Below are 105,000 nucleotides of genomic sequence, written 5' to 3'. Positions count from 1 at the left end.
GGAGATGCAGAGAGAGACACACACACACACACACACACACACACACACACACACACACACACACACACACACACACACACACACACAGAAAGCCTTTCAATTAAGAACATGACATAAAAGGAAAAACAGAGAGACAACGTTGCTGCATATCCCATCACCCCCCCCCCCCCCCCCCCCCCCCCCCCCCGAGAAAGTAAAAAGCCCTAAAAGCAAAACAGGGTTGAGTGTGTATCCACCTCACCTCACCTGACCCACAGGAGCCATGGCAGTGTCCATGACCCATGCATGAGCAAAGCACCATCTGCCCCCCCCCCCTCCTCCAGTGGGTGGGATGAAAAGGCAAATGGCAAGCTATAAAAGGAATGGTTCCTCTCGGTTTTTTAGCTCTCTCTCTCTCTCTCTCTCTCTCTCTCTCTCTCTCTCTCTCTCTCTCTCTCTACTTGTCTCTCGTGGGCTCCCCTCTCCCACTAGTCTCTCCCCCTTAGCTGTCAGTTTTCTATCACCGCTCCTCTCCCTCCCTCCCTTCGTTTCTATCTCACCCGTTCTCTCTTTCTCTCTCTCCAAATCTGTATCTCTCTCCCCTGCCACTTCTCTCTCCCCCACCGTTTCTCACTCCCTATCCCCCTCTGCCCTTTTCCCCCGCTCTCTCTCTCTCTCTCTCTCCCTCTCTCTGTGTGTAGAGGGACATACTCGTGCAGAAGAGAACACATCCATCGGTTTCCAGCACTGGGTTCAGGCACAGCACCAACCTGCTCGTCAATAATAATAATAATAATAATAATAATAATAATAATAATAATAATAATAATAATAATAATAATAATAATAATAATAATAATAGAGAGAGAGAGAGAGAGAGAGAGAGAGAGAGAGAGAGAGAGAGAGAGAGAGAGAGAGGGAGGGCAATGACAATCTTATGGGTAAAGCAACAAAGATATTTGTATATGGTTTTGTTTACAGAAACAATGAAAGTACAATAAAAGTATGCCCAGATGAATGAACGTGTAAAGTTTGAAAGCTGCAAACTCTAAACTTGAGAGATGAACTAATGCATGCATGGACAGTGATGACAAACATGCAGCGACATACGCGCAACGAAGCACACACAGTCACGGGTACTCGCACAGCGATTACACACGGACAGACACACACAAGCATCTCTATATTCATAATGACACCCACACACACACACACACACACCAGACACACAAACACACAGAAAATGACTATTGAACAGTCAGGCAGGCAGACAGACAGGGATGATATTAGACAGGGGAACAGGACAGCAAGTACTCCATTGGGTAGGCAGCACTGCCTGCAGAGCTATGTGACCTTAAAGCTCATTGGCTTCTACTGAATTAACAGTGGGACAGAGCCAAGGGGGGGGGGCAGGGGGGGGGGGGGGCATAGGTAGGACATCGATGGAAAAATGTGTGAGGGGAATGAGAAAGGACAACTTTATAGTTCAGGGAGAGAGAGAAAGAAGAGAGAGAGAGCGCAACAGGTTTGTTACACTAAAGGTATATGGTGGACGATAATGTGATGAGCCGGTTCAATCATCTAATTATGCCCAAAGGAAATGATTGGAGGGCCTAGCTGCCTGTTTGCCTTCCTAGACGGCTATCTGTGCTCCATCTGCCCGTTCCTCCACAAGGTTAGGCAGAGCTATCGCTAAGACTAGCGAGCTTGTCGTGTGTTTTGGGATTGTGGCTTTCGAGGGAGGCCTGATGGAGGGGGGGGGGGGGGATTCTTATCGGTTGGATACTTTCACAATCTGGCCTACTCTGGCTGGTTTCTGGAAATTGACTATCATGGCTTTAACGATGCAATTAGAGTTAAGAAGAAGAAATATTGGTTCCGGTTCATAACATTACATCATTACGTTATTTGTTTGACAATTTGATCCAAAACGACTGATCCTGAGAACAATCCACTACAAATACTAACAAATACAGTCCAACCAATGAACTACAAAAAGTACAGCACAGCAATATTATAAAACAGCAGTGTGCGTTGTAGTGCCGAGTAGCTAGGAATCAGAAAAAAGGGTCACTGTTTGAGGTGAAGTGGGTGTAGTGACGGAGGGGGTGGCGTCACCACCACTCGTTAAGGTCCACACACTCAGACGAGGGGTTAAAGAGCAGAGCGCTCACGTCCCTGGATCAGACGCGCCCTCGTAGGTTAGTGACTCTAGTCCCTGTGGAGCTGTCCGCCAACAATGAGCCATGAGCTCTTTACGAACAAGAGGACGCACTGAGCAGCACCATGAAGAAGGGCTGAAGGAGCCTGCTCACTGCTGAGATGACGTCACAATGGCACTAGTTGCAAATGGCAATAAAGTGTAATTGTAATGTATAATAATCTCTCTCTCTCTCTCTCTCTCTCTCTCTCTCTCTCTCTCTCTCTCTCTCTCTCTCTCTCTCTCTCTCTCTCTCTCTCTCTCTCTCTCTCTCTCTCTCTCTCTCTCTCTCTCTCTCTCTCTCTCTCTCTCTCTCTCTCTCTCTCTCTCTCTCTCTCTCTCTCTCTCTCTCTCTCTCTCTGAGGGGCGAAAACGTGCTTAATAGTGCCTGATAATGCAAAGGGAACACTTGTTTAATTGCGTGACACGGTTGTGGGTCAGTAAAGTTGGACCACCTATTTACGGCATTGGCGTTGCCGTATCATGTGTCTTGGCACGTTTGCAAAGGTGCCACATGCATGTCTGTGTATGTGCATGTCTAGCTCTCGCCACCATTCCTGTGTGTACGGGTGTATCAATAAGAGAGACAAACAGACACATACACGCAGACAGACAGACAGACTGACTGACTGACACTCCTTTGCGCGGACAAACAGAAAGAGATAGACAGACAGAATAACTTTAATGGTATGATGTGTGTGTGTGTGTGTGTGTGTGCGTATGTGTGTGCGTGCGTGCGTGTCGGGCATCAGTCTTACAGTACATAAGTGCCCCCTATAGGCAGCATGCAGTTTGGTTCAACCACAAAGTAGAAAAGTGGACCACGTAGAACGCTGGACTTGGTACAATGGCTGGGACTTCATTACAAGACAGGGGATGTATCTGTTGGAAACAATAATTATCTACATATATTTCTTCAGACATAACCAGCTACTCAGGGTGATTTGATTCTTCGACATGGTTATTTAATTATATTCCAATGTATGAGCTACTTGAACATACACATTTTTTGCCCAGTTTATTTTACAAAGGCATGACAATACCTTCAATTCTTATTATTAAGTTGCAGTTGCCTACTCTGTATCCCTACATTTAATTCTAAACAGTTGCAGTGGAGGATGTGTCATAGCCCCCAAAACACACAGACACACACACACACACATACACACAGATAGCCTGGTCCTTCCAGACCATCGTACTTAATTTCATTTTTACAGAAGGTCTGGAACTGCCCAATTGACAAACGTTCACTCACTTGGAGGCGGGTGTCTGTTGAAGTTTTAAGATGATTGGATCTGCCCAGTGCCCCTCTAGATCTGCCATAACCTATCGCATAGCGTTTGGTCGTGACTCGTGACGTATGTCATGCGACGGGACCGGCTCCTTCACCACTAACGGAGCCAGCTGGAAAATCTAACTTTTCCCGAACCCGGTAGAGAGAAGCGCCACAACATCATGGCCACCAACAAAACTCAGCAAAGCTTGTTCTTGCTCCGGCTTTAATTGATCGACATTCGGCAGCGATCCCACAACAGACCGAATAGCTTCTCTCGTATCCTTCTCCATTGTCTTCCTGGTCTTCCTCTGACTACAACTGAAACTGGCGCGCGACCTCGACGTCATCGTTCTCAGCCACTCCCTCTGTTGGCTGATTGGACCGCCAAAAATCTGGCTTCCAAGGAACCCATGCATATGAAGCAGACAAAGACCTAGTAATGAAGTGAAATGAAAATTGAGCGGATGTAGGTAGGTGGGCGGTGCCAGGCTAACATACAGACACATTCGTCAGCTTTCTCATTATACGAGCTAACTGCATAACGTGCTAACTTGATGGCTTTCTCGTAATTACTTGATAGTTTTCTCGTTCTAATAAGATCCATTCAGTATCAGGTTCTAAGCCAGGGCTTATTAAGGGCTGATTATGGTTCCACGTCAACACAACGCAAGGGGGTTTACGAACTGACCCATTAGATCCTTGCGGACCCTCCTTGCGCCCAATGCAAGGGGTGCGCCTCCCAAAAAATGTAACCTGGCGTGGAGGCGACGTCCGCTAACTAAAACCTAATCCAAAACAGGTTCACGACGTCGTCGAAGAGTCAGCGTGGTCCGAGTTGCGTCGACATAGCAAACAATCCAATCGTGCACATCCCGATAATTAAAGAAAATAACATTAGAGGGCGTTACCGCCACCTACTGGCACGGAGCCGCGTGCGGGTCTCTGCAGCTGTCTGTGGGCGCTGGAACGGGGGATGTATATCCGAGCCTTAACGCAACAAGTTTTCTAGTTATTACGGAGTAATTATCTAAAAAAAAATGACAGAAAATTCAAAATGTTCCTTTGCGGCAGTAATGCGGTTCCATAGCAATATGTCATGTTCGACATGATTTCTCATATATCCGAGGCGATGGTTGTGGGTGTGAGTGTATGCAGACGTGCAAGTGAATACATTATATGGGGTCTATTGCTCAATCCCCAATGTGCAAATTCATCCATGAATTTGCACTGGATAAACCACATGGTAAATAGCTGTGGGAGTATTTGTGTATAAAGACCGGTTTAAGCAGCCTCACCTGTCCCGAATCGGCCTAAACCAGCCATCATTCACACACACCCACCCACGACAGTACACGCATGTAGTAGGTGCACGGAGCAGTGTAAGTGTGCCACAGCGCAGGCCAGACTTAGGCCCTGAGTAGGCGGGCCCCAAGCTGGAGCGCAGAGGGCCCGACGCCAGGGACAGCCTGGCAGACATCACTGGGGCAGACGGCCCGCAAGTGCCACTTCCCAAGACACAGAGGACAGCGCTTCTCACAGTTACAAGTATTACCACTCATTTGCATGGGCAACCGGGCATGAGAGTGGAACAGAGAGCGATTCGGGAGAGGAAGAGAGAGAGAGCCAGAGAGTGGCATAGAATGTAGGGAGGATTTTGAGGTTCATGTGCAAACAAACATCCGCTTTGCAATACAGCTTGTTGTGTCTACCAAGTGTAAGAGAAAGCAAACAGCTTGAATCTATTGGAGAGCTTTGTGTTTGTCTCGCTTCAATATTGTGTAAAAGGAAATGCAGAGTATTTTTACAATAAAACTAAACAACAAAACTAATACTGATACTGCACATGGCATTTGTTTGATTTCCTGGCCTTACAGCGTAATCTATTTTGCGGTTATATGACAAAGGCGAATTTCCAAAAACAATCAAAATCGCTGCTATGGTTTTGATTAGTTTGCATTTATAACAGGTGTTAGAGAAGAGCCGTGTTTAAAACAAAAGGAACCGAATACCAGGGGTAGCACAGAAATGAGCCGAGCCATGGATGCCAATCAACCATTGTTGGGGAATATTTGATTTGATTTCACAGACAGAGAGTTATCGCCAAGCCATTCTCATGTTTGAAGTTTGTCCTGAACTATACGTGTTGAATGCTAAACTGTTGCTGAACCCATTAATAAAAGTCAGGGCTGTAGCTTTCGGCAGGATCATCACTCTAACGTGATGGGAGGATTGAGGTATGGTTAAATGCTGTGTGTGTGCGGATGTGTGCAAGTGATCGAGATGCTGTGAGATGGAGGAGAAAAATGTGCCCATAACAATGCAATGGCACTTTAAAAAACAATAAAATGACAAAGCAATGAATGCCAGGTCAAGAACACGTTCGAAACCTTGTGATGCACCTTCCCCAAGGTGCGCATGTGCCTTCTTCGTCCTGTAACCTTTGACCTGTGTGCATGCTTCCTTAATGAACAATGGAATGCTAGAGAAAGTCAAAGTGAGATTGGATCTTTTATGTCAGTGATGCCTCTGTGATGTCTTCAACAGTGCCCCCTGAAATCGAAATAACGAAGATGACTTTTTTAACAGAATCAACATTTGAGTTGTTGAGCTCCTCATTGTACTGGCCTTGCTGCGCTCTCCTGTGTGTGTTAGCTGAGAAGAGTCGCGGCTAGTGTCCGTGTGGCTTTAGCATGAGTGCTAACGATGTGTTGTCCACCCTGCTTACATGCACATGCAAACAAGGTTTGTATCATTTGTACACCATTTTATATCATAGCTATGAATAATATTTCCACAACACGTTTAAAAAGGGTTAGTAATAGTTAGAGGAAATCACTAGAACAACACAAAAAACTGAACATGGGAACCCTATGAACTATGTAAGGGATACAGAACGCCGTTCAGGGCGAACAGGACACGAGGCGAGGCGGAGGTGCCTTGCTTCGCCCTGAAGGTGACAATTACCATTCGTAGTGTTAATCAGCAGAGACATTTTCCGCCAAAGACGTTGATGTCGCTTAGCAACCGAATACGCTGGGGTTGACAAGTTACCGGACCACTTGCGGAGTGATACCGAATAATATAATACAATGTAAGTATATTCAGAGAACCCTGAGATGAGTCAGATCCTGTTGCAGCACTAATCTCCAAACAACACACTAAGGAAACCTTCTCTCTGAGTGGTTCCCAGTCAACGTGCACAACACACATACAGCACAGAGGTACCTAATTGTGCCGTGTTGAGTGACAATTCAGTGGGGTGGGGGTAATTACAGCGTACGTGTGGAGAGGCGACTAATGGAAAATGTTCCCACTTTAATGGTTCTTCAAGTCCGTCTGTCACTGAATATTAAACACAAGAAAGGCCCAGGCCAGTAAGTGGCTAGGTTGTTGCTTGACTCGAAGATGGGGGGTTGTGGGTTTGAATCCAAAATATCCCCAGTTTACCTGTAGGCATCTTTGAAGAAGATGAACAAGAGGCCTAACCTCATCATGTGTGTTTCTTTGTGTGCGTCTTTGTGTGTGTCTGTGCTTCCATCTAGAGCTATCTGCCATGATGGAAGCATAAGTATGGATTCCTCTCTGTTCAGTTTTTTGACCTATGTCTACTATCGTGCCACCCCCTTCAGAAACAAATATTTATAGTTCAAATAAGCAACTCCACTGTAAGTTTCCGCTGTGGTTTGCACGATGTACAGATCCGTGCCTCTGTGTTTTTGCGGGGGCGATCATTGCCTGAGTCATCAAGGAAAGCACATGAATGAGCTTCCTTGCTTGAAGCCTGACCTCTATATTTTCACATGGAGAACGGCAGTGAGTCACCAGCCACACAGCCTTGACGAAGGCGCTGAGGTAGTCGACGTGAACAGCCTCAGGTAATCAGGACAGAGGCCCAGAGAGGGTCAGAAAGCTTCGGTCGCAGGAATTGTGACTGCTTAGAAACATGAGGTCTATGTAGGATCTGTAAGGTAGATTTCAATCCAATATCTTTCATTAATGAAGAGTGTTTGTTTTGGAATTGAAATTTAGATCCACTGAATATCGAATATGGCCATCATCATTTCTGATGAAGTGCCTGATTAAAATAGAGATAACACAACGAGAATGTGGATGGTATTGATTGTTAGGTCGGTATAAGAAACTTGATCCAGTCGTATGTCTTGATGCTACACTGGAATTATGACTTGATGCTACACCGACCTCATCGGCGAGGTCGGTCTTTCTGCCTCCATAACACAAACACTAACGTTCACTTCAAAACGTATGCTACCTCAAAAAACCCACCCACTCTCTCTACATTGTGTGACACAAAGAAGCACACTGTACCGTGGACCATCTCTTGCAGTCTCTAATAGCTGAAAACTACTACTGCTGCCCAGTGGCGCAGGACTAGCTGCTAATCAGAGGGAGAGATTCTCTGGCAGGAGCCTGGAAAACATAGCACACTGACCTACATATTAGCAATTGGCAGAGACCAAGAGTGGGCTTTTCATCATTCCAGGTGTAAGGTCCAAGTAATGGAACAGAGGATTCGACCACTTCGGTTTGGCCCCTTCATTGTTCAATTGAGTGACCTGGCATTTTCCATCTCCCCTTATATTGAGGATCTTAATGTGATCTACGATCAACAAGTAGTGCTTGTAGCCAGGTGCCCGCTGTTACGTAGCAAAAAGGCTTCTGTGCATCAGAGGATGCTGCATTGATTGTGTATGTGTCTGTGTGATTGCATTTAGCTCGGTGGATGGGTCGGTCACAACGTTTTGGACGTCATTGAGGTTCAATATTGGAATCACAAGTAGACACTGGCTTTTATGCTTAGGATGATGGGAGAGCGGGTGTGTGTGACAATGACCATGACAGCGTCAGGTGCTACAAAATACCCACCGGCTACATGTTTGTATTTCGGGCGTCATTGCCTCCAATGGGGTGGCTAATACGTGCATTTTCCGACTTGGGCAGTAGGCCAGGAAGAAAGTAGGCCGATAAAATCTATTTTCATTAGTGGCGAGTTGAATCAATTTAAGATCTTCAACTCAATTGCTTTTTCCAGCCTTCACAGATATCTATAACGAAATACTAGAATCTATACCTCCGGCTAATATAATAGTGGAAAGGCTTGCCTCATTACATTCTATGGGAAGCAAAGGTTAGATCTAATCCTAAACATCTAACCTTTACCAACTATACACTGATTTAACCAAAACTGTCGGTTGTCAGTGTGGTCGTTATACATGGTGGCTGCTGACACATTAAGCTTCTTTGTACTCTTCATAGGTCTGGATCCTCTTCAAGCTTTAAGCTTAAGTACCATCTCAGCCAAACACTGCAGGTCAATACCGGTCAGATCCTTAGACCAAGTGCACATGGTCTTATATTGTACCATAGGAACTGATTATATAAATAACTTTTATCAACATAACACACCTTTTGGTCATTATGATGCTTTAATTCTAAAGCTTGTGTTCAAGCCCTTAATGGATGATTCATTCGAATTGCATAGAAGAATACAAATATTGACTCAGAATGTTCAATTTGCAAAGCTTTAAATGTATATTGTATCAGAGCATGAGAGGTGGAGGGGCAGGAGCAGAGAGTGTGGGTGGTATGATCCTGAGACACGACCCCAAGACGGGGCAGTTTGTTGGGTGTGGAGAACTGGAGATCAATCGGGTTATAGACAGATTGGCAAATGCCTCTCTCCCCAAGTAAGAAACATAAACCCCAGACCAGCACCAAGAGCGGAAAAGCCTGGAAGAGCAATACAGGTGTGTTGAATTAAACATGAATCTTAATGTATTTAAATTGCAAACCAAGGGTGAATAAAGCAACAGGTTAAGCCCTTGACGTTTCTATTGGACAACCTTGGTAGTCTCTGAAAAAAATTAAAAATTACAAAATCAAACGATGGAATACTATCTGCCATTCGCTGACAAATTATTGAACAATGTGTGGACAATTTTGGCGATTACTAGAAGTAATAAAGTTTCCCCTTCCCTTTTCCAGCCAGCAGCGGCGTCACATCAGACAGTCGCCGAACCAAACGACAAATCGTTCTAAATCCATTTCAACCGTCAGCAGAAAAAGTAGGTTATCCGGAGTGCGGCAACACGTGAAAGCTTGGCACATGGTTGCCAGGAAAACCTCCATCTTCTTGCTCAAAGATTGACTATTGTTTGCCAACGATTCAGAGAGATGTAGTGAAAACACTTGGTAGGTTGCCTTTGTGACCAAGTCGTCGTTCCTCTCTTGTGACGCATAGAGAAGCGTATAAGATGTGTCAATTGGACCATTTTTGAGTCCTTTGTGTTCAGAAACATCGAATAAAAGCGGAAGGTCAGACAAAAGGTAAGCTGGAGGGGAAGGAATTCGAGTAAGATGGAAATGGGAGACACAGGTTAGAGTAGGAGTTTGTCCTTGTCAATTTAAAGAAGACCCGATACAATAACCATTTCAATATCGAAGACAATATGGCCAATCAATTAGCCTGTCATTGTATGTAAAGACGTATCCACACACAAAAAACTGTTTGGTGTTCATCGGATACAAATTATTTTTTAGGTAAATACACTACAGAGGTAGTGACTGGCCTATATAATGTTCTGTTTTGTCATGCTTTAACAACTGAACAGATTCAAAGCAGTCAGACTTGAAAGAGAAATTGAAATGAGCAAGGGTAATTTGCTGTCTCCATTTCACATCAGTTTGCTGTTGCAGTGTCGACGTTTCATTTTTTTATGTAGTTTATTCAAACAAGAATAAACTGTATATATTTTAAAAAGCCGGTCATCAACTCTAACCCACTTTCCCTCTCTATAATCCCATCCCACAGACCCCTTTCATGAATAAAGAGCAGCTATACGGATAATGAAACTGGAAATGAACAGTGAGAATCGGCAAAGAAGACATTTACATTTAAATACCATTAAACACAATCAAATAAAAAGAGAGAGTAATAATAAAATAAACACAAACAACTGTATAAAGGAATAAGCAAACACACTTTCTGAATGGAAAATGGGAGTTATCAGTCGCTGACATACAGGTTGTTACGTTGGGAGTAATGAAGACCCAGGGAAGAAAAGCTTTCAGTCAGTGTGTGCACACAGATCCACACACGGCCCATCTTCTTACACGCCCCATCTACGATGACCCAATCTAGGCGGACAGGCAGCGAACTATTATGGTGACACTAAGTATATAATTTTATCCATGCACCAAAACAGGAACTTGAAGGAATGCTTGGATAAACAAAGTTTACCGCATGACCAGCACCTTGACATGAATACATGGCAGCAATCACAAGCGCCATAGGCAACGTTCCAATCCAGTCTACGGCTTTCAGTTACCTTCTTTTACAATGAAATCTCTGGGATTTGCAGTTTCAAGAGGCCAGGATGTACCATCCGGCAGATTGCCACTTTAACAAAAAATGTACGGGTGCGCTACGGTTGGAATATTTTCCAACCACTTTCCCAGGCTTCTTTCCATAGAGCACATTTAAGAAAATTACCATTCACAAAACACAAATCCCCATCAATTTCTATCCAAAGTAGGTTAAATAGAGGACGCAATTTAGCTGGAAAATAATGGCGGGAGGGGGATGTTCAACAACAAAGCCATCATCCAAAAGGATGATCTCATATAGACCATGAATCACACGTGGCACTTCACAGATTGAAGCAGTATCAATAAAGGGTCTCTCCAGTGCGTTCCATGGCTTATTGCACGCTATACTCTAATCACTGTGTGCTTTGACACACATTCATACATTTCCAATGGAGGCAGGAGAAGCATAGGATCCTAGCAGCAATCCTTCTTTTGCTGGATTACAACCTCCTCTCTGCGGTATGCCCCATTTTAATACGCTTATAGGATCTGGACAGTACAGTCCGATCTTCATATTTACATGCAAATACATGACAAAACATAATACACTTCTCCTGCCCATGCTGTGTATATGGGTAGGAGCTAATGCCATTGGCAATGTAAATGTCATGCTCCAGAGTTGAAGGGTTAAAAGCCCAGCAGACCGCTAATGGGGTAGGGGCCATGACAGTGATCAGAACAATACAGACATGGTACAAAAGCTCTTCTGCATATTGTTCCCTCTTTACAAATAAGTATGCATTGCATTTAGTGCATTGAAATGGATCAAAATGAACTTTCTGCACGCGATGGCGGGATCTGTGCGGAGTAGGTAATAATGTAGATGCAACGTAATGTGGTAGGGAACCGATTGGTACATAGTCGTGGCATACCAACCATATACTTCATATTTATAGTCTTTAGTGTTCCTTCACACTCTCCCTTTGCCTATAAAGACCAGCATACATGCTATAATATCCCTCATTTTCTCAGGTTCTATAGTGGACACTGGACAAGGGCTTTATTTTTATTACAAATATGTTTAGCTATTTTTTTTATGAAATTTGTGCTCCTATCTGTTTGACATTGACTCTAGATTGTCTCTGGAGCACCAAGGTTAGCTAAATGACTTTCATGTTGCCACACTTGATCCTTTTATCGCGGGGCTTAAGTCTGTTGCACGTGGGGCCGGACAGCATCCTCAGCTGTGGTACAATAACCATATACCACGGCCTCTATGGAGCCATTGCTTAATTGTCTGGGTTATACAAATAGAAGATGCCCTTGGGAATGGCGACAATGGCAAGGCAGTACAAAGTGTTTGTCCTTGAGTAGCTCTAAATGTGAATCCAATCGGCCTGCTGACTGTGGGGGTTAGTGTTACACAGGGAGCGAGTAAAACTGGTTAAAAAGAGGCCTGGGGAAAGTGGGTCGATTCAATGTTTTCATGCCAGATGTGGCCTCAGTCGAATGCATGCTACTGGTAAACTTTTGCACCGAGATCTGTAGATTCTCCTGACCTACATTCGCGCTCTCCCATCCCATCATTGGAACCTTAACGCTACCATTTGAAGAGAAGGCGAAACTCTGGTTTTGGGGTTAACTCCACCCTCACCCTTGTTGTGACCCTCACAAACAAAGGTTGGGTTATGTATTTGTATTCGTTTTCTTGAAACATCCAGGAATAGGACAAAGGTGCATATATATATTTATAAAAATGAGTCATCATTTATTGAAGAATAGCTTCCTCTTGCCTAGCCTTACAGGAAGCAGAGACACCGAGCTCAACAAAACAAACACATTGAACAACAAGTCAATAACTGAACATTTGCCAACCGATGTGGGCAGATTTTAGAGTTTCCTGCACTGCACTATGTATGGAATCATACCACTGTATGGAATCATACTATACTCATGGAAAACGTGTTTTTGGAATGAAGACAGGAACATTGTAATGTATATCAATTGTCTAAACAATGAAATTGACAGGAGATACATACTTAAGCACTTTCCTTAAAAAATAGCACCACAGGTTTGTGGAATAAAACCAACTGAAGGCAAAAACAACGTTACATTTTCACTTCTTCAAGGATTACATATTTTCAAAAACATAACCGGTAAAAAAAAGAAAGGAAAGAAAATAATAAGATGAATAATGAAAGAACTTTTCAAAATACAAAACCGGTAAAAAAAGAAAAGAAAAAGATAAATAATGAAAGAACTGTTACACGTACAGAAACAACATGAAGAGAATAAAATAAAACAGAAGTAGAGAATCACCCTTAAAGAAGCATTGCTCAGTATGTCTTTTGCTGAGGGGCTGTTACTTGTTACCCAAGTCGGATCTTGTATATAAACTATATATATATATAGTATATCTCCATAGATTTATTTACATATGTTTTCACAACCCTTCGTCATCAATGTCTAGAGAAAGCAAATCGATCCAGATGCTTTAAGTTACATTATATTATTAATCGTTCCCTCATTATTTCAGTCATATACTTTTCATTGGTTTAAAATGACTGAAAGAAAGAGAATTATATCAGAATCGTTATCCACCGTTTGTGTCTTTAACGCAGCATATGGAGAAGCGCTCACACTGCCATCCACCAGATGAACGGAGGCCAGAGGAAGCTGGTCAAAGGGCAGTGTTTACTCTCTGCGACTCGATCCGTCTCTCCGTCTGACGGGCGACCAGCCCTTGAGTGCCGGCAGTTCCACCAAACTCCTCCGGACATTTTAGTGGGCACTGGGAGTGGGCTCAGAAATGGGTCAGTGGACCCGGTCAAACGTCTAACAGGCTTCCTGCGCGTCCCGAGAGTTTGTGTGCATGTGTCTGTTTGTTCGTGCGAGTAGGTTTGTTTCGCCTCTTTTAAACTCCAAAATGGTCACGGACAATTGGACCCATGAGGCCTGAAGCATTCTCTTCGGCCCGTCATTGCTTTACACCGTGAACCCGGTCCATTTCCCTGTGCTATTTAAAGCTTGACGAGAACAGTCGAAATGGAGCCGCGGCGTGGAGCAACCGTAACTAACGCCAGGCAACCGCTTGATACGACCGGAGCAGTTCAGTACACAAACAAGGCGTTTGTTTGGGTGGATCTGAAGTCCTCATCTAGGACCGCAGCGGTAGCTATGTCCCATCCACTTCAACCCCCCCCCCCCCCCCCCCACACTGCCACGCCCTCCTGGCTCTCATTGCTCTCCTCGCCCTCCTTTCTTGCATAACTGCAAGAAAAACAGTCCAATCGTCATTACTTACATTCTCGAAGCGGGTTCAGACCCGATCCCACCGGCAGGTAAAGTGGAAGCACCGCGACCACCTACACCGCCTGTGGGACACAGGCTCTCCCCCGTCAGGGGGGGGGTCGGGTCAGACCTCAGTCGTCCGGGATGGCCGTGTTACAGTTCCCGTGGAAGATGTACACGGGGCCGTCGCAGCGGTAGTACAGCTGGAACACGTCCCCGTAGCCGTGCTCCCGCCACCAGGTGCACAGCTGCCGGTTCCAGCCGCACGCCAGGGCGTAGAAGAGCTGCGGGTGCTCCATGCCGATCATGGAGAAGAAGTCCTGGTCCCCCAGGTGGCCCCTGAAGCGGTACTGGTCCGCCAGCTTGGCCACGTTCCCGGGCTCCAGGAGCTGGTTGTAGAGGGCCGAGGCCCGCATGGCCTTCAGGTCCAGGAGCATCACGCCGCTGTTGAAGCCCGGCAGGCCGTCCGGAGGGGGTTCTCCCACCTTGGTCTTGGGGTTCTCCTTGCGGTACTGCCAGAAGGTGTGTCTGTGGGGGGGAGGCGTGGTGGTTAGGGCTCGGTGGAAGCACTGAGATTAAGAAGGAGAGCTCATAAAGGGCTGGCTCCCCTCCAGGGCTCTTTGGATATAGCACGGCGCTTATGCTCTGGCTCTGCCCCGTTATCCCTGTGACTCAGTGGGAGAGCATAGGGTTGACATTCAAATCCATTAGCGTCGCAGTTTAAGTCACAAAGAATGTTCAAGTATGAAAGAATGGGAAAGAGAACATAGAGGGGTTTCAACATGAGCATTATAAAACTCACCAAAGTATGGTGTTAGGAATCAAGACAAATGGGAGATAAAACTGAAATAACACATTAGTTAATCATCAGTCTGCTGCTATAAGTTCCATGGTCAGTTGATAGGCTGTCAAGGACTTTTTAATTGCTGGGTTCGTTAACTGTCAGTCTGAGAGAAGAGGTGGTGACTCGATTTCAAACTCAAACTTGCATTGAGCTGGGTGCTCTTTTTTTAGATTACTTGACGCAAAATTAAGGGTTTATTTCTTCATTAATTTGTTGGCCCTGGAAAATGGACTTCATTTATAAAGCTCTTTTCAGACCTGTGGCCACTCAAAACGCTTTATAGCACTGGCCTCACATTCACCCACTCATGCCCACAATCAAGACGGCAGCGTCTTCCACACAAGGCAGCAGTCAGCTCATGGGAGCAGTTGGGGTTAGGTGCCTTGCTCAGGGACATTTCCAACACGTGGCAAAAGAAAATTATGCTTGAGAACAAATTTTTCTTTATGAAGTAAAAAGTTACAAGTTGCCGGTGCAGATTTAAATCGATGACAGGGCATGAGGACTGACCCCAATTCACCACTGCATTAAGGAGAAGTGCCAAGATTTCTCCTCTGAAGATTCTGTGTTTCCACAGTAGCTATGGAATGTCTACGTGAGGAATGTGAAGTATAGAGTTTGGGATTGCGGCTGGGTGTTTTCTCAGCTGGGGTTAGCCCAAGGGACCAGAGACAGTTTGGGTTCGGTTAATGACCCAATGGGCCTCCGATAGGTCTGGTGTCCGCAACCTATAGCCTCCCTCTTCCCTCACCACCTAAATACCCATTACATCTACCGACAATGGATGAAGCAAACATGAATTCCTTGTTTATTTTGTGAAAAATGCACCATAGTGCATTCAAAGCTGGCTCAACTCATAATTCACTAGAAATGCACTGAATAGCTTAGGTCAAAAAGATAGGAACAGCCGGAATAACATGTCTAGCATTAATAATTAACCACCAGTAAGAATTTCTAAGTTAGGCCAAGTCCAGATAAAGAAAGTACATGTCCACAACAGAGATCACTATATTACCGATCTTTGAGTTTGTTTCATTTAGCTTCAAACACTTAAAATAACTTTAATTTAAACTAACCATTTTCTAAAAATATTCACATATATCCATGTTTATAAACTGAGAATTAAAGTGCCACTCTCAAACAATTGAGCTATTGAATGCTAGAAAAAAACAAAAACTTCAAGACTTTTGAAAAGGAATAGCGTGCAACCATTTGCCCTCGAGAGATTCTTGTATCAATTTGTTGAGCCAGCTGGCTTATCGCTTAATCAAATGAAAGCGTGTACTTAGTGACTGGGCTCTTGATGCAAAAATAGCTTTTGAGACCACCGCTTTGAAGATAACCCCCGGAGAGGTTTCTACGGAAGATACACTGGCGGAACGGCTCATCAGTGTGAGACGACCAGCCGCCTGGTCTAAACGGAGAGGTAGCAGATATACTGGCGGAATCATCAGTGTGAGAGGACCAGCGGGCGGGAGTAGTGAACAGTGAGGTTTTGACAGCAGATGTCTGGCGTTTCTGCTCATCAGTGTGAGAGGAACGGCCGTCCTGACGGGTGAACCAGTCACCAAAACCGACTTGTGGGGTTGCTTGTGTCCTTTCAGCTGTCGTACTCATGCCATCCATATGTTGACTGTACAGAGTAAAACAGCAATGGGGAGGGTGATCAGGCTTTTACTGCTATATTGCTCTCAATCCTTGTTCTCAGGAACAAACATCACAACTTTGTGTGAACACACTCGATCTGAGAAATACAGATCTGAAGGAGTAAAATATCAATCTTGTTTCCAAAAACCACTCATCCTTTCTTTAAAAGCTTTGTTTTTGTGCTCTGTGGTGTGCTTAGAGGGGGGGGGGGGGACCCAATCAGGTATTAGTTTAATTCCAACATTTGGAGTTGGGAGTGGCAGCAGAGGTAATCGTACTGAGCAATTTGCTCTGCAAGGTGCAATGAGCTGCAACTCTGAGATACATGAACGCTGCTGGAAAACGAGTTAATTTCCTTCCTTTTGTTGTTGTTTTTTTGCATAGAGATTCTTGGAATCTTGACAAGAGCTAAAAGTGCTGAACCCAAAGCTCCACTCACGATGCGCAAGCTCAAGACAAAGGTAGATGTCGTCCACTTCACAGAGTCTGTTATCTTGAGGAAAGCCCGAGGATCTCTGATCGGCCTCATGCAGAGATGTTCTCCATCTCTGAACAAGTCAATGAATTAAATACGGCCCTTGCATATGAAGCAAATCACATACCCACGGCAGTGTAAAACCGGAAATAGAACTTGGATAAAAACAGCTCCAAACCCTGAGAAAACGCTGAAATATTTAGAGAGAAAGAGGTCCGAAATACATTGGCGACGTGGAAGTGGAAAAAGACAAGTATGCATTATGGGCTTGAGTTAATGAGCAGCAATCTTGTTAATACATACTATCCTCTACCTCCGTGTTGCTCCTTGGAAATATAACCAAGTTTATCTCACGGTTTATCAATGTGTTCATGATGAAAATACATCGGTGGGAAGACTTTAAAAGGAGGCGCAGTTGAAGCTCCAGACGAAGTACATGCATCTCCACTCTGAAGTTTCAACAAACCTACTAGGACAGAGTGTGTATGTGGCTGACCTATATACGCGGGGCTGCCACTTTATATATAAATAACTTGGGTGTGAATATACGATTTAATGTGCTTGTTCACATGGCTTTTATTGTGCCGACTCTTCTGTAGTAGTTTTCGCTCAGGGGATTTAAAGATCTCCACAGTCTATGTTTCTTGAGTCGCGAGTGTCTACGTGCGCCGAGACACATATTTGGATCGGGGAAGGGAAATATTTACACAGTGCGGTTTAGGACTAAGGAGCTCATGTTTAATAGACTGCCGCGGTCTGCATTCAGCACAGACCACAGCAGGACATTCAGCTATCTCTGGCAATTAGTTTGACGTTAAAGCCTCACTGTAACAGATGCTAATGATGGAGACACAGAGAGCGAGGGGAAAGAGAGCAGGGGGCTTTACTGGTGCTCACGTCAGCTAATTATGTTTGCCATTTGGGCTAATCAGGCTCCAAAAAGACCATTCCTTGTACCCAGAATTGTAAAAGAACTGACAATTATTTTTGATTGATATGATTTAACATAAGATGATTTAATGTGTGATTAAAGCTACTCATTTGTCCTTGCAGCGGTTTAGTCTCCATTCTTTCCAGGGTAGCCCTGTTGCAACTCTGTGTTGCAGCAATTCCAATTTTTGTAGTTTCTCCAATCTTGATTGTATGTTTAGTGTTGTCAACATCCGAAAAACGATTTTAGATAGCTTCATGTTGATAAGCAAACAACTATTAAGTGCTTTGTTGTTGCGACACATTTAGTGATAAAGCAGTAGATACAATCTTTTGTTTTTATAAGCAAGAAAAATTAATTTAGGACACTAAATGTGGATTGTTCTGCATGTAAATATGGATTCTGCTGCATGTTCTTCCCTAATGACGGATCAGCTGTCAATATCCACCTGCCGTTAAACATAAGCAGCTCTGTACTGGGGCAGAATGTCCGTCCTCTACGCCACATAATACTGGTAATTTAGTTCTTGGTGGAGATGTCAAACAACCAAATTGCATGAATAACTGAACGGCGGAACACCCTAATCTTGATTCCGTAACCATTTGTGACAGACTTTCATAAGCAATGACAGCCATACAAATGTTCATCCAGGACATTCTTACGAAAACCATGACTGCATCAGCTCAGTCCACAGTAATATATACATTATGAAATATATTACCTCGCTTTTTTTTCTCTCTACGATTTTTTTTTGTAATTGAGAACTTTGAAATCTCCCCTTAAAAAAATACACAAAATGTTCAAATAGAAAATAATTGGTAAATATGTATCCAGATGCACTATAAAACATTTAATGAATGAAAATCAAAAGCACGATCTAAATTTGATTGATTGCACAGCCCTAGTTCCATATCTTCTGGCTTCGGATGAACACAACAAACTCTTCAACCATCAGTATTTCTTAGCCGAGTTTCTGGCGGACACCAGCTTTCGCACAGTGCCAGTTCACAAGCCTTGTCCATCCGGCTGCGTGAGGTTTTCCCCCGCTCCTCGCCACCCTCTCAACTGAAGTGTTTCTCTCATTTTGTGGGCACTGACAAACAGAAGCAGGGACAATCTGTGCCACTACTCCGCTAGAATCAATCCATCACTTTGTTCCAAACAGGAACTTCCTGATCTCTCACGACTGTACATAACCGTGGTGTTGTTGGTCAGGAGTCCAGCTCTGCCTGTCAACACATCCAAGACACACTGCCTCTCCTCACTGCTGTCGAGTTAAGGAAGCCTGAAACGTGTGCATCGATGACGCGTTGGAAAGTATTGACAAATTTGCTCAACTCTAAACTATAAAGCCTTATTTGCAGTTTGGAGTGATGCTACACAAGCACAGGATTCACATGCGATGATTAATACGCGTTTAAACTACACTGACAATGTTGTCATACGCTTCCTTGATCGCATCCGAACGTATTCTCGATGATCGGATCTTAATGAGTGCTGAATGTGCCTCGGAGGGCCTTCGCACCTGAATTCCTTTGGGATCCTTTTGTGGGAGGATCGCCCTGTCACAACACATTTTAGTAGCAAGTATGAAAGCCTTTGCTAGTGATGTTCTCCAACAGCCGGTGGAAAGATGCTGCATCGTTTCCTCTAATGAACTTTTCTGAGTGTGTTCTTTTAAATAATGCCCTTTGTATTAGCATCAAACAAGCGCAGGGAAGCGAAAATTATGCTTTCAGAAAAGCACTTCCGCATAGGTGCGTGTTGAAGCAAAGCATGGGCTCGCACGCAGACTTTTCAAGATGGATAAAGATGTCTTCAGTGTTGGGCGGATAAGTTCCTATATTTGGACTCAATTTAGACTCACAATTTCAAACAAAGGTTACTTAGAAAAAGTAATTATATCAGTGGGGAGACCTTTCCACCATTGTGGACCAAGGACACAAAACAATCAAGACTTATTGAGCAGCTGCTAGGGTTCCCACGTAGTGAGAGAGTAGCAACCCATTTGGCAGTCATAGAGCCTAGTGAATGGTTTGACCGTGTCCTGGATTTAGGAAGGGCCAGAGCCGACCGCAGCACAGTAGGCTATTACAAGTGTCTTGAATGGGATTCGAGCAGCCGCCGGTATCCGGTGCAGTGTTACACAATGCATGTTTTCCAAGTCTTCTTTTCTGGTACATCATTTCTCGGTATTAAGGGTTCAAAGAAGAAAAAGTGAAGGAATGTCGACCTACTTGTCAACAAATTCACATTTTCGAGAAAGCAGCAACACAAAAAAATAAAAAGTTTAAAAACGTGTCAATTTTTCATCTATATTCGTCAACACAGTAATATATGCCATATTATCACGGTTACGGTTTTATTGCCACAATGCGAGTCAAGCTGAATTGGATTCTTGCCCTGGCAGCTCTCTAAGATCTCATACGCTCGTGTATTTAATTCATTGTATTTCCTCTAAGGGACAAGTTTACGGCACAAGCACAAGAAGCTGTCAACTCCGACAGATGCCATGTGCAGCCTGGCACTCGGGGCGGAGGGAGCGAGGATGCAGCGGGAGATGTGTCGTTATGGGGCAGTTTGTGGCTAATTACATTAGTGCACGCATTAGCACAAACTTGCACAAATTAGCACATATGAGCCGTCAGTGTGATGGCAGATGACTGGAATGACCAAGTAAGTACTATGAAGTTTTAGTAGAACCTGCTAATGCTATGATTTACAGAATATCTAAAAGGCATAGGTATGTTGGTCAGTGCAAAGACACCTTTGTATTGAAAACTGTTTCACACTGCACCTTGTATTAGCCAATAATGAACATTTACTGCTGTAATAGACATTTAAATTACTTACACACACAGACCTAAACCTATCCAACAAAGCATGCCACCAAATGTCAAGTTTGTTCTTCTTGGCCTACATTGTTGAATAGGTGAATGATACAACTATGGAAATAACTTCATTTCTAATATCCCATGGACTGCACCATCAACAATTGCGGGGATTAGCTGCTGTGGCACAAGAAAGGAAAAAGCCTTCATCTTCCATTTAGTAAAAAAAAAATAGATTCAGAACAAAACCCACAGGTGTGCATGAGGTAAATACACACCGTGTACTCTTTCGGCTAGGCAGCCCTTTAGTGAATGGCTCCTGAAGATGCAATACAGATACACAATGTGCCGGTGTGCAGCACATTGCTCGAGATGCCATGCTGCTACGGCAGGCAGATGGAACATTTGTCAGAGAATGTGGTCCATTCTACTCTTCCCCATAGGCCCAATCCCATTTCTACCCTTTACCCCTTCCCCTTCCCCCTTGTTTTGAAGGGGTAAGGGGAAGGGTTAAGGGGTAGAAATGGGATTGGGCCTTAATCTGCTATGGTGTGGTCGAGTTGAGGGAACAGGAGGAGGAGGAGACGATAACAAAGACACAGAGAGGCTTGGACAGAACATGTGTTGCAGTGTCTTGTTCCATATTGCCACATATGGGTTATGGCCATCTACAGGCATCATTGACTCAGCTGGCTGGCTTTAATGGATGGGGTCGTGCTCCTGAGGCTGATATATTGATATGTGCGGGCTCATGCCTTGTCATGCTTTACTACAGATTCAGACTCCCGTAAGAGAGTTCAGCAGGTTAAATATTAAAATTGGGAGAATCCCAATACCAGAACCAATTTATAGGAGGATATGAAGGATGTGGCTTTGTTACGTCCAAGAATGCAAAAAAATAAATAAATAAATAAATAGGAATCAATCAAGCAAAACCTTTTACGTTTTAGTGATCAAAAAATAATAATACCAATGCGGTACAAGGTTTACATTGTTTAGTTAAAGACATTGACTGGATTCGATTAACAGAGACTCTGCAGCTGTATTAAAACGTGGATGGATCCCACCCACCATACCACCGGCACAACACAGAGACTGCAATCACTAATGGGGGGGGAGGGGGGAAGCGGCCAGCAGTGGCTTAGTGATGCAAGCGACATCCAGGCGTGATGTTCTTGTGTGCCGTAACTAATGTGGAGCCACGTGAGGGTAACCGGTGTATTAAATGCACTGGTCTTACAAGATTGTATCATTGAACTCTTACAATTGATCCGTTGGATGGCACACATTTCCAATCCCATTACTACGTCACTGTTCAGAGTGGCTTACGACACAATTAAACTGCTAGGGAAACACTGAAAAACCTCCCAGTAATTACATAAATGCAACTACTTAAGAAGAAATAGAAAATTATAATGTATAGTGTCGTAAATATTTGGCCTGTTAAGCCCTATGAGACTGTAATGGTGATTAAGGGCGATACAAATAAAATTGAATTGAATAATGGTTTCCAATACTGAAAACCGCAGTGAATCCCTCCCATGTTTTCCACAATTTTATTTTCCTCAGAAACTTTCCTTTGTTAAGGGACCAACACCTCGGGGAGGGAGTAGTTTGTTGAATGGAAAGAGACCCATCGAGATGATGCAAACACGTGGCAAACATGTCATGCCTTCCATTGCCCAAACACAGGGCCTGCTACATTTTATACATCTGCACCAATGCCTCAAAAAAACAAAAAAAAAGGCATGACTGTAAAAGAGAGGGGGACAGAGGGGGAGAGAAAGGGACATTAGAGGACATATAGCAACAGGCCCCGGCTTCCTGTTGTTTGCGTCAAACCAAAGTAAATGACGATGACCTTCGAAATGTCGAAGCACTTGCATGGAAGTGTCCCTGCGGTCACTAGGAATTAATTTTGTCCGGTTTAACCTACCATTTTTGCTCCCCGAGGATGAAACTTGACCCTTGCGGGAAATGCAGCAATACAGACTTTCAGGGCGGCATTCACTTGCACCCCAGCACTTAACACTAACTGAGCTGACCTGTAACACAGGCATTACACTGGCACTACAAATCAGTGCCTGACATAATCCCCATAAAATGCACATGTGGCATATCTGATCAAGTCGTTTGAAACAGCAGGGCGAAGCATGCACATTCATGCGATCACATTTCTAGGGTACCAGTGTTTCGGTTGTCACAAAAATCCAGGGAACATGGTGTCCCATATTCACTCCCCATTGCATCAACCAGATCCCTGCTAAAAACACCTTCCTCTTCCCTGCTACTGTCCTCATCTTGAGACACACACACACAAACACACACACACATACAACCAAGCAACAGGTCGCAGAAACAATGACCTGTCCTTCAATCATTTTCCAAACATACCACCACCACCACCATCACCACCAGTACATCTTTAGTCGAGTGGAGACTAAGAGGCTTCTGCTGATCAGTATGTGAACAAAATAAAGTCTTGATGCGTTTTTCATTACGATACCACCACAAGATAGCCCACATTTTTGCCCAGCTGGGCAGAAATGTGGGCTATCTCGTGGGGATATCGTAATGAAAAACACATCAAGACTTTGAGATTTGTATCGTGCAAATTTGAAGATGTGCACGATACAAATCTTCAAATGAATATTTGTTTCTGCAGTCACCCGAGCCCCACACCTGACACCGACACTAGTGACGTTAAGTGGTTGACGTGGGGAAACTGTGCGTACCTGTAGACCGGCTGCATCTCCCTGGTGATGCCCAGGACCGCCCCGGGGGGAAAGTGGTCAAACTGCTTGAAGAGGTCCCTGATGTTGGTCCTGTACTTTAGGTCCAGGTCCACCTGAACGATCCGCGACAGGCCTGGAAGAACGTGCTTCGTTATGAGACTTCCATATTCATGCCTTGCCGTTCGTTATGACACTTCTTTATTCATGCTCTACCATTCGTTATGACACTTCTTTATTCGTGCCTTACCGTTAGTTATGACACTTCTATATTCGTGCCTTACCATTCGTTTTGACACTTCCATATTCGTGCCTTAACATTAGTTTTGACACGTCCATATTAGTGCCTTAACATTCAACCAAAAATTATGCATGTGTGGAGAAAATAAATGAAAGTAAAGTCTGCTGACTGGCATCAGTGGTTCCCATTCAAATAATTGGTGCTTGGGATACATGGGCAGATAGGAGAAAACGAGAAAAGAAAGTGTACAAAGGGCTTGCAATATACCTTAGATAAAATATTTGATTTATCCAATAGTTTTATTGCTGTATACAAAACAATTCAAGTCCTGCATGCCATATTTATTATCTTCCCCCAAACCCCCTGGCAACCAAGTGTGTACCTCAAGCCATGCCATTACCCAAACACCGTTGTTCAGTTATGATTGTACCTACCCCCATGGCTTTGAAAACAAAGCATTACAACAATACAGGTTCCCCTACTTACATCTCAAGGTAGAGTGCTTTTTCATCAATGTAGTTTTAGCCAAGACTTTCAGCTACCAAAGCGCTGCAAGAATAACCTCAAGTATGGAGTAGAATTATGTGGGAGCATTTTTTCTATCGAGATCCATTACTACCGGGGAAGAAACTTGGGTTTTTTTTAGATGAAAGATGGTACTGGATTACTGAGGGGAATCAATGCACTCATTTGGATAATCCTCAACCTTTCAGGAATTCCGGTGGCTTTTACACCATTGAATGGTTACATAGGAAAGCCATGAAGAAAAGAAAGCATGAAGCATATGTTAAACAAAGAATAGCATGGTGGAGCGTTTGAGTGCTGCAAATGCTATCTTACAATCTTTGTAGACAAGTGAAAACACTAAGTATCCAGGAACTATGAACCTGTCATCTGTTCATTGTTTCATGATCATTGTTTTCCTGGTTGCCCTGGTGATGAAATGTTGGGAAATCCTTTGGGACACCGGACTCGTACGCCATGGAAACAACGTGATTACTGCACTGGTGGATGGTTGCCATGTTGATTTCACATTGATGACATGAAAGTTATTGATTGGATCAGGTTTTCAGTCCCTGCCATGGTGTTGAAATAGAGCAATAGGATTCTCCTCTATGGTGTTACGGTCTCATGAAGTCAAACTACTTAACTGCGAATATGAGAGAAACTAAGCAAGTCTTACAACTAATCAAAAAATAAAGCCTTAATTAATCAAGTGGTTAGTTCCTAACTTAAAAATCTTTGTTGTCCTGACTTAAAATATGGCACGATGATGAAAACAATCGCATAATATAAAAGACAAGAGTAATAAAGTCTAGTGCAACAAAGTAAGGGGCCGGGCATCTAAAAATATTAAATACACTGCCAATTTTGAGTGACTAAAAAATTTCGAGTTACATGATGGTGTACAATGATGGTGTACACATTTTGGCATAACGCATTGTAATTGTTGGCCTCAACTGACAAAAGTCAAAGTTCATTGTGGAATTCAAACCGACGGGTCGGGGGCAAATGCAGGTTCTGACTGTAAAGGGCCAGACATCACACAAAACTGAGCCTATAGGGGGGGGGGGGGAAGAAAAGAAAAACACAAACTTGGCCTTAACTAAGCTTGTTCAAACACTAAACAATGAGAGGTCACTGGGCTTCAGCATGGCTGGAGCGAAGGGGCTTTGAGGGAGAGACATAAATAAATCAAAATAAACTGGGCTAGCTAGCGTCAGCCAGTTCGGTCTTCCTATCCAAACAAGGAAGTGACCCGTCACAATGCCTTCATGCGCTATGCCAACAGCGTGGCGACCGGAAGAGAGTCCTCTCTGATGCCGTGGTTGTGTTCTGTTTATACTTGCTGGGCTTAGCCAGAGGTGGGGTTGTGGGAATAGGTGTTAGTCTGTTACAACATTGGGGACGGTGGCATTTATTCTATGTTGTGTTAAAGACTTAGCACGTGACCTCAGTCGTGTAGTTCACCGCTGTGAAAAGTCTTGTGCATTCCACGATCCCCTCTTTGTGACAGCTACCGTGACACCTAATAATGCTACAGGGTAGAGCTGGTGATTCCTATGAAAACACCCTTGCCGTTTCATATTTAGGGCTGATGTGGTGGCTGGACTCATTAAAGCGCAAGATGGATGGCATTCATCTCAGCATGCTAATACTTTGTTCCAACATCACGTTATTTTCTCAGCAGAAAGGGGGCTTCTACCATGAATTAATAGATCTGACCCACATAAACTTCCAACCCCCAGTAGCCCATAACGCGGTTACATTTATTACAGCTCTTTGACCCTTTTGGAGCGGAGGGCTTTGTTAGGGATTTTAACATAGCAGTTTAATTCTTCTTTAAATCACTATCTTTGAGAAAGAAGGACATGTATATATGTTTGAATGCCGCATATGAGAGATGATTGGAACCCCACAAAGAACAGGCAAAAAGGAAACTATTGGAGAAAGGATCAGAACTGAATAATATGATATTCGCTGATTGGGAGCTGGGCCAGAGACATGAAGCACACTGTACACAGCGACCTTGTGCTGAGCTGGAGGGCTGAACAGCAACCAGTGACCACACCGGTGACATCGGACCCAATAGTATGGTTGTTGTTTTTCACATGGAAAAACTAGGTCAACCTCATTAAGGCCCTAACCCGAGTCAAAAGAACACATTACTCTGATAAGTTAATAGGAGAACATATGAAGATAACGAGGGGTCGTTACTATAAATGAATACAAAACCAATCATAAACTCGTGGGAACTGGCTGAAGAAATAGTTGGCCAGAGCAGAAGCTAGGGTCTTTGACTCCCAACCAACACAATTGGTCCCAGTGTTCAGATCTACCTGTAGGACTTATCCTGTTTGCCTAGGAAATTTTAATGGCATGCATCTGCATTCATTGTAAGTCACCCTGCATATAAGCACCAAAATGACTCAATAATATACATAGCCGTAAAAATAAGCTGCATTTGTATCTTGTCACATGTGCGATGACACTACACAATAGAGAATTTGAATTTGTGCAACAAAATTCTTAAGCTAGTACTTCCTCTCTCCAAATTCTGTTCCAACAATGAAACATTACGGCATCTCTGCTGTGGACTTCCTGGTTATTCCAAGTATCATTAAGGTTTGAAAGCCTGATAAAATCCCATAGCTCAAGAGTGTCAGAGTAAGATGAGAACACAGAGGAAGTGGAAGAGTATGACTGTGTAGTACTCTCTTCAACTAAAATACAGGGGTTGTCTGGCACAGTCACTCTGGAGAGCACAGTGTATGTAGGTCATTGAAGGGAAGACTTTCATTGGTTCAGAGAGCTCCTTTTTAACTGTGATCAACAGGACAGTTCTATTCTTCAGGGCTTCCTTCAAGCTTCCTGTACAATAAGTGCTCGTATTAAATCTCAGAGTCCATCAGGAGAGAGAAAGGAATTTGTGAGCAGATGGGAAAAACAAAGAACTCCAACAGTTTGGCACATGAGTGTTGGAAACATTCATTTAAAATTCTGTGTAATTGTGAGCTTCTGTGTAATCGTGTACATCATGGTGGCAGTGCTGCAGGGTTGAGCTGGGTTGAGCTTGTTTTACCGCATGGTATATGAGCATTGATTATCAGTGCTGGGAGACTATGTTCTTTAAGTAGTGCATAGAGCAAGACTGAAAATCCACAATGAGGAAAGGGGAAGATGGTTGTCATGGTAGATTATTTTCACTGACGTAAGACGCAGGGGTTGAAATGTCTGCTGAACAATACATGCCAAAGGAGACATTTAAAGAGACACCATTGCAGCAACTTGGGAAAATGTCACACACACACACACTTCGGAAAAAAAAGAAATGGATTTCCCTGAATTCATTTAAAATACTTATTTTTAACATTTAATTGCTTGATAAACAGAGCCTACATGACAAATCTGACCGTGACACACTCAAACCTCAAGACCCCCCCCCCCCACCATCATCATCAGCACCAGGATGAATCCAGACGGGACTCAAACATCCATGATCTTAGGATGGTTCGAATTTTTGAATTAAGGGTTGTGATGGAGGGAGCCATGTCATTAATCCAACACCACTAGCTCTGGGGGGTTGTGCACAAATATAGCTCTGCCTGCGCAAACAAAACTGCCTCGTGGGATTTTTTTGTCGGAAATGATTCTTATGAAATTAATTAGGAGAGCAAAGTGTTTCCATTTCGCTAGCTATGCCATTGAGCCGTTTCAAAATTTGTGACAACTGAAACCTGTATCCCAGCCTCTGCCTGACTGTATTCGTCAGGAGGCCGATTGCGTCCTTTAGTTCAAACTCTATTTTTGGAATAATAGGGCTAACACAACAGGCAACCCGGCAAAGTTGTTTTTAAGTGTTGCTGAGATCTGAAGGATCTATTAAAAGTACAAGCGATACCAAAGCATTCAAGCGATAGCAATGGCACCTTCATCCTCCCTCAAAAAGGGACAATTGGTTTTACACTGTTCAATTGGTTATGTCTAATGTCTAATTCCTAATTGAACATTGTTAAGATCAGAAGAAATTGGAACAAGATGATTGGGCCATTACTTTCCATCCATTTAGTGCTCAACCCGTGCTAGACAAGCATCTTGGTTGGTTCCAACCCCAAAATCAATTAAAGTGAATAACCAATTATTAAAAAAAAGGTGATCCTTCCACCCTCATCTGTTAAGCAATCAAGCTAACCAAATCCCAGCTACAGAAATGTTAATATGGGATGATAAAAGTGCCATTTGGGGTAATGTACTGTAGGTTTTTCTGTAGAGAGCTTACAGGTGAATACTCATTTGGGCAGAGAACAGCTTGACCCCAGTTTGTGAAAGGGTCGGTCATATTCAAAGAATGGTAAATGGACTGTACTTATCTGGCGCCAGTGGCCCCTCAAAGTGATTTTCAATATTGCCTTACATTCACCCATTCAGTCACACACTAACCATGCAAGGCAACAGCCAGCTCGCCGGGACCAGTAAGGGGTAAGGTGTCTTGCTCAGGCACACTCAGCTAGGAGGAGCCGGGTTATCGAATTAGCAACCTTCTGGTTACCAATCAACCCCTGCTCTACCTCCTGAGCCCCGTGCCTTAAGGATCAGTAGAAACAGAAAGAACCCAGAAGAAGGGCTGGAAGAAGGGAAAATAACTTACTAATCGAAACCTACGAATCCTATGACCTGCACTTTAACAGCAGCTTAGCGTGTGATGACCTAAATGGTTTGGCCCAGTACAGCTCAATTCCCCCCCGAAAATCACATTTTCAAATGTCCTCTCATCTGCGTATTGAGTCAGGCTGCGTGGAAAGCCACATCATTTTCGAGTTTGCCTACGTAGTTTGGGTCGGCCGGCAGAGGTGTCACGGAGTGAATATTGATCAGAGCCCCGGAGCCCCAATGACTTGCTCCATTGGCTGAGTGCTGCCACACGCTGCCTGTCCTCTCGAGTGTGAAAGGTGTCGGGACACAGCACCCTGAGCGACGGCGAAGCCGTGGAGCGATCAGCCATTGTGCATTGTACGGTGGCAATATTGTGGGCAGAGGCATTCATTAATTAGGAGGGATTAAACCCTTCCCTCCACTCTACAGCGCTAGGCAGCACGCCACATCGGTACAGCTGACTACGCAGGAGGTAGCATCCAGCTCTGTATGTGTGGATAGCCTTTATGAGTTCTATATGTTTACAAGTCACACACATTTTCATGATTAAAGAAAAAGAAATACGTTACTGCTAGGTGTTGCAACGATAAACCATGAACACGTGTGCAGTCCAGCAGTTATCTTTGCCATTTTTGCGACTTCATTCGCAAGAAAATAAATGCCATCCCTCAAGCTCAAATGTGAGGGCTAATACAGTGCTATGGCTTGCCACATAATAGCTAAAACTGGTATGAAATCAAAGACGCATACCAATGATTTCTCCTATTTTTAGTAATGTCGAAACGCATCACAATTTATAACTAATCTTGCCTATAAACCATTTTCAATTGATTGTTTTAACTAAATCTTTATGAAGACAGACCTATTTCCAATGCCAATCAGGTGATTAGAGTGGTTAGACTCCGAGGGAGAGCACTTACTTTGAGGCATAATGTGATGCATGGCCACAGAAAGGAAGAAGATGGCATCACTGTAGTAGGCCCCAGAGCCTGCGCTGAAGTGCTTCTGCATGGCCTCCACAATAGGGAACAGCTTGTGGGTGAGATCTACCACGTCATGGAACACCACCTGCACCAGGGATTAACACAATCGAAACAAATAGACATAAATGCTCAATCACTTCCCTGTAAACAAGTTGTACTGCCTTCCGAATTTAACACACAATGCTTCTCTCACATTGAAATGGGATGACAAAGTTCCTTGGAGGTTGTATTAAATGGAGAAAGATCACAACAGCTTAGCAAATTCTCATGATGAAATTGCTAGATTCGTAAAAAGGAGTTAAAAAAAATACATGAGATGAGATGAGACAACTAGAAACACGACTGGAGAGAAAACTACTTCTACAAGGTTTTTTTCTATTCAACCTAACGTCAACCTAATGTCATTGTACACACACATAGTGCAATTACCCATCGCAACATTAAGACATCAAACCACAACCAATGAACAAGCTATTTTCAAGAGAGCTACTTTCAAGTTTATATAATCTAATAGTGTTGAAGTAACCAACTACCAACTGCTGTTCATTTGGACCGCCTGTTGACGCTGCTTTGTACGACGGGCTGTTTTGACCGAATACATTGTGCTTCATTAGTTACGCTCGAGGCATAAGAGCATGAACGCAATCGTTAGGGGGGTCATTATACATCATAGAAATATGATATCAATCAAGTAAACTATGTTTAAAGTCATCGAGCCGTGAGAGATTAAGGACATTCTGTGAAAACATAATGTCCAATATAATGATCCCACTCATTTATTATTTTTACAATATATTTAGATTTGAAAGAATAATAAACTCTGTCTGAACTGAGATTGGGAAAGCAGTAGAGCTGTAGTGTGACCTTGCATTATTCATTGGTGTGGGTAAGGGTATGATGTCCAGTGAGCCCTAAGGCAGTGGTCAGACTACAGATGGCCATGTTGGTTCCAACAGGTTTTTGGAGTTTGGCACTGAAACTCCAAACCACCCTGCCGTTTGAATAATTGCAAGACTCTTCCTGAATGCAATGGTTGCATCTGCCTTCTCGTTAACAGTGTTAAGCTCTTTGAATTTTTTTGTTTAAAAAAAGTAAATAAGTATTTTTTATTATTCGAAAAAGAGAAAAAACCTGCTGGCCTGCACCACATTAGAATAGACTGAACCGAGAGAAGGAATCATGTTTTCTGACAGGTCAACACTGCCCCCATGCGTTTCAAAACGGAAGTAGTGGAGTCACTAATTGAATTACAAGACCGAGTGACTATCAGGATGGTCTCACGAGGCCATGCCAGGACACTCCTGGGAAAGACCACCACTGAGACCAATACCAACCAGTACACACAGCTTAATGTTGAATTCAGTCAGCATTCCGATGTAAACACTTTAATTCCTTGTTACTCCACACTCTGTCCAGTTGTTTTACAAACTTGGCTTTGACACTTGCTTCGATTTTCCTTAGGCCTCACTTGGAACAGGCCAAAGCACCTTGATAGTGCATTTTAGTCATTAAGCATCTGCTAAGCGATTAAATGCATGTTTGTACTCAATGTAGGCCCAGAACTTCTTACCTCATACTGGAACGTTGCGTCCAGCAGAACCTCCTGAAGCATCCGCTGGCCCAGTTCTTGGCTCGCTTGGTCACTCACAAAATGGAGCACCAGCACCTCTTCCTCGAGGAAGTCCCCGTGCTTCACCATGGACAGCATGGCCACCCTGAACTTCTCCTGCAGGCTCCGGCTCTTGTCTATCTTGGTGAACATCATGAGAACGTGGAAGTGCGGGTCCGACAGCGAGCTTGTGTCTTCCCCTCCCTCCCCGCCGTCCTCCTCCTCGTCGTGTTCGTGGGTGTGCGGGGTGAGTCTGGTGTCCAGAGTGAGGTCAGCATCGTTTCTGTTGGCGTTGTGGCTAGCCTGGCTTTGTTTGATCCGCTTGGTTGTGCTCGAGAAGTTTTGCCTCTCTGAACCAAAGTAGTAGAAAGCTACCACAGCCAGTGCTGCAGCCAGAAGAAGGATCAACTGGTAAGATCTAAAGGTGCTGATCCTTCCCATGGTACAGACCACCACTCTCAGTATGCCCATATCTCTTCATTTAACCGGTAGACTGGCATGGGAGGCGTGTGTTAATGGGAATACATGTCCCGTCAGACGGAACTCCTGTCAAGAAAACAACAGGCTGTTGTAACACCACGATGAGGAAATATAATTCAAGGTTTTAAAACAACAGCACTTCCGAAATTTATAAGGATTCTGGTTAAGCAGGTTATGTACAGCAGGGATAGTAAGTGGTTAGTCATTCAATTTGTTCATGGCTGAATCAACCGTTATGAAATCAACACATTTGCTTTACAGTTACTCACTTATGATAGATTTTGAGCTGTGCCTCTCCTTGCAGATTCTTGGCTTGCGAGGGGACGCCTTCTGTCAACATCTAATTTGAAAGCAATTATAGGTAGACGCCTTTACAACAAATGCATTACCTTCCAACATGAATACACAAAACCATCACTATTACCACGCCAAAGAGGAACCACTGACATTCTCGCTGGTTAGCCAGCTAGCTACAAGACTAATCACCCAGTAAAGGCAACCAACGCGCTTATGTCCGTCACCCCTATTCATCCCCCCTCGCCTCAGAACACGAAAGAACACACATTGAAGTCGTTCACATACATGCAAAAGGAGAATATAGTGAACAACGTCCACGACTGTTTATGAAACAACGGCACGTCAAATGAAAACATGTCATTTCATCTCCAGAAACAAAACAAATATATTTTAACTCGAGTCGTGACCACGCCCATTTTCCGGTTCAAGATTCCGTATTTGCACACCGCTTCCGGTTGGAACGCTAACGAAAACTGCATTGTCGCCACCATTTGTGCCCATAGGCTCCAGTGTCCCGGGCTGGAATTTAACCCCCAAACGTTTTACAGTAAAATGGTCGTTTGTGCGCGGTTTCAGTATTTCTCTTAAGCGTGCTACGGAAAACGGCGACGTCGCGTTTACAATTCTTCCGGAGTCTTCGTGTGTACGAATATCCCGCAACATAACCTAGCCTTCTGCAGCTAGCGACGGACTCGTTGAAAAAATGAACAGCAACACGAACGTGATTCAGGTGACCAATGTGTCTCCAAGCACCACCTCTGAACAAATGAGAACTTTGTTCGGGTTCCTTGGAAACATAGAAGAGTTGAAGTTATTCCCTCCAGAGTGAGTATTCAATTGTTTTACGCTCTTACGGTGCATCTGTTTGTACACGGCCCACGTTGGCCGCTTTGTGGGGCCTTCGCCAGGCCGCTCGCCTGGCTCCTTGCGGCGGTGTTTGTCTTATGTTTTGCCCGCGCATTAACGCAGCCCTGTAACGGGACACTGCCGGGGTCTGGAGGCAGATGTGGGTTCAACAAAGACCGAGTATATGCAGCGTGAATCGACATAAGCCGTATAAAAACCCACTACAGGTCATCTTGGGGCTTCAATGTGAAAAATACATGCTTAAAAGAACTGCAAGCAGTACAGCGTGTAGGACAGGAAGTGGCTACGGAAGTAGCAGACTTCCTTTATCCTTAAAAATTAGGTGGTTTGAGTGTGTTTGAGTATCGTTTAATAACGATGCAGTGCGTTTTTATTTTTTGTTATGCCCCTTATGTAATGGTCTTTGCGGCTACTGGGTGCGATTGCACCGCTTAGTTGTCTAAACATATTTATACGCGTATGTCTTGCACTAGGTACATAGGTAGTGGCATTTTAGTAGTAGTAACAAAACCACTGTCCTCTCCATTTATCCGGAAATAATCTATATAAGTATCTAACTCTACATACTGATATAATTGTTTAAATATTCTGATTTAAACGTGTTCTTTGCTTTATTTCTCGTCTGTCATAATTCACCTGGTTACACCGCAGGTAGGAATGTCGATGCAGTATACTAAAATGCGATGATAGTGCTGGTCAATTTCAGTTCGATCATTGCATTATTGGTTGGGTAGAACCTTTTTAAACTAGTAGAATTTGGGTTATACATAAAAAAGGCTGGTCAGTTGTGATAATCATGTGAATTGCCAGGATTGGCCATGAAAGACCATCTTCATCCACACACATCATTTCCTTGAAAGCAGTGAAAAATCCCTTTGTTTGTATTTTTGCACAACTTTCTCGTATTTTTTTCCAGTGACTCTCCCTTGCCTGTGACTTCACGTGTCTGTTTTGTAAAGTTCCGCGAGACTGAGTCGGTCGGGGTGTCCCAGCACCTGACGAACACGGTCTTCGTCGACCGGGCCCTGATTGTGGTTCCATTCGCAGAAGGTGGGTAGCTGTTTGTGTGTGCGTCTGTCTTCCTTCTGCCCTAAAATGGCTACACATGAGTGAACAACATGCATATTTCATAGTCTCCAGGCAAGCTGCTAAGCCAAGTTACCTAAGCTTTTTTAGTGCTTGGCATTTGCGGGGGTGTAAACGGAAGGAAAATGTACATGTGTGCCCATGTCTAGCACTTTTTTTGTAAACCTCTCTCTCTGTGATTTGTGTTGTGGTTTTCGTAGTGGACAAGTCATTTGCAGAGAGCCCCCTCCCTGCTGGCTGAGCGTGGTCCTCTGCTGCCATCAGGAGATTAGAAACATTATTGGCACCAGGCTCCAAAGCCCCTTCTCACAAATTGTTCTGCAGTAACCTGTTAACTGTTGTTTTGTTTCTCTCTCTGTCCAAGGCATCGGTTCAGTTAAAAGATTAGTCGCACAGATTCTAAGCAAAACGCTGTTTGCAGGGGATTCCCCACTCCATTTCTCCTCCAAAAACTGGGATTGAGGCAGTGGAAGGTTTCCCCAAAATTTGATCTTATACATGTTGATGATTTAATCAGCTGTCATGTCCTGAAACAAAGCATGCAATTGAAATGGTTATGCATGCTAGTATAGATGTGAAAGATGTCCAGCTTATCTGCTGGAAAGCCTCTCTGAATTTGGTAAGGGTACGCATCAACCACCTGCCTAACTGCCTTTCACCTGTAGTATAGATATTAAACATTTTGTGTATATATAAATATAGACGTATAGATATATCTATATATTTATACACAAATTGATAGAAAACAAAGGAAAACTATAGTCTTAAGCCTCTGCTTGTAAATGCAGTGAAATGCTTTGTTATTTATCCAATCCACAAATGACAAAAAAAAGGGTTGAATCTCAAGTTTAACGGTGGTGTTTCTTTGTTTTGTTGTTGTTTTACAGTTGTTTTTCCTGGTTCAGCCAGCCCTATATACTTCCAGGCCCTGCTGAAAATGCCACCAACAGTTTTGTCTTCTGCAGCCTTATCCTGTTTCTCAAGTGTCCTTTCTGTTTTGTGTGTGTCTTGTGTGTGTGAGTGCGTGGCTGAATGGCTCGTTTGTCTCTCGCTCTGAAAAACAAAATACATATATTTTTTTATATATATATCAACCCACGTTTTCAGCAGTGTTTTCCCCTAGATTTTGAAGCCTTTTCACACAGGCAGGATCCTCTGTTCACACACCATTGTAGTGTATAGTAGTCTGCCGTAATAATAGTAGACCTAACAGTAGATTATTATTACGAGCATGGACACTCTTGCATATTTTTTTATTATTGACATATCCCATGGCACAGTGTTTTTACGCCAACATTTGGGGAACTGTTCAGCTCCCAAAGCCAATAATCACCTTCCCATAACACGTTCCTCCTCGAGTCTCTTATTCTGTGGTTACTGCAGCATTGGACACAATGTTTCATGATTCTATCGGGGCTCGTCGTAGGCCCTTTACTCGATAGAACATGTCGAGTGATGCTCGTTTATCTCCTGTTTGTAGCAAGTTGTGGATCGTTGTTTTTTTTTTGCCTATCGATGCTAAAACTGGCTAGGCCCCTTGTGTGTTATGAAAGTGATCCGGTGGCCGCCGTTATTGGCCGGCCACTGAGACAGGTTAATCAAATAATGGTCATAGCCAATTTTGACGGTAAGTGATGCAGCATAAGTGATTGATGTGTGCCCAACTGTCTCCACCCCAATCATGAACTCTGTCTTCTGTATCTCAATGTTTTTGTGTGCTTTATAGCGAAGCAGCCGACGCGAGTCGCTTGTTCATAAAACATCTAATGAAAAATGAGAGCACACCCCACTGGACAACCGACAACTGTGCTTGCTTACGTTTGGGTTCATGACTTAAAAATCAAGTGCAGGTGATAACATCTTGGCAGTGTTGACCAAAGTGTGTATTGTGACATGAGTACTGCTAGCTGCTAATCCTAAAGATTTGATACTAGTCAAAACGAAAGAGCTCAGCATCAATCAAGGCAACCAAGTGGACTGTTTGTAGGGGTGGGTGGTGGTGGTGGGGTAGGTTGGTATGTTTTTTTTGCTACCAGTGTCCCTTGTGAGCGTAGTCAGAAGTGATTAAAGTGTGATGTTTGGAGTGCGGGAGCGGTCGCTGATGGGCTCTCTCTTCCCCCCCCTCCCAGGAGCTATTCCTGATGAGTCTAAAGCTCTGTCTCTGCTGGCTCCAGCCAATGCTGTGGCAGGGATGATGCCTGGGGGAGGCCTTCTCCCCACGCCCAATCCTCTTGCATCGGTGAGTGTTCGTCCTTTTTTTATTTTTCTTATTCAAATGGTGCATAGCGCCATGAGTCATCAGGTCGAAAAAAGATTCAAGGTCCCATGAAATGAAAATATCGCGCTCTTGTTCAGAAGTGAATCACGTTTTGTTACCTCAATTCCACAAACAAATGTACGAGAATGAACAAGAGTTTCAAATGTGGGTCATTTTCATTTGATTGTTGCGTTTATTTTTCATTGCTTCAGGTAAACTCTTATGTAGTTATGACTGCCTGTACTAGTTACACTGAATAATAATAATTTCAGGCTACAACTTTGATTTGTTAATGACTTACAAGTCTGACATGGTCTGTTTCCTATTTTGCTAAGTGCACTTATCCACCTGCTCCTACCAAAGTAACTCAATCCAGCTAAATCCATTAGTTTAGTGATTTGTCCTCTTCAATCGGGTGCATGTTACTAATGGATGTCTTGTGTTTCCAGATGGGAGGGCAGCCGTTCGGAGGGATGGGAGGTCCCAACATGGAACAAATGGCCGCCATGGGAATGCAAGGCCATAACATGAACCCCCAGGTCAGGATTTGATCCAATTAGTTTACACACAGAGTTGTGTTTTTGAAAGCTTGAAAAAAAACATGAACATATTGTGCATCTCCATTCTAGGCTATTTCCGCTGACTTCCTAAAGCTGATGCAGTCCATGGACCCAAAGTAAGCACCTAAAACGATTCACCCTGCGGGCCTTTTTCGGGCTGCAGTTCCCCACATGTACCCCTTTGAAGGAACTAGTGACATAACTCCTGCTACTGTAGGTTGAACCATATGGCGGCGGGGATGAACCTGAACCAAGCCATGAAGGCCGACGCCTCCAACAAGGAGATCGAGGAGGCCATGAAGAGGGTCCGGGAAGCCCAGTCCCTCATCTCGGCAGCTATTGAACCAGGCAGTAAGTACTGGTTACTTACTTGTGCCTTTTCCATTTAGTTAATTTCCCAAAGCAGTCTCTTCTGGATTCTCATTTTGGTTCCTACTGCCTTCCGAGTACCAAAGCTGTGTTCTCTGCTCATTGTCCACAGTTAAGAAGGAAGAGAAACGCAAACATTCCCGCTCACGGTCGAGGTCACGGCGCCGGAGGTCCCGGTCTCGTTCACGACACAGGTAAGAAGGACCCCCCCCCCCCCCCGCACGCACACCTCCCCACACAACCACGTGCCCACCTCCAACATGGGTACGGACACTGACCTCTGCCCCCCCCCCCTCCTCCCCAGGCGATCCAAGAGCAAGTCCCGCCGTAGGTCCCACTCCCGCAGCAGGAAGAGATCCAAGAGCCCCCGCAGGCGAAGGACCCACTCCCGGGACCGCAGCCGCCGCAGCAGGTCCAGGTCGGTGTGCCCCTCAGGGTGGGGGGGGGGGGGTGGGGTGGTAACAACCTTTTGGTTTAGACAACAGGAGATGAGAACATACCGAACATACCATAGGGAAGCGGGCTCCAAAGAAATACTGTGTATTTGTCTGCACTATGCCACACTCTGCCGGGGTTTGTGTGTGCGTCCAACACTGCACTTCCTTATTTGTTATTTGTTCATCTCAAAGGAGATTGTATTATTTCACAGTGCAAGCTTTGTACTATTTGACACACAAGTGTCTCCTTTCAGTTCTCAGGATCATAAGCATGATATCAGTAGTCTGTGGTTCCATGATCCTTTAACCCTCGCGGCTGACTCCATATTTTGGTTTGTTTGTGTATCCTTCATCAGGGAGAGGAGGAAGGAGGAGAAGGCCAAGAAGCGTTCAAAGACCCCACCGAAGAGCTACAGCAGTGCCAGGAGATCTCTAAGCACTAGCCGGTGAGTTTCCCTCTCCACTTGCACGGTCCAAACTAAAGCCGCGTGCGCTGCCGCACGGCCGTCGTCCTCCTAATGTTCATCACGGTGATCTGTTTGGCCTCAACAGCAGGCGCAGACGAAGCCGTACCGTGTCTCGATCCCCCAAGAGGAAGCCCTCCAAGTCTCCTTCACCCAGACGGTGAGCCGAACACACCGGTCGCACACCGACGCACACACTCTCTCACTCACTTTACAATGCACACGTCTGACCCGCCGACCCTCCCCAGGCACAAGAAGGAGAAGAAGAAGGAGAGGGAAAGGGAGAAGGATCGGGACCGGGACAGGAAGGAGGTCCGCGCCCGCAGCCGAGACGAGAGGGAGCGCTCGTCCAGCAAGAAGAAGAAGAGCAAGGACAAGGAGCGGGAGCGCGAGCGCAAGTCTGAGAGTGAGAAAGGCGACGTGAAGGTGTGTACTCTTTCAGTTTTTCCCTGTTTTGAATTCATTTTGATTGTAAATTTCACATTCATAACATGTATGATCAGTTGCACGTCATTTGTCTCATTCTGGATGTTTTATTTTCCAAGCTCACTTTAAACAGCCGCATCTATATATTCTTTCGACATTTTCAGTTAGAAAAACCTAAGGAGGGGTACACACTTAAAGATAGTGGGCCAGATTCCCCCCAACCGGCGATGGTGAGCATAGTCCCGCTTTGTTTTTTGTTCCTTCTCTGTGGTTCTAAACATTGTTCTGCTCAACGATCCAGTACTGTGAGGTCTGTATCTGCTCAGAACCTCTTTGCCAAAAGCAATTTCTTCTCTGATATCGTGTTGTGTGGGCTGTGTATGTGGAAGAGACCAAAAAGGCCAATCGGCAGCTAAGATAACTGAAGCACCTCTGGCATGGCCAACTCTTCCTGCCCGTGCATCTGCCATGTTTGTATAGTCTTTAGAGTGACGTTTGATCACATGACACTACCAGTTGTCAATCATTGCTTGAGTTAAATCCATTAGTGTGCTGTATTGGTCAAATCATTGCTCTCCCCGCCCTATAAGGAATAACGGTGAAATGTATCATTTTGTGTGTGCGGTCTATCGTATTGTCGACCACCTGTGAAGTGTTTTAGTGTAGGCCGCAGCAGCCGGTTAAAGCACTCACCCCGGCCCTCTCTGTGACAGGTGACCCGCAACTACGATGAGGAGGAGCAGGGCTACGACAGCGACAAGCCTGTCAAGGAGGAGGAGGAAGAGGATGTGGACGAGGAGGAGGAGGAGGATGAAGAAGAGGAGGAGGAGGGGAAGAGCGACGAATCAGAAGCAGCGTCGCCGCCCCCAAAACCCCACCGGGAATTTGAGGGCCCCATGGAAGCCCCCCCGAAGAAGTCCAAACAGAACGGAGATGACCACCACCAAGCCGACATGGATATGAGTGACTGAGAGAACACACACTCTCACACACACACACCCCTTGAGCTCTCACATAGGCCACTGAATTTCTGTTAGTGTTCCCTGAAAAGTTAAAAACCGTTTTCCGGGTGTTTTTAAGTCTTAACTGCAGGAAAACCAGTTTGTTTCCGTTGTAGTGTTTTTTGTTGTTTTTTCTTTTTTATATTCTCCCCCGTCGTCTCTTTCTGGACCACATCCTAGACGCATACTGTAGTTCTGTTTGATATGAAGTTTTTAATTTCTACTCGACAGTGTGTAGACCATCGGCATAGGATGGCGGTCAACCAAACAGTTAACGTAAGATGTGGTTTTAAATTGTCAATAAATGAATACGGTGAAGGCTCTCTTTGTTTTTAGCTATTTTTGTTCATGAAAATGTTACTCTTCCTATTTGCTGGACATAAAAATGCTAACTTTAATTTGACGTGGCATACTTGTGTCCTGAAATTTTTAATTTATGTAAGAAGAATCATTTTGCTTCTAAATGCTAAAAGTAAAGTTTTTCATCAGTTGGAGGCTAGGCAGAATACTTTGTGTACATGACTGAAGCCTGTCAGTCAACCCAACTCCTGCCTCTTGTACTTGTCATCTGTAGATTAAGATTGTTTGTGAATTGTTACTATGAACCTTTACCGATACACATTTTACAAGGACTAATAAAACTGGGCAAAAATAAGTTTGTGTATATTTGCAGTTAAGTCTGAATATTTAAATGGTTCATAGCGCCATGAGTCATCTTGTTGAATAAAGGTAAAGGCAAAATGAAAATATCACCACAGAATCAAATCACTTGTTTAGTCAATACCACAGACAAATGTATGAAAATGAGTGAGTATTAAATGTAGGTCAATGGGTTGAAAGTATATATATTTACTGTTGCAAAAAGGATTGCTAACCAAATACCCTGTGGCTATTTCAAAATAGCCAAAAATGATTGCTAACCAAATGCCCTTTGGCTATTTTAAAATAGCCATTATAACGAAGGCGTCCTTAAAGTAAGTGAAATGAACAAATAACACAAATAACAATCCATGATCAATTTAGATATGTGGATTTTTATTTAAGTTTTTCTTATGAAAATAGTGGCAGGGATATACAATGCTTGCTGTACATTTGATGTGAAGTCAATCCAAAGAACTAAGCAGTTGATCCTGGGGAATGAAAATAATACTAGGCATGCAGATGCCTTGAGGCCCAATTATTACAAAACTACTGTGCTTATCAGAAGGGAAAATTTTACTGGATCGTTTATGGAACGCATCATACCGGCATGTACACTCCCAAGGCCTTAATGGAATAAAATCAACCTTTACTTGGGTCGTTTACATTTTCAACTGCAAAAACACTTTCTACTATAAATAAGAGATTGTGCTGCCCGGGAATCTTAGGTTGATCAGGATTAGTGCATGGCGTGGTCTTCTCCACAGGTGTAGCTCATCAGGTTAACTATGGGGCTGTAGGCATGCCAGTGCACATGATTTACATCATGCAATACACCTGTGTTGGCCCCTACAATTACACCTGTGACCTCTGTTTAAAAGGCGTATGGAATTGACTGACAGGTAGTGGCGTTTGCACCACTACAGTAGCCAGCATAGTATGTTTTAAAACAATAAGGAAAGATGAGAAGGAAGTGGTGAAATTAACAAAATATTCATAATGCTAAAAGACAGTTTAGGACTTTTCTTTTTTACAAGCACAAGAGTCTTTATACAAAGATATCAACAGACTGATAACATTTGAATCTTAATGTTCACAATTCATAAAACCCATGAAAAAAAACAAATGAAGACCAAAACAATATCATAAAACATGTATTTAGACAATGTCCAGGGGAAAAAATACTGTTGTGTTTAACACTCGAAACACCATTCATTCCCTTAACCTTTTGACAGTATAAACAATCAATACAACCCGGTTCTTACAATGGCGATACCGTTAACGGCATTGTAGTTTATTCCTTATTTTAACGTTTCTTCAACATTGCTGCAGATGTTGAGAGGATGTAAATAAGTAGTTATGGAAAGATGATATAAATGAATGCTGTCTATCATCTATATACAGAAATCACCTCAATTGGACCCATTCAAAGGTTTTGAAAGGACAGAACATCAGCAACTATCTCAAAATTGTTACGCAAAAAATTTGTTAAATAAAGTCTTCTAGTTGGGTAGAAAAAAAAAGTTTAGAGTTATGCTAAATTAAATTGACTGTCACCATTAATGCCAGTGAAACAGTAAGAAGATGCTCTTGCAGTACCAAAAAAAAGTGCAGAAAACCATTGTTTCAAACATAAAAGTCAAATAAAAAGTAGTAACATGATTTGTTACAGGGCAGACCTTCTAATGCCTAGACTGCCTTTGAGAACTTGCCACATACAGACTACATATTGAGTCTCATTGAAAGTTTGGAGTGGGCCTTAAAATGCAAGTTAACTACTGATGCTCTGCTTTGGTGGATTGCAATTTGACAAACAGCCAACGCATTAGTCCAGAGAGCATCAGTGATTGACATTCGGTCAAAAGCTGACTGTAGGTCATATTGTGCACATGTAAACAATCCTCTGAAGTTCTGAATCATGATTGCTCTTCAGCTAGCACTGAAACTTCAATAGATTTAGGGTTGGACAGATCTACGTCTGCTGGATAACCTTCAGTTCCCTCGGATGTCAACGGTGACCCTCATTCGGTCTGTGTGCTTTTCAAACATCCCTTTTAAAAACATTGCATACATACTTACAATACAGAACGCCTGAATCAAATCTTACTTCCTGACTTATTCCGACAAATAAATAAGTTGTTCATACATTTGTTTGAATCTAAATCCCCTTTTTTTTAACCTAGTCTCCACGGTCAACCAATATTGCACGTACTTAAAAAACCAAATCTCATCTCCCGAGATTCCATTCATATCCTATGCAACGTGGAGGAACGGTGGAAACGCATCCAACAAGTCCGCAGTCTTATCAAAATGTATTCAAACCCCTTTTTCTGCTAGATTTAAAAGCATTGTATTATAAATATGGCGTAGTTTAGGTGGATTCCTACCCCCTGTTCTCTACATGTCCCAATGAGGGGGGGGGGGGGAGGAGGAGGTTAAAGGTCGGGGAAGCGGCTGGGGTCCTCTTTGTACTCGCTGGGGATGGTGAAGATGGACTGCTCGAACTCGTCGTAGCGGAACTCCTGGAAGGTGACCGTGGCGGTGATTGTGGGGAACACGGGAATGTCTGCGGAAACCAAAAGGGCAGACGGGGGACACGGTGTCACAACTCTAAGAAGAACAGTGCCGTGTTCCAATACCCGTACTGTCCGCACTTACTAGCCAAAATTTGAGTACGCAGTACGTTCCAATTCAGATCCGGCGAAAAGAAGTATACTTCAAGGACCCGGATGCCGTACTCAAAACGGGCTAATCGTGAAGTGTGGATCGAAGGACACTCCCCGTACTCAACGGCAGCCATCTTAGCTACGTAGCGGAAGAGGCGGAGCCAGGCTGAGCCAAAGTCGGCGCATTTTCCACATAGCCTGCATTAATAGAGTCATTTTGTAGTTTTTATAGTTTTTATAGCTGCTAGGCGTAAAGAGTTCACCGTTCAAAGCGGGATGTTTATTGCGGGGGAGGAGCCACGGCGGCCGTCGTGATCGTCATTTCCGGCAAGTGCACCACAGAGTACTCGATTTGGAACAGCACTCGCATCTAAAAAATTAGCGTACTCAAGTGAGTACGGATAGTGCAGATAGTGTACTTCCTTTAAGTATACTCATGGAAGTACGGGTATTGGAACACGGCCCAGGTTTCAACACTCATCCATCCTCAACGTCCTTAAAGACATATTGGCTGTTAGGCCTATATATAGGCAGTTAAGGGAAAACATCCCATAACTGCAATAAAGTCACTTTTTTTAAGTGCCTCGCAAAAGTTTGGATTGTGCCAAACAATAAAAGCTTGGAGAATGTTGAAAAACAAAAAAATTACCAGTTCTTCTCTTCAACAAGGACAGACGATGTGTGTAACGATGCACATACCCAGTTTGACGGGGAAGCCTGGAGGCAGCTTCATCTGGACGAACTCCCTGAGTTTATTAAAGTGCTTGAAGGGAGCCACTACCTCTAGAACATTTAATAACCTGTGGAGAGAGAACACACACACACACACACAGTGAGTTTCAGAGTAAACACAGCTTATCAAGTCTTCTAATGACATTGGCGTGCCGATCCGTTTGTGCCTGGTCAGGTCTGGGGACTACCTAGTGCCAGACTGAACTCCTGGAGTAGGGGTGGTTGGGGTTTGAGAAGGGTACCTCTCTGAAGGAGGACGCTCTCTAAAACACTCACGATTCAATGCCCAGCGGGAAGTCTTGACTCATGGCTACCGTGGCTTTGAAGTTCTTCTTGCTCTCTTTGCAGACCTGCTCTCTGCCCAGATGAGGCGCCCTGGAAGCAGGGAGGGAGGGAGGGGGTGTGAGAACGCTCATGTGAACTTCCATAGAGGGCCATTTCACTGTGGTTCCTTTGTACAACGCAAACAAAGCTATTTCAACAAGGGAGTCGACATGTGGCTATCTTGAGATTCAACAGAGTAAACACACATCATGTCTCAAATATTGAAAAGCATATAATAGAAGATAATGAAAACATGCATTAAAACTGATTCACACCATGGATTAAACGTATGGAATGGAAGCACGGCCTCAAAATCGCTCTAGACTGATACAATGCATTCGATCATTCCTTGATCGTGGACTAGCGCTACTGACCTTCCGTTGTCCGCGCTGATGTACTCCTCCCAGGATGTGGTGTTGGGGGCCGGGGGGGTTAGCGACGGTCGCCGCGCAGGCTAAAGGGCAGCGGGGGAAAGAGTCACGGTCAGAAAACCGATAAGACTACGACTGCACACTATGGTGTGTTATTAAAACCACATGGGAACGATACGGTTACTCGCAAGGTCACAGAGCTTGCCACATTAACACAAAGCACAAAGGCAAACATTGATCGGGTTTGAACTGGACGGTCGGGCCCCTGAACTCTCTGAACGTGGGCCAAGCGTCATAATAACCTTTTTTTATGGCTAGTTGCAACAAAGTAACCGTCACAACACAATCCACCACTAGGTGTCTCTAGTGAGCCACTCGTTTCCAAAATATCCTTGAGTCAATTGAAGGTCTAAAATACAATTGCTAGGTAATATCATATGGACTAAATATATGAATAATGCAGCCATCATGTTCTTCCAAATTAAAACATCACACACAACCTAATCCTCACCACGACACCCAGATAATTTTGGAAAAACTTTGCAGAAATACATAATCAATACCAACATTAGGTACAATTTGCGTGTTTAGAAAGCTGACAATACATTTTTGTGGACATAAAAATGGACATAACAGCTGACACCAATGCCCCGACAGAGAAACACAGAGAGAGGCCAGGGAGGTCTGAAACACACACCCCAACCTTCACCCCCCGCCACAGCAAAACAAACTGTACGTGTGGGGGGAAAGGAAAAAAAAAAAAAAAAAAAGAGGAGAGAGAGAGAGAGAGAGAGAGAGAGAGAGAGAGAGAGAGAGAGAGAGAGAGAGAGAGAGAGAGAGAGAGAGAGAGAGAGAGAGAGAGAGAGAGAGAGAGAGAGAGAGAGAGAGAGAGAGAGAGAGAGAGAGAGAGGAGAGAGAGAGAGAGAGAGAGAGAGAGAGAGAGAGAGAGAGAGAGAGAGAGAGAGAGAGAGAGAGAGAGAGAGAGAGAGAGAGAGAGAGAGACTAATCGCGCTCCCCTGTTGTGGTGCTGGGCTGTCTGGGCCATGTGGTTCCAGGGGCCTGTTGTTGTGACTGGGGACAGACAGCACGCACGCGTCCCCGTGGGGACCTCTGCATGCCAGTCCTGCCTGCAGGCATCGTCCCCGACCCCCACCACCCCAGTCGCTCCACGGCGTCAACAGGGTTTAAACTGTCACCCGTCAACTGAAATAGAGCCAAGCCCCCCGCTGTTAAGCCCTCAGCGTGCCCCTCCCCCACACCGGCAGGCCTGAACTATTTAGTCCCCCTGCCCCCCCCAAACCACCACCACCACCACCCCGGCGCTCTATCATCGGCTGTGGAAAATAAAGCTACGTCACAGGAGCCGTCTGTGATCCTGTGGGTTTTACTGTTCAATAATATTTTGACTGGGAGGGCCGGACTGGGTCACGTGTGTCGCTTCATGGACAACACACACACACACACACACACACACACACACACACACACACACACACACACACACACACACACACACACACACACACACACACACACACACACACACACACACACACACACACACACACACACACACACAGCTGTCCAACGCATGGCTTTGTGAAAACTAAAAGGACTGAAGATATTGAATTCAATCTTTCTTTACTATTGCATTTCGTCCTTTCTAACCCTAACCCTGATATGACTGTTCTTCCTTTCTAACCCTGATATGACTGTTCTTCCTTTCTAACCCTGATATGACTGTTCTTCCGTTCTAACCCTGATATAACCCGTCCAGTCGTCCACCATTCTAACCCTGATATTACTTTGCTTTCTTTCTAGGCTTGATATTACCTTTCTTTCATTCTAGCCCTGATATAAGCTGTCCTCCCTGATAACACTTTTCTTTCTTACTCTCTAACCCTGATATTTCTGATGTTATACCAATGTTATACCATTCTAAACCTGATATTACTGTTTCTCCCTTCACACCCTGACCCTGAATCCGCCCCATTGACACTGACAGTGAAGAGCCAGCAGCAGACAACGGTGAAAACGTCGGCAGCACAAAAAGCATTGCATAGAATGGAGGGGAGGGAGGGGTGAGGGGGAATGTGAAGGGAACAAACACAAAAATAACAACAACAACCAAAAATACAAACAAAGACATTTGAAAGGGTGCCTATTGAGTGACGCAGGGCTTTCTGTCGGTAGCGCGGCTGGCTTTATGCGCTGTGTTCAGATGAGGGGCTTGCTAAGCACATACTGGAACCTACTGTATTGGAGGGGCCGGGTTTTAAAAGGGCCATGCGCTGAATAACATTCAGCCTTTCTTCCCTCCGCGTCGGTCTGCCCACCAGATGGCAATAACGCTTCATCCGTAGTACACAGGTAGGGAGGGTGTGTGTGTGTGTGTGTGTGTGTGTGTGTGTGTGTGTGTGTGTGTGTGTGTGTGTGTGTGTGTGTGTGTGTGTGTGTGTGTGTGTGTGTGTGTGTGTGTGTGTGTGTGTGTGTGTGTGTGTGTGTGTGTGTGTGTGTGTGTGTGAAAGGATGCAAGTGTGACTGTGAGAGTGAGATAGAGAATGGGGGTCCACCACCCAAGGAGGTTCCGGAAGGAGGTAGGTAGGTAGGTACCCACCAGGCAAAAGCCTCATTCAGTGCCCTATGGGTGCTGTGGTCGGAGAGCCGGTGACGCCGGGGCACTGAGTGTTTAGGACAGGGCTTGGGAGGATTACGGTCCTTTGGGACGTCGGGGTTAAGCTCCGCCACAGAGGGGGTCGAGGGAGACCGAGGGATACGGTCGGGGCTTTGCACGAGCGTTTCCTCTGCATGTATAAAGTCAATCATCCCTGGCATGATTGAACTTAATCGTGTCTTGGGATACATCTACCTTATTCACCTTGCGGCCATCTTGGTTCTAAGTGCTAGCTACACGGGAGGGCCAACCGCTCTAGCGTTAAGAACCAAGATGGCCGCCAGGCGAATGCGGGGGGGGGGGGGGGGCCAATCGGGTCGCTCCGTCGACTCGGGACTCACCTCAAAGTTCTGCTCGATCAGGTTCCCGCCCTTGCTCAGGCTCTCCATGATGGCCTTGTTCCTCAGGATGTCCTCCTCGCTCAGGTGCTCCCGCCGCTTCCGGGACTCCAGCACCAGGCCGTTGACAAAGTAGAAGGCTGCCAGGAAGTTCCCCACGGGCTCCTGCCCGGAGAGAGAGAGAGGGACGAGGGGAGGAGAGGAGGCCACGCCCCGAGTGAGCCCAAATCGCCAGATTTTCATATTTATTTATTATTAAGATTAATTTTTAGTATTTTCTGTGCTTTATTATAGAGAGAGGTAGAGAGGAAGGTATGGGAGATAGAGGGGAGGACATGCAGCAATGGACCACGGTCACTGCGGTAAGGAATAGGCCTTAAATGGTACACACTCTACCCGGCGCGCCACCGAGACGCCCCCCCCCCCCGGGATTTCCTTTTTTAACAGTCAAAGGGAGACGGGCCAGATGGCGATGGAAGAGGGCAGTGGCGGCGCGTCGCATCTACAGGGCCGCTCGCCAAACCACTGGTTTGTGTCGGCTGTGTGATGAGAGTCCGGCTGCTCTTACAGTGGTTCACTGGGTTTATGCTTTTTTTCTTTTATCTTAAGCCCACAGGCTGTAGGCTTGTCGGGTTGTATGGATTTTGATGAGAAAAAATTGTGCATACATTTTTTCCTCCCTCGGGAAAGTAATAAGCAAGAAAGAGGAAATTAAATTTGATGGGGGGCTTGCTGGCATTTTGCATGGGAGGAGGGGGGGGGGGGGGGGGGGGGTCACAGAACAGAAAGTGATCCGTGAACCGTTCAGGAGCCAAATGTACTTAGGCCAAAACAAAGCCTGGGATAATCACTGGCTGTGACAGAGACAAATAAACAAAAACCTATTCATTTTCCCATTGGGAGAGTTTGTTTATGGGGCATTTGATTATTGGCTTTGGTTTGTTGAGAGTATAAACTCATCTATTAAACGTTTTAATCATACACAGGAGAATGTGTTGGAATTCGCCCCCCCCCCGGGGAACAAGGTGTGGGTGAGATTTGGGACACCATGGAGGAATAACCCACCGTCTTGTCCTCCCTGAAGAGCCAGCCGCTCTGAGCCCTGGAGAAGGTGATTGACTTGGTGGAGAGCGTGGCCGAGTACACGTCGCTGCTCATGAGGATGTCTACCTCTTCTTCCGTCTCCATCTCAGACTCCTGGAGGGAGAGGGACACACACGGCTCAATCCACAGCCTTGGGGGGGGGGCCCACAAACACATAGACCCCAAAAATACACTGGGACCACGGAAGAACACGGGACTGCGAAAAAATGTATGGGAATGTAATGGTGCATTAAAGGCTCCAACCCGTTTCCTGACGCCCTAGGGAAGGTCGAGGAGAAAGGGTTCCAACTGATAGGGCACGGCTACGTCCCCCCCCCCTTTATGACATACTGAAAAGCTCATTGATAGTTTATTACCATCTGGTTAAACTATACTGTAGTTTTATTGGGGAGCATGAGCTGTGCTCAGCATCCTGAGACCTGTCCGCCATCGTATAAGAAGTCCTCGCTGTTGCCAATGCATTGGACTTCTCTTTGCGGAGTTCTGAAAGAGACGCAGGTAGAACTCCCGTCTGAGGCCTCTTTACGAAGACACAGTCTGGTGTCAACCGTTCCCTCTGACAGCGTGGCAGGTCAACCGGACGGCTTGGGCTAACTACTGCTTATCTGTGGCACAGCCAGCTGGTGGCGTGTGTACACACACTGACCGGCAGGTCCCTGGCCCATGTGTACAGTTCCCAGGCCAGCTTGTAATCTTCTCTCCAACCCCATCCCTTTGTGCTCACATCCTCTGGCCGTACCTGGTGGTAGAGCGTGCTTCGTAAACCTGGAAGTGTCGCAATGGGGATGGTATCAAGGGATACCGAGAGTTTGTAGAGACTAGGCCAGGACAGTCTAGACTCGTATGCCCTTGCACAAATCAATGACCAAGTTAATGGTCACTGACATTTCGTCCCGGTAGGAGGGTTTCACCTGATGCACATTCCAGGCCACTTTGTTAATGCTTAATCCCCGTTATAATAAGAATAACAACAAAAACTTGTTGCTCGGTTAAAATACAACCTATGGTCAAAAATGACCAAGGGGGAGGGATTAAAGGTGACATATTATAACCACAGGTGTGAGTGTTGTTAGCCGTTACAAGCCGTTTTGAAAATCCGCCTCTTCTGACAACACAAGTGGGCGATTCCACCTAGATGTGTGCTGGATAGATCAGTCTAACGGCCTACCCAGTGGACTGTAGCAAACGTTGACCACCGATCCAGCACACATCTAGGTGGACACGCCCACTTGTCGATTTTCAAAACGGCTTGTTGACGGCTACTCACACTCACGCCTGGTGGTATAATATGGGACCTTCAACTGGATTCTGAGGGGGCCTTCAGATCAGGTGACTGGAATCCTCCTGCGGTTGGGGCATACCTCGTGGTGTATCCGCTGGTAGACCTTCTGCTCGTTGTCCAGCACCACAAAGGACTCGGAGGGAACGGCGTCGCCGTTGAAGATGAAGCTCAGGTCCCCGCGCTGGCACTTCATGTCCGAGAAGTCGATCAGAGTGGTGTCCAGTCTGCACACGCGCACACACACACGTTAGAATATAGGTGTGAGTGTTGTTAGCAGTTACAAGCCGTTTTGAAAATGCGCCTCTTCTGACATCACAAGTGGGCGATTCCACCTAGATGTGTGGTGGATAGATCAGTCTACCGGCCTACCCAGTGGACTGTAGCAAACGTTGCCCACCGATCCAGCACACATCTAGGTGGACACGGCAGACAAAGGATGGAACAAGTACTATTAAGAGAAGCAGTTCAATCTTAACAAAAGTAGAGGAGAAAGAAATAAGCAACGAGTTCATCTACAACCCTTCAGAGAATGATTGCAGTCGCTAGGCAACGGGGAAGCAAAAACGACCAGTGTACGTCTTCTCACAGAAGCGAGAGTGTCGTACGAGATTCCGCATTCCGGTTTGAAACCTTCAAAGCAGAGCGTTGCGTCAAACAAGATCTGGGATCTCAGTGAACGGATGCGGAGGCACACCGCGTGTGTCTGTGCATGTGTGCAAGTGCGATGTCATTTGAAAGTTGATATTTTTTTTCCCCCCAGTGGTTTACTTGTTTATCAGTCAAGTGGTTGTGATTGAAACGCACTCTGGCAGTTCTGGGTTCCGTTGCCGTGCAACTTGTGTTCCAGTTAAACCAAATCGAGATCCGGATAAACCGGTTTGCTTCGCTTTTGAAACCGTCAGCTTCATGGCGGTGATCCATGGTGAATGTATACGTTTGTATACGTGTACACGTTCAACTCACTCACACAACCAATTCAGCCCTTGGATTTGACAGGCCTGTGACAGGTTGTGAAGACTATAAGCCGCCCCCCCCGTCTCCCATTGTCCCCGCTGAGTGTGTAGCCTGATATATGGGATAGCGCTATAGATTACGGTGATATGTAGATGACGGTATCCTAAGGCAGATGCCGTCAGGTGGTGATAGCTTTTGTCGAGACACTCTCTCCCAAGTCAATATAACCATGGGAATAGGGCTGGGCCGTTGCGTTATCACAAGGACATTTGCACAATGTAAATTAATAACAAGTCCTGCTTATGAATTCAAAACACCGCTCTCAACAGACTGAGTGTCATTACATGCAATATGGCTTCAGACGGACGCTTCAAACTTCATAAATTGATATGCCTTTAATAAAAGGCATATCTTCATAAACAAGGCAATTAAATTTGAATAGCAATTAGAATTGCTCATTTGCATTGCTTAGTAACATAACCACAAGAGCACTTTTGTATCAATGGATGAAGATGGATAAGCTGGACATCTAATAGTAAAAAACAAATATAATCACTTTGGGTTCCTGACTGTACCTTACGTGAGCATCGTCCATTATTCAGGACATATTACAGAAGGAGAGGTCATTAAACTTACTAAATCACACAATCGATGGATTAATCAATAATGACAACGTTTGGTCACAGCCCCAGTAGAGGCCAAGCTAACGTCAAACCGGGCCAAGTTAACGTCAACAAAGCTTGGCTCATTCCCAAGTCCCCCTCTGTGACAAGGGGAAAGGGGAGGACTATTGAGCACAACGGTATCTTTACCCAGCCTGCAGACAGTAGACAATGCACCAGGCTAGTATGCAGTCTGAGACCAAAGTCGTTACAGAACCCTGTGACGACATGTTCTGTGGTCGTAGACCAATCAACTATGTATGTACACAACAAGAAGTTAATCTCATGACTAAATAAATAACCTTGTTTCAAACACACAAGGGTGTGCCCGGCTAGGGTTGCCGCGGTGTGGACATTTTCACACCGAGTAATACGCTTGTGTCAACACAAAACAACAACAAAAATTACAAGCATAGAAGATAAGATTATAAATAGAAAATTATAATGCATGTTATTATTATGATTGATAAGATACAAGATTGAATCTCGGTATGTGGGTTTTATTTGTTGGTTTATATCTTCAATTTGGCCTCACACCTCTTGAATTATCTTCTAATTCATATAATGAACCTCATTAGCTTGTCTGGTGTGGATTCTAACCACGGACGATTCTGAATTCATTGACCATCAAACCAAGCCTAAATGAGTTATGTATTAATACTGCGTTGATATACACATTTCCACCCAGTTTCCATGTGACTGATGAACACAGGCAGACAGACACACATAGACACACACACAGCCATATGGACTGACGGACAGAGGGACTGACGGAGACAGAGACGGATAGACTTGCCTGATGTTGATGCCCTGTTTGTAGATCTTGCATGCGTCTGAAGGAAGAATCCTTGATAGCAAAGGCACTGCAACGTGGGATGAAGACGCATGAAAATACAGCAGAGAAACAGCCTATGTTGTTGGGTCACACTCACAATCCTAGTACTGGAGAATTTAATATCTACAACAAACCACACGGAAGAACAATATGTATAAGGGTATGGTGAAAATAATAAACTATAATTCCCAAAGGAAAACTCAATCTGAGCCGTTAATTTCCCTGGGAACTTAACCAACGCTACGTACGTCATTGTATACTTCGATTTTTGTGTCTATTCACTGCTTTGGGACGATGCAGAAAACCACCCAAACATGGTTATCATGTCGGTTCAGACGTGAACAATACACAAGTTAAGACAATAGTAGTCGTGATAATCCACTAGAGCAATACAAGGCGAATCCCCTAAAAACAATATACCGCCCACCACCGATTAACAGAAACCAAGCCTGGCTCAGTGCTAGGCCTCACTGTGTTTTTACAACAATGGATCCATCCGCCCATATACAGTCAACACTTCCCATTCATGCTTCTCTATGCATTCTCAGGGCCCTCTGCCGCACGCACGCATGCATTGGCAAATACTCGTCTATGCAAAGTCATGGTTCATAGTCTACAAATCGGACTAAAGGAAGAAATACATTAAATGTTTCTGAAAAAAAATTGCGTCAAACGTCATACATGCTCCAGTCAAAAGTCAGGACATCTGATGACGTCACACACCTTCCCCCCCATGGCCTCATAACTAGTCTGCGGTAAACATACTCGAATCGTTTCGTACATGCCATCTTTACAAGCACACTTACAAACACAGCTTTGTGCAATATTTACACTGTCCCGATCCCTGGTACCGGTGTGCATCCAGTACACAAATTTCACAAGGGGTGTAAATAATTCACCAGCGATGTGTTGACACAGCCCTCCAGTCCAGGCTTACTTAATGATGACCCGAGACCCCTGCCCAGCGAAAGCAACGCTGCTGAGTCAGAGGAGGCTAATTATGGTTATTGTTTTGTGCATTCAAATGTCTTGCCTGTGTTATATCGTTACCTTTCATTTCTGTCTGTACTGGTTATCCGTTTGTTTTCTCTGTTGATTACGGAGCAATTTAGATCATAGGGTTTATCTTAATAACCCGGTCCAGGGCATTATGGTTATGGCCCAACCTCGACTATGGTTACACGTCCATTTTGAAGAAGCCCTTCGCGGTCTGTATTTTTTTTTAATAATGTTTAGTGCTTTAACAACTTGGGAAAGCAATATGTGTGATTTACTGCTAATTAGTAGCCACCAGGGGGCGTGTGTTTCAGCATATCAAACCCAGAATTACACCACTTTAATTCCACTGCACCTCACCGTTTCTCCCCACTGTTACCGCCATGTGTTATCATTGAAACACACCCACACGTCAAAATAGAGGCGATAAAATCAAAAAATACATGATATGAAACAAAAATAGGCCTATTCCAATGTATGTTCAGGTATTGTTAACCAAACGCTTGACTAGTATTTTCCAGACAATGGTCAACAGACAGCATGACAGGGAGATGCCAACTCACCCCAGCTCTGGAAGTCCCAGTGAAGCTCCAAGTAAAAGTCTCCCAGCTGAGAAAGAACAAGGATAGGATCATTGGATGAAGAACACAAATCCGACCCAGAAAACAAAGTAGAAAGATTCAACTTCAACCCTAAAACTGACTCCCTGGGATAGAACCCAGCTGGCCTTTTCTGTGAGGCCCTCTAGGTCTGTTATTGTGGCTAGCACAGGGTTTTGGGCCCAGACAGCCTAACGTTGGCTTTAAACAATGTTATCTGGAAAGACAAAAAACGACCGTGACTTAATGGTTTCCATCCTAGCCTGAAGACATAGACATAAAATACAGGAAATGTCATATTATTTTTTAGAACCGTTTCTGTGGATAGCTTTTTCAGGGATTTTTCCCCCTCAAATTACCATTTGGTTTTCAAACAACTGTGTTTCTGGTTATTTGTACACTGCACAAGCAGGTTCCAAAATAAAACCTGTTGGACTGCCCGCCCTTTTATTTCCCTATGGTTAGAGGCCTGGGAAGAGGACAGCAAATGTTTCACTGTAGCTTCCTTATGGATGACAATGAACACAGAGTAGTAGTAATAATAATAATAATAATAATAAATGAAATTTATATAGCGCTTAATATGGTACTCTAAGACGCTTTATATATTGCCCTATCAAAACTATGTAAGACAGACTAGGAATAAAAGCAAAACAGAGGTTAAACATGGAGAATAAGGTGGGAGTTAGGTGGGGAAGGCTAGTGTGAAAGGTATGTTTTGAGGGCAGATTTGAAAGAAGAGAGGTTTGGAGAGACTTTGATGTGGGAGGGGAGTGAATTCCAAAGGGTGGGGGCAGCCACTGAGAAGGCCCGATCACCCCAAGTCCGTCGCTCAGTCCGTGGAACTTGTAGCAGGTTGGCAGAATTGGACCTGAGGAATCGGGAGGGGGCGTGGTGATGGAGGAGGTTGGCAAGGTAGGGGGGGGGCTAGGCTGTTGAGGCCCTTGTAGGTGATGAGTAAGATTTAAGCGTAGTAGCAGGAGCAGCAGAAGTAGTAGTACTACAGGACAGGTTGGGGTCATGACTAGGGCGTTTGAGTCCCAGGTGGAAGGGTGTTGGCTCATTTATCCACACATGGACAGAGAAGTGGATGTGCTTTCTCGAATGGATCTCACCATGTAGCACTGGCTCACTGAGGTGATTTATAATACGTTTTGGACATGGATATGGGGAAGGTAAGTTTGTGGTGATGCCAATAAGTAGTCAGAGGCTGTGTTTGTGTGTATGAAATGTGTATGTGCGCGTCAGATGGCCGAGAAGGAGAAATGTGGTCGTCAAAACAGATTGATCCTTGAACTTGAGCCGACGGATCAGATGGGTCTTTATTGTTTTAGCGACATCCTTCTTGATGTCAAGACTGCAGCATAGCTAGGGCATAGCCATCACCATGCTGTACTAGACGCATGCAGAGTAAGTGGTTGTGACAAAGGGCCAGGATAGGTATACAGGGCAAGGATAGGCTGGCTAGAGTGTTCTGACCTCATTGCCCTGACCCCTACCTGCTCATCACTACAAGTCGCTTACGAAGCACTTGGTCTATCTATGACAGCTAAACTAGAAACAACACATTCCCAGTGCAGCTCAAGATGTACTTTTATCCCGAAAGAAAAGTGAAGGACAGGAACAGACAAAGCGGGTGAAATATAAATAAATGATGCATATGCCGAGTCCCTACTCAACAAATCGCACAGCTGAGAGTGGTTTCCTTCTCATTGTAATTCTCGCCTTTAATGTTGAGTTTACATTCGGAGGCAATGTCCCCATGGCGAGGTAGTACACAGACGTCGAAACATTAGCGAGCAAGCGAAAGAGAGGGAGAGCGAAGCAGAGAAGTGTGTGTGTGTGGGTGAGTGTGTTTGTAGTGCACCTCTTTCAGGGCCGTCAGCAGCTTGGGCCTCTTGTCCTCCACCGTCTCCCTGGACTGCTGCTTCAGTTTCCGCAGCAGCGCCGTGACTGATGGAGGGATGGAAGGAGGGAGGGAGTGAGTGAGTGTGCAGCTTTGCCCGTCACCCAGCATTGATTTGAGCTGCTCCAGAAAGATCCAAAGGGACACGCGTTTACATCGAGGTCCCATTTAGAGGGGGACAGAAAGCCTGCAGCTGGATAGGATGTGGTGTACAACAACGAGACCCTTTACGGACCAGAAGACGCTCCCAGTGGCCATGGCTACTATGAACAAACACGTATGGAAGAAGGGGGCCTCACTGTTTAAATAAAGTAAATAAAAGGGAAGGCATGCAGAGACAAAATAAAGAGACCGAGACTGTTTGCCTACACACACACACACACACACACACACACACACACACACACACTAGAAATGTGGCATACACAATAACAGAGAGTTAATGTGTATGCCACATTTCTTACTTAGTAAAAGCAAAACAATATATTGGATAGCAAAGCAATCATTACAAGCCAACGGAAACTCATAAAACAGAGTAAGAAAAACACAAGGATATGTCTGAAAGGTGTTACAAATGATTCACTTCTAAGCAAGCAATTGGCCAGACTTCTGAGAGTGTGCACATGGAAAGCTTTGTACAAACACACACACACACGTTATTCATCTACATGCACTCAGGGACCTCAGGTGTAGACCTCATGATGTAAGTGAACTAGGCCAAACGGAAACACGTCCTATTTACTAAGATGAGGAAGTGCGCGCACAGCACTTCAAGCTATGAGCACCGATTGTTCGCACCTAAAAGTCACTTAACCGATCTTACGGTAATCAAAATAAGAATAAATCAATGATCTGTAGATTGATTAAACAATGTGTATAATTTGCTCTGGCGTGCGCCTGGGCCCAGTACAGCCAGATTTCCAGCCGACCTGACCAGTCAGCCAATCACAACTGTTCATCTGATATATAGGGCGGGTTAAATGCAATGACTGACTAGAGGCGCGTCTTATGGGAGCGCCGTTGAGGCATCATCCTAAAGAACCAACATAGCTTCCACTCTTTGCTCTGATTGGTTTAGGTCCATCCAATTGCGTCCGGGGGCATTTTGGTCCGCGCCCTATGAAATCATAAATGAACGGAGAGGTTTGAGACCAACATGCATTTGCAAAATGTTTCCGGCGACGTCAGCCTAGGTGCCTGCAGTCTCTCCTCCACACTCCAAATCACACACCGCATTCAACATAATAGCAGATGTGCAAATTCACTCCTAAACGGATTACGGAACTCGTTGTTCTGGCAGTAATAAGGTGGCTGCTTCTAGTAATACTCCCTTCCCCCGTTTGTACACTAATGGACGGAGATAAGACGGGCAGGAAATCATTTACCGGTCAGGTGCTGGGAGTCACCAGACAACTGCTAACGGTCAGTTCCCATCTAACCCAAAGGAAGAAAAAACGTATGAATCTGTAGAATCTGTAACTCTCTGTAGGTATGGACCCTAGAGTTTACATTTTAAAAGGCTTTCATGCTTTAAAAGCTATAGCCGAGGATAAGTTAATAGATATCCAACGGAATGATCCAAGGGTCATATCAATAAAAAGATAACCCCACACTGATCTCTCATTGGGTTACCAGATGTGATTTATTTATCAGGAATGGGAAAGAAAATCTCAACAAAAAAAAATCTCAATGACGCTTATTTCAGCTTTTTTTATGCAAGGACGAACTTGATCAGAGTGTTCCAAAAATACAACTTTTGCTCCACAGCCAGAGGGTAGATAATCTAGATATCTTGTAAAACTGTGCCTAACATCTGGATGAAGGTCACATGGTTGCTTTGAGGTCATGATATGATGAGAAAAGAATGACTTATTCAGGCATACTTTGTCAATCACTGTCAAATCAGGCCAATGTTACACCGGCTGTGTTGCACAAACCAAATCTAGAAATCTGCTACATGATGGATTTGTGAACAAAAAAGGTTGAAAGTTGCTCAATTTAAAATATAATCCATTAGTGTCAATTCATAATTTGTCAAATGTAGAGCACACATTAGTGACACCCTGAGGAACATCAGTGATATACTATATACAATACTTATAACACAAAAACAAGGCCCTTAAGGCCTTGAAAGACGGCTCATTGGGTCCAACAATCCTCTCTTCAAGCAAATTAAAAAATTAGGCAAATAGTTCTGTTCCTGAATAGAGCGCATGAAATCTTAAATAGGCAAGCTGCAGTTTGTGCATATTTGCAATATGGTCATCTGCAAAAGACCAAGTTCACGCTTTCAGAACAGTGGACACAACCCAGGCAGGAACATGTGCTTATCCAGACTTCAACAGTTTTTACAATGACAGTAATAACACACCCACAAGAAACAGATGCTGGTACTTAAAAAACCGCTAGCATGGTGCTATAGCCGCAACAGTTATTTGCGAGGAAAGAAAGCACATTTCCTTCTGATCCTAACCTATAAGTTAATGTAAAAATGCGAAGTCCACACCCACACACTAAACCTATAAAGCACTCCACCCTTATAAATATCGCTGAATGGGGGAAAACAGTCACAATTTAGCCCCCTCTCTTCATGACAGTCAGGGAAGTCTTTAAAAGGGCATGTCAAGTCCATTCGTTTATTGACTGAATGCAACGTCAGCAGTTCTTCCGTGAAATGCTGGGAGTGGCTGCAACAGAAATAACACGGGTGTCACATATTATGCTAACCAGTCACTGAGGAGTCAAATGACACCTGGCGACACTGTGCCAAACAAACCATTACGAAACGGTACATCCCATGGATAGACTTTGTCAACGTGGGAAATTGAGAATGAACATTTGATCAAATGGGACCTTTCGAAACGTTACCCATCAGAACATTTTACTTCCGAGTGAAGTGAAGAGACGTTTCAAGGGAATGGCCATCGTTATTGTCAACAGGACCATGATAGCACCAGCTTGGTTTCAGTGGGTCAGTGTCAGTACAGCTATGCGGTTAATTTAACAGTCAGGCAGGAATCCAAATAAGTCTTCAGTCTTGGGAGGGCTGGGAAATAGGCAAAAGAGGGGCATCATTGAAAGAACATTGAATGAATTGCTTTTCAACAGCAAACAAAAGCCCCAATGCGCGGAGGAATGCCAGCCCACAGACTTCCACCAACGTGGAGAAGCGAGGGGAGGCTTGCTTCACACGGAAGCATTGGAATGAAGATGAATCATTAGCATCATTAGCCTTGAGGTAATCTCGGGTACAGCAGTCCCACTGTGTTACAGCAGAACTTCTGAGAGACTTCAGAGTGAAGCTGCAAGGGGCAGAGTTGTGCTTTGTTTTCCCGTGTCGTTGCAGAGATATTCGACCAAAGAAAACTACTTTGCACGAATGGATGAAGCTTCCAGAAGGGGATTGGGATAATTGTATTCATACAGTGGCCCGTCCGCACAGTGTTGATATGAATCCTTTAGACACACTTTATACCGTTTAAAAGAGCTCATGTCATGCCACCAGGTGTGGGTGTGATTAGCTGGTACAAGCCGTTTGAAAATCATTCCTTCTCTGTGCCAAAGTGACAACACAAGTGGCCGTGTCCACAGATATATGAAGGATAAATGTTCAACGTTTGCTACAGTCCACTTGGTAGGGTGTTAGACTGATCTATCCAGCATACATCTAGGTGGACATGCCCACTTGTGATGCCACTATGGCACAGGGAAGGAACTATTTTCAAACGGTTTGTACCAGCTATTCAAACCCTAACCTGATGACATGGCATGACATGAGCCCTTTAAGCACTGACAAATTCCCAATTCAAGGAACATGAGTGTTTGACACAAATATGGAGAGCGACAGAGTGAAACCCCGCTTCAACCAGATTTCAACTGGTCTTCCATCAGACTTTGGATATTAATCTGAAGACTGATTTGTGAGACTATATTAACGTTGACATTTAGGGCATTTTGCAGACAGTCTTATCAGAAGTGACTAACAATAAGTTCATTTGTCAGAAGAAAGAGAAACAACAATATAACGCTGTCGGTACCGGAAGGATGTTGATAGAACGAATGCCAAGCATTTACAATCGCTAGGTTAACCAACTCTCCCAGAGTAGCCTTCGAAGCAAAACAAGATACCGTCAAAAAGATTAAAATATACTAGCCATAAAAAGTTCACCCACGCACTTTATAAAAGTAATCAGTGGCACCATTAGAACAAGCATGTATGAAGCTAGACTGTGGGTGGGACTTAATGGCCTTGTGGCGTCTGGGTGGATGTGGTGCTGTTGATGGACCAGTGTCACAGATGCTTACTCATTTGTCGATCACCGTAGCTAATGGCCTCGGCGAGGGGACTCCATCCCTGAGCGTTCTTCACCTTCACTGGTGCATTGTGGGCCAGCAGCAAATGGGCACACTCTAAAAGAAGAGGAAGACAAAGAAAAGCAGAGGACCTGACGTGAGAATGGTTCACCATTGTAGCACTGCAGTGTTAAGATAGAAGTTAGTGAGAAAAAGAGAAATTGACAGGTCACTCACTCACTTATCGCACACAATTGTAATTTGTGTGTCCACACACACAATTGTAATTTGTGTGTCCACAATCTACTGTTGTGGACACACAACAGTAGATTGTGCCTGTGTGACTAGACACACCGGCAGCAGATTCACATTCAGATCTTGGACATTCAGACCCTGGATAAAAATATAAAAAAACAATAAGGAAACCAATTCTTTATCTCAGCAGTCTGCAATGTTCCCACTTCGGTGGAAGCTGTAATGATGATGCATTAAACTTTTCTCTTTCCATAAAACAAAGCGAGTTTGGGTTTACTCTTGGACCCATTTCATAAGTGGCGAAAGGCCAACTTAGATTTCACAGTCTATCTCAAGGTAAGTTAAACCCAAACAAAGCCATTTTTAAAACAATGATATTGATTTTCAACATCATTGGTATAAAGTTGAAATTATTATTATTTATTTTTTTAGAAACACAATGTTGCCATGAACACATTAACAACCACACAGTATCAACTTCCTTAACAAAGTAACGTGCATGTGCCACACAAGTCCATAATAGCTTTTTATGCTTGGACTCATCTGTTTTCAGGCACCTTGTAGGTTAAGTGTCATAATTGCCCAAGTACCGCAAGACTTTCCGGGACATGATCAATAAAGACTCACAAGGCACCTTCCCTGCGTTCCGAGCACAATCTCTCTCAATCTAAAGGGTGGAGTGACACTAATCAGAGCCAGGTATTTATGCTCAGCAGTCAACATTGTAGTGACTCATTCATGACAAAAGGTGGTTTCAAAGGAAAACTCACAAGTTGATGCAGGCTTGTTGATCTTTACATGGACTACAAATGTGAGTGAGTCAATCAGAGGTTTGGTTCAAGAGAAGTTTGTTATAGCGAGTCACGCCTATGAATTGTCGAAACAAAGTTCAAAATAAGAAAAGCTGTTTGCTCAGGGAGAAATGCTGTGAATCAACGTTTAAGACTAAACGTTAGCTCAGGCTGATTGCTACAGGCTGTATCAGTCAGACACAAGTGATGCAAATACCAAGAAGAATATAAACATAGAAATCACCATCGCTCAATAGGACGATCGGTTCTTGTTAAGTTAAGTCAATGACAACTCAATGACAACATTCCGTCATACACAAAGCCCCGTCTACAATTGGCCCCCTTTTGCGTGTGCGTGCCGTGCGTGCGTGTGTGTGCGTCCACTATTAGCCCAAATGTGGACCGATGTTGGTCCTAGAGAGCTGCTGAATGTTATCAGCAGGCCCTGTAGACCAAACATCTCATACACAGCCTCCCTCCGCCAGTGATGAAGGGCGGACCTTTATTAAACATAGGCCCGCTCGTGTGAAACAAAAAAAGGTGGCCCCCGCGCCCACACTCCACGAATAAAGCCAAAGCGATCATATCACGGCCGGCATTAGTCTGCAGCCCTGGCGCGGGGCCAGGATTAGTGTCGGCTGGTGGCAGAGGTTTCCGTTGGAAAACAAGACTTTGCCTGAGTGCACAAGAGCATCCGTGGCTGATGCAAGGCTTTGCTCTGGGAGAAAAAACAACAACATTTAAATAACCACTGACCCAGTTAAAAGCCAAATGGACGGTGATTGTGACGTAATAATGACATCATTTAGCAGATACATGATATTGCGTCACTAGTAGAGAGCATGGATCTTCATGGACATAAGCCCGCTACTGACCACTAAATCCAAGCATGGTCACCAGCAAAGGAATGAATGCACTTTTCCTGCTCTGTTGCGTTTTGTGTGCAGGGGCAGGCTTATATGGACGAGCAAGAACATTCCTCTTATTTTCCTGACTACTGCATTTCCAGTGTGCCGACGTTGCCGATATATATCCCCTTGCTGTGTGGAACTCCTCTTCCCATGGCGACTGGATTTGAAGATGGAAAGAGAGAGTGAGCGGTCCATGGGAGCTGCGGGTTGTTGTTACTTTAAGTCGCCCCTTAAGAACATCATGAGCCTCAATGGGAACAGTTAAAAACACAACACCAGTGAGCTGGACTATTCCCGTATTCCCATATCATCATGGCTCCTGTTTACCGCCAACTAAACAACAAACTGTGTGAAAGGGTGACATTAAGGCTACCTTGTTGTGGTATATTGCAATGTCAATATCCATTAATTATATAGGCTATACTAGTCTTGATATTGTGACGCCGCTTCTTTGAAATGTGCAAGGGCTATCGAGTCAATATCATCCCAGGTACATGTGTACTATTATTATTACTCGTATTTATTAATTTCTCATTGAGCAGATGCTTTAATCTGAATTCAGATGCAGGTTATTTTGGAGCAGGTTCGGTCATCTTACTGGTGGATCAAACCCGAAACCTTTTAGGCTGTTTACGTGCTATGCTATTCAGCCCCCGTACTAGTCTAATCTATTTGGGATAAATGAAAAAGTCCACTGGACAGACCACATATTACAGTGTCCCGCCACTCAAGCTGCTCTTTTTAGTGCTGACCTGATTAAAACAAATTTTGGGAGAGCTGCCTCTTGGCTGGGCAGATGTGCGTGCACGCACGCACGCACGCACGCACGCACGCACACGCACACACGCACACACACACACACACACACACACACACACACACACACACACACACACACACAAACTAAAAATAAATTAAAAGATTCAGACTACTAGAGATTTAACTAGAATAGTCGCATGAAAAGCACAAATAGCAAAACAGAACCAGATCTCATGGAAAAACGTTCAAGGCACTTTTGCAGAGTGGAAACTAGAAATGGAATCAGGCCTTCTGTGAGACACTAACCCTGCCCTTTGGCGCCCTTATCGCTGACGGCGGCGCCAAAATGTGTCCAAAAATACAGAGTGCTGCTTCTTCACTGGCAAATTTTCTTGGCAAATTTGCTGTCCAAGACACTTCACTCGTTTGCCAGTGGAAAGCGTGTCCCTAATTCAGAGCTTCTGCAAAGAAACAGCGACCACGCCAGTGACACTGGCCCCCTGCTCATCGATGGAGACACGTCCAATCCATCACAATTTGCCTCTGCACATTCGGTACTAGACACAAAGGCAAACCGGAGAAAACAGACAAGGACACGTTGCACTCAAAGACACACACACACGCGCACGCACGCACACACGTCATCCTCCGGGGCTGCCACGCCCCGATGCATGACCTCACCCAGTAGCTCTCGGCATGTGCGGCTGCATGCATCCCCAGTGGACGGGTACCCGATAGCACCGAGGGCTAGGCCACACTCATTAGCGCAATCAATCCCACGGTGTTCAGCCTGTGCTGGCCGCCTTCACCGGGCTAACAGCTGTGCTAGCAGGCGGGGACAGAGCCCATTGTAAAATAATCTGATTTAGCGCATGAGAGGACATGCGGGGCTAAAACCGACAAAAGAAAAGGGAGCATAAGCAGAATAAGAAGAAGAAATGGTAACCCCTCTGACTCAGGGGAACCTCTGAATTTTAAAAGGTTAAGGGGAGACATTCATTTTTCAATAGCACGTTTCAATGAAGGCCTGCCAGTGAAATTAAATATAGGCAATGACTCACAGAGGGCCGCTGCATTAATATTTTACGTGTGCTTTCATTCAAGCCCGTGAAACATCCTTTTAAAACAGAATTGCAGGCTGATGGGTTGTGCCAAGTTCTTTGGGGAAGTGGAATGACCATTGCATATTGCTCCACAAGACTGTATATTACTCTGTGGTCAGATATGCAAGTTAAGCTGAATGCATTAAATATTTATTGCACTATATTATGCTCATACTGAATGCATCTCTAACAACGATTCTTTTTTTTACTGGGCAGATGATCGTAACTGAAGGCTTACTAGTGAGGAAAGATTATTACTTATAGCCATCAGGGCCAAGAGCAATGGTCATGTTATCTCCACCAATCTACAGTTCTGACATGGACCAGTTGATAGAAAGAAAAACCCATGAAACATACAGAGCGAGAGTGTACCGATGTTCCGATTCTAATCTGGTAGAGAGTTCTCCAACACCCAACTCAAAGGATGCTATGTGTGAGCGTAGTGTCCTTTGGGGTTTCAGTTCAGGTTTCAGTGTTTACTCAACAGTCTGCTAATGCTAGGGTAGACCAATGTACAAGAGGAAGCACAGGGACTAATAAGGAACACCTGATGTGTATTGAAGAGACATTGGTAGTCTAACGCAGAAAAGCCATACTGGCAAAATGAAAGACAAACTGAAAATAAGAACATTATTACAATTACAATTAGGGCATTTACATCGGTTAATATACACATTGACACACCGATGGCAGTGTCAACCATGCAAGGCGACAGCCAGCTCGTCAGGAGCAGTTAGGGCTAAGTGTCTTGCTCAGGGACACATCAAAACTCAGCTAGGAGGACCTGGGGATCGAACTAGCAACCTTTCCCTACAAGACAACTGCTCTACCTCCTGAGCTAAGCCGACCCAATTAATGCAGATACGCAAAGAATATGTTGAAATTACCAGGCAGAATTACCAATGCAGAAACGCAAAGAATACGTTGAAATTACCAGGCAGGCACACATAAGATGACAGACGCACAGAAAATAAGATGCATAATAGAACAAACGTAGAGATAAGCAACTGATGTTGCTCAAAATGACGCACCTTTGTTTCCCATCATGACAGCAAGATGCAACGGTGTGTTTCCTGACGAGAGAGAGAGAGAGTTCGGTCAAAAACATGTGCATTTGACAATTTCGAACCATAATAGCATTAGTCAGTACACCCGTTAAGCTTGGATAAATTTAAAACACGATTGTTGAATTTTAAAATAAGAATGTTATTTTTTTTATGTGCCAGACACAGCATTTCTGTACGCGTGTTTTATAAGTATTCTAGACAAAGCATTTCTGTGTGTTTCTGTGTGTATGCATGTCCGGACTGAAATTCAGAGCCTAAAATTTTATTGACTTGATTGGCTACACCCCCAAGTTGGCAAACTGCAGTGCAGGCATGCAGTGTGGGTGGCGGTAAGGGAGGTACTCGCATACAACTTGATTTGGAAACGGTGAATGGAGCAGGTTTAATACACTATAGAAACAAGGTGAAAGTACTATTACATTATATTCAAGGGGGGTGTGTGTGTGTGTGTGTGTGTGTGTGTGTGTGTGTGTGTGTGTGTGTGTGTGTGTGTGTGTGTGTGTGTACTCTGGATGTGGAGAAATCCACACATCAAGTCCCAACAGACTCTACTATGCTAAGGAAGCTATGCAATGGAAGAGAAGGAGCAAGGGTCTGTTGAAATAGCATGCTGTACCTCTGTAGGTATTGACCCCTTCAAAACGCATCTGCCTATCTGTCTGTTTACTTCTCATTACAGGAACTTGCCACACAATGGACCCCTTTAGGTCAGAGAGAGCAAGGTGTGTGTTGGTGGTGACACTTCTTGGTTATTAATAGGTTGCTATGATGGGTTTGTTGTATTTTTGCAAGGTATGGGTAGATTGTGCAATGTTCCCTTCACCATCCATGAGAAAGGCACACCAACCTGCTCCTTCCAATGTCCAGGCTTTGTATTCCAATGCATGTCACTTTTCATAATCGTGTTAATGGCCAGTAAATTACTAATTGGTACAAATACCTGAACTTCAGGTGTATAAGACTTGACCATGAGACTGAGATTCAATGTGATGCAAGAGATGTTAACCCAGTCACTAGGCCTATACACTAGTATTGTTTATGTAGAAAAATCAACTTCACAGCAATGACAAAACAGCGGTCTGGGGGATGTAGAGTTTATAGCCGGAAAATACGATGCAAGGTGTTGGCCATGGCAGGGAGTTTCCTCGCCTACCTCCATCTGCTCAGTATTGGCCTACAGGGCGTATGACGGTCTCTTTAAGTAGCTTTAATAAGAATAAATGTTACAATACTATAACCATTAGCATTTGAGAGCAACGTCAACCTCAGCATAATGAGATCAACAGTTGAACTTACCATGGACATCTTTCTGTGCTATATTTTGCGTACGAATTAGGGAAGACAGGCGTCGGACATCTCCCTTAAAAACACATTCGTGCACTGGAAAGTCCTCAACACCGGCTCGTATGATGGGGTTCTTGTTGTTGTCGTCCACAACATCCCCCGTGGTTGGTAGTGTGTTGGCATTTAGCTGCGATTGCTGATTGTGGTGTTGCTGTGTTGATGGCGATTTGACCAACTTGTGATTGCTGAAGATTTTACTTGCTCTGCTTTTGCTGCTGGTTCTAGTCGAGGTAAACGTCCCAGTGGCTGCCTCCTCGTCCGGTTCGAGTAAGTCCCCCTCCTTGCTCGGTTTGTGGTCCTTGCGAAGGGAGCGGATCTTCTCTCCGGTCATTTTCTAAACAATTGACAGACAGGCAGAGGGTGTCGTGGTCGGATATGACCCTCCGGTGTTTCAGTTCAAGTGGTGACCGGTTTAACTGGTGACCCTCAGCCGAATGCTTCGCTTGTTGTCGTGGCTACGCCAGATGTTCGAAATCGGGACCAGACACGTAGCTGTCCTTGCGAATGCCTCTTTGATTTGTTATTCAATAAAATGTCAAAAACATTACAATCTCATTCGTTTTTGGAGTGTAATTGGAAGAAACTTGTCACGTAGAACCGTTCTAAGCCGAAATAAATGGAAAATGAATGTTTAAAATATGATACATTACGGGATTCGAATTCATACCATTGGGGGGAAAAAATATAACAATCCGCAATTCCATTCCATTGTGCCGTTGACCCACTGGGGAAATAACCGCCGTAGTATAATAGAATTCTCAAATACTTCTTGAAAACACGAAAGGCAGCCAGATCAACTTGTGACCCTACTTTCCATGTAGTTATGACCATGCATTGGTCGCGTATCCCAAAAATAAGACGCCTTTACATCCAGTTAATCCAAACCTAATGTTGTGTTGCCCTCCACTGCTTGAAACTAGCTAAAAACACTGTTATGCACTCATTCGATCACTTTGGTCGCCTGATGTGGTGTTGTCGCGTCCTCCTTCTTTATATAGGCCTACTCTCTGTAAGCAAAGCAGCGAATTCGGAAATCAATGTGACGCAAGGCGATACCACTTTGAGACACAACGTTTATTCACATGAAAACATACATTACGAGATTCGAACTCATACCATTGTGGGGCAAAAAATAACAATCCGCAATTCCATTCCATTGTGCCGTTGAACCACTGGGGAAACTGCCGCCGTAGTATAATAGAATTCGCAAATACTTCTTGAAAACACGAAAGGCAGCAAGATCAACTTGTGACCCTACTTTCCATGTAGTTATGACCATGCATTGGTCGCGTATCCCAAAAATAAGACGCCTTTACATCCAGTTAATCCAAACCTAATGTTGTGTTGCCCTCCACTGCTTGAAACTAGCTAAAAACACTGTTATGCGCTCATTCTATCACTTCGGTCGCCTGATCAGGTGTAGCAGCATAAGTGCATGTATCCAATTATTTGTTCTCACATCTTTAAAGTGGATCTTTAATTCCCCATGCAGTAGAGAGTACTGCAGAGCATCTATCAGGTCCTGTTTTCTGACTCACTGTCTTTTCTCTGACTTATGACCTCCTGCTTCCCTCTCCTGAGTCTTTAGGATGTCCTCCTTTTTAAAATTTAAATAAGCTAAACAATGTAAGAGTAGGCCTATATGATATACATATTGGGGTGAGTTCAAGGAAAATAGTGTAGAAAATGTATCCATCAATGCGCTCTCGGAAACAATTTTAATCCAAACTAAAGACAACTTCTAATTGCATTACTATCTAGGGTTAGGGTTAGTTAGTATTTATTTCAACTCATATTATGGCTTATTACGTTAAGCGAAGGCATGTTAAGATTTCTTTGACGAAAAATAACAATAATGATAATAATTGTAGGTGTTTTCTTTAACATCTTGAGGCCAAACAAATAGGCAGGCCTGCTAGGCCCTGGGGCTTCAGCTCAGGTAAGCCTGTGCATTAAGGCGGCCTTGCATGGGAGTGACACATAAAAAGGGCCCAGAGTGTAGAAATTACCTAATCAATTAATTACTTTTTATTGGTTTCCACCTCCGAGAAGCTGATTGCACTATATAAGGGTGGCTCGAATGTTAGAATGATGTTGGAGTAGGTAGCGTATACGAGATAGAGAGACAGAGAGAGAGAGAGAGAGAGATAGAGAGCGATATAGTGAGATAGCGAGAGAGATAGAGTGAGATATAGTGAGATAGCGAGAGAGATAGAGTGCGTTAGAAAGAGTTAAGAGATAGAGAGCGTTAGATAGTGTTAGATAGAATTAGATAGAGATAGAGTTAGATATAGTAGAGAGCGAGTGATAGAGTTAGATAGAGAGCGAGATATAGTTAGATAGAGAGCGAGAGATAGAGTTAGATATAGTAGAGAGCGAGTGCTAGAGTTAGATAGAGAGCGAGAGATAGAGTTAGATAGAGAGCGAGAGATAGAGTTAGATATAGTAGAGAGCGAGTGATAGAGTTAGATATAGGCCTAGTAGAGAGCGAGAGATAGAGTTAGATAGAGAGCGAGAGATAGAGTTAGATAGAGAGCGAGAGATAGAGTTAGATAGAGAGCGATAGATAGAGTTAGATAGAGTTAGATAGAGAGAGAGCATGGATCCGATCCTTATCAGGGAACTGATTGACTTCAAAGTCAATAATCGTTTTCCTGATATGGCATCGAAGAGTCAGAGGTTCATCATTAAAAGAAGAGCCTCCCACTTCGTGCTCCAGGGTAAGTAAAAATGTTATAACGATTACATGACAATGTGAATCATCAAATAAAAAACACTAATGTCAATATTAAATTGAGCTTTTCTGACCAGATGGAGACCTATTCTACATCTGTAGAAGGAGGCAGGGGAGGGAGCATTTGGCCAAGGTCGTTTGCTCGGCGGCCGAGGCCAACCTCATATTTGAGGACATGCACTGTAGCAGTGTCGGTGGTCACTGCGGTGTCGAGAAGACCCACAATGCAGTGATCAGCCGATACTACTGGCCTGGCATGGAGGCGGACATTGGCAAATGGGTAAGTTAGAATCGTCCCCCCAATTTACTTTGTTTATTTAAAAATGATGGCCTAAATTAGGCCTCGCGGCCTCATATTACCTCATTGCTACCAACGTAATTGGTAGCTACCAATTACCCCCCCCCCCCCCCCCCCCCCCCCCGCTGAAATCATTCCGGCGCCACTGGGCCTAATTAATGATCGGTCAAACCAAAACTACTCATTCCCTTTCACTTATGAAATGCATTGATTTGAGTAATATTTGACTTCAGGTTGCCCAGTGTCCAGAGTGCCAGAGGAAGCAGGCCAGTCTCAAGGAAAAGGCTGAGTACCACCCAATAGAGGTGAGGTTATTTGTGTAACTGAATGTCCTATGCAGCTAAATGTGCTTACATACTAGCTACTTTCTAGACTAATGTGTAATTAATTTATCCATAAACCGTTTCAGGTATCCGAGCCTTTTGAGCTGGTGGGAATGGACCTTATGAGGCTCAGTGCAACAGAGAGTGGTAATCAATACATTTGTGTGATGGTTGATTATTTCACCAAGTGGGCAGAGGCCTACGCTCTGAAGAGTAAAACTGCAGAAGAGGTGACCAATTGTATTCTCGATTTTGTATACAAATTTGGTGCACCTCAGAGACTGCTTACAGACCAGGGAACTGAATTTAAGAACCAGGTAAAACCCTCAAGACCAATGTTTCTTATTTCTTAAGAATCAACACTGTAATGCTAACTTGTTTTCTGATTAATGGAATAAGGTCAATGCTCGACTTTGTCAAGCCCTGGGGATTAAAAGAAGTTTCTCGTCACCATACCACCCTCAGACCAATGGGCTAGTGGAGAAGCTCAATGGCACCATACAGAGGTAAGTTGCATATTGTTGAATTGGCAGATATCATGCAAAATATAAATTCAGGCGAAATTACGTTATGTACAAATTACATTTTCAGGTCTCTCAGAAAACTGGCGGAGGACAACCCGAAACAATGGGATAAGTTCCTCCAGCCAGCAATGTTCGCGCTGCGGACGAAAAAGCAGCTGACTACGCAGTTCAGCCCGTATTTTTTATTGTTCGGCAGAGAGGCCAAGTACCCATCTGAGGTGCCACAGAAGTACGAGGTAGGTGGCGGTATTTGTATACGTGTACAAGGATTGTAGTCATTATGACTTGACTAAATAGGTGAGATTATAACATCATTTGGTTTGTTGCACTTTAGGTGACCACTAAGAAAGTGGAGAAAATGCTACTAACGGAGGAGGTCTACCGCGGCCTCGATAAGCAGCAAGACACCTTTCAGCTTGTCAAAAAGAACGTTGCAAAGAAACAGGAGGCCGTCCGAAAACGGAAGATAAAGAAGGGGGTGGTGGCCGTGTTCACTGTTGGTGATCAGGTCCTAATAAAGAATGTTAAGGAGCAGGAGAGAAAAGGGGGAAAGATGGAGAGCACCTTCCTTGGCCCTTTGGTGGTTCTTCAGATGAGGGGGAAATTTGCCACGCTGGCCTCCCTTAGTTCCCCCTGGAAAACGGTGGCCAATGTGGACCTTTTGACACACTTCATTGAGCCAGAGGAGAGGATTCCAGCAAAACTGAAGAAAGTTGGCACCTCTCCTCTGGCTTCCCCTTCCCCATCACCATCACCACCACCACCACCACCATCCAGCCCTGACCCTCCGCTGGGGACATTAGGGGAGAGGCAGCCCAGCCCAAGTAACAGCACATTCAGTTATGTGACATTGTATAGTATAATAATGATATCCAGTCTTTTCAATTACTATAATGTTTTTAATTTACAGTTCTTGAACGAATCTGGACAGGGAAGCTAGGAGAAATCCTATGGTCCAAAATTGGACCATATAAAATTTTTACAGCCGACTTCCAGAGCCTGGCCCCCGGGAAGGAGCTGGAGAGTGAGGTAAATGGTTAACCTAACTTGTTTTGTGATTCCAATATGTCCTTGTTGATATGAAAGTGAATTGGAAGAATTTTTGTTTAGATTGTCAACGCCTACATATTTTCCGTGTCGAAAATGTCGTCCAAAAAGTGCAAGGTCATCGATACATTTGAGATGACTGCCATTTGGGATGGCACATCGCGGGGGATGAGGAAGGTAAGGACCATAGTTGCTTTTTGAAAGGAATTGATTAACAATAAAACCATCTTAAAAACTCGACTCATCTCTTACAGCTGGACGTCATGGAGTGGGACGTCCTGATCGGGGCCGTCTGCAAGGACGGTCATTGGACATTAGTTGTAAGTACACTTTAATTAATGCAATTTAAGTAGATATATTTTCTACTCTAAGATTACACTAACATATCCGATCTGTAAAAGGCCATGTATCCAAAAGAAGGACGGGCCGTTTTTATTGACCCCTTCGGTGCCACCCCAGCAAAAATAAAGAAATGCAAAGATTCAACGAGGTAAGCAAATCCAGAATATATTCGAAGTCGTCTCCAGTGTGTTCAATTATTTTAACATAACGTGTGCAAGTAACAAGCAATTGCTTTATTGTTTGTCTTCAGGGCTTTCATGCGGAAAAGAATGGGGAATCTCTCAAGGTGGCTGTGCGCCACAATTCCCCATCCCCGCCAACAGGACCTTACCTCCTGTGGCGTTATTGCTTGCAAAGTAAGATTATGAACACTAACAATTATACATCTATTAAAAGGACCATAATAATACTAACCTGTATTTTAAGATAGCGGAGCTGCTATTAAGGGGAGATCCAATGGAGATTGATGTCACAGAGGAGGGCATCAACTCCATTCGATCAGAAATGGGCAGCAAATTGGTGGAGGATTCTGGTAGGCTACGCTTCAATCAACTGTATATGGACCTCAAGAAAACATTTCCCTAGCCTACTTAATCCATTGTACAATTTGAAAATAATTTAACAGATGACCTGACAGAACTCTGCCGTTTTTGTGGGGAAGAAAGCGGCCCCTCAGAGGCACCCGTGGACCACTGGGTAGTCAGCCTTCAAAGTAAAGTCTAAAGTGCGATCTTTACTTCTTTAGTAAAACAAATATCTAATTTATCTACCTTCTTTCAGATTGAATGCACACAGTGTGCACTTTGGTTTCATTGTGTGTGTGTTGGAAGGCCCAACACGGACATCAATTTTCTTTGCCCAGCCTGCCAATGAGCCACAGGAGGAAGGCTCTTGCAATTTATTTTAATTATTATTTATTTATTTATTAGGCCATATTTATTTGTTTTATAGGTACAGGGAATGGGTTAACCTTGCCATTGTTAATGCTTGGCTCTTGGTTCTATGAACATAGGCCTACTTACTGTACCGAAAGTGAGATATTATTTCTGTTTCTTCTGAGAAATGTACTTATTGTAAGTCACTTTGGATAAAAGCGTCTGTTAACCCCATTTATGGCCACTCAGAAAAGGGCCAATGCAATCCATCCTTTGTTCCAAAATCCTAGTCTTTCTCCGTTTGTTGGGATTTGTACCATGTATCATGTAGGCCTATCATGTAATTTATCAATGCGTTCGAATAATCTCTACTTCGATATCACGCTGTGAATAATTATTCTTATTTGAACAGTGTGTGGCACTTTTGTGCTTGTTTAGGCTACTTTACTGAAATAACTGGAGTCAGGGCCGTTGTCATCCCTTGGGCAACATGTAGGCCTACGTATGCTTTGTTGATTTGAATAAAAAATTGTGTCTCAAAGACACATTGATCACATTGATTTCCGAAGTCGCTGCTTTGCTTACAGAGATCTTTGTTATGTGTGGGGCAGTTAGATGGGTTCATCACACGTGTTTTGATATGGGTAGGTCAAAAGGTCAAGCCGCGTAATAGATTTATAGCCTTTTTTAACATTAAAATAATAGTATAAAATCATAGGGTAGGTGTTTTGAGAAAATAAGCTTTGTGTTATGTGTGGGGCAGGTAGTTGATTACACCAGATGTGTTTTGATATGGGTAGGTCAAAAGGTCAAGCCGCGTAATAGATTTATAGCCTTTTTTAACATTAAAATAATAGTATAAAATCATAGGGTAGGTGTTTTGAGAAAATAAGCTTTGTGTTATGTGTGGGGCAGGTAGTTGATTACACCAGATGTGTTTTGATATGGGTAGGTCAAAAGGTCAAGCCGCAAAATAGATTTATAGCCTTTTTTAACATTCCATTTTTTTTTATAAAATCACATGGTGCTTTGTTTTACATAGGTAGGCCTTGTATTAACACATCTAAGTTGGTTTGACACAAATTCGTCCATCGAAGCCAGTGCTAAATAGATTTTTCGAATGTGTCGAATATCCAACGTCCAATATAAAACTAACCTTACCACGCTTCAAGCAGTGGAGGGCAACACAACATTAGGTTTGGATTAACTGGATGTAAAGGCGTCTTATTTTTTAGAAACGCGACCAATGCATGGTCATAACTACATGGAAAGTAGGGTCACAAGTTGATCTGGCTGCCTTTCGTGTTTTCAAGAAGTATTTGCGAATTCTAGTAGGTATACTGCGGCGGTTAATATCCCAGTGGGTCAACGGCACAATGGAATGGAATTGCGGATTGCTATATTTTTCCCCACAATGGTACGAGTTCGAATCTCGTAATGTATGTTTTCGTGTGAATAAACGTTGTGTCTCAAAGAGATATCGCCTTGCGTCACATTGATTTCCGAAGTCGCTGCTTTGCTTAGAGAGTATAGGCCTATATAGAGAAGGAGGACGCGACAACACCACATCAGGCGACCAAAGTGATCGAATGAGTGCATAACAGTGTTTTTAGCTAGTTTCAAGCAGTGGAGGGCAACACAACATTAGGTTTGGATTAACTGGATGTAAAGGCGTCTTATTTTTGGGATACGCGACCAATGCATGGTCATAACTACATGGAAAGTAGGGTCACAAGTTGATCTGGCTGCCTTTCGTGTTTTCAAGAAGTATTTGAGAATTCTATTATACTACGGCGTTTATTTCCCCAGTGGGTCAACGGCACAATGGAATGGGATTGCGGATTGTTATATTTTTTCCCCCCAATGGTATGAATTCGAATCCCGTAATGTATCATATTTTAAACATTCATTTTCCATTTATTTCGGCTTAGAACGGTTCTACGTGACAAGTTTCTTCCAATTACACTCCAAAAACGAATGAGATTGTAATGTTTTTGACATTTTATTGAATAACAAATCAAAGAGGCATTCGCAAGGACAGCTACGTGTCTGGTCCCGATTTCGAACATCTGGCGTAGCCACGACAACAAGCGAAGCATTCGGCTGAGGGTCACCAGTTAAACCGGTCACCACTTGAACTGAAACACCGGACAGAAAAAAGAAGCAATTCGCTGGCAAGAATGCCAGTGGTACTTTCCACAAGCACTCTGAATTGCACAACATGAAAACAACGATTCTGCTCCAAATAGACAATGACAACGATGAGGGCAAACAAGTTAACCGGGCGTTTCTTTTGAACACAAACACCGCCTGGTTCCTGCTCTTCTCCAAACTGTCGGTAGCTGTACAACATAAGCGGCTCCCGCATCATTTGACTCGTACGGAAGAACGAACCTCCGTCTTCCGCAGGCAGCATCGCGAGAGTTGATAGAAGCGAAGCTCGGTAACTTATCATAACGCGAATGCGTTACATCAATAAATACTTAATTATTGTAGTCTACAGTGACTTACTGAAAGGCTTTCATATTTGTAGATTAAAAAAAAACGTTATTTTGTAATATTTGATTTATTGATTTTGTGTTGATAAAATATCAAAGTTTATCATTTTCTCAAGGTGCAAAAAGTACAGTTCAGAACTGGTCTTATAGTCCAGTCAAGATAAAACACATATTTCAAGAAACCATAAGACACGCAATAGTAGTACATTGTGATATAGGCCAATAGTTAATTTTAGACATTCTTTGCAGATGAGTCATCCTTGATCAGGATCCCAAAGATTGTTCAGAATTGCTGCTGGCAGCCTCTATGTTGTTACCACAGCTTGAATAGTGACAGTATTATTCCTCAAACAGGAAATACAATTTAAAGACAATAACTGAGTTGTTTACTTGGTTTTAACCACCAAAACTACTTCTAAAGCATGTGGTCATATGTGGGCCATGACTGTGGTAACAGAGCATTTTGGGTATTCCAATCATCCGTTTAGCTGCTAACAGTTAAGCCTATCAGGCTATGAGCTATTAGGTTGAACTTAGAGCAAATGTTTCAGGAGTCGTACGTTATAAACAATTAATAATAGCAAAAGGCTTGTCACACAAATATATATTTCAACAAAAGATAATATATTTACATACTCTCAAGGTTTATTTGAAAGGCTCCTTTAAATAAATAATATCTTATAACACCTAGTGTTAGTATTACCTACTTACATCATAATATAACATTTTGATGCGTGGACGTAGGCAGTCTACAGAGCCTGCAACATGTCAAATTACGATAACCTTAATCAAATGAAATTCTGTGCTTACTTCTGTGATAGTACAGTATGTACAGTATGCGTTTATATATAACGTTCTCGCACATACTAAGTCAGTTGGGTCATGTTTAGGGCTAGATGGTTGTTAGTAGTAAATCACATATCCCTGTTTGGGGTCCCCGTGACCGTACCTGCATCCGGTTTGGGGGGAGTGGGGGCCTACTTCAGGATTTAGTTACAATGCAACAAATTGCTGCAATAAACTCCCTGAGGATTTAAGACTTGCCCCCAACTCGGACCACTTTTAAAACAAGACTGAAGACTTTTTTGGTTTTAAGTAATTTCAGGACACGTTTGTTATCAGAGATCCATTTGAATAGGCCATATGCAACTCTGTGTTGGGGGCTGAGGGGATTTCCTCAACTGTGTGTGCAGACATATAGAGTGATGAATCATCTGCATATATAGACACACAGGCTTTTTTTTTTTTTTACAAACAAGTAGGAGATCGTTTGTAAAAATCGAGAGCAGTGGTCCTAGTGAAGGACTCATTTTTTACTTTTAGCACCAGAGTAGTGTAACACATTACTTTTCTTTGGGGATGGCGCCCAAGTTCTTATTCATGCCAACTCAGTTTTGTTTTTTAAGTTTGGGAGTATTTGTCTACACTTCACTTCAAACTACTCATATGCATGTGAGGTTTTCCAAATACATTTTCTTCAAAACCATACAGTAAAATCACATGGTTCCTTGTATACAAGTACAACAGTTAGCATGGTAATATCAGTCAGTCAGAGCCAGAACTTATTTTTAATTGTGACTATGGTTCACTTCATCCATAGCATAAAAGTGTGGAAATGTTTTTACTTGTGACTCACGAATCAGCCCGTTTCAGTACTGTGGCTTGTTGAAGCCGAAACCGCATTTTCAATAAATGAATAGGTTTAAATGCAGGCTAAATGTCACTAGGTAATGGTATGAATGAAATATTGCATCAGTCTCGCCAATTTATTATATGGCTTATCTTACGTCACCGCTTTTGAAAAAGAGCTGCAGCAAAAAAGACTTTTTAGTTCAGAGACTTTCCTACCGAGTCCCATCGTGATTGTCCCTGTTATGTAACAACCCACAGAAGAAATTACGAAACAATTTAAATAATTAATCAATCACATCTGACATAATATTACTGTGGGCAAGCCTAACGAGTTGTCCGGGACATCTTTAAAATATCTTTCATCCAGTCATTTCAATAAGATTGCATTTTACATATCGCTGCATGCACTTTTTAAACAACCCCTTCATCCTACATCCGCAGGCAAAGCGCATCGACATTCGAGGCCGTTTATTTGTAATATCGAAATAGTTTCTGGTACTCAGCGAACTCAGACAAGTTTAAAATAACACTAATCTGTAAGAAATCGGTCCCCCTCCCAAAGCGCTATTGTGTTTAGCAAAGTGTACGGAAATCAATGGTGCGCTACCACAGTAAACAAGCAGACATTTAAAAATCACACATGACTCAAATTGCAGAAGGCATTGCATCATGTAGCTGAAGAGAAAAACGGGTCAGTGTCACGTGTGCTACACTCCCCTTCAGAACACCAATCGCTGGCACCCTCTCTACGTTAAGATGCGCTGGTTGGATTGAAGGTGTGAGGTATTGCCCGTCTTTATGTCCTGTACAAGTCGGAGCCAAGAGTCCGGGCATACAGTGGGCTGGACCCTCACCAACCAATCCGTGATCAGTTGGCAACAGAGACCGGCCCCGCCCACTATATGTCGGGATCAGTTATTGGTTGGAAATATGAGAAGCATCGCCCATTCAACGTTCCGATCAGCGATTGGTTCTTCACGAAGGGAGGTACCGCCCAATGCACGTTGAGAGCCTTGACTCTTTCCACCGCCGCTCCTAGATCCGCACCGGCTTGACGACGTAACATATTGCAGCAGACCGTTAGGTTTTCCGCAAAACAGGGTTTATTGGCTCCGGTGGGCTGTTGATCCTTAACATGGCTACCGCGCAGAAAGAGAGCGAACAGAATGATTGTCACGCCGGCTTCCAATCAGCTTTTAAGTCATTCGCAACAGTTGCGATCCACGTTGGCCAGGAGCCAGAGCAGTGGAAGTCCATGGCAGTAGTACCCCCCATCTCTCTCTCCACCACGTTCAAGCAGTACGGACCCGGGAAACACGCTGTAAGTGTCGTAATGTCGTTATGGCCCACTAGTAGGCTTCTTCGGTGACTGGCAGGGTGAGGCGAACAAATGTGGACGGATCTCTCTATGACCGCCTGATCGTTGCTCTGTGTTGTAATTCACACATCATGTAGACACGTGTGATTTAATCGGTGCTATTGAACGGAACATTCTACAACTATTTGTATTGTATTTTGTAAACAGGAAATCGGTCAATAGATTTGTTCGATTGAAGCCTGAACACCACATAACAGTGAAAAGTTGGAGTGATTGGGCTGCTTTTTCATGCTGTAAATGTTGGTGTTAAAATAAATATTAACTCGTTTTCTCTGTATTCAAGGGCTTTGAATACAGCCGGAGCGGGAATCCCACTAGGAACTGTTTGGAGAAGGCTGTGGCAGCACTGGATGGAGGAAAATACTGCAAGTTCCTAACTTATGTGATTCAAAACTGAAGTTAGCTTACAAATCCGAGAAGAATCGTAATAACAACCCAGGTTAATGGCTCATACATGTTACCCACAGGTCTTGCTCTTGCCTCTGGACTGGCTGCCACCATGACCATCACTCACATGTTGAAGTCCGGGGATGGTATTGTTTGCATGGACGACGTGTATGGAGGTGAGATGGAGCGCATCTCCAAATGTTGTCCCATAAACGGACCATGCATGAAAACGTGATTTAGAAGAGGAGCGGCAACCCTGTGGGAAGATCATGGTTTTCTAAGAGCTTTGTTTGTGCTTGAAACGTATTTATTTGAATGACAAAAGTAAATAAAATGGATGTATCTTTTCAGGGACGAACCGCTACTTCCAGAGGATAGCTACTGAACTCGGTTTGAAAGTGGATTTTGCTGATTGTACACAACCGGAAAAGCTGAAGGCAGCTCTTAAGCCCAATACTAAGGTGAGTGAGGGAACTACAGTTGTTTAAGGTAGCTGGCTGTCTAAAGAAACTAACTTATTGTTTTCGAAAGTATTTAAATGAGGCCAGCTTTTAGGCTTGTAACAAGAATCTCTTCTCTCATAGTTTTCCTTCGTTTCTGCGATCTGAAAGTTGGGGAAGTTCAACATGTTTCTTCCTGTATAAACACAATACTACTGAAGGCCAACGCCCAAATAATGTCACATTTAAATTTGCGCTTGGATTACCTGTTGTGTGAGATTGAAGATGGATGTGTGGTGTATGTGTTTGTGCGTAGCTGATTCAACTCATTTGGCTTAAGTCAATTAATTCCACTGCATTGTTATAACAAGACGTTTCAGGTGTTAAATGTTTTCAAGATCCTTTCCACTGGCATTTCAAAACCTCAAGAAGGCAGATCATCTTTCATCCAATGGGCATACTCATATTCATGTGTCTCGCTGCAGCTTGTATGGATCGAAACTCCCACCAACCCCACCATGAAGGTAGTTGACATCAGGGCCTGCAGTGACCTCGTCCACGAACACAACAAGGATATCGTGGTGGTAGTGGACAACACTTTCATGTCTGCCTATTTCCAGGTGAGGGCTGGAGTGTGTGTCGATATTTCTTTGTGTTTTCGAAGTTGCTGTTGTGTAAGTGCAGTTTTCACACCCTTACGAAACCCTTTTTTCCTATGCACCAACAGCGCCCCCTGGCTTTGGGAGCTGACATTTGCATGTACTCTGCAACAAAATACATGAATGGTAATGTAGAGCTCCTCGAATTCAGATGTGTCGCTTTGACCTGCGAATACATTTTCAAGTCAGAAGGTCTGAATGCGTGGTGCTAATGCTGTCCTTTGATTGGCTTACAGGCCACAGTGATGTCGTCATGGGCCTGGTGTCGGTGAGCAGGGATGACCTGTATGAGCGACTTAAGTTCCTACAGAATGGTTAGTATGGTTATTTTAAAACCAGTGTTACCACATGATTCTGGGGTCACGGGTCGCTTGGAAGCCAGAAAGTTCTACAAAACGGGGTATATTCTCGCGTTTTCTATAATATCTTGAATAATATTTTATAAGGTAATCCAACAAAATGTAAGCAGATCATTACAATGGATATTTTGGTGTTTGCTAAATTGGTACACGCAATAGAGAATAACACTTTTTTCTTATCAGAACCAGTGGCTTTTAATACCCGATACATCTAGTAGTGATAGAGATTTCACTTCTTTTGAATTTGGTGAAACTCCTAAAGCTGCAGTCAAGCAAATATTAAACCTTTTGTTGACAAATAACTCAAACTAATCTAGGTGTTTCAGAAGATAAATCAGATTGGCCCTGCTACACCAAGCAAAGAAAGGCCACAATAAAACCCTAACCTAGATTCAGGAAGCATGGGGAATAAAGACTGTCATTGTCTTTATTACCACTTGTGGGTCAGCCTGCTTATTGGTTATGCCTGAGCATTCATCCATCCTTAACCCCTCCCCTTCCTGTGTAGCCCTGGGAGCCGTGCCCTCCCCCTTCGACTGCTACCTGTGCAACCGTGGCCTGAAGACCCTGCACCTTCGCATGGAGCAGCACTTCAAGGGGGGCTTGGCCGCCGCCAAGTTTCTGGAGGCGGACCCCAGGGTGGAGCGAGTCATCTTCCCAGGTGGGTGACCTCACTCACTCACTCACTCACTCACTCACTCACTCACTCACGCCACGTTTTCACACTCGCACCCACTTTTTTCACACGGACACACAGTACTTTCCCAGTGAAATTTGAGCAGTCAAATAAAGATGGACAACATGCCGCCCTATATTTGTTGAATGAAAAACAGATCAGTTTACATGAAGTGGGCCAGCTGGTTTTTACAGTGCTGGCTTGACTCTGAATTCACTCCATCCACTCTTTTAGCTGAAGGGGTTCAATATGGGATAGGTATGTTATGTCGACTGGTCGTTGATGGTATTTGCTTTCTTTGTGTTCTCTTTAGGCCTGCCCTCCCATCCGCAGCATGACGTGATGAAGAAGCAGTGCACTGGGTGCCCGGGAATGATCACCTTCTACATCAAGGGCCAGCTAGAGCACGCGAGTGCCTTCCTCAGCAACCTCAAGGTTTCATGAGTCATTGATTGACTTTTTGTTATTAATGACTTTGTTTGTTCGAATGCCAAGACTGTATGAGGGGTGATTATTTATTGGCTGCTCGGATAAAATCTTATGGTGTTCTCGGATGATGTTATTGATTGACCATGGACCTCAAACTGATTTGGAACTCTGCCAGGAAATCAAAGTCAACACAGGTTTGTGTTATGTTGAAGGGAATAGTTGCTGTGTTCAGTCTTCAAAAACACCTGTGAGAAAGTTGTTTTGCTGTTTCAGATTAATCATTTTATATATCATGATTGGAATTAAAATGGTCGGTTTACAATATTGGTTGAGACATACAGACAGACAGACATCTTTGTTGGAATACAGATGGAAACAGCCTTTTATATTACTTCAACAAGTGTTGCTGAACTTTCGTCTTTAAATCTGAACATTTATTAAGGAGTGTACCAAGTAAATTCCCAAACGACCCAAAAGTAATTTCAATATGTCATTGCATTCTATTTATATACAATATATTTGGTAACGTTTTGGACTTCTTTTAATTTCAGTTGTTTTCGATTGCTGAGAGTCTTGGAGGCTATGAAAGTCTAGCAGAACACCCGTAAGTAGCCACCAAATTGCCTATTAATACAATGATAATTGAGTTATCGTAGCTGTGCGTTCCCACACAGGTCATTGGAATACATTAAGACTCTATGTGGAGAGTCTTAGCAACTAAAATTAAATGGAGACTAATGTGCATCAAATTCACAAGGGTTTCAAGAATATCAGCTTTCATTTCACTGTTCAATGGGAAATGTGTGGTTGTTTTGCCACCAGCTTTCTCTGTAATGACGCACTGCACCAATAGAGGGCAGCAGTGTTCAAGAGGGGATCTTTCTCAACGTTTATTCATTTATTCATATATTCCCTTACTAAAACTTGTCAAGGGGGAGAAGGCAATGTTTTGTTGTATCAACATGTCTCCTAGGATTTAGTTATGCTTCCCAAAAGAAAAGGTGCAAAAATGAAAAATGCATGCGCTTCTGCTTCAGGGCGATAATGACTCACGCGTCCGTACCGGAGAAGGAGCGGGAAGTGCTTGGCATCAGTGACACCCTGATCCGTCTCTCTGTGGGGCTGGAGAACGTGGAGGATGTCATCAAGGACCTGGATCAGGCCCTGAACGCTGCAGTGAGTACAAGCCATGTTTTGCGTGGTTCTCAAACAATTAATGTTATTGTTGCTAATGTACTGTTTTTGTCAGCCAAGTGCACCTTTCATGTGCCCAAAAAGAAAAGGATTTAAAATAATATATGTGCATGTTATTTTGTCTAAACATTATAGGAGGGGTGCAAATACTTAGTTTAGTGAAAAACATGAGCTTATGGTTTCTGTCATTGATTGGAAAGATAAACTTGACTTTTATGTTAGTATTCAAATTGTATGAGTTGCATTAAGTTGGAATCGTCCAAAAACCAAATGAAAATGACAAAAATATGTATTTGTGGTTTAATTTAACCAAAGCACCCGCTGCAAAACTTCCAAGTCCCCCTTGGGGTATGTGTACCTCATTTGAGACACACTGTTCAACAACACATGAGCAGGATAGTGTAGTAGTGGCTTGGGTGTTCCAATGGTAGCCGAAAGGTTCAAGGTTCAATCCCCACAATGTCTTCAGTGTAACCTGTAGGCTCCCTTGAGTCCTTTACCGGCTCGTTAATCAATGTGTCTGAGTTTACTGTAGATCGCTGTCGATGAAAGTATCTAATAAATGACAGAATATTAATGTTCAGCATGGGCGGGCACCAAACATTTGGAGAATAAAAGACTCCAAAAGACAGTATTTGTATCTCATAATAAGGTGTAAGGTCTCCCATGAGAACCTTTTTCTTTCTGTTAATGTTTAAAACATCATCTGATGCCCCTAAATGTCATTTTTTTTGTTTGCACATTTCTGTAGTGAGAGTTATGTTTCAACATTAGATGGATGAATGAGGACTTTATTCCTCCAAGAGGAAACCGCAGCACACAACTGCAGAAATCAAACTTTGGGGTTGTAACTTTCCTTCAAAGCAACATTCGCCTGCAAAACTCTCCACCCCAAATACCGCCATCTGCAGAGCAGTGCAGTGTTAATACGACCCATCTGTCAGGTCCAATACTAATACGGCCTGGGTCTGAAGTGGCGATCATCACTGGAACATATTAAATGTGCAGAGTTTGAGCCAAGACCGGATGATCCTCAGTCAGCCATGCAGCAGTTTCACACTCTCTGCTCTCTGCTCTCTGCTCTCTGTGTGTGTGTGTGTGTGTGTGTGTGTGTGTGTGTGTGTGTGTGTGTGTGTGTGTGTGTGTGTGTGCGTGTGCGTGTGCGTGTGTGCGCGCGCGTGCGCGCGACCTGCCTCTAACCTAACGGACCTCCATCCAGCCCTAGTTACCCTGTAGCCATCGACCAGTAGAAACGTTTAAAATCCCAGTCCATACCATAATGCAAATACATTGAGTATCCTCATAGGGGTTTTTCCTCGTCATACTTGCCCCTTACGGGTATCTTACGGAGTGCTACACCGACGTTGCATCGATTGTAAGGACCCTGATAAAACAGCCTTATCTGAAATCCGTTTTACACCCTAACGTCTAATCAACCATAACCCACCACTACTTATAGGGCAGAGTGGTCCCACCTAGGACCACCCCCGGCCCACCACCTTACCATTGAGAGTGCGTGACGAAGCCCTTCCGAAGGGCTCTGCTGCTGCTGCTGCTGCTGCTGCTTCCGCTACAAACGGAGACGAATGGGCCGCAATAACGACGGGGCAGTCCCCGAGCGGGCCCTCTTAACGGGTGAAGCTTTTAATTGGACCAGGACGGCAGGTTCAGGACGGGGGCATTACATTAGAGCGCCGGGGACGCATCCTCTCTCCGCCGGTTACCGTTGAAACCTGGCAACCGAGGAGGGGGAAGAGGAGGAGGAGGAGGAGGAGGAAGAGGAGGGTCATTACTGGAAAGTCCCAAATGCACGGGCCAGGAGCGTGTTGGCTCTGCTTCACCCTGTTTGTTTTCTTTAATTGAGTCATTTAGTTTAGTGCACGCATTTAGCCAGGGCAGAAGCAGTGGATTTCATTCTCTTCGTTCTTTGGCTTTATTTTCGACGCCTGGGGTGTAGTGCTCAGTGATACCTGCAGGTAGTAGGCAAACATTATACTACCCTGCCGCCCTTTATAGTAGCTGATTTGCTTGGTGGCAACAGCATCCCCTTTGGCCTCTATACCAAGCTTGGTGGCCGCGTTTAAACCGTAAGCCTCAGTTCAGCAGACCACAGCGGCAGAAATATGAGACGCCGGTTGTTTTTATGCAGATGATAATGTCCTGTTCCCTGGCTCGGGCTCAAAATGTGCACTCTTCTATCTGTCATTTACTAGAATGGGATTTTGATGGCCCTATTTCAGTATTGTGCGTTTGTCATTTAGCGGCCATGTAGTAGAATGGGATGTTGATAACCTAATCAATATGTCCGTACATAAATTGTCTTCAGAAATGGACAGAGAGCAATAGAGAATCAAATTAATTAAAAACAAGAAAACAATCGGCTTTGACACGCCCTGTCGATTCTTTCCAAGCAGTCTACTACAATTGTCCTGAGTTGTTGATCTGCCATTGTTACCTTTTCATTCATTTTGTTTAATTCCGACTCGTGCCAAATTAGACTCTATTTTTGCATTGTTACCGGCGAGACTTTCCTTCGTCAGAACCCAGCCTATCACCATGGCTGCCATCCAAGCCTCCATTTGTGATCCCCATTTAGCAGGGGGTTGTTGTTGCGTCTCTGGGTGCGACGGCTCCACCTGGAGCAGCGTTTTCATTTAGATTGGCTGTTGTTGTTTTTTTACTGATATTCTTTAGAATAGGATCGATTTCTTCTGCCAACTTATCTTATCCTCTCTCCCTCTCCCACCCCTTTTTTTAAACAGCATCCCAAGCAGTGAACTACTTCCCAGAGTGCCATCATGATTGCTGGATAGTTGGCCAGCAGCAAGAAATGGGGAAATGACGATGCGTTATGAAAACCTTGAGTGAGCGAACTCGATGGCACCTCAACGCAGCGGCAGGACATCGGTTGGGATGGATTTATCAGGGACTAATGGGAACTATTGAAGTTGCATATGATATACTTACATTCTGTTAATAAATACACATCATTTTTACTGAAGTTATGTTAATTGCGGGTTCTAGTAGTTGGTCTAGGGGAGGACATTGCCATTTTCTATACATCCTATGGTGCTTTTGCTTTTTCATGTTTATATGTGGTTTATTATTATTATTATTATTATGGAATTATGGAATTTGATTGGGCAGAATGAAATGGGGTCCTGTATGGACTAAGCTGGTATGTAATGTTCCAGAGAGAAAAATAAGACTCAAGAGATCAAATGCAAGGCAAACCTACTTTTGTTTAAGGTGTGTGTGTGTGTGTGTGTAGGATTAAGTGTCTTCTAGTGGAAAGAAGATGGCAGATTTTTCATGAAATATTCAATTGTATGTTTTAATTAATGTATAATCCAACGATAATAAGAAGTACCTACTGACACCTTACATGCCAGTCCAGCGTTGGAGAGCTTAGGGGAGGGAAGACAGTTGTTTGCCATCTGCAACCTCACCACTAGATGTCACTAAATCCTACACACTGCGAGATACCTCTAAGATACAATACATTGCAAGTTTTTGTCTAGCTGCTTGTATATCAAGACAAGCAGCACAAAGATATAAACTAGCTGGACTTATCAATAAATAGTGATCCACAGTACTGTTTGTTTGCTGAACTTTGTGTATAACAACTTGAACCCCAGCCCTCTCATGAACAGTTGAAAGGAACATATTATATATGTTATATATTATGTATAGGCTACTTTCAATGAGAAAGGGTTTGAGTTTAAAATATCAAATCCACAAATTACATCACGCCTCGCTTGTGCAAGACACTGTGCATGTTTTCTATTGGATCTCTTACCCATAAAAACTCTTCAGTACTTGAAGAAAAAAATACATTTATTTGAGGTCAGAAACTGCTTAGGAGATACTACAGTGGTCAATTTGTTTTCATTCTCCCTCTGTTTGCACGAGCACATGCCTCAGTTTAAAATACCCCTCAAGTGAACAAAAAATCCATTCAAATTGCGGTGGAGTCCCCATTTAGCCCCCAACTCCCTCTTGTAGAAACTAAGTCGTGGTAACGGGGATTCAGCCTCTGTTACCTTGGGACAGTCAATATAGGCTACGGGCAATCGGTCATGGAGAAGCGTTGCTAGGGAGGCGGGCCAGGTTGTCTCAGACGGTTGGAATGAGTTAGGCTTCGACTTGAATACTTCTGTGTTAAGCTAGGGATCGAGTTCTTTCCCAAAAGGCCAATGATCAGTTTCTAAAGATTTGGGCGACTGCAATTTTAATAACTTTCACCTTTTTATAGCAAATTAGGGTTTCCTGTACCTAATTGGTTAAAATTGGTTAATCCATAATAGAAAAACTTGAAAGTATTTGCTATAATGCAGTTCATTATATGTGGTGCATTGCTCATTAAGAACACAGTCGCATTTAAGTGTGGGTCTCTAACATGTAAAATCACGCATATATTTATAATATCAGCCTACAGGATGAGTGAGGCAGATTGGACTTCAATCTTGTTTATTCACACTTTCCTAGTGTAGGGTTTTCATAGCTTCTGGTCAGAGTACACTTCAGAGGGAGCCTTACTATGATAATAGTGCTGCAATACGCATAGTTTCTAAGCACTCCTTCGAGTTGTGATCCATCTGCCGTTTAATGGAACCCATAACATCGAGGATGGCCCTTGGAGTTGCCAGTTGTAAGACAACAGTTGAATTCACTCATTTTCTCACAGCTTGTGTCCACAGAAACCTACAACCGCCATTGGGAGAACAGATAAGCACGCCTAGCATCAGATAAAAGGATCATGACAGTTTTTCTATCGGTCCCAAATAAACTGTTACGGAGGATGAATAATGCTGTTTGGAACAGAGGAGTCATTTGGACGGCGGCCATGGCCTGTCTCCATGGTGATAAATTGAATCACTATTGTTTACGGAGTAGCAGGGTTGGATTCACTAATACATGACTGTGGTTTCAAGATAAATATGAAGACCATGTACGGGTATTGATGATAAGGGACTGTAAACACTCAGTGTCCGTGGGGTGGAAACATAAACACACACACACTTACGCAAACACCGACAGACTAGAGGCCTCTTAATACACACACACATGCACACACCAGAAAGTAAGCTTTCATTGTATATTGGTGCTGAGAGCTCAAAATATATTTCTTAAGAGTGTTGCGTTGGTTGCGACACTGAGGTAGAGTGTGTCAATCTTTATTTGTGTAAGCATGCAAAGGTTTTGCCTGGAGTCTCCCAGTCTGTATCTCTTTCAGATGATTACTGGACCGACTCAGTTACCTGATGACAGATTTTCTAACAATGTACTGCCGACTTCCAGTGAATTATCCCACTCTGCCTGACGTTCCGTTAGACACGGCTGAGCTGAAGTTGTGAGCGATGAAGCAAGTGGCTCACGCTAATAAATAAACAACCTGAAAGCATAATTTCAATATATTGTCATTATGTTTGATTAAAGTTTTAGGCTCAGAAAAACGACATAAGATTTGTCTCATTTAGTCACAAATATTCTCACAGACAAAGGTACGTTTTTGTATGAAGGGCGTTTTGAATATTAATTGTCGTTACTCTTCCAACTTAGCGATTGTAGGCCTACTTTTGTGCAAAGTGCGCTCAAAAACAATGTTCCATGTTTCCTCCATGTTTGTACAGTTCATGTTAATTTAGAGTATTGAGTTTAGTGCAATACAAAAAACCTAGGACATTGCCACTCTCCTTGTGCAAAGCAACAGGTGTTGTGTTAATACACACCATACATATGATAATGCGGACGAAGCGATGTGTATACGGATTTGGTCTGTATGACTGATCATCCTCTTAATGATCAGAGAGCAGGCATCCATGATTCCAGCTGCCATGATGTTCAAGAGAACATTCTGGTGTGAGTGAGCTGATGATAACCTGGGAGTTCTGGACCTCATCCCCACTGTATTGTTTATACATGTATATATATATATATATATAGCCTAAGCATACGACAGTATATACAGTTTATATTTCGTTAAAGAACAGAAGAGGGAAAATTGTTCTATACAACGAGAGCGGTTGCATATCTAGGCCTATCATCTAATGAATTCATAATTTGAATCATTTCTTTAAAAAATTATAATTATATATCAGAACGAGAGCGGTCGCCTGTATACCATGTAATTAATGTATAATTTCATTGCATTCCTAATTTCAAAGCTGTTGGCGGTGAAATGCGAGTGTGTGCTTCTTCTTGGCTGCATGCTGCTCAAAGCACAGCTCGCCTGCCACAGCATCGCACCTTCTCATGTTCAAAGGCGCCTGGAAATAAATCAGGGCAGGAAATGCTGGTCCTTCCTTCACCATATAGAGCCCAATTCACAGTGAGGGAACGCAGAGCCTACGCAAGTCCAAGAGAGGCGAATCGATTGCCATGCTTATTGTGTTATTGTTCACTTTCAAGAAAACACATCACCAAAAGAATAGATTGGTTTTTGCGGGAGAAATTGCTTTTATTCCCCCGGAAATTCTGTCTATGGAATCCAAAGGGTGTTTCTTCATATTTTCCACCTGACAGCGAGGTTGGAATGATGCTATTTTGTCACCACTTATTAAAGATTCTTCAGCCCCGGTCATGATCATAGGTTAGGTCCTATGCTTTCTACGACCCCAGGCCAGCTAAACTCAATACTTTGATTATTTCTCTTGCTGAAAACCCTTTTCCTCCTTGATAGAATTTTTCGATCCAATTAGATGTGTGTGTGAGTGTGTCTGTAGGCAAGCAGTGTTTGCACACACAAACACACACACACACACACACACACACACACACACACACACACACACACACACACACACACACACACACACACACACACACACACACACACACACACACACACACACACACACACACACACACAGCCTCTGCCTTTATCCGCAGTGATTCATATTGTGCCAGATCCCAACCACAGTAGGACAGCCCGCCTCAAACCCAACACAAACCGTTCAACTTAAACGGTCATTTCGAGATCTGCTTCTTGCCTTCTTCTGAGAAGCTAACAGCTCACACAGAGATGTTGCAGAGAGAGAGAGAGAGAGAGAGAGAAACTAGATTATGGGGGGTAGGGGTGGGAAAGATAAAGGAGGAATTAGAGGGAGATACAGCGAGCGAGGTAGAGAGCGGGGGAGAAAGATAGGCGGAGTGAAAGACAGATGGGGTGGACGGCGAGTTTAGTTTTAGTTTAGTTTAGCTTTTTTATTTCGAACATGTTCGAGTAATTCAACAACATAAACTGACAAACAAAACCAATGAGAATTGTCAAAACAACAATAACAATAGTCAAAACAAAAGTAATAATTTCAACCGAACATGTCCGAATGTGTGTAGGAGTAGCATATGCTTATTTAAACCTACCTCTATCCACTACTCAATTAACTGACTAACATATCTTTTCCCCTAAACATACATACATAAATTTACATAATACATATTTACAAAAAATAGAAAATAAATAGATTAGATAAACAAATCTATAAAACATTGATGATTTATGAAAACACCTGATTATTAAATCCCTTCTTCCTCCCTGTATCTTGTGAAAACCATGTGTTTGTACCGCTTTTTAAACTGGATCATGCTTGGACATTGTTTGAGCTCCATACCCAAGCTGTTCCACAGCCTCACTCCACAAACTGAAAGACAATTTTTTTTTAATGTTGTACGTGCCTGCTGATGTTATAAGTTGAACTCACCCCTCAGATTATAACCACCAACTTTGGAGTATATCATGCTCCAAGCCCAGTACATGGTCAGTGTATTGAAATGTTCTTAGTCTCAGTTTTTCATGATCAGCAATCCTTTGAATTATATCCCTATTCTCTCCAGTCGTAGATGAATGAGTTCTTACAGACTGTATCATGGTGATGTGTTGTGTATGAGTCATCATACCTTAGAGAGAGGTAGAGAGAAAGAGGGATAGGTGGAGAGAGAGAGAGTGGGGTAGAGAGAGATGCTCAGAGAGAGAGCGAGAGAAAGAGAACGCGAGGAGGAAAGACATTGTGAGAGAAGTGGCTTTTTATCTCCATGTATTAGTCTCAAAACTTTGAATATTCTTTCCCCCGAACAACGCACAGCGTTATGCTGTATTGTATCATCTCCAATGACTCACATGCAGTTGTTTACAGGATGGTTATTATCTGCATGAGGTCAGTCCAAGTTTGTCTTGGTGTGTTGTTTCAGGTTGAATTCTGGGAAATGGCGGAGTTGGGGACGGAGCATCGTCTTGTTGCCCTGCAACCAGTGCTATAAATGACCGTTTGCAGCTCGATGGGGCCTTGAGCGCATGCAGAGCTGAGCGGTCCGTAAGGAAAGGAAAACAGCTTTCTGAGCAGGCTCAGCCATCTGCATTACAGATCCCACACTCTCTGCTGTCTGCGGACTGATGAAATCTTAACTCTTGACTGTGCTCTGTATACATTAAGGCTGTTAGGATGAAGCCATGAGTCCCGTGTGGAACTAATACAGAATAACATCTGGAGGGAAAAAAAACAATGGCGCCTGTCTTTTTTTTTGTGGCAAGACCAGCTATTAATAAACACCAAGTATGGTGTGTACTGGGGTCTAGTGGTTTAACAGGATGAAGCTTGAGACAGTGCTTTCCATTCAACAAACACTTTTGGTTCTCTTGGTGACGAAATCCTATTATCCGTCAACATATGAATCACTTCCAACACGGTGTAATGAAAAAAGTACAAATATTCACTTTGCGAAGAAAGAAACACCGTATTACCAATCTCTCAAGCGATTCCGCTGTTGGGCTTCGATAACAATCAGCAAAAAACATAATCGACACAATTTTATTTCCACCTTATTTTTCTCATTTCCTGGCCCAAAAGGCAGCCACATGTTTACTTATAATAAAAATAAATATTATTTTTAACTTATTTTTTTCTATAATGTCTAATTCCTACAGACATATGGGTAATGGCCACAGGGCAACACTGACTGCTGGATATCAAAGGCTCGCTTTGGCTTCTGTGTAGACCTACTTTCTCCTTCTGCTCTTATCATGCGTAGCTGCCGTTTGTTATGATGTAGGCTCTGCTGTAGCCTAACTCTCTCATATATCGGATTGGATTTGTATAATGTGAATTAAATGATCAAAGCTACTTCGTGAAGCACATGTTTCATGCTCCCAACGGTGAAATATATTCAAACCTGAACGGCGGCATAAGGATGAACATATACGGTCCTATATGTATTTCATACATGTTTTGTATACTTTGATAGCTGTTCAACGCATTGACCTGAGCCCGTTAAACTCTAAGAGAGTGCCTCTTCAGAATTGTCTCTGCAATTTAAACCTTAGAACACATACACAAATAAATGAATTAATGTTAAATTGTCTGTATTTACACACAGAATATGAGCTTCTTTAACTTCAACACTGCCAATTTCAACGACATCGAGCCAAAGTTGACATCATTGTTTCACTGCTCGACACATTAATAGTCCAACACATAACTCTCTCTCTCCCTATTGATGTGGTTGGTCTCAGTTCATATCATGTGTTTGTACAAACAAACTTTGCAAGATTAATGATTATGACTTAATCATTTCTTCCACGCCTTTTCATTTCACAGCACCCTTTAAGCATCGGCCATTATCATTAATCATACTCATTGATTATCATGTTCCAGTCCCCAGTTACAGGTTAATGGTTTGTTTTACCAGGTTGACTCACAGACTCCCAGTCACTTAAGTCATGGTGAATAGACTCAGTCCCCAGAGCAACAGCACACTGTAGAAGCATCAGACGGCAGGCATTAAATATGAATGTGCGCCCATGCACACACACACCAACAAACTCACTCACTGTTTCTCTATAGAGTCCACCTAATATAAATGTAGACATGCAGAACCACAAAAAATAGATCTATAACCTGTGAACACACAAACACACACACACACACGCACGCACGCACGCACGCACACACACACACACACACACACACACACACACACACACACAAATATTGTACATGCATATACGCATTGCATACACACACAATGGAAACCCTAATCTGCTCAGTTGCTCACTGGGATGAATTGTAAGAATCAGTAGGGATAAATTTAAAAAAAACGTCCAGAAGCAAGTAATCCAGCTCTAGGACATGTCAACAAGGAAGCGGTTATCCAAAACATCCTCAACAAGCCAGCGATTGTCTCAGAAGACATAGGCATCCTCCAGGAACATCATCTGCAGATCGCACCAACGGCATCGACATAAGCAGCTGTAGAGCACCTCCAAAAGAGAAACAAGCGGACCATCAACACAAACCCAAGGGGGAAGAGCCATTTCAAATTTGGAGTAAAATGGTACAATCGGGCCAGTGTAATGTGATGTTTGTGGAAACATCAGGATGCAATTACGATGTCAGAGTTTGGCTTGCGCCAGGGCTGAGTCAGCAGGCGGCGAACAATTCTGCACTCCGGGTCCATAGTTGAGTTATGGCCCACTTCACCGCCCCGGACAGATATGCTATGGTAGTATACGGTTTATACATATATAAAACACCCTGATGACCCTCTAAAAGCCCATGTCACTGTTTATTCCTGTCTGATATTGAGACTCTCCAGGTAAATCAAGCTGTAAATCAAGCTGCGTTACACTTAGCATAGACTCAAATCAGGTTTTATGGTTATAATATTTGTTGCAACCCATCATTTAGCTGGAGGCCGGGATTTGTAAGGGCAGTTGGCGAAAAACGGCCGCGGCAGTGCGTAAGGCAACGTAAAGCAAGGCAACGTGATGTATAGCCAGCATCAACCAACCCAGTCTCACGGAAATTCGTGACACTGTCACGTTGTTTAATCTATTCATTCGTGATCTGGGAGATGTAATTTCAATCTTTTCGTGCCAAAAAGCACAAATTTCAAACTCATTCTAAAAAGAAGAGATGAAGCAGCTACCTTTTTTTTTCGTTTGGTTTGCCTACAGAGCAGCGCACCTGCATTAAATATATCCGTGAAGTGTCATCATTTCTCAGAATCAAAGGTGAAAGTAGAAACGGTTGGCCAAAAAAAGGCCTTGTTGAAAGAAATTTGTGCTTTTTGGCCCGAAAATTTATTTAAATTACGTGTCCCAGATCACGAATGAATAGATTAAATGACGTGACAGTGTCACGAATTTCCGTGAGACTGGGTTGGATCAACACAGAGAGCGCTTGCTCTTTAATGCCTCCCCCAGAGGTTTAGGCTACTTATAGCAAAGTTGGATGGCTGGATCCGAGATAACGCTCGGCACGATATCGAAGGAAGAAATAAATATATAGATTAATTAATCATTTTGAAGGCATGCAAACAAACCACTGTTTTCTTTATCTCAAACTCATGAAATATTTAAAAGCCGTACAGATTCCATATTACCTTTCAAACAAGCATACTGGCTGGGTTGTACATGAACCTTAGATAATGAAGTATAGCCTTATTGATTATGTTAATTTGATCACAAATGTAGGTCTTTCTTCTATGGTCTCTGTGGACAGAGAATCAATTTGAAACGATTTCCTGTTTTGCATCAGCAGTTACACAGACCACGAAAGAATGTACTGGTTAGCATCGTAATAGGAGTTCAAATGGCAATGCCAAATGGTGGCATTACTGAGTGAACTACATAAGCTGTAGCCACCATTATTTCATTATCTTGCCTCATCTGGATAGTGTTTCCTGTCAATTTTTCTGTTGGAAATACTATGATGACATTTGATTGTACCAGATTTATTATAGCACAGACCTTTCTGAGCTGAATGTGATAAAGATAGCCTCATGTTATGGTTGGCTTGCTTAGGTTTGCAAAGCATTTGTAAGAATAAGCATCCTCAGAGTGGTTTGTTACTATGACGACAGCATAATCAATATGGTCAAAGACATACATTTTGCTTATTTACATATTTTTATTTACCGTTTTTAAACTTACTTTATCTTCATCTTGTAAGGTTGCAACTGTGTCGAGGAACCAAGGCAAAGACTTTTACTCTTGTGTACTTACGATAAGATGTAATAAAATAAACTCTGAATCTAAAGCTGATTTCAACCCCTGCATTCGTCAGTGTTGTTCTAATATCTCCATCACAGGTCATATGCTATTTTAGGGGTATTTCTGTCAAACCACACAAGACTGATATATTTTGCCGATGTTGCCCTTACACTATCCCGTTCTGTCGTGAAGTGACAGATCGATGGAGTTATTTTTCACACTCGGCCCTCCAGGTTTAAATACTGTCCCGTTTCCTTCACCGAAAACATGACTCCTCGGCGGCGTCGACAGCGTGCTACATTCCCTCTCAGGGCAGTTCTCCTTGGGCATCGTCACCTTTCCCATCAACTGCATCTGAAACGTTTTATTAAAACCATCAACGTTGCTTTGAGAGTACGGCCTAAGACTTGCTTAATATAACGTAGAAAGGGCATAGGAAGAAGTAACGAAAGGTCACGTTCTGAAGGACACAGGGCCACACAGAGAGTTAAGATTTATATATTCCCACAACAAAGCCCCCTCAGCCAGGTAAGTGATATTTTATGTAAATGAAACAAGAGCGCTTCCACTCTGCTGTCCCAGGCCGGTGGTTCGGAGACAGATATTAGACCATCAAACCTCCCTCAACACCCGTGCAACCTGATTAATGGCCAACCGTATTGCTGATGGGATGCTGTTTTGCGCCCGAAGCATATTCATCTATAGAGATGTCTGTATTGAATGGCGTGTGGCGGGCCACTCATTTGTGAGTTTATTTACACGGAATGACTTGTTTTTTTAATCTTGTGTACAGCAAAGATTGGTCCAGTGCAATGAAACTGGCCCATTGCTGAGTAAAGTGGGTTGCTGTGTGCCTCTTAAAATTTACTATTTTGTTAATTAGCAGAGGCTTTTATTTATACACACACACATGTGTGTAGATATATATATATATATATATATATATATATATATATATATATATATATATATATATATATATATATATATATATATATATATATATAAGAAGAATATATATGTCCTTATTTTGTATCATTTGTTTTCTTTTAACTGTCTTCTTTTTAGATGCAGGCCCTTAATGAGAAGGTGGTCAGGCTCCTTACTCACAGATACAGCAGGTAAACTGATTAAACCCTTAGGACGCAAACAACTCGACTTGTATATACTGTATCAATCAGAGAGACACCCTCTCCCTGTTTGAGTCTGGCCTCTCTAAGTGCTGTGTCTGTTTCCCCCAGCCCCAACGCAATGATGACGTTTTTATAAACCATTACTATCACGTTGGATGCGTGTTGTACACTGTTGCTAGGCAGAAAATATTCCAACAGCTGGACATTTTATTTTTTCATGTGTTGACCTGCATGTGATATATCAGCAAAGGCAATAGCAACGGCTCTGTGAGGAGATCCTGATAAAGGAACACTGTCAGGCTTTCTCACGGCCATTTTGTTTGGGGGGAATAAGGGGATTCAGGCATTGTGGTCCGTGGAAAATTTAATCAAGGAATGCTTGGTTGGATGAAAACTGAGATGCTTCACTTGGGATTTAGACTGGAAAGGGTCATTTATACCGCCAATCCAACATCTGGTACTCATGATACTAGCCCGTTTTGTCATTCATCTGAGAGACCAAGGGGATGTGGTTAGCTATAAGTAAATAATTTAGTACTCATTTGTACTTTTGTTACCGCTAGATTTGTGATTGTACAAGGTTATTATTCCTCGTGAAGTATTGTCATTTTATATTACATTCAATTGGGATTGTGCAATGTGATTTATTCATTGCATTGTGAATGCTGTATAAGTTAGTACTTAAATATATTATATATATATAAAAAAGGATATGATTGCCGTGATTCAATAGTCCTGTAGTATCCAAGTGTCCAAGTGTTTGAATTGTCATCACCAAGTGTTTGGATTGTGCGCGCTGCTCAATGTCTCATTAAACACTGTTACTAGAATCACTTCAGTGGTGGTCCAGACACATTTAGAAGGGCTGGCCCAGGCCCAGTCCACAACACCCAGCGGCACTCTCATCACAGGGGCTGTGAAGAGAAGGTTTACTTTACTATATATTACCTTATTAGATTGCATTGTGGCAACTTCTAGCCTACATTCTAATTGTTCTTACTGTTTTTTATTATTATTAATATTATTACTATTGTTCTATTGTTCTATTATGACTATTGTTCTGTTATTGTCGTCGTCTCAAATGTATGATTGTTACTTGTTTTATTGTTGTTTGTTTTTTTGTTTTTTAGACCTTTGGTCAGCTGTTGTTTTTTAAAAGTGCTTTAAGAATAAATGTACATGACATTACATTATTCATATGCCACATTTAGTGGGGGTGGCACCCGGCTGGCCTACAGCCAACAGCCCCCCCCCCCGTGGATACACCTCTGACCATGGTTATGAAAAGATCAGTTGTTACACGATGGCTAGAATTTTTGAATTTATGCCTGGCTAGTAGGCAAACCATTTAGTGGAAAGTGAAGCAATGTATTATCCCTAGTCCTCCTGGAAATTCATAAACATGTGTTATTCTGCCTTTGGCTGGCTGACTTCCAAATATGATATTACTCAAGCTTTGGCCTTTAGTTTGTTCTTATTTTTTTATGTTTTCCAGTTAAGCTGTCATCATCTTAATCATTCACCCGACCACGGGAATAGATAAACGCTTAATGGATCACCACTTCAAAAGGTTATTGTACCCCTCGGTTAAGAAAATATTAGAAGCACACGTTCATCACCTAATACCAGATACCCAAGATCAGTGCGATGAAGTCATGTTAAGAAATGATATATTTATATAAGGGTTGTTTACTTATCTTTTGAGAAAATTTGGGTTTGAACAGGTCATCATCAACACCCTAAACTACCCTAAACACTAAACTATCCTACCCGTACTAAGACAACTATTGATATTAATTTATTCTTTTTTTTATGTGAGCATTTTATTTTGTTATGTCACAGATATTTACGGCAAGACCCTTCAAGATAAGATACGTTTTATTGTCCCGCAGAAGAAGGATTACATTCACCGTAAGTCACTTATTGCAACTCTAAAACTGCCTTCCTGCGTCCATCCGTTCAGATAATGGAACACATCACGTGAAATACCATCATCCCCATCATCTCTATGTGGGAACTAACGTCCTCTCTGGACCATACTAAACAGCTTCCTCCATGTTTCCTCCGTGACCTTGACTCCCAGTCCTTCCCCACTTCAAGGTGACACATGAGGGACGGCGGCCTTGGTGGTGACGCATGACGGGTGGGCTGCAGGTGATGTGCAGTGTAACCACACACAAAGACACACGCCTAGACACACACATACGCAAACACATACACATACAGACACATACATACACACGCGCGCGCACACACACACACACACCTACACACACAGACACACAAACACATACACATACATACACACATACAAACATACACATACACACAAATATGCACACACACACACACACACATACATATATACGCATGCACACACACACACACAGACACACACACACACACACACACACACACACACACACACACACACACACACACACACACACACACACACACACACACACACACACACACACACACACACACGCACACACACACACACACATAAATGCTGTGCTATGCAATGATCTTGGTTCTGGCTTGATACCGAGAGAGGACGCATGTTTGAAAAAATAAATAAAAGTGCAAAATAATAATAAATGCACTGCCTTGAAATGGGTTGCGTACAAGCTGTATGATATGACCATGATAAAACCGGCAGCAAAATAATACAAATAATACTTAATAGAGTCTATTGCAGAAGCAATATATGTTAAATAATGAAATACATTGTATAGTACTACTTATTCTGATATTTGATACTCTACTACCAAGACTACTACTAAGTAGCATGTGAATGTGAAATTATTCAATTCTTCAAATTATTCCATCAAATGAAACAGCTTATTTACCATGTTAATGGAAAAGGAACGTGTCTGAGTCTGGCTATTATTCAAAGTTTTGCACTGGGCTTGAAAATGACCAAAAATGGAAAGAGAGAAGATAGAAGGAGCACAAAAATACATAAATAAGCCTGCAGGTAATCAAAATGTCCCGTTGAGTTCCTCCTGTCTGAAGGTATGGGTTAAGTCTGTGGAGGAGATAAAACAGGAATTAAGTGAGTGACACACAATACTTCATGCTTGTTGGCAGTCTTCTTCAAATAATGCTATTTAACAGTTTTATCAAAGTAAATTTTTTTACATTTTCTATTACGTTATTCAGTGAGACGAAGCAAAGATCTATCATTATTTCAGCATCAGTCTAAGTACTTGGACTTATTCCTGAAGCGCCTTATGTTTAATATTATCGGGTCCGTATGCTGTCTGTCTGTCTGTCTGCCTGTCTGTAATCATCTGCAGGCCTTCCCAGTTCAGGAACATTGATATTGGCGGTTTTATGAAGACTGTAGTCTGTAATGCGTGCAGCCACAACAAACAGTGAAACGCAGTGAAGTGCCTCAAGCTAATGTGTTTGAACGGAAGCCCGGCAACCAAAGGAAGAGGTTTGAATCAGCACCCCATTCATAATAATCACCGTCAGGAGTAATGGGGGATGCACATGTTAACTCGCACAAAATAATCTCATGATTTGCGTGACAAATACATAAAGCGTTCACAATTTTGAACTCAACCTGTGAGCTATTTTTGTGGGTGATTTGTTTTATAAGGACAAGGAAGACTCTTTGGTGGTTGATTAACCAAGAGGGAAGGAAAGTCTAGTCAATTCTTCAGGCGTTTGACGCCGAGAGGAAGGTTCCGGGTTCAAACCCCAATGTCTAGTGCCGACTTGCATTGTATCAGGTTTGTAAGGCAGAACAAAAACCATAGCTCTCTTATCAAAAGGCTGTATCGCTCACCACTCAACAGAAGTCATTTCTTCACATGTTTGAGTGTAACAGAGGAGCTGACGACATTGAAAGCTGTTTGGGATTCTGCCATGAAGCGCTTTTTAAGTGATTTTCTTTCTGGATGTGACGTCAATAATGTCGATGTAGCCTGGCCATGCCTGTCTCTGCTTTTGGCCCATTTAGCGGTGTAGCAACGCAACTCCGGAGACAGGGCCAGATAAGCAACACTACGACCCAAATACTTGCCAGGGATGCAATTATAAGACTAAACGTTTTCCTAAAACTGCCTTTTTAAATGGTTTGAGGAAAACCAGCTTGGGGGAATTTTGTTTAGAATGTTCCCAGATTGCTTGTCGTAGAAAACAAAGCGACAGGTGTGTTCCTGGGCTGGCAGGTAATCAGTAATAATGGACTAGGGTTGAGTAAAACCCCCATCCATTTAAAATTGCATTGTGGGAAATTCTCAATCTGCTCAAAGCAAAAGCGTACCTGGGGGCTTCAAACGTGTTTCAAGAAACGTTATCTCTGTGCTCCCCTCGAGCAGTTCTCTTTCTATGCACGCATATTTTTACCTCGCCGTTAATTATCACGCTTCGTTAACATTCATAATCAACGTTATATCACGTCCTTTGTTGATATGGTTGATATACCCTTACAGGATCCCTAAGAATTACTCAGTAGCCTGACTTGATTAGTTCGATAAACGACAAACAAGTATGCATAATTCATGAGAAATGGTAATGGCTGCGACCAAGAAAGAAAGCAATGCGTGTTCATTTATATTCTCGGATATTTCCATATTTTATTCTCCCACCACACGCGGGCTGGGGTCAATCTTATTGTTCATTTTTGCATGTGTTCCCAACTTGAATCTTTCAATCAAAGGAGGCTTGATTCATGGATTGCAAATTGATCACACTGAGACCGCACACATATGTTTCATAAATTCTGGGAAGCGGTCAATTGAAATCGAGTTTATTCTTTGGTTAGCAATATGAGAATCGGGACCTTCAAATGGTGTGGCAGCATTCAGGCTTATTAGATATAAATTCATGGATGGAGAGGATTCTTCCTCTTCCATTTACAAGGAGATGGAGGAGATGGGGCTGAATTGCTTTCTGTCAATCAACATCCAGCATAAATCAAACTCAGTTGAATACCCGACCTTTGCTGCCCTTCTGCGGGTTCTCCTTCCTGTGCTGTTCTGTGCGCTGTTCTCCCAGTGGATGACTCATTATTCTATTTCCTTAGATGTGATTGTACCAGCATTGTTGGACGATATGAGGTTATGCTCCCGCTTGGTATTGATTTGATATGAGTGTGTGCGTGTGTGTGAGTGAGTGAGCGAGAGAGCGAGAGAGAGAGAGAGAGAGAGAGAGAGAGAGAGAGAGAGAGCGAGAGAGAGAGAGAGAGCGAGAGAGAGAGAGAGAGCGAGAGAGAGAGAGAGTGAGTGAGTGAGTGAGTGAGTGAGTGAGTGAGTGAGTGAGTGAGTGAGTGAGCGAGTGAGTGTGTATGTGTGTTCCGAATGCATATACAAGACCACTGGCCTGATGGGATTTCTACCTCTGCATCGGCGGGGTATATCACTAATGGGAACACAATAGACACACCAGTATTCCCAGGCCGTGCGGTGTAATTGATTTATGATTTACAGAGGCATGGGAGTCAATAGCAGCTGGAGCTAAACCTCCGGCGGCCAATCAGATTTCATACCTTCCACCTGGCTAGACATCTCTCATACACAACGACGAGCACTTACACTTCATATTACAGCATTCATTGGACCGTACACAAGCTGCCAGCCAGGTCACTTGAATGTCATTTCAGCCAATGAGGAACAGGCATTGCAATAACGAGTGCATCCTGTAGAAGGGGCTGTGTCTGCAGTGTTTGAATGCAATTGAATGGAGGCAAGTTTATAGATGATTGCAAGTGGTTGTGGGTGAAAGTCTATATGGTTTGGGTAGCAGTCTAAGGATTCGAGTCAACGTAATGGATGGGCTGGCTTTTCTTAACTGAATATTTGCAGTACACCACAAACATTACTTTCAAGTCCCTGCACCCAAAGCTGAAAAAATCAATTCAAAGTAGGTTTTGTCCGGGCGAGCGTCTGAGCCATTTCTGGATGTAAGATCTGTGTCATATCGTGAAGGGGAGAGGGCGGCAGTAGCGACCATGCTACGCTAGTGAAACTTTGACCGTGCTTCTCCAACGGTTGGCGGGAAAGGAGCTGTCGTGGAAATATCAATCATAACTATAAATATACAATCACATACAAATTATATTAACCTTGTTTATATAATTATTACATTAGAAGAAACTGTATACATTCTCTCTGTAACTTAAAACAAATCCCTTCCTCTCTTAAACTGAGAGAGGTTAAGTTAATTCGTATTCAAGTTCTCACTGGAACCAGTAAGTCTGGTTTTGTGACCAGGCCAATCGACTGACTTCTTTGTTGTGTAAACTATTTACAGCCACCATGTTTTGCAAACCTGCAGTCATGTCCAATAACCACCCATTGTATTGCAAATTGACTTGGCCTTAGGTCACTCCCACTCCCTACCCACAATGGAAACGTTCCCTATAAGAATGTTGTTCACCTACCTTTCATTGAATGTGTTCTTGGTAACTTTTGCTGCCAGTACTTTTCCCATGATCATGCCTTAAGATTAAATCAAATATTTCGCTGTCCGACGTGTCCGTGAGAGAACTTTCTCTTCATCAGGAGCTATATCTGTAGATTTACCACTTTTGGTTGTGGGCTCCATGTCAGCTTATCAACCTAAAAACGATCTGATAAAAGAAGGTTGGTATTTACACTGGAGCCTCTTAGGGAAGCCACAGCTGGGCATAAGTGGAAGTGTTCCTCTTGCATGGTTGGATTCTATCTCGTAACATCTGATGCAAGTCAAATTGCTTGATTACTTTATTGCGCCGGTCTGCATACAGAGTTGCTGTGAGATGGGATACCTCTGTGACCCCATAGAAAAAGAAGAAGAAAGGCAATCGACTTTACTGTGTTTCTGTTTCCTTGAGCTGCTCTTGACGCTGTCTGGTTGTTTTTTAAAACTTGGTATTGCAGCGGGTTCATTTGCCATTGATTGTGTGCTTTTAAAGTTGTCGGCCTCTCCTGAAAGCACCTAAGAAAGAAAGTGTCTACCAAATAACTCATGGTACTCTTTAGAGCTCAAATACTACTTGAGAGAGCTGCACGGCTGTGGTAAAAACTACTCCAACAGCTTAAATTACAAACCTTGAAATGGTACTCAGCAAGAGAAAATCTGCTAGAGGTAAAATAAATGAACAGGACTATTCTATTCCACAGTGTACCGAGTGGCTGCCAGACTGAAGGGCCAAACCGACCTGCTTGTAGTCCGAAACTCCCAAACGGCAGTTGTACTCTCTGGAGTACTACTCAGGGAGATTGTTCATTTCCAAATGCGGTTTTCTCCGAACTGGATCCTGATGTCTGTCGGGGCTGCGTGACTAGTAGCAGTGATGTCCCATCCCGGCGAGAGATATTTCACACATCTGAGATCATGTTTATCTTTATCATCACCGATCACATATCTGTTATGGTGTTTAGAAAACATTGGCCCCATCTGACCCGAGCCGTTGATGTTCCGGTGGCACAAACACAAAGCTATCTCCTTACATATGGAGCTCATCAACAGGCGGGACTAAACAAACCACAGCATCTTTCACCAAATGTTGTTTTGGTTTTTCTACCTGTCCTCCCAGTTCGACGTGGTTAAAGGCATGATTGGCATGAAATATAATATCAGCAGCACACAACAGTGGTGATACAGAGCTCAACCAGAGACCAACTGCTGCATATTGATAAGCACACCAAGGGTTTAAAAGGGACAGAGCATTTTGGTAGATCAGGATGAATCATTCCTTAAGATGACAAATAAAACATATCTGAGGTTGGACAGGGGCTTTACCAGGAAGTCGCAATGAGTCATAAGAATTATGAATAACTTTTTTTGTTTATCCAGTGTGCAGCTCCTGGACAAAAGCTTTCATAGGTCATTTCCGCCTCTGAACGAACCGTTTGCGAAATATGAATTGCCAACAATCATTTAACAGTTATCTGCTTTTTTAAGCAAATAATTGTTTTTAGTGGAGCTGCATTGCAGCACTCATGCCTTGGACCTTAAAACGTCCATTTGACACAGACAATCTTACAAAAAAAACTTTTCAAAGCACTTATCAGCAATATCCCATTCTCTAGCCTCTGCTAGTGTTACTAAATGTCACCTTAAAGAACACACAGTGAGTGGGATCTATCTATTTTTATCTTGTGGTGCTACTTTTAAAATGTAATAACCAAATAAGTGACTCTGGTTTGTGTCTCAGTCCAATCTAAGCCTCGGTGACAGCTTCTTGGCTGCACTCCGCCGTTTCCAAAAATAGACTCTCAGAACGACAAGAAATAACTGTGGTTGTGGTTTTGTACCATGACTGGGCCCGTGTAGAGACGCTCAGTATCATGCAATGTAAACATTGATTACATCTACTGACTAGCCTTGGTTTCCATGACAGTCCCCCCCCCCCCCCGTCCCCAAGAAACCAGTAGCCCCGGCTTGACCTGGGACATTTTTTACTGTCTTACTAGAAACAAATTCTAGAAGATGGAATGTCAAAATGTCAACGTGAACATATCCACATTTCTAGTGTTTTAAATGTACAGAATAGCGATAAGACATCAACCAACTGAAAACAATAAAGGGAATCCAAATACGCCACAAACAATATCTGAGGAACACTTTGTCCAAGCATGGATTTCTGAAGTTCCCTGGACAGAGTGTCCCGGAAGAAAAGAGGACAAGAGGTAGAAGCAGAGAAGGTGGGGAGAGAGGGAGAGAAACATGAAGCCATGTGATCTCAGAAGGGATCGGTTGTGCATTAGCCTGTCACCTCCATACCTCCGGCGATCAATCAAACGCAACTAAGCTTCGAGGACGATGGCTTTAGAGATGATAAGCAATCTACATCTCAATCGGTGGCAAGTTGCCAGTTCTGAAGATACAGTGATGGTTCTGTTGTACTCTCTGCAAGCCTTCTTGGGGCTCTTAGGCACATACATCACAGTGTTATTGGCTATCTAAATGAAAAATGTGGCTAATGGGCTCCAGGTTCACCGGCCACTTCGATTGACTAATCAATGCACAACAGATTAAACCAGCTCTCAACCCACAAACACTCAAGGGGTTCCCCTACATGGGAAAATTGCGCACCGTCTTCATGTTGACTGGACTTCAAACTCACCCCCACTTGACCTTCCAGCATCAAAAGCCCAGTGAAAGTGGTGGTACAGGCATCGTCCTTTCCTTCAATGAAAAAATGCTTTTTTGCACATTGTGCATTTAGGTTTCTGGCAAGAAATGACGGGTAGTTACACTCTATGTTCCGAAAGCGGCTGACCGATAACCCTGCCTTTTATGCCCTATATATATTTTGAGAACAAAGTACTGCACACTTTTTTTTTTCCTCAGAATGGCTACACTTTTTCTTTTATTGATCATTCATCAAGTGGAACCAGGTCATGCTTGGGGATGTCAAGTTAGCCTCTTCAGGAAAGGTTTACTGTTATTTGGTCGCTTGAGCTGCTGCAGAAATGGATATTGGAAGCTGTACAGAGAAATACAAAAAGACTAAAACGCAGCCCTCAAATCTTCAAATAGGAAAAAAATGCATGCTAAAATGTAGCGAGCTCAATTAATATAGAATAGTCCGGGGTCAACTCCCACTGATAAGAATGTATGCACTCTTGGCATTAGGGCTATTCAGATTCAAACGTCCACCAAATGGCGTGTATTAATGTGATCACTTCTAAGACAGTGTGCTAGTGTGCTCACAGAGAATGCAGTGAAGCAGTGGGAGAAACCCGTCTGTTTGGAATGTGATAACCAT

General features: G+C 43.4%; 4 protein-coding genes and 1 long non-coding RNA gene across 7 annotated transcripts; 3 read left to right on the top strand and 2 right to left on the bottom strand.

Moving 5' to 3' along the window:
- Window positions 1-13,999: 13,999 nt before the first annotated feature.
- xxylt1 (xyloside xylosyltransferase 1) lies at window positions 14,000-33,443 on the bottom strand. 2 transcript variants are annotated; one of them, XM_056604506.1, is made up of 6 exons: window positions 32,582-33,443; window positions 32,269-32,339; window positions 31,481-32,065; window positions 29,848-29,995; window positions 23,536-23,668; window positions 14,000-14,600 (listed from the first exon to the last, which is right to left on the bottom strand). In XM_056604506.1, the coding sequence occupies exons 3-6, from the start codon at window positions 31,988-31,990 to the stop codon at window positions 14,204-14,206; spliced, it is 1,188 nt and encodes a 395-aa protein (XP_056460481.1). In that variant the 5' UTR covers window positions 31,991-32,065; window positions 32,269-32,339; window positions 32,582-33,443; the 3' UTR covers window positions 14,000-14,203. The 2 variants fall into 2 exon arrangements, with proteins under 2 accessions (XP_056460481.1, XP_056460482.1); XM_056604507.1 differs by having other exon boundaries at window positions 33,151-33,443.
- Window positions 32,736-40,738, top strand: LOC130393782 (serine/arginine-rich splicing factor 11-like). 2 transcript variants are annotated; one of them, XM_056604505.1, is made up of 13 exons: window positions 32,736-33,121; window positions 34,080-34,213; window positions 36,379-36,488; window positions 36,956-37,045; window positions 37,136-37,182; window positions 37,284-37,417; window positions 37,548-37,629; window positions 37,740-37,853; window positions 38,229-38,318; window positions 38,425-38,496; window positions 38,585-38,762; window positions 38,927-38,992; window positions 39,476-40,738. In XM_056604505.1, exons 1-13 carry the CDS (start codon window positions 33,000-33,002, stop codon window positions 39,731-39,733), a joined length of 1,497 nt encoding a protein of 498 aa, XP_056460480.1. In that variant the 5' UTR covers window positions 32,736-32,999; the 3' UTR covers window positions 39,734-40,738. The 2 variants fall into 2 exon arrangements, with proteins under 2 accessions (XP_056460480.1, XP_056460479.1); XM_056604504.1 differs by having other exon boundaries at window positions 37,281-37,417; window positions 39,476-40,737.
- On the bottom strand, window positions 39,526-67,367 carry LOC130393781 (ankyrin repeat domain-containing protein 13C-like). The gene is made up of 13 exons (XM_056604503.1): window positions 66,321-67,367; window positions 64,989-65,030; window positions 60,151-60,255; window positions 55,807-55,892; window positions 53,904-53,949; window positions 52,306-52,372; window positions 49,973-50,117; window positions 48,573-48,704; window positions 47,511-47,672; window positions 44,499-44,578; window positions 44,077-44,175; window positions 43,768-43,868; window positions 39,526-42,968 (listed from the first exon to the last, which is right to left on the bottom strand). The coding sequence occupies exons 1-13, from the start codon at window positions 66,697-66,699 to the stop codon at window positions 42,838-42,840; spliced, it is 1,575 nt and encodes a 524-aa protein (XP_056460478.1). The 5' UTR covers window positions 66,700-67,367; the 3' UTR covers window positions 39,526-42,837.
- Window positions 67,368-71,586: 4,219 nt separating this feature from the next.
- LOC130393630 (uncharacterized) lies at window positions 71,587-72,146 on the top strand. Its single transcript, XR_008897116.1, has 4 exons — window positions 71,587-71,614; window positions 71,696-71,784; window positions 71,887-71,992; window positions 72,063-72,146. It is a non-coding gene; the product is annotated as an uncharacterized LOC130393630 (long non-coding RNA).
- Window positions 72,147-77,619: 5,473 nt separating this feature from the next.
- cth (cystathionase (cystathionine gamma-lyase)) lies at window positions 77,620-86,412 on the top strand. The gene is made up of 12 exons (XM_056603419.1): window positions 77,620-77,962; window positions 78,303-78,384; window positions 78,487-78,582; window positions 78,758-78,867; window positions 79,332-79,466; window positions 79,574-79,631; window positions 79,742-79,819; window positions 80,373-80,525; window positions 80,854-80,975; window positions 81,521-81,573; window positions 82,007-82,145; window positions 84,926-86,412. The coding sequence occupies exons 1-12, from the start codon at window positions 77,777-77,779 to the stop codon at window positions 84,938-84,940; spliced, it is 1,227 nt and encodes a 408-aa protein (XP_056459394.1). The 5' UTR covers window positions 77,620-77,776; the 3' UTR covers window positions 84,941-86,412.
- The last annotated feature ends 18,588 nt before the right edge of the window (window positions 86,413-105,000 follow it).

Source organism: Gadus chalcogrammus, chromosome 12 (assembly GCF_026213295.1).
Source record: "Gadus chalcogrammus isolate NIFS_2021 chromosome 12, NIFS_Gcha_1.0, whole genome shotgun sequence".
NCBI lineage: Eukaryota > Metazoa > Chordata > Actinopteri > Gadiformes > Gadidae > Gadus > Gadus chalcogrammus.
This window is presented reverse-complemented; position numbering and strand designations above follow the sequence as displayed.

Excerpts from the sequence above, each read along its gene's own strand:
- xxylt1 (XM_056604506.1), bottom strand. The coding sequence starts at position 31,990 with ATGGGCATACTGAGAGTGGTGGTCTGTACCATGGGAAGGATCAGCACC. Across the intron at positions 29,996-31,480 it reads ACGCAACGTTCCAGTATGAG|GTGGTGTTCCATGACGTGGT; the intron begins GTAAGAAGTTCT and ends TCCCTGGTGCAG. Across the intron at positions 23,669-29,847 it reads GCATCACATTATGCCTCAAA|GCCTGTCGCGGATCGTTCAG; the intron begins GTAAGTGCTCTC and ends ACGTTCTTCCAG.
- LOC130393782 (XM_056604504.1), top strand. The coding sequence starts at position 33,000 with ATGAACAGCAACACGAACGTGATTCAGGTGACCAATGTGTCTCCAAGC. Across the intron at positions 33,122-34,079 it reads TTGAAGTTATTCCCTCCAGA|TGACTCTCCCTTGCCTGTGA; the intron begins GTGAGTATTCAA and ends ATTTTTTTCCAG. Across the intron at positions 37,854-38,228 it reads AGCCGCCGCAGCAGGTCCAG|GGAGAGGAGGAAGGAGGAGA; the intron begins GTCGGTGTGCCC and ends ATCCTTCATCAG.
- LOC130393781 (XM_056604503.1), bottom strand. The coding sequence starts at position 66,699 with ATGACCGGAGAGAAGATCCGCTCCCTTCGCAAGGACCACAAACCGAGC. Across the intron at positions 52,373-53,903 it reads CTGGGACTTCCAGAGCTGGG|TGCCTTTGCTATCAAGGATT; the intron begins GTGAGTTGGCAT and ends CCCACGTTGCAG. Across the intron at positions 42,969-43,767 it reads AGGCTTCCCCGTCAAACTGG|ACATTCCCGTGTTCCCCACA; the intron begins GTATGTGCATCG and ends TGGTTTCCGCAG.
- cth (XM_056603419.1), top strand. The coding sequence starts at position 77,777 with ATGGCTACCGCGCAGAAAGAGAGCGAACAGAATGATTGTCACGCCGGC. Across the intron at positions 78,385-78,486 it reads ACTGGATGGAGGAAAATACT|GTCTTGCTCTTGCCTCTGGA; the intron begins GCAAGTTCCTAA and ends TGTTACCCACAG. Across the intron at positions 78,868-79,331 it reads CTCTTAAGCCCAATACTAAG|CTTGTATGGATCGAAACTCC; the intron begins GTGAGTGAGGGA and ends GTCTCGCTGCAG.